This window comes from Mesoplodon densirostris, chromosome 6 (genome assembly GCF_025265405.1).
Source record: "Mesoplodon densirostris isolate mMesDen1 chromosome 6, mMesDen1 primary haplotype, whole genome shotgun sequence".
Taxonomy (NCBI): domain Eukaryota; kingdom Metazoa; phylum Chordata; class Mammalia; order Artiodactyla; family Ziphiidae; genus Mesoplodon; species Mesoplodon densirostris.
This window is the reverse complement of record NC_082666.1, coordinates 88,549,573-88,693,751: the sequence shown is the minus strand read 5'-3', so window position 1 is coordinate 88,693,751 and position 144,179 is coordinate 88,549,573. Positions and strand designations below refer to the sequence as shown.

The 144,179-nt window shown below is 43.3% G+C and overlaps 1 protein-coding gene across 2 annotated transcripts; it reads left to right on the top strand.

Annotated features, from left to right (window-relative positions):
- The first annotated feature begins 33,759 nt into the window (after positions 1 to 33,759).
- On the top strand, positions 33,760 to 121,593 carry LOC132491909 (transducin-like enhancer protein 1). 2 transcript variants are annotated; one of them, XM_060100958.1, is made up of 20 exons: positions 33,760 to 33,835; positions 34,626 to 34,726; positions 36,168 to 36,231; positions 36,346 to 36,390; positions 63,109 to 63,171; positions 65,034 to 65,108; positions 77,977 to 78,181; positions 78,920 to 78,936; positions 91,463 to 91,579; positions 95,028 to 95,081; positions 95,565 to 95,717; positions 97,112 to 97,256; positions 98,286 to 98,476; positions 99,947 to 100,023; positions 113,200 to 113,449; positions 115,204 to 115,451; positions 118,613 to 118,760; positions 120,158 to 120,308; positions 121,232 to 121,308; positions 121,454 to 121,593. In XM_060100958.1, exons 1-20 carry the CDS (start codon positions 33,812 to 33,814, stop codon positions 121,559 to 121,561), a joined length of 2,313 nt encoding a protein of 770 aa, XP_059956941.1. In that variant the 5' UTR covers positions 33,760 to 33,811; the 3' UTR covers positions 121,562 to 121,593. The 2 variants fall into 2 exon arrangements, with proteins under 2 accessions (XP_059956941.1, XP_059956940.1); XM_060100957.1 differs by having other exon boundaries at positions 65,034 to 65,138.
- The last annotated feature ends 22,586 nt before the right edge of the window (positions 121,594 to 144,179 follow it).

Below are 144,179 nucleotides of genomic sequence, written 5' to 3'. Positions count from 1 at the left end.
GAGTTATTTTTAGTGAGGTGGGTGGACCTAGAGACTGTCATACAGAGTGAAGTAAGTCAGAAAGAGAAAACCAAATACCATATGCTAACACATATATATGGAATCTAAAAAAAAAAAAAAAAAAGTTTCTGAAGAACCTAGGGGCAGGACAGGAATAAAGACGCGGACCTACTAGAGAATGGACTCCAGGATATGGGGAGGGGGAAGGGTAAGCTGGGACAAAGTGAGAGAGTGGCATGGACATATATACAATACCAAATGTAAAATAGATAGCTAGTGGGAAGCAGCCGCATAGTACAGGGAGATCAGCTCTGTGCTTTGTGACCACCTAGAGGGGTGGGAGAGGGAGGGTGGGAGGGAGATGCAAGAGGGAGGAGATATGGGGATGTGTGCATATGTATAGCTGATTCACTTTGTTAGCAGAAAGTAACATACCATTGTAAAGCAATTATACTCCAATGAAAATGTTAAAAAATAAATAAAATAAAATAAAATTAAATTAAATTAAATTAAAACCCAAAAAACTGTGTGCACAATTGGATCTCATTTGGTAACTAGGTACGCCCATTTGCAGAGAAAAAAGTCTAGGGAAATGCATCAAGATGTTAACAGGGCTTCCCTGGTGGCGCAGTGGTTAGGAATCTGTGTGCCAATGCAGGGGATACAGGTTCGAGCCCTGGTCCGGGAAGATCCCACATGCCGCGGAGCAACTAAACCCGTGCGCCACAACTACTGAGCCTGTGCTCTAGAGCCCGAGTGCCACAACTACTAAAGCCTGCATGCCTAGAGCCCGTGCCCTGCAACAAGAGAAGCCACTGCAGTGAGAAGCCCATGCACCGCAACGAAGAGTAGCCCCTACTCACCACAACTAAAGAAAGCCCGTGTGCAGCAATGAAGATCCAACGCAGCCAAAAATAAATTAAAAAAAAAAAAAAGATGTTAACAGTGGGGTTTCTGACAGGGGAAGAACTCAGTACATGGTTTTTATTTACGTTTCTTTATATTTTTTGGTGTCTCCACGTTTTACACACAAACACAAATTATTTTTACATTTGGGGAAAACAGTAAGTCATAAAACCAAAACATTTAATAAAGCCTCTTTCAGAAGACACACAGTGGACTAACAGGAACTGAACACTTATTTCCTAAACTCCTAGGTCTTTTTTTTTTTTTTTCTTATGCCCCAAACAACACCATATAAAGAGACAGGTGTTGCTAACCCTTCAACTTTGCTTTGGAAAGAAAACTATGAGAAATCTCAGTTTAAAAAGAAAAAGAAAAAGAGAGAGAGAGAGAGAGAGAGAGAGAGAGAGAGGGAGGGACGGAGGGAGGGAGGGAGGTGGGTGGGGGCAGTTAGAGAGGAGAGCAAGGGCCTCTTAGGGTAGAGGATACAACTTGACATTGACTAATCAGGACCATTTGTTTTCACAACATTGGGTAGAAACATCCTTGGCCCAAAGCAAAATAGAAGAGAGCCATCTATCAGCTCTTTTGGAAGGAGTAAAAAAAAAAAAAAAAAAAAAAAAAAAAAAAAAAAATTCTGAGGTTAAAAGGAAAAGAATACTAATGCAAACAGGACATCAAACAAGTCCAAGTAGACAAGTAACAGAATTCCCATGCCTCTGCATGCAGAACCTTGCCAATAAACCACCCATTCTGAGTCCTACACCTAAGGAAAGATTATTAAGAAGAGCCCACTCTGAAAGGGCTTGGAAAACATCAGGGAATGCCAGTTTAAACTGCAGCCCACGTAACACCATTCAGCCCAGGGCTCAGGTACTGCCCTCTGCCTGGGGACCTTGCCCCTTCAGCTGTATGCTCAGGAGAGGGGGCCATGCAGGAGCTGTGCCTTGGCCTGAGAGGCAAAATTAATAAAATTAGGATTATTTATGATGCAGGAGTGAGTTAATAATATTTTTCAAGAACCTGAAGGATTTATGTAGAGGAACTGCTGTTTTAGTAACTAAACCCTTTTGGATGGACTCCAAGAAAAACTAGACTTGTCTGGCTTCCGCCCTGAGTCCCTCCACCTCTCCCAGTTTCTCCTGGCAAATAATCTCTTCTACTTCACTGGAGGGTGATGGTCAAGGAGATGACCTTCCTGGCTGCTTTATCAACCCTCGCCCCTATGTCAAAATATCTCTCAGCTTCTCTCTTTGTTCCTTCAAATCTCAAAGTAAGAATCAAGAGGGGAGGGGATGCCTTTTGCATGCCAGGAGCTGGCAGACACATTACCTCATTTAATTCCCACAAACACTTCGTGAGGTAGTCATAATTATCCCTATTTTGCTTGTTAGGGGTTAGAGGAAATTTATCCTTTTAGCAGCTGGTAGGAGGGTTCCTCTTGGGGACAGAACCATCTTTGTGGGGAAATGTCTTGACCAGCCTCTTTTGGCTACAACGGGGTGTATAGGGAAATGGGTGGAGAAAGGGGTGTGTGTACTGTGGCCTCTTCACTCAGAAAGAAGGGAGGTAGAAGCAAGAGGAGGGGAGGAGGTTTAGAAAAAGACTGTGTGGGGCACAATATGATCCCACGCTCAGAAGTATAGCTCTTCAAATCTCCAGTAAATTTACTCAATTCGTGAAATGCTTGTTGAAAGAGAATTTTCTGAATGGCCTTGTTGGCACAGGGTGAAACAGGAGTCCCATGTGTTTTACTTGAGATGATGGCAGGTGGTTCCATAAGGAAATGTTTCCTAAATCAAAGAGTAGGAAGGTCCCACTTGACATCTGAGTTACATAAAGGAGGGGTAGCCGGGGGCGGGGTACTGAGGCTCAGAGAAGTTAATCAACTTTCCTAGGGTCATACAACAGTGATGCGTACAATAGCGGAGGCAGAATTGAACCCAGGTCTGTGTCTCTCCAATGTCTACTTTTTTACACTATTCCACGGGATGCACTGAGATGGCTTTTTCCTCCCCAAAGCCAACTCTTCCACTGGTGTACTCCATCCACACATAGTAATAGTAGTGAATATTTATTGAGTGCCTACCATACTGCAGGCATTGTTGCATGCATTAGCTCATTCGGTGTTCACCATGTCACTATATATTTGAGAGGATAATTATTCACATTATAAAATATGGGAACTGCTGCTCAGAGAAGGTAAGACACTGGCTCAAGCTCCCACTGCTCTAAGTGGCGAAACCAGCATTTGAACCAGACTGTTGTGTTCTCTCATCTCATCCCTTCCCACCTCCTTCGAGAAGGATTCCTCTCATTAACCCATCTAATTAACCCATTCTCTCCCTACCTCACCCTGGGCTGCACCCTGGGCTGGGATCTGGTGGCGTTTGTAGAGGCCATGCAACACTGAACTCAAAAGAGGCTCTCACGAGCTCAGGTCAAAGTCACTGTCCACAGCTCAGGCTACTCGTATAACTCGGAGGTTGGCAAACCTTTTCTCTAAAGGGCCTATCAGTAAACATCTTCAGCTTTATGGTCTCTGATGCCAACTACTCTGCTGTTGTGACGTGAAAGCAGCCACAGACGTAAATGAATGAGCACAGCTGTGTTCCAGTAAGACTTTATTATGGACACTGAAATTTGAGTTTCATATAGTTTTTATGTATCACAAAATATTCTTCTTCTTTTGATTTTTTCCCCCAACCATTTAAAAATGCAAAAACCATTCTTAGCATGAAAGGGACAGAAAAATGGGAGACAGCCTGGATTTGGCCTGTAGGTTACAGTTAGCTGACCCCTGGTTTTACTAAACCCCCTCTTTTTAGGTTCTGCACCAGCTGGGCCTGTGTCCAGGCTGAACAGCCTCTGGGCTGCGCTTCGATCCCTTCTGCCTTAAAGCCACACAGGTTCAGTTCCCGAGCCTCTGTTCATTGCTCTCTTATTAGGAGCTCTCCTCCAATCCTACAGCTTCTCCTGCTGAACGAGAAGAGAAGAAATTGCCTGCTGTCCCTGAAAGAGGTGGTCATAAAATAAGACGAAACTGCCATCACTTAGATAACTGCCATCACTTAGATGACCCTCGTGAAGCCAAGCCCCGGGGATAGGTTAAAGGAGGGTCACCCTAAGGCTACGACAAGGTTTGAGAATAATATGCTTCAAATAGACTGAACATCCTAGAAGGAAATCTCTAGGAAGAGTGGAGAAGATATTCTTAAGAATCTGAGACCAAGAAAAGAATCCTAGAGTCAGAAATAGACATGCAAAGGCCAGAGGGCAAGAGAAAGTAGGACAGGTGAAGGACAGGAATGCGACTCAGCCCAGGGCCAGGGGACAGCTTAGGTCCAGACCCAGAGAGAAGACTAAAATGCACTAAGGAAAGACTGAGAATAATAATAACTACCAACATTTATTAACCATCTGCTATGTTTCAGGCACTCTATTGCTGGGTTCTTTACATATATTATCTTATTTAACCCTTTCAACATTCTAGTAAAATAGACACTTAAAAAATCTCCTTGCATTTATTGTTCATTTGTTTATTCATTTATTTATTTATTGTGCATCTTCCATGTAGCAGACACTGGGCTAGATGCTGAAGATATGTGAGTAAGCAAAAATAGACTTTATACGGGCTCTCATGGAGACTATAGTCAAGTACAGGAACTGGCAGCTTTTTTTCTGTAAAGGGCCAGAGTAATATTTAGGCTTTTCAAGCCATAAAGTCTGCTCTAACTACTCAGCTCTGCCACTGTAGTACAAAAGTGGCCACAGATCATATAGAAATAAGTGGGCGTGGCTGCTTTTCCATAAAACTTCATTTACAAAAATAGGCTGCAGGCCAAAGATGGAGATAGTTTGCTGACCCCTGGTCTAGGAGAAGAGAAACATTAAGCAAACAGTTACACAAATAACAATATTAAGTGCTATCATATAAGTTCTTCAGAGTAAAAAAGCCTATGGAGGGATTTTACCTATTCAGAGAGATCAAAGATTTCCTAGAGGGGGTGGGTCTTACATCTAAATCTAGTAATTACTGAAGAGGGAGGCAAGACTATTGCAGACAGAGGACACAGTATGTGCAAAGGCCCTGTGGTAGAAGGGAGCATGACAAACACGAGCTTGAAGAAGATTTATGCAGATGGAGCAGAAACAGTAAGATCAGGAATTTCCCTGGTGGTACAGTAGTTAAGAATCCGCCTGCCAATGAAGGGGACAAGGGTTCGATCCCTGGTCTGCGAAGATCCCACATGCCGCGGAGCAGCTAAGCCCCTGCGCCACAACTACTGAGCCCATGCGCATACAGCACGTGCTCCACAACAAAAGAAGCCACTGCAATGAGAAGTCCGCACACCGCAACAAAGAGTAGCCCCTGCTCGCTGCAACTAGAGAAAGCCTGCGTGCACCACCAAAAACCCAATGCAGCCATAAATAAATAAATAAATAAATAAATAAAAGAGTAAGATCAGTGGACATAAGATGAGGCTGAAAAGGCAGGTAGGGGCCAGAACACATTAAGATCTTATGGATCTTGTTAGGGAATTAGGTCTCTATCTAAATACAGAAACTATGGCACAGGAAGTTAAGTAACATGCTCAAGGCTGTACAGCTAGTGAAAGCTGGAGCTAGAAGCGTCTGTTTATCTCTAGACCCAACTTCCGTATTCTCTCTATTCACTTTGGTTTCATACATGTTTGCCTAGTGTCTTTACAAATTTCCCTTTATGAAACTCCAAAAGCTCTCGACTAAACTAAAAGGAAAGGGAATTTTGTCCACACTTAGGCTAGAAACTTAGCAAGGCCTCGACATCCGCTGCAAGCCAGAGTAAACCCAGTAGAGATGTCCTAGTTACAGAGAAGGAAGTACAAGGATTGGCGATAGCTGTGTATTCTCTTTTCATCTCTGATGTTCATGGAGTCTTATTAGATTGTTCTTTATATTCTATGCCAAATAATGGCCTTTAGAATCCTGCCAGACTCCTTAAACCAGCTCTGACGTTCCTTCGTGATCCAGCCCCTGCCTACCTCTGCAGTCCTGTCATCACAACCTCGTTTGCCACTCTCCCCTCTGAGAAAATTGGATGATTTGCTCTTCCGTAAAAACTCCACCACTCCTCTTTAATTCCATACAGTTCCTTCTGCTGGAAGAGCACATGCCTAGCCCTGCCCTTTGTCTGGATACTTTCCCTTCTTTAAAAGTCAACCCAGCAATTACTCCTCAGGCCTTCAGTTCTGCAGGTAGCCTTCCTGGCCTCTTCCCCACCTACCCAGAACACCGCACTCCTCAGCTGTGCTCCCGCAGGTTCCTGTGTTAATGGCTAACATCCTAAATTACCGCTGTGGTCAGCCTTCCCCACTGGCCTCCGTCTGACAGCAAAGAACTTATCTGATAGGCATTTACCATTTTCTGTGTAGAGGTTAACTTGTTTAACTTGCTGTTACTCCACTTGTTTCTGCCTCTTAATTATCCTCATATTTCTCCTTTCGAGTTCCTAGGCTCAGCAGTTCTCAAAGTGGGATCCCTGGTCTGACAAAATCAGCATCACCTGGGAACTTGCTAGAAATGCAAATTGTCCAGCTTTGCTCCATCTCAGGAATCAGAAACTCTAGGGGGTGGGGTCCAGCAATGTGTGTTTTTAATAAGCCTCCAGGCAGTTCGGATGTGCACTAACGTCTGGGAACCACTGCCTTGTAGGAAGTTACTGCTCATTAAACTGTTGTTGATTCCCTGAGGATGGTACCCTGTTATTTTCAATCTGGAAAAGAAAAAGAGTGACTGAGGAAATGACAAAGCTTTTATTAGGCTGTTTTTTTAGAGAAGGAATTTTCTGACATGATATTTGTGACTGGTTGAGTGAAGGCTCTCCTTCATATGCCTTTAAAAAACGACTGATTCTCCTCTGGTCTGGCTCAGTCTGGCTTGGGTGTGGTCTTGCTGAAGGGCAGGGGTTTGGATGAGATAACCTCACTAGGTGCCTTCCAGTGCTCAGGTTCTCTGCTTCCAGGATATTCTATACACTATGGAAGATACACTAGTTAGCGAGCAGGGCGTTATTGCTAGGGGACTTTGGGCTTTCAACCCACAAGGAAGTATCTGCTTTTTTTCCACCTCATAAGGCGAGTCTCTGCCAGTCTATAAGAGATGACCAGGACCTTTTGAGAAAGGTAATTGTTTGGTTTTAGGTCATAAAAATGAATCCTTGCTTTGTTTGCAAGGGAACATGCTCTTCATGCAACCTGTACAAACTGAATGACAAGTAGGTGAGGTCCAAGATTGGAAAGATAAAACTTCATTTGTTGATTTTTGGCCTAGAGCTGAAACAATGGGACAAAGGAGTGGCTTGTTGGTATAAGCCCCATAAAACATAATAATATTGGTCATGTAAACAGAAGAAAATAGGAGAGGCTTAATGAGATAAATTACACCAGTCACCACAGTAGGGATTAAAATATTCTGATAAAGCAAACACTAAAAGGTCCAAAAGAAAGGATAAAGGGAAGAGTGATAACTTCAGACTGGGAAACAATGGATCCTTCTATCTTGGGCTCCTCTGACAAGAGGAGCTTTCAGAGGCTGCCTCGGCCGACTAGCAGCGCCCATTAAGATCCCACTCTTCATCCAAAAAAGAACAAAAAAAATTCCCCTCTACTCAAACCGCGGGCAGACAAAGCCAACACATTCTTTCCTTCTTTTCTTTTTTCCCCTTCACAATTGCAAAGCAATCCATTTTGCTCTGGAAGTCTGTGAAGGGAATAAAAGCACTCACAGGTTTGCAACTCTGTATTTGCCTTCTCTAGATTTGCTGGCCTGACTTCCAAAGTGTGAATCGGCTGCTGTTCTCCAGCTCAGGGGAAAACAGCCAACTTATTGATGTTTAAGACTGCCCATGTAAAGAACAAAAAAAAAAAAAAGACTGCCCACGTACCTGTATGAATGGTAACTTTTTCATAACTGTTTTCATAAGGACGTTTGGACAACGGAAGTATAGCACAGGGATTCATGCTGTTTAAACTAATAGCACTGCCAGGTCTGGAGTTGATAGTATATGTTTGTATAGTTATCTTTATTAAAGTGTACACCTCGGGCTTCCCTGGTGGCGCAGTGGTTAAGAGTCCGCCTGCCGATGCAGGGGACATGGGTTCGTGCCCCGGTCCGGGAGGATCCCACATGCTGCGGAGCAGCTAGGCCTGTGAGCCATGGCCGCTGAGCCTGTGCGTCCAGAGCCTGTGCTCCGCAGCGGGAGGGGCCACAACAGTGAGAGGCCCGCATACCGCAAAAAAAAAAAAAAAAAAAAAGTGTACATCTCTAACTATGAAGAAATAGAACTTTTTCAAAACTTACAATGGGTAAACTCTCACTGGCTCACACTTCCATAAACTTCTTGGCAATGGTGATGAGCACAAGGTTGCCAAAAGCCAGTGAGCATTTCAAAGACAATAGAATAATAACAGCAACAACAACCAGGCTACCAGACCCAGCTTCAGGTGAAGAGCTGACAGTACAACTGCTAGAGAGGACTCCATCTGTGCTTTTCAGGAAAATTCTTCCTGAACGTCAAAACTGAGCCTAGGTGTTTTCAAAATAAACTTTGGTTGGTGGGTTTGGTTGTTTTTAAAAATAATGTGTAGGCATTTGTTATGGAAAATATTAAAAATGCAAAGATATTAAAGAAAAAATTAAAACAGCTTGTGATCACAAAGGCCTACATAAAGTCACATTTTGGCTTATTTCTTTCTAGGCTTTTTTCTGTGCATATATTAAGATGTACACATATACACACATACAAATACACACAAGTATTATCCAACTCAATATCATAGTATGATATACTACATTCACTATTAGACAGTTACTACTGTGGAACCTGTTTTTTTTCACTTAACAATTATAAACATTTTCTTGCTAAAAAAAATTGAAAGCAAAGGTTGTAAATTGGTAGCCAATAAATAGATCTGATTGGCTCACAGGGTGTTCAACCACATGGAGCTCAGCTGATCCTGTGAGATAGGGCTGTGCTTTCTCCTTTACTGCAGTCCCCACTGCTCCCTATTGTTCTCCAACAGAGATTGTCAGTTGCTGTTTATAATTTCACTTAACACTCTTTAAAAAAAAAGTGATAGAACTAAGAGGAAAATGAAATAGTTCTTCTTTTCTCCGTGTCTTCACTTTATATCCAGCCTACTTCACACTCACTTCTATTACTGCCTGGAACCCAAGTTTGGAATCCTTTTACTAAAGCATGCTTTGTAAAGGCTTTTGAAAATATAGCATTATATGATTTCCATAATTTATTGAACCAAATCACTGTTGTTGGGCAATCAAATTGATTCCAGTTTGTTGATATTACCAATAATACTGGAAAGAACATCTTTTTACATAACTGTGAAAGATAAATTCCTAGAAGAAGAATTGCTTTTGAAGGGTAGAAATATTTTCAAATGTTTGGTATATACTTCCAAATGCCTTTCAGAAAAATTGCACCAAATACATTCTACTAACAGTGGAGGACTTTGCTTGTTTCCCTGACTCTCTAGGCCAGAGCATTACTACACTTTTTGGTACCAGTATTTGCCAATTTGAGGAGTTAAAAATGGCATTTTGGGCATCATACTAAGTGGAATAAGTCAGACAAAGACAAATACTGCATGATCTCACTTATATGGGGAATCTGGGGAAAAAAAGGCATTTCATTTTTGCTTTAATATGCATTTCATATTCATTTTTTTCATATAATTGACAATTGTATTTCATTTGGGAATTGCCTGTTCATGTGTTTGCTCATTTTTCTACTAGGATAGTCATAGTTTCCTGAGTGGATTATATAAGTTTCATATATTAATGATATTACTTTACTTGATCCTCTATGCTACAAGATTTCCCCCTTTCTTCCCCCCGCCATTTCCTTTTTTTTTTTTTTTTTTTGCAGTACGCGGGCCTCTCACTGTTGTGGCCTCTCCCGTTGCGGAGCACAGGCTCCGGACGCGCAGGATCAGCGGCCATGGCTCACGGGCCCAGCCTCTCCGCGGCATGTGGGATCTTCCCGGACCGGGGCACGAACCCGCGTCTCTTGCATCGGCAGGCGCACTCTCAACCACTACGCCACCAGGGAAGCCCGCCCCCCATTTCTTATATTAATGTTTTTCATTTTTTTCACCTGCTGAAGTATTTAACATTCATGTGGTCAAACGTGGCAATACTTTGTTTTCTTCCTTTGCTTTTATGCTTACAAAGCTCTGTATCTTGTGATCAGGTAAAATTTTACCCATATGTTCTTCTATTCTTTTATGGCTTCTCTTTTCACATTTATGCTTGTAGTAACTCTTTTGCCCTCTCAGCAACATGGTCCAGGGCTCTGCAGTAAAACACTCTGTTTCTTGGCTCTGTGGACTGCATTATCCAGAGCTACCTCTTACTTCTCTATCTTCTCAGTCTCATAATGGCTCTTTGCATTTTCACAATCTTTTAAATAAGTATTTCTTAGACTGATACGTGCACAAACTGTGATTTGGAGAATACCTTAAAATGCAGTTTGTCCTACTCCCCGAGGTGGGTCCCAGAAATATGCATGTTCCCAAGCATCTGAGAGAATTTTTCTGCAAAGTGATATAGGGAACTATTCGGCCCTATTATCCATTTGCACCATGTCTATATTTATACCTATATGTCTACACAGACCTACATATCCACATCTATGCATCCCCCACTGAACATCTCCAGCTGTGTATCTCCCAGCTACCCCAAACTCAAGCCAAAGCAGAATTCACTACCTCTCCACCCAAAACTCTTCATCCTCTGAGCACTTACTGACAGTGAGAGGTTTCCCTGCCCCAGATCTGAATGAGTGATTTCTCCAAGGGGCTCTGTTACCCATCCATGGATAAGAGTATTTAGAAACTAAGATCTGGGCACCAGCTATACTTGTAATTATCTTGTCTTACTTTGAACTCTTTCCTCGGACACAGTTCCAACAGTGGGATTATTGGATTAGAGAAGATGAAATATTTTATGGCTCTTGATTCAATATTGACAAAGGTACAGCCAGTCCATTTGTGGGCTCTGTCGGGACTACATACCTTTGCCTCTCTCACCCCAGCCAGTTAGCATTACTTAACACTGTCCTCCTGATATCAGAAGTTCAGAAAAGGGTTCTGAGGTACAGCTCCTGTCACTGCCCTCTCTACTCCTCCAGGGATCTTTGCTGAAGGGGAGAACAGAAACACCCTGAACAACAGCCAAATGGGGAAAAAGAACTAGCTGGGCAAGTGCCATAACCAGCTCCCACACCTACGCACTTTGAAATCAGTGCATCTCTGGTTCACGTGTAGAGAAAGATGGGGCCAAGGCCAGGACTCCTAAGCAAGGCTCCCTACCTCTGTTTACCTCGTTAGTCTAAGTATCCTCAGAAGGCACTGGGAACACTAGCCTGGTGCTTCAGGATGGCAGGAAGCAAAATAGGGAAAGATGGAACATAGTGTCTTACAGTAATGACACCCTTCAATAAATGTGTCCAAGATTGTCATTTGGAGGGAATGGAGGACGGTGAGGGAGGAGGCCAAGAAGAGAGCAGAAAGGGGGTGGAAATACAAGGGCAAAAGGGAGTCTCCCAGGTAACCATTTGTGATGAAAGGGAGGAGAAATCCCCTCTCCTAGAAGCGCTACCAGGCACATTTTCCAACAGTGTCTATTCTCTCTTCCCTGTGGTAAAGTGCACGTTTGCCCACTCAAACTAACTGCACAGGAGACCGAGAGGCCCTGGGAAAGAACAAGTCTTACTACAAGCTGCTTCAATTTCCTTAAGGACTGGAAGTGAGGAAAAAGGATGCCAGGAAAGAATCAGAGCAGATGTAGTTTATCTTGACAAATCTTGCGCCTGTTCAAAAATGTGCCACTTTTGTGTTGTCGCTACTGTCCGTGAGCTCAAGAGAACTCTCTTCTTCCAGGGATTTTCTCATGCTCCTGGGTGACAGGAACTCCAACCATCTCCAAACTGGACTTCTCCAGGTCCAGCTCCTTCAGTTAAACCCAGAAGTTAGGCTTTAGCTCAAAGGGGTAGTCACTAATCTACCTGAGGGGTGGCAGGCACCCCGCTTAAGGAATGCTGACTGCAGAGAGGCTCTGCCACCCACTAGCTGTGAGATTTGGGGAAAGCTATTAACTCTCTGTGCCTCAGTATTCCCATATGTGAAATGGAGCTGTAATAGAGTTCTCCAGAGAAAAAGAACCAATAGGATGTATATATACGCAGAGAGAAAGAGAGATGAGAGGAGATTTATTATAGGAATTGGCTCACATGACTGTGGAGGCTGAGAAGCCCCACAATCTGCAGTCTGCAAGCTGGAGAACCAGGGAAGCCAGTGTGTAATTCAGTCGAAGTCCTAAGGCTCTAGAGCCAGGAGTGCTGATGTTGGAGGGCAGAAGATGTCTGTCTCAGCTCAATCAAAGAGCAAATTTGCCCTTCCTCTTTGTTCTATCCATTGGATGACACCCACCCATGTTGGTGAAGACTATCTTCTTTACTTGGTCTACTGATTCAAATGCTAATCTCTTCCAGAAACACTCCCACAGACACACCCAGAAATAATGTTTTAACAGCTATCTGGGTATCCTTTAGCCTAGTCAAGTTGACACATAAAATTAACCAGCACAGGAGGTGATAATAGTACTGACTTTAGAATTGTTGTGAAGAATAAATGAATTCGTATATAAAGTACTTAGACCAGTGAACTCAGGAACGACTGCTAGAAAATGATGATGATGATAAGGAGGACTATAAAGGTGCCAAAAGGCATCTTCCTTCAACCTGCCATGGCACCTGAAGATCCCCCTCTGATCACTCCTACAGTTTGCAAATGGTCCCAAAATTATGCTTCAGGGGATGCGAGGGTTTCAGGAGCCGGCCAAAGTAATTCATTGCTAAATTCGAACAATGACAGCCTTCTCTGTGCCCGTTCTTCACCAACTGAAAATCAAATTAAGTTAATGGACAGAACTTTTAAACTTAAGTCTTCACCCTATAAGTTGTTTATACCTTTGGTGCTATAAGCATTAGGAAGGAATTAAGGAGTAGAAAACAAATACTATTGGCAAAGCTCAAAGACAGTTGCGCAGGCCTAGCTAGATAGCCAGATTTTTCATGAAGCTGTATTCATGGCTTTTACTTTAAACTGCATAGCTATGAGCCATTTTCTGCTAGTAAAATTAGTCTTTATTTGTATGAGAGAATGAAATATGTCAGTATTTGGTTGTGCCCTACCAGGAGCATAGCATCAAGGCTCAGTGCCACCTGAAAGAATCTGAGTCCCTCAGTGAGGTATTGAAGACTTCATGATACCATTTCCGGGCACATGGCTCCACTAATTCCTACAGGGCTCATTGAATGTAACACTCATTTGATCCTTAGCATGAACTGTCTTAAAATTTTGTTGTTGTTGTTAGTACTCATCATTTAAAGTGTAAGCATATAAAAACAGAGTTGCCATAAGATCCAGCAATCCCACTCCTGGGCATATACCCAGACAAAACTATAATTCAGAAAGATAGATGCACTCCTATGTTCATAGCAGTACTAGTTACAATAGCCAAGGCATGGAGACAACCTAAATGTCCATCGACAGATGAATGGATAAAGAAGATGCGGTATATGTGTGTGTGTATATGACATGAAATATTACTCAGCTATTAAAAAGAATGAAATAATGCCATTTGCAGCAACATGGATGGACCTAGAGATTGTCATATTGAGTAAAGTTAAGTCAGACAGAGAAAGAGAAATATTGTATGATATCGCTTATACCATATGATATCGCTTATACCGTATGATATCGCTTATATGCAGAATCTAAAAAAAAAAAGATACAAATGAACTCATTTACAAAACAGAAACAGACTCACAGACTTAGATAACGAACTTATGGTTATCAGGAGGGAAGTGCGGTGGGGAGGGGTAATTAGGGGGTTTGGGATTGACATGTACACACTGCTGTATTTAAAATGGATAACCAACAAGGATGAAGTAAGTCAGAAAGAGAAAGACAAATACCATGTGATATCACTTATATGTGGAAGCTAAAACACGACACAAATGAACATATCTACAAAACAAAAACAGGCTCACAGATATAGAGAACAGACTTGTGGTTGCCAAGGGGGAGGCGGAGAGGAGGAGGGAAGGACTGGGAGGTTGGGATTAACAGCTGCAAACTACTATGTATAGGATGGATAAACAACAAGGTCCTACTGTATAGCACAGGGAACTATATTCAATATCCTTTGATAAGCCATAATGGAAAAGAATGTATATATATATGTATAACTGAGTCACCTTGCCATACAGCAAAAATTAAACACAATGTTGTAAATCAACTATACTTCAATAAAATTAAAAAAAATAAAGTATAAGTTTGATTTCCCAGCTATACTGTGCGCTCTCTGAAAGAGGAATTAACTTTTATATAGTTCCTGATGTTCTCAAAGCCAGGACAGAAACCGTGTTTTTGGTACATCCAAATAAACATATTGGTTCATAACTTGTTACCTGGAATGAATTATGCTTCATAACTTTTAATTTCCATTTAATCCCCCCAAATGAAACATGGGGCAGCTAAGTCTTAATGAATTTAAAAAGTAGAAAATGTCCACTTACTGAGGACCAACAGCCCAGGTGAATGATCCTATCTAGATGGCTCGTGAAAAGGTCTACAAATGGAGCTTCATGAGTAGGGCATTAGCCCCTAAAAGAGTTGTTGTGGCTGGAAAAAAAACCCACTTCACCAAAGAAATTCCATTCACTTTAAAGGCTTGCTGGCTTGCATAGGATCTGTACTTTTCTGAGTACTAAAGTCAATATTTGAAGAGGCTGTTGCCCTACTGATTCCCTTTTCATATGGAAGAACTGTATAGACCACTGAGCTAAATTCAGTGAAACTAAATCCAGCTTGAGATCCCTACTGGGTATCTGATGAGATTGTAGAACTGTGCAGAATCCTTTCAAAACACTTTTCAAGAATGTGAATGACGGGGTTCACAGGAGGAACATCTTATGCTCTTTTTGCACTGGAAATAAAAAGTTCCCATCATTAACATCTTCCATCCACAACCAACACCCACACCCCTGGCCCTTCTCCCAAACCATGTTGTCTTCCATACTCAACCCAAAAGAATGATGGAAATGAGAATACTTCATTCGTAGAAAGAATTTCGTAATTCTAGCCCAGTGTAACTGTACACCTTCCAGTCCATGCTGATCCTAATGTCTGCTAATGTATTATTATGAGAACATGTTTATTGAAAAAGAGGACTGTGTTTCCTGGGATTTGTTTGAAGACACTGGGTACGAGTTGACAGACTGCAAATTCTAGATATGCCTCCCATTTGACACTGAAGGAATTCTTACTAAGTAAAATTTAAGGAGAACTAAGTACCACCTTCTCTTCCTTGTTCATTATTCGTTCCTCTTCTCCCCTCCTCCACCACTGGGAGCTCTGCACTGTTCACAGCATAAAAATAGGCTTTGTTCTATCTTCCCAAATAGAACTCCCCCTTAAATGGCTGCAGTCGGGGGAGGGAGCAACGGAGATGTAAAAGCTGGTAGAATTGGTCTCTGTACACAGCAATGCTAAGCATACTACGCTTTATAAATCATGAGGGTTTTGGATTTTTTTTTTAAGTCTGATCTGAGTAGCCAAGATTGTTTACCCGATGGTTTAATCATCCTTACTGGAAAAAGCCAAAAGAAAAAAAAAGAAAAATCCCTTCTTTTCCTTTCACTCTCCTCATAAATGAAGGTTTTGTATTTCAATATTTTTGTCTTTCTAAAGTAGGCCTGATTTCAAACAAAAGATTTCAAATGAAGAAAGACACATAGAAGAGGTCCTAAAGAGTCCCTTGGTTGACAGAGAATTGTTGAATTTAAAGATAATTGAGTTTGACTTCTACTACAGAACAGCAACCCATGGCCATTAGGATTTTTACTTAGGCAGGGCTCATCAATTCTCACTAAACCTTATTCACAGATTGAGAGGCTTTGGCCATCGCTAATAAAATAGATGATGTGAAAGCAAAGTGGAAGTTTCCAGTTCAAAAAGAATCCTAGGCCAGATCACATTCCTCAAAAGAGTTCAGTTAATATCTAATTGACTGATTAGATATTATAATTTCTATATGTGTTTCTCAAGGTCTTTCCAACGCACAGCTTCATATTCATTGGGTAAGATGGTGTGACACTCAAGAAGAGCGTATTTGAGACATAATTCCATTAACCTTTCACTGGTTAGCCACATTTTTCTTATTATATTATCTAAATGGGGAACTCAGGGCATTTAGCCACCCAGAATAACCACTGTATGTTGTTCATTATTTGTTTTCATAGCACTCCCACCCCAAATTGTATTTTCATTTCCAAAAAAGACATATGTACCAGGGGTGTTTTTCCTTGAGTATGAAACAGTCTATGAATGGGAAGACATTCAAGACTCATGGCTCCTGCCTCCAAGAAACACCATGGTGACGTATTTCTTGGGCCCCAGAGTATTGGGCCATGGTTGGACTAGAGTTCCACAGAACACACTTTTAGAATCTGTGCTGCTATCTGATTTTCAAGGATGCATAATAGCAGGGGTGGTAATCCCCCAGCTCCTAGTAACCTAGGGTAGGGCCTTCATCAAGCCCCAGGCAAAAGAGGGAAAGGAACAAGGTTCTCAAGATCAAGCACTGAGAGAAGTAGGATACTGTATTATCTCAGCTTATCTCTTTCAGTCCATGCAACCACCTTGAGAGAACTGTGCTGTTATCCTGGTTTTATAGGTGAGGAAACTGATGCTCAGAGCGGGGAGTAGTTTGCCCAAGGTCATACAGTAAGAGGCAGATAGCGATTCCATTTCAGGACCCTCTGTTTCTGAGTCTGGTACTCTTTTTGTTAAACCACTCTAGGCTTGGGGTGGGATGGGGCAGGAAGGAGGATGAGGGATGCCATGGGATGTGGGTGATAGGATGGGGATCCTGAGAGGGGAGATGGAAACTTGAGGCAGAAAAGGGCCAGCAGAGAAGGGAGTGACAAAAGAATTATGCAGGAAATTCTCTGAAGAGCTTTGAATCCTATTGATCTGGAACTTTGTAGCGGCATTTAAGGTAGGGATTGTGAGTTATCGTTGCCAAAAATGTAAAGGAAGGAACAATCTGTCCTAATGTTATTGAGTAGAGTTGTGTTGCCATTTTGCATGAATATGGTTTTGGGGTTAATGACTTTCCATAAGCTGAAGTTGTTAATAATCAAATTGAAAAATTCTATAGCTGTAATGGTTCACTTTAGGTGTCAACTTGACTGGGCTAAGGGATGCTCAGATAGTTGACGAAGCAGTCTGGGTGTGTCCGTGAGGGCACTTCTGGAAATAAGCATTTGATTCAGTAGACTAAGTCAAGATCACCATCACCAATGTGGGTGGGCATCGTCCAATCCATTGGGGGCCTCCAAACAGAAAAAAAGGAGGAAGGGCCAGCTCTTCTCGATTCTTGAGCTGGGATGTCAAGCTCCTGGTTCTCTAGCCTTCGGACTCTGGGACTTACACAAGTAGCCCCTTGGTTCTCAGGTCTTCAGACTCAAACTGAATTGTACCACTGGCTTTCCTGGTTCTCCGACTTACAGATGGCAGATTCACAGCCTCCATAACTGCATGGGTTAATTCCTTTAATAAATCTCTTCTCTTTCTCTCCTATTGGTTCTGTTCCTCTGGAGAACCCTGACTAGTACAATAACATAATTTAAAGTAGTGTTTTAAAATTGTGTTGCTACCTGTGTATATGACCCCTGTGTATGTGAAAGAGAGAGAACTGAACTGAGACTTTTAAAATGTATTTCTTAGTATAGTTCATGGCCAAAGATACTCCAAATCCATTGATTTTAAGAGGGTTTTGGAGTATAGAAACAATCCATTTACATTCCACAGGTCAAATGTTTCCAAACATATTATCAGGACCCAGACTACATGTCTACCATTACCGGGACATCCCAAAGCATCATTAATCACAGAACTCTGTATAGCCCCCTGCTTTTTTTATTTTTAAAAATTGTAATATTTGCAACGTTGTGAATCAGGACAGTTGCTTTGCTGTCCTAGTTGAAATTAAGATTTGCTGCCTCTAGCATTCCTCTACTTCAGTGGGCTACTGAGCCTATCTTTTCTTGCTGAACTGTAATTTGGTGTATGGATCAGGTGCTGCCAGAAAGCACACGACTGAAGGTGGCTGCATTTCTCTGCTGGCAGACACAGTTCTAGAGCCCCGAGGGAGCTCTGTTTGCAGGAATATAAATTCTTAAATTATCAACCTCACCTCCAAAGTACTAAGAAAGCCTACCAAGCTTGTGAGCAAAATACATATGAGTTTTTCTATCAATAGATCAATGAGGGATTTGAGGAGAGAATAAGAAATGGTACTCTGAAGGGTAACTAGTACTCGCTGTGGCCAGTGGCTGATAGTGAGTTCTCTGGAATACCAGGATTCAAAACCCAGCTCTCCTACAAGTGACTCTGGGACTCAGGTTTCTGGTCAGCAAAATAGGGATGGTAATAGAAATGCCTTGAGGGTCAAATGAGGTAATACAAACAATAAAGCACTTAGAACAGTGCCTGACACGTAGTAAGTGCTCAATAAACAAACAATGGTATGCAGAACTTCAGGAAACGAATAGGATAAGAATCCACTGTAAAACTGGTACATAACCAAAAAAAGAAATCTTACTGACTTTAAAAAAATAATTGGTAACATACGCATAAAATTGATCATCTTAACCATTTTGAAATGCACAGTTCAGTGTCATTAAGTACATTCACACTGTTGTGGTGCCATCACCACCATCCATCCACAGAACTCTATCCATCTTGCAAACTAAAACTCTGTACCTGTTAAGCAATAACTCCCCACCCTTTCCTCTCCCCAGCCCCTGACAACCTCAGTTCTCTTTCCTGTCTATGAATTTGCCTACTCTAGGTACCTCATATAAGTAGAATCATGAAGTATTTGTCTTTTTGTATCTGGCTTATTTCACTAGCATAAAGTCCTCCATGTTGTAGCGTGTGTCAGAATTTCCTTCCTTTTTAAGGTCCACTGATTGACTACTTATTTTTTATACAATTTTATAAAGCTTATATTCCATTTACAGTTATTACAAAGTATTAGCTATTCCCTGTGTTGTAAAATACATACTTGAGCCTATCTTATACCCAATGGTTTATACCTGCCACTCCTCCCACCCCATCTACCTACTGGTAACCACTATTTTGTTCTCTGTATCTGTGAGTTTGCTTCTTTTTTGTTATATTCATTAGTTTGTTGTATTTTTTAGATTCCACATATAAGTGATAGCATACAGTATCTGTCTTTCTCTGTGACTTATTTCACTTAGCATAATACCCTCCAAGTCCATCCATGTTTCTGCAAATGGCAAAATTTGTTCTTTTCTATGAAGGTCCATTGACTTTTTAACCTACCAATTTTTTTTAAGTTTTCAGAAATTAAAGATATAAATATGATGATGCCTCCACTCAACAGCAAAGGCAAATAACTTCTTGAAAAACTTCCTGGAGTTACCTGGAGATACCCATATCCTTAGGAATACTAATTAGAAACCAGTTTTCTTAAGAAAGGTATTATTCCTTGAGGCAGGCTGTTTACATTAATCAACATTTCTCTAATACTTGTCAGTGTTTTGTAACACTTTTTCAAGTGCCAATTGTACTTGCCAGTTCTTCTGAAGTGTGGAGACTGCCAATGGGGGAAACCAGAATGGTAACTCTGTCCCCATGGGGCTTTTTCTGTCATGGTGAAAGAGTTATTTTTATCTTTTTCATTTTACATAAGCACTGCTTATGTGGATGGTGGCTAGATATATTGGACACTGTGTAAAAAGTACTGGTTTTCCTATATTTTCATATTTGCCTCCCTTTAATGCACTCAAGTTTTTCACTGGAAGTTGTGAATTTAATCTGTTCACAGACTGGAATCTGCTTACCATTGTCACAGAATGTTTCCTTTCAGTCAACATAATGGTGATAGGAAAAGCAAAATCATGCTAAATAGCCATGATTAAAGAGAAAAAAATTGATGGATGGGGGCATTCCAACTGTCAACCCTCAGATTATGCCTTGTCACTTTTCACAACTTTTTGGAAAACTGTTTATTTGCACATCATAAATATGTGCCTCTGTGATTCTAGATGATCATAATATCAGCATACAAGATTTACTGCTATTTTCATTTCTTTATAAGATTAATATTTAAAGCTTAGTACACAGAGCAATAATCTGTTTCAGCATTATATTTCAAAATACTAAGGAAATTTCCAAATCAAACTAACAATTTATAAATTTCATTTCTGGGTTCAAGTGATGAAAAGGTCAGGAGAACAACTATTTATAATGGGAATTAAGAAACTGAAATAAGATTTATTTGCTACTACCTTATTCTTAAAATGTAAGCAGTTTTTTATTTTATGGTAGATTTTCTGGTGATTCGGAGCTTGATGGCCCACAAAACGATGCATTAGAGGATTGCTAATGTAATGTCCTAATTTATTTAAAGATTTCTGTTGTATGTTAATTGATAACTAAGGGACATTTGAGACTGCAGAAAAAAACAAACAAACAAAAAAATATCATACATAATACAAGAACTAAAAGATCCAGAGAAAAATACCAGGTAATACTTTGGGTGTTAGTACAATAGCTTTAACATGATCTGGGGAAAAAAAGAAAACAATTGCCAATTTTTTCGTACTCTTTAAAAGTAGAAACATCATAAGCCAATCTTTTTATTGATTTATTTTTGGCTGTGTTGGGTCTTTGTTGCTGTGCGCGGGCTTTTTCTACTTGCGGTGAGCAGGGGTTACTGTTCGTTGTGATGCGTGGGCTTCTCACCGTGGTGGCTTCTCTTGTTGCAGAGCATGGGCTCTAGGCGTGTGCGCTCAGTAGTTGTGGCTCGTGGGCTCTAGAGCACAGGCTCAGTAGCTGTGGCGCACTGGCTTAGTTGCTCTGCGGCATGTGGGATCTTCCCGGACAGGGGCTCGAAGCCATGTCCCCTGCATTGGCAGGCGGATTCTTTTTTTTTTTTTTTTTTTTTTTTTAATTTTAATTTTAATTTTTTGCTTTACAACAAATTTAATCAGTTATACATATACATATGTTCCCATATCCCCTCCCTTTTGCGTCTCCCTCCCACCCTCCCTATCCCACCCTTCCAGGCGGTCACAAAGCACCGAGCTGATCTCCCTGTGCTATGCGGCTGCTTCCCACTAGCTATCTATCTTACGATTGGTAGTGTATATATGTCCATGCTGCTCTTTCACTTTGTCACAGCTTACCCTTCCCCCTCCCCATAACCTCAAGTCCATTCTCTAGTAGGTCTGTGTCTTTATTCCTGTCTTACCCCTATGTTCTTCATGACATTTTTTCCCTTAAATTCCATATATATGTGTCAGCATACAGTATTTGTCTTTCTCTTTCTGACTTACTTCACTCTGTATGACAGACTCTAGGTCCATCCACCTCATTACAAATAGCTCAATTTTGTTTCTTTTTATGGCTGGGTAATATTCCATTGTATATATGTACCACATCTTCTTTACCCATTCATCCGATGATGGACACTTAGGTTGTTTCCATCTCTGGGCTATTGTAAATAGGGCTGCTATGAACATTTTGGTACATGTCTCTTTTTGAATTATGGTTTTCTCAGGGTATATGCCCAGTAGTGGGATTGCTGGGTCATATGGTAGTTCTATTTGTAGTTTTTTAAGGAACCTCCATACCATTCTCCATAGTGGCTGTACCAATTCACATTCCCACCAGCAGTGCAAGAGTGTTCCCTTTTTTCCACACCCTCTCCAGCATTTATTGTTTCTAGATTTTTTGATGATGGCCATTCTGACTGGTGTGAGATGATATCTCATTGTAGTTTTGATTTGCATTTCTCTAATGAGTAAAGAAGTTGAGCATCCTTTCATGTGTTTGTTGGCAGTCTGTATATCTTCTGTGGAGAAATGTCTATTTAGGTCTGCCCATTTTTGGATTGGGTTGTTTGTTTTTTTGTTATTGAGCTGCCTGAGCTGCTTATAAATTTTGGAGATTAATCCTTTGTCAGTTGCTTCATTAGCAAATATTTTCTCCCATTCTGAGGGTTGTCTTTTGGTCTTGTTTATGGTTTCCTTTGCTGTGCAAAAGCTTTGAAGTTTCATTAGGTCCCATTTGTTTATTTTTGTCTTTATTTCCATTTCTCTAGGAGGTGGGTCAAAAAGGATCTTGCTGTGATTTATGTCATAGAGTGTTCTGCCTATGTTTTCCTCTAAGAGTTTGATAGTGTCTGGCCTTACATTTAGGTCTTTAATCCATATTGAGCTTATTTTTGTGTATGGTGTTAGGGAGTGATCTAATCTCATACTTTTACATGTTCCTATCCAGTTTTCCCAGCACCACTTATTGAAGAGACTGTCCCTTCTCCACTGTACATTCCTGCCTCCTTTATCAAAGATAAGGTGACCATATGTCCGTGGGTTTATCTCTGGGCTTTCTATCCTGTTCCATTGATCTATCTTTCTGTTTTTGTGCCAGTACCATACTGCCTTGATTACTGTAGCTTTGTAGTATAGTCTGAAGTCAGGGAGCCTGATTCCTCCAGCTCCATTTTTCGTTCTCAAGATAGCTTTGGCTATTCGGGGTCTTTTGTGTTTCCATACAAATTGTGAAATTTTTTGTTCTAGTTCTGTGAAAAATGCCAGTGGTAGTTTGATAGGGATTGCATTGAATCTGTAGATTGCTTTGGGTAGTAGAGTCATTTTCACAATGTTGATTCTTCCAATCCAAGAACATGGTACATCTCTCCATCTATTTGTATCATCTTTAATTTCTTTCATCAGTGTCTTATAATTTTCTGCATACAGGTCTTTTGTCTCCTTAGGTAGGTTTATTCCTAGATATTTTATTCTTTTTGTTGCAATGGTAAATGGGAGTGTTTCCTTGATTTCACTTTCAGATTTTTCATCATTAGAATATAGGAATGCCAGAGATTTCTGTGCATTAATTTTGTATCCTGCTACTTTACCAAATTCATTGATTAGCTCTAGTAGTTTTCTGGTAGCATCTTTAGGATTCTCTATGTATAGTATCATGTCATCTGCAAACAGTGACAGCTTTACTTCTTCTTTTCCGATTTGGATTCCTTTCATTTCCTTTTCTTCTCTGATTGCTGTGGCTAAAACTTCCAAAACTAGGTTGAATAAGAGTGGTGAGAGTGGGCACCCTTGTCTTGTTCCTGATCTTAGTGGAAATGGTTTCAGTGTTTCACCATTGAGGACGATGCTGGCTGTGGGTTTGTCATATATGGCCTTTATTATGTTGAGGAAAGTTCCCCCTATGCCTACTTTCTTCAGGGTTTTTATCATTAATGGGTGTTGAATTTTGTCGAAAGCTTTCTCTGCATCTATTGAGATGATCATATGGTTTTTCTCCTTCAATTTGTTAATATGGTGTATCATGTTGATTGATTTGCGTATATTGAAGAATCCTTGCATTCCTGGAATAAACCCCACTTGATCATGGTGTATGATCCTTTTAATGTGCTGTTGGATTCTGTTTGCTAGTATTTTGTTGAGGATTTTTGCATCTATGTTCATCAGTGATATTGGCTTGTACTTTTCTTTCTTTGTGACATCCTTGTCTGGTTTTGGTATCAAGGTGATGGTGGCCTCGTAGAATGAGTTTGGGAGTGTTCCTCCCTCTGCTATATTTTGGAAGAGTTTGAGAAGGATAGGTGTTAGCTCTTCTCTAAATGCTTGATAGAATTCGCCTGTGAAGCCATCTGGTCCTGGGCTTTTGTTTGTCGGAAGATTTTTTATCACAGTTTCAATTTCAGTGCTTGTGATTGGTCTGTTCATATTTTCTATTTCTTCCTGATTCAGTCTTGGCAGGTTGTGCATTTCTAAGAATTTGTCCATTTCTTCCAGATTGTCCATTTTATTGGCATAGAGTTGCTTATAGTAATCTCTCATGATCTTTTGTATTTCTGCAGTGTCAGTTGTTACTTCTCCTTTTTCATTTCTAATTCTATTGATTTGAGTCTTCTCCCTTTTTTTCTTGATGAGTCTGGCTAATGGTTTATCAATTTTGTTTATCTTCTCAAAGAACCAGCTTTTAGTTTTATTGATCTTTGCTATCGTTTCCTTCATTTCTTTTTCATTTATTTCTGATCTGATTTTTATGATTTCTTTCCTTCTGCTAACTTTGGGATGTTTTTGTTCTTCTTTCTCTAATTGCTTTAGGTGCAAGGTTAGGTTGTTTATTCGAGATGTTTCCTGTTTCTTAAGGTGGGATTGTATTGCTATAAACTTCCCTCTTAGAACTGCTTTTGCTGCATCCCATAGGTTTTGGGTCATCGTGTCTCCATTGTCATTTGTTTCTAGGTATTTTTTAATTTCCTCTTTGATTTCTTCAGTGATCACTTCGTTATTAAGTAGTGTATTGTTTAGCCTCCATGTGTTTGTATTTTTTACAGCTCTTTTCCTGTAATTGATATCTAGTCTCATAGCATTGTGGTCAGAAAAGATACTTGATACAATTTCAATTTTCTTAAATTTACCAAGCCTTGATTTGTGACGCAAGATATGATCTATCCTGGAGAATGTTCCATGAGCACTTGAGAAAAATGTGTATTCTGTTGTTTTTGGATGGAATGTCCTATAAATATCAATTAAGTCCATCTTGTTTAATGTATCATTTAAAGCTTGTGTTTCCTTATTTATTTTCATTTTGGATGATCTGTCCATTGGTGAAAGTGGGGTGTTAAAGTCCCCTACTATGACTGTGTTACTGTCGATTTCTCCTTTTATGGCTGTTAGTATTTGCCTTATGTATTGAGGTGCTCCTATGTTGGGTGCATAAATATTTACAATTGTTCTATCTTCTTCTTGGATCGATCCCTTGATCATTATGTAGTGTCCTTCTTTGTCTCTTCTAGTAGTCTTTATTTTAAAGTCTATTTTGTCTGATATGAGAATTGCTACTCCAGCTTTCTTTTGGTTTCCATTTGCATGGAATATCTTTTTCCATCTCCTTACTTTCAGTCTGTATGTGTCTCTAGGTCTGAAGTGGGTCTCTTGTAGACAGCATATATATGGGTCTTGTTTTTGTATCCATTCAGCCAATCTGTGTCTTTTGGTGGGAGCATTTAGTCCATTTACATTTAAGGTAATTATCGATATGTATGTTCCTATTCCCATTTTCTTAATTGTTTTGGGTTCGTTATTGTAGGTCTTTTCCTTCTGTTGTGTTTCTTGCCTAGAGAAGTTCCTTTAGCATTTGTTGTAAAGCTGGTTTGGTGGTGCTGAACTCTCTCAGCTTTTGCTTGTCTCTAAACGTTTTAATTTCTCCATCAAATCTGAATGAGATCCTTGCTGGGTAGAGTAATCTTGGTTGCAGGTTTTTTTCCTTCATTACTTTAATTATGTCCTGCCACTCCCTTCTGGCTTGTAGAGTTTCTGCTGAGAGATCAGCTGTTATCCTGATGGGGATTCCCTTGTGTGTTATTTGTTGTTTTTGCCTTGCTGCTTTTAATATGATTTGTGTTTAATTTTTGACAGTTTGATTAATATGTGTCTTGGTGTATTTCTCCTTGGATTTATTCCGTATGGGACTCTCTGTGCCTCCTGGCCTTGATTAACTATTTCCTTTCCCATATTAGGGAAGTTTTCAACTATAATCTCTTCAAACCGGGACCCCGGCAGTGGCGGGCTGCACAGGCTCCCGGAAGGGCGGCGTGGACAGTGACCCGCGCTCACACACAGGCTTCTTGGCGGTGGCAGCAGCAGCCCCAGCGTCCCACGCCCCTCTCTGGGCTCCGCACTTTCAGCCGCGACTCGCGCCCGTCTGTGGGGCTCCTTTAATCAGCGCTCTTAATCCCCTCTCCTCGCGCACCAGGAAACCAAGAGGGAAGAAAAAGACTCTTGCCTCTTCAGCAGCTCCAGAGTTTTCCCGGACTCCTTCCCGGCTAGCTGTGGCACATTAGCCCCCTTCAGGCTGAGTTCTCGCCGCCAGCCCCAGTCCTCTCCCTGAGCTCTGACCGAAGCCCGAGCCTCAGCTTCCAGTGCCGCCCGCCCCTGCGGGCCAGCAGACAAGCCTCTGGAGCTGTTGAGTGCCGCTCGGCACCGATCCTCTGTGTGGGGATCTCTCCGCTTTGCCCTACCCAGGTATGTGGGGAGTTTCTAGCCTTTTGGGAGGTCTGAGGTCTTCTGCCAGCGTTCAGTAGGTGTTCTGTAGGAATTGTTCCACGTGCAGCTGTATTTCTGGTGTATCCGTGGGGAGGAAGGTGATCTCCGCGTCTTACTCTTCCGCCATCTTACCCGGAAGTGTTGCAGGCGGATTCTTAACCACTGCGCCACCAGGGAAGCCCATAAGCCAATCTTTCAACTACGAAGGGAATTTTCATTAACATATGAAGAAAAAGATGTAGACAATGAACCTAAAATGGCTTTCCACTTTTTATCATGAAAAATTTCAAACGTACAGAAAAGTTGAAAAGCCTGCGCATCTGGAGCCTGTGCTCCACAATGGGAGAGGCCACAACAGTGAGAGGCCCACTTACCGCAAAAAAAAAAAAAAAAAAAAAAAAAATAGCTGCAGATTCTATCCCTAAATTCTATAACTGTAGACTTTTTGTCAGACTTGCTTTCTCTTTTTCCACACTTTTTTCCTGCAGTTGCAGACATCATTTGATGTTGCATGTATCACCATGCATCCTCTCAGAACATTCTGTGACACCACCACAATTCTCACATTAAAAAAAAAATTAGCCATAATTCCATATTACCTAATATCCAGTCCACGTTAAAACTGCCCAAGAACATCTTTTATAGTTGCTGGGGTTTTTTGAACCAGGAGCCAATAAAGATTCAGATATTGCATTTTCATCATATGTCTTTGTTTTTAGGGAACAGTCCTTCTCCAATTTTTTTTTTCTCCCTCTCACGACGCTGACTTTTTAAAGAGCCCAGCCCAGGGCCTCCCTGGTGGCGCAGTGGTTGAGAGTCCGCCTGCCGATGCAGGGGATACGGGTTCGTGCCCCGGTCTGGGAGGATCCCATATGCCGTGGAGCGGCTGGGCCCGTGAGCCATGGCCGCTGGGCCTGCGCATCCGGAGCCTGTGCTCCGCAACGGGAGAGGCCACAACAGTGAGAGGCCCGCATACCGCAAAAAGGAAAAAAAAAAAAAAAAAAAGAGCCCAGCCCAGTTGTCTTGTGAAATGTTCCAACATTCTGTAATTATGTCACTTGACTTGTTCATCTAGGTCTAGACTTAGCATTCTAGAAGCCATGGAGGTATCTGGAATATTCACTTGCTTTCTAGCCCCTTTCTCCTCTCCAGCGTTCACCTGCCTTCAACTGTGAGGAGCACCAAGCTATGCAGAGATTAGCTGAACTCAGCTTTAACCCTTCAGAGAAATTGCTAGCTTCAGGAAGAAAAGTTATTTAAATAATACTGCCAAAAGCAAAGGCTTTTAAGGCCAGAGGAAAGGTGCCCCTGTTTAAGGTTGGTTTCCTAGCAAGTCCAAGGACTGCAGCAAGGTGGATAATTGTAGAGGGTATTAAGTGGCCAGGGTTTGCTCCATTATGCGAATATGTAGGAAGGAGCCATCAAAGGTGCTTCCTTTAACTACTTGTTCTTTTGTCTACCAAATGCCCTTCAGCTTCTGTTGAGCTTATTGCTAAACCGAAAGGATTAAAAAAAAAAGTGTATTATCCCAACTTTTACCAGTCCACATTAACAAATTAACACGTGTGCCATACATGGGCAAGAGATGTAAGCAGGCCTGGAAGGGGCGGTGAGATGTAGAGGAACATTTGTATCTGCACCTCTAGGATGACTTCTAAACACAGGCTATTTTGGACCTACACCTCTCTAGAAGTTCAGACTTAACATAAACAAAATTCACCCCGGCTGAGGTGGTGTTCTTCCGCAGGCCAAGTGTTTTTAAAAACATGACCGGCCAGCTAAGAAGTTTATCCGCCTGGTGCCTCAAATTCTCAGTTTATTTGAGCACCGTGTGAACTGCTAATCTCCGACAAGTTTTGGGGCTTCAACAAGGTAAACAAAGGGTGGGCTGCGAAAGTAAACACTGCATTTCCTCCCAGTCTCATCCTCATCTCCAAAATTACACGCCCTCACTCCTTTCGCGAGCCCCAGCCTCCCTCTTCCAAAGCTTGGTCTCTTGTACCCTGTAAAAGTACTGAAATTGCAAAGGAGACATTTTCAATTATAAGTACTACAGTAATGAATTCAAGTACACTCATTTATCATAAAGGGCTTTCCCATCTGTCTCTAAAGTATACTTTAAAAGGCTGTGTATTTGATAACATTAGCACCAAGCATCTTCGACATGTTAATGTTCAGCGTTTTAGATGTTCGCTCCCCCAACCCCCAAAGACAGCATGGTGGTGGTTCCAGAAAGAGCACATTTATCTCTGGGTTTGGGAATGCCTGTGTGGTCTCTTCCTAATTTATTTGCACTCCAGTCCTCGGGGATAGCATCGCAATCCCCCTAGGCAAAAAGAGATTAGGGAACTGGGCTGTCTGCTTCTCCCCACCCTGACAGAGAAAGGAAAACAACTTCCCCAAGTCCCACAAGTTCTCTGGCCACTGTACAAATTGTTCTTGAGCATGGAGGGTTTCCAAAAGCCCTAATTAGCAACTCACAGCAAACATTTCTTTGCATTAGCTAATGATCCGGCTACACTTGTAAGCAAACAGAACCAACATATCTAATCAATGCTGAAAAACCAACCAAATGTCTATTAAACATCTGAATGTAATTTTCTAGTTAGAACAAAATGAAAACATATGCAGGTTCCTTTGATCTGCGTCTTAACAAAGAAATTGTTGATTAAAAAAAGCATACTGGTCAGTCAATGTGTCATTTTCATAAAGTCTGCTCCTTTCTCTTCAAATGCTCCCAGTTTAATTTAGTTGGTTTCCTGCAATCTCTAATTTTACCATATTGTGTGAAACCGCAAGAGATTCTTTGGATGTGATTTTATTTGAGGTTTTACTGCTGCATGGATCTGCTACTGACTTTTTTTTTCTTTCTTCTCTGCTTTCTCTCCTCCACCCACCATGCCCATCCTGCCCTTTTCTTTGGTAAAGTGGTGAGGGGAAAAAAGGTTTTAAAGCAATGCTCGGAAGATTTCTTCTGGACCCTACATTCTTAGGTTTAAGAACACTTCCAGTTAAAAAAAACAAGTCAAATGAGGAAATGTATAACAGCTGAAAGGAAGAGAAAATGACAAAAGTGATCTTTTAAAAATGTGCATAATTATTATTTATTTCAAATAAAACAGTAATAGATTTAAAAGATGAATAATTTCTATGATCAGCATTCATAATTTTTCCCATTGTGTCTAGCACCTATACTATAGATAGGACCTAGTTTTTGTAATCACTTATCCTATTGGTGAGTTGAAAATTTGATAACTCAGCAACAAATGAATGGAAATATACTCATATATGCATCAATGATAAAATAAATAATCTGGCAATCTTTTTGTTTCTCTTGCAGAGGATAAAGAGGGAACTTTTTTCAGAGACAATTTCCTATGGACAAGGGGTATTTAATATTATTTCATGTAAAAAACATCATCAACATATGAATATGTTAAAGGTAAAGAAGATTGTGGTTAACAGACTTTAAACAGCAGACCAAAATTATAGATTTCGTGAGTAGGACTATTTTCCTTTAAAAAGGCTGTAGGCAATCTGCACATATATTATTTATTTAAAACATAAGATTAAAGCTACTTGATTGTTTAAACAGCATCATTTGTAATGCAGTTTGATGAGAGTTTTGTAGTATAATTATTACAGCATGACAATCACATAGAAAACATGACCTTGAAAAAGGGCCCAGCCTTCTGTCTTAAGGAGGATGTACTGTAAGAGAAAGAAGCCATCAAAACCCGACCATCTTCATGCAAACAATTAAAGGCCTTCCAATTTTCAAATCAGTACTCTTTCTTTTCTCCAGATACTACATCATAAGGAAATCAGAAGCCCTGGTGATTCAAACTCTACTGGTAAAGAAGCACTAGTTAAAAGAGAATTTCTAATTTTTACCCTTGGCAAACTAGGAAATATGGTGAGTAGACATGTTTGCTGTGAACAGTTATATTAGAGAACATTTAAAAACAATGTGTTAGAACTGATTTTGAAGGGGATGGGGAGGGGAGAGAAAAAGAAGTAGCAACAGTTTTGTTCCTGTTCTAACTTCTCTACTTAAAGTTAAGTACCAGCGTGTGCCAGTAAATCAAAGTAAAGCTTGGGTAAGCCAGAGAAAAGTCTCAGTTGTCCTAGTTGTCCCAGCATGCACAGGCATATTTGTGGCATCTAAGCACTTTCTATACAATCCTGGAGGTGATTATGGGATGAACCAACCACAAACTGGTATAGGTGGCCCATTCACTACATGATTTCAAGGCACACAGGTTGCCAACGGGCAAAGCTTAGTTGCCCATGGCAGTACTCAGAAAGTTCTGTATGTGGAGCAAGCCTGTTCTCGTCTTCACCGAGTTTAACCAAGAAAAGGGGCAGTGCTTCCTTCCTATTCATTTCTCATGTCAGCAAAATGAATAATAGAACCCCTCCCTTACCCCACTTAATGAGCCACAATGCTGAACTTGTTTGAGAATTACTATGGTGTTGTACAGACTGGCTAAAATCACTCCTCTAATTTTTCATTTATATTGATATTTGGGATTGATCCAATTATAGACAAATCAATATCATACATATTTAAGAACTCCACCAGTGAAATGTATTATCTAAAATGATTCTTTTAATATTTCAAGAAAAAGATCTCTGTAAAAGCAAATTTTTGAATAAATTGTATTTCTGTTTAAATAAATGCGTTTCCATAACTCTCTTGAAAGTAAAATAATGGTAACACGGAGGCCATTAACACCAAGAACTTAAGTATGTTCCAACATAAGATGAATGCTTGCCAAAGATGTGTCCTTCTCATGGAAGAATTCACCACCATTTGGCTAAAACAGCATTATTCACGTACCAATCACGTGGAAATAGCTCAACTGAACTGCTCTTTAAACTCAAGTATAAATGCGGCAATATTGAAGGTTTTCTGTGGGATGTACTTAGAAAAACAGACAAAACTGGAGATCGACGCAGTATGCCGTTTATTTAAAATCCTTTTTAAAGTCAAGTTCCACCTCATAAGAATTTTTTCCACGTCCTTTACCCAACGCTTCCCATTTAGCTCCTTACACATTTCTGCCGGGGGCGGGGGGGGTGTACCACCCGAACTATGGGGATGGGGTGGGCAGGACAGGTTTTTCAGGTCTCAGTGCTGTTTATCCCATTGTCTCCCTTTGTTTCTAGTAATTGGAAACAGACTCGTGGTCATGTTGCTGAGAGGCCCCTAAAACTCTCAGCAGCCCTCTACTTCCCAACACAACGAAATCAGGACTATCAAGAGAAGGACCCGAGATTTCGCGCCGCGGGCAAAACAACGCATCTGTGACTGGGACGCGTGTGCCTTACCCTGGCAGCACCGCGGGTATCCTTCCCGCCAAACCAAGTCAGGCCAATCTTTTTGCAAAATGGTTTGAAATACTCCAATAAAAACCAATTCCTACCACCTTGGGTGCAAAAGGGGGCGTGGGCATCAGAAGCCTAGTCTTAAGCCGCTGGTGTACGTACGCCAGCCAATGAGTTGCCCATTTATGCATTTTCCACGAAGTGCACAGTCCACTCCTCGTGAGTCCGCGAAAAGGCAGCTCAAGGAAAAACAATCCTCAGAGAAATTTTTGAATGTGACCTCACTTTCAAGAGTAGCATCAAACAAGGGGCCAGCTTCGAAAGAGGCGTTTGGCTCGAACCAGCAAAAAGCACCCACTCTCCCTCATTAGAAACTACGCGGTTAGTCTCTGAGTTACTTTCACTGAGATCTGAGGATTTTCGTTAAAGGGAAAGTGAACAAGTGGCAGGATTTTTGCACACTCGAGCCCCCAGGTTCCGCGGCTGCACAGTCGCGGGTCCCTCCCGCTCGCGCGCTCCCGCGCGCTCCCTCGGCTGCCCCACGTTACTTTGACTGACAGCCCAGCCCCGCCGCTCTCCTTCTCACCGACCTTCCCATCTACAGTGCCAATCTCCGCGTCTCGCCGCTTCCCATTGGCTGGTTTCGGCGTCCCGCGGCTCCTCTAGGAACAGTTCCTCACCGAGCCCGGGAGGACGCGGCTGGCGGAGGAGGGGTGGGGGTGGATGGGAGGGGAGACGGGGGAGATGGCGGAGATGGAAGCGAGCGGGGTGGGAGAGGAGGGGGGGAGGGGGAGACAGTCCGTTCGGTGCCGCGCTGCCATAGGCTCTGAGGAGACGTTGCGTCAGCACCCCACGTTGGGTGCGGCGCACGCGATTGGCTGACGCGGGCCTTCCCGCTCCCCCCGACCCGAGCGGGCCCACGTCCCCCGCCGGCTCAGCGCTCGCGCCCCCCGCCCGCGCGGGGCTGGGCGGGGCCGGCGCTGGTTAGCTCCGGAGTGTGAAACCGCGTGTTAATGTAACCGGCGCGAGAGGCGCGGGCGGCGGCAGCGGCGGCGGGAGCAACGGCTGCAGGAGCAGCAGCGGCGGCGGCGGGTACCCTGTGCCCCGCGTCCCCGAGGCAGCCGACTGCTCCACCCCCACCTTCGCACGGCCGGGCGGGACCCGCGCCACCAACCCGGACCTCCGGTGGCCCTCGGCGACTTAACCCCCGCCGCGAATACTCCGGACTCGCCCTCGGAGTTTGCCCGCCGGGGAGGGAGGCCGAGTGGTGGAGAGCACTCTTGGGCTTTTCCCCACCATCTCTTGGATGTCGTTCCCCGCGTCGTGAGAGAACTTTGCAGCGAGCTGGAGCGCCCTTTGCGGAGAGGCGGACGAAGAGAAAGAAAGAAAGGGGGTCTATAGAGAGGCTCGGAGGAAAGGTCCGGAGCGGTCGCGCCGGCCGTGCAGGACGAGTGCGCGCGGGCCGCGGCGCCCGGATGCGCCCAGGGCTCGAGGAGCAGCGAGCGGCTGCGGGACTGCCCTCCGCGGAGTAGCCCAGGAGGGTTAGGAGGGTTTGTGCAACCGCGGAGAACACCGAGAGCCGGCCGCACTGGGCGTGCCAAGCTGCCTCCCGGCGCGCCCTCCTCACTTTCTCCGCCTCATCGTCATCCCGCGCTCCTCGGCTCGGGTTAAGGCTGCGGAGCGCCGGGCGCGGAGCCTCTGCTGCGGCCGGGACCTCGCACCCCGCCGCCTCCAGGGAGCCCGCGGGTGCCTGGTTGTGGGCGCTGCCCGGACCCGCGGGGGTCAGCCCTGTACACCGTCACGTTTGTTTGTGTGGGGTTAGCCCGGAGCGCCGCGCCACCTGCAACTCGCCGGCGGCCAGCGCCGCGGGGAAAACCCGGAAAAGAGGCGGACCCGGAGAATAGCAAAGGAGAGCAGCCCGCCTGGATTTGTTTGCCCGGGACGGGTGCGGCGCACGCGGATCGCCGAGGGGAGCGCGGCGGGAGTCACCGCGCCCCCACCTCCCAGCACGGGAGGCCGAGGGCCGCGGATTGGAGCGTAGCCCCCGCGCCCTCTTCCCGAGTGCCGGCGGCGCCCCGCAGGTTTTTGGTGCAGCCGGGCCCGAGTTGCACCGTGATGTGGCCCTGAGCACGGGAGCCCGCACCGGCGGGAGCAGGAGCGGCCCGGCGCCGAGTGGCCTGTGCGCCCCGCCGAGCGCGCCTGCGTGCGTGGCCAGCGCGCTACCCGCTTTTGCCTGGCTTCCCGGCTTAATTTTCCTCGGCGAGATTAAAGTTGGAAATTGAGCGAAGAATTGAGTTGCCCGGGAGCAGAGCCGCGGCCGCCGCCAGAGCGATGTTCCCGCAGAGCCGCCACCCGGTGAGGCGCGGTCGGGTGGCTCAGTAGGGAGCAGGGTAGTGGCGGGGGGGTGGGTGGGCGTTATTGCTGTGGGTGAGGAGGTGGGTGGCTGCTGCATTCTGGCGGAGACCCTGGCCTCCAGGGGTGCTAGGCTTGGGAGGTCCCGGGCCCTCCCCTTCTGTGGTGGGGAGTGGACTGAAACTCAATTTCCCCCCTTTGCTCTGGGCTCCCTCCTACTTGACGTCTAGACTGGGCGGGCGGGGCGCTCGGGGAGACTGGGGTTTCTACTGCGGCCACATCCTCTCCCTTCCCCGAGACGGGTAGGGCGCCCCCCCTTTGTTTCTCGTCTCGCCTATTTACATGTCAATGCGGCCCCCGTTCCGGCGCGCCTGGAGGTGGCCCCGGCGACACTGGAAACGAGGAGCGTAAGGGGGTTTTCTCCTCTGGTGCCCGGGGTCATTATCGCCCCGGTGAGGCAGAGGGCGGCGGTGTCGACGACAATCTGGCCAGGTGCTCCCCGGCCGCCGCCGGGGAGCTCCTGTCCCTTCAGCCAGGTGACCCGGGCGCGCTTACCGGGACCCGCCCTGGAGGTTGGAAGAGGCTCCAAGCCTCTTTAGAAGCTTCGGATCTGGGAGGGTCTACGTTTCCTCTCCCCAAAGTGAAGCGCAAACTCGAGTTTGGGGCTCTGTTTTCCGCCACTTCTAACTTTATTTTTTGTTTATGTCCCACCCACTCTTTCGTTCTCTGACTTACTTCTCTATCCAACCGCCCTCATATCCGTCCCTTGGTCCCCCTCGCTGTTCGTCCCTAGACGCCGCACCAGGCTGCAGGCCAGCCCTTCAAGTTCACTATCCCGGAGTCCCTGGACCGGATTAAAGAGGAATTTCAGTTCCTGCAGGCGCAGTATCACAGGTGCGTGTCCGGCCGCGCCCGGTGAGCGGTCGCCCCGGCAGCTCCGTGCCCCTGGTGGCGGCGGCGGCTGTACTTAGTACTTGCGTCCAGGCGGTGGCGTGTGGAGTCGCAGTTAAGACCTGTCATTCACGTTACCCCTTTTCCCGGCTCTTCCCGGGCCGCCTCTTCTCTTGTCTCCACCTCCTCCCATTGTTTCCCTTTTGCCAGTTTGCTGCTGTTCCAGGGAGCCTTTTTTCGTGTATTTAGGAGTTGCATGAGAACTGTCAATATTTGCACTTCATTTATTTATTTTGCAACAGGCTGAGCTGAAACCTTGGTGCAGTCGATGCCCCAGCTCAGGAGTACAGGTTCAGGGAGGCAAAGCGGGTGTTGAAATCACTGTTGGCCATACTAGAATTGAGTTCTTTGAGGCAAAGTCCATTATGGAGGGTAGATGCTTTCAGCTGTGCCCATTATTAGCGGTGGTGAGGGGGGCGGTGGGGTGGATGTGTGTAGAGGGAAGCCCACCTGCTTTGGCTTCATTCTGGATTGGTTTGGGTAGGACAGGGCTTGGAGTCACATTTATAGCCATCTCAGCTTTAGCGTCTTCATCTAATGAGAGCTGCTTCAGAAAATTTATAAATGTAAACTATTTGTAAAGCACCCTGTCCATAGTGGACTTTCTAGAAATGTTAGTTTCTTCCCGTTTCTATTAAGTTTTAGCTGATTAGAGCGAAGAAATAACTGTGTAATGACAGTTTTTATTTTTGTCACACTTGAAAAACACAGATGCTTGGGTGTGAATTTTCTTATTTTGCAGAGGCTTTGTGATTATTGGCCTTTTGTCTACTTGAAGATAATAATCTCTAGAGTTTGAAGCATACCTGCCTACTCTATGTTTACCAAGCAGGGAAGACTTCAACCTACTTAATTGCAGAAGCTATGTAACATGTTTTGGCAGGGAATTAAAAAACAAAGGTTTTAAAAGGGACCGACAATTGTAGAAGTAACTTTACAGGTACAGTTTTCAAACCTAGAGACTATTTGAGTTGGCAGAGATGGCCTATGCCTGAGACTGAAGGTTGTGCAAAGGCCAGGTTTTGGTGAAGTCCAGGGAAGCAAACTCTGATGCAGGGAAGCAAGTACGAGTGAACAGATGACCAGGAGGAGAAATCAGTCTTCTGAGTAGATCAGAGGTTTTGAAAGATTTTTTTCATTCTTGGCATGAGACCAGGTCTGTACCAAGAAGGAAAAGAATAGTTGCTGAGTGGATACCTTGTACTGTTCACCGTATTCCTTTTTTCCCTATTAAATGCAAGGACAAAGCTTTTGGGTGTTTACCTAGATAGTTTATGGTTTTTCCAAATTGGCCTGTGTTTTTACTTGAAGTGCAAATATGTGAGGCAGATGTTAAAACAAGTGACATAATGTTTACATTAAGTTGCCTGTTTTGTTTTCCTAGCCTTAAATTGGAATGTGAGAAACTGGCAAGTGAAAAGACAGAAATGCAGAGGCACTATGTGATGGTAGGTATCAAAGATTAGGCTTTTTTTCCTTTTCATGTAATATTAACAAATATGGGTTCTCGGCATTACAAAATGTGAGTTAATGAAATACTTGGTTCTTTTTTCTTTCTACAGTATTATGAAATGTCATATGGATTAAACATAGAAATGCATAAACAGGTAAGCTTTAGCAAAATCTCGAAATGAGAAGTAAGTCATGATTTTATTATACTGGCTTTGTCCTCAGGAGTGGGGGGGATTTGTATGGCATTTTTCAGCCTTGGTTTCCCTTCCTGCAAATTGGTGGCAGTATTCTGCAGCAGGAGCTGCTTCTTGACAATTATAGAATGTTTAAGTTACTGGGTGAGAGGTACTTTGGAAGTGTAAACTAGCCTGTTTATAGGCAGGTAGGAATTGAGGCTCTGACTTGACTTTTCTGCCTGGATACCTTTATTTTCCTCTTGAAAGATCTGGGTATCCTATAGAGTTCTGAAGTTCATAATAGCTAATGTTTTTATGCTGATTTGGAAAGAAGGGTGAATCTCTGTGGGAAAGAAGGGTATTCGGGAGTGTCCTTATTCAGGTTAAACAAGGTATATGACTAACTATGGAGTTCTCCCTATGCTTTGGGGCTACAGAAAGCGCCACTCAGGATCAGTGGCTTATTAGCAAACCTCTTTTTGAAAAATGTCTCAGTTGATGCAGGTTTGGAGGTGAAAAAAGCATCCTTTTATGACCACAGCATATGTTGGGCGTTGCTTCAGTCCTAGTGGTTTTGAAAGCATGAAAAGATTAGTGACTGGAAAGCTCGAGAGCTATGACTACGAGTTTGCAAGTTCCCATAAAATTCACACTTATGGCTACTATAATGGTGTATAAAAAGAGTATTGAGCGGGAACAAGGCACTAAGGATCTCATAAGAGAAGAAAAGCTAAATGATTGCTCAGCCCAAAGGACCCTCGATTGAGTAGTCATTGTCTGCCAAAGAAAGCATTAATGGCAGGGTGTAAGTATTTTGGAGATATGCTGACATTCACTTTTTCATCAAGACTCTGGTACAATAAGTCTTTTAGAAATCGATTGCCTCTTAAAAAATTATCATCAGATGAAGTTGCACAGTTGGACACATTTCAAAGTGCAACAATACAATTCTTACTTGATGTATATGTGCTATTTCATCTCAAACCCTTGTTTCATTAAATTAAAGAGCATGGCTGACCGGCGGGGGCACGGTGGAGAAATTGATTAGTTCAGCCTTCAGATCTCCCTTATATTCAAAGACTTTCATTAAGCAAGTGTGTTTCAGAGTTGAATTCTGCTTTTGTAACTCTGCGCTCTTTGATTTTTAATTCATCATAGATTTCATAATGTTAATTTATCGTCATGTACCTTAGATCTGTTCTCAGTTATTTGTTTGGAAGGAGATAGTTAAGTTCAGGGCCTTTCATTAACAATGTAATTGGGCCTTTAAAAGTGCTGATTTTATTCTGATTTGCGAAGATGGTAGCCTAGTTTATGTTGGGTTTGTGCCTTTGTTTCTGTGTGCTTAAATGGCTAGTGCCTGATTGAGGCAATTGTAACTTGTTGATAGTAATTAAGCTAGAAGATATATGGTGATTTAAATTAATTACGCAAATAGACTTGGTCAAGGAGTTCTAACGTGCCACTTTTTTTTTTTAAGTTACCCTACAGGCACATTTTTTCCCCCAACAAATATTCTGGAAGGGTAAGAGGAGATTGAGCTTTCTCTTAAACTCATGAACTCAAAGGATTTAATAACCTCACCGACTCCATACAAGGGAATGCCACCTCTATGTGATGTGTGCTGGTGCTGGATTTATTGGGGGAGCTACAGGAGGTGTGAAATTCTTCTGGGTTCCTGTAGGTTGCTTGGTGGAGTGACCTCTTCTTTATCGCATAGGAAGGAGGAAGAAGGGGCGAGGAGGGTCAGGAACCCCATGGTGTGAAAATAGTTTTCTAATGAGTTTCTGTATTCCATCGGGCATTTGTGGGTATATATTGTCTGTCCATGAGCCAGTGTGCATTAATATTATGCTTAGTAATTTGAAAGATGTGAAAAGCTGAGAGACGCTGTGTTCTTCATAGTAGGATATTAAGCCCCCTGAAATTTAGTTTATATTGTAAATGCTGACAGACCCTTAACTAGAGTGGTATGCAGAACAGTGCTGTAATTCAGTTTAAAGTGGCCTTACATTTGAAAAACATGCTTCTGAATGTCACACATTAATAATAAGTTCTGAGGAGGCATTTGGTGCAGCTAGTAATCATAATTCTTATTAAAACTGGTGACGTCTGGCCCCCAGGGTGTAGCCAGGCTCAAATTGATGCTTTTTGCCGCCTGATCACCAGCATGGCCTAAGTGCTCATTATATTGTAGAGAGGGCCTTTGGAGCTCTCATTAGATTTGACAGGAATTCTCTCTAGGGGGAAACTGGGCATTAGCGAGACTCCTGACAGGCTGAAATTAGTCCTGCTTTATGGCTTATAACCAAATGCTAGCAAGGCATCATCAGGGGACAGAAAAAATTGTCATTTCTGACAACATCTTTGTTACTGAAAAAATGCAGTGATGGGGAATCTTTCCACGGAGAGAGCTTTAATGTTGTTAAGATTTGTCTCCAGTGTGATGACCGCTCTCCTCCCCACCTTTCAGCGGCTTTGTTGGAGGAGTGAGTTTGAGAGGTTTCAGTGTCAAATCTCACCACCGACTTTTCTGTGTGGAAGTTTTAAAGTGGAAGTGCGTCCAAATCAAGAATGGTATAATTGTGGTTTCCTTACTTGGTTTGGTGCCTGCAGTCTGTGTTTATGTTGTGTCAACACTTCCTGATAAGCCTTCCCCTCACTTTCTCTGCTTCTATTTGTGGCTGGTTACCGAAAAGTCAACGAAATCAGGATGGTCATGGATATTTATTTATTTATTTATTTATTTATTTATTTTTTCTTTTTGCGGTACGCGGGCCTCTCACTGTTGTGGCCTCTCCCGTTGCGGAGCACAGGCTCCGGACGCGCAGGCCCAGCGGCCATGGCCCACGGGCCCAGCCGCTCCGTGGCATGTGGGATCTTCCCGGACCGGGGCACGAACCCGTGTCCCCTGCATCGGCAGGCGGACTCTCAACCACTGCGCCACCAGGGAGGCCCGGTCATGGATATTTAAATCTTTAATTGTAGCATGAAGACAAAAATATTTTTCCTTTGAGCCTTTTATAGATTCCTGTCTGTCCTCTTTTCAGGTAGGTCGTGTAAACTCTAGATATCTCTATACAGAGAGGTGGAGACTTTTCATGAAAGATGGAGCAATTCTGATAGCACCAGTGTTAGGGTACATGAAAAAGTAGCAGGTTAACGTGAGTCTAATTGCGTTTGAGGGCTTTGCCTAGTGTGTTTGGCAGTGTGATATTGAAAGTCTTTTTCTGTCATGTGGAGTGGTATTACCTCCTTTGATATTTTGGGGAATAGGATGCACTGTAAGTACTTACATAAGCCTGATTTATCCCACTTGTACACCTTTTCAGCACACTGACGCAGCCCTGCCATGAGTTGCCATTGGTGGCAACTTTGTACAGCACTTAGTTTTCAAAAGCGATTTGCCTCGTCCTGTGAAGTAGATTGGGGGGTAGGTGTTAGATTGGGTACGTGTTTTGCTCTGCCTGCAACTCTGGGTGCGTGCTCAGAGTCTGGGACTTGTCAGGGCCAAGCATCTGTTGAAGCTTGAGTTTGGCTCACCTGGTTCCCAATTCAGCGCTTCTTCCCTATCTCCCTCCTCCCCCACTGCCACTGGTGCATGAGGCCAGTGGTGGAATCACCCTTGGGCCTGTGCTTAGCGACCCAAGTCTACCCCACTGTGTGCGTGTTCTCAGTGTTTGTCTGTTTTGATCATCATCATTTGTGAGACACCTTGGGGTGAGCCTCATGTTCTAAAAATTAGGGAAATCAGCATTACTGACTGGTCTGTGGGGACCACAGCTGTGGATAGGTAGGAAGTTGTAACCAACTGAGCAGTACTGTCCACAGGTTAAAATGGGTCGAAGAACCAAAGAAAATTTGAAATGTGTTATCGGGGCTCTGGTTGAGCCCCAGCAATGCGGTGAGTTTGATCATTTACTTTGCCTCTCTGTGTCTGTGTTCTTCTGAAGGCGGGCAGTGAGTGCTTAGGGCTCTCGGGTGGTGGAAGAATTTAAAAATAAATGAAAGGACTAGCTCTGAAAGGAAAGTATTCTGCAATCCTGATTGTGGGGTGGGGAAGGAGAGGAGAAAGAGAAAAAAAAACAGACGAGAGCTGAACATTTCCAAACTCTGTGTGATAGTTCAGCAAGCACAGTGTCTCAGACCATATAAATTTTGGAGTGAAACTGCTTTCACAGTTTTGATGTGTGCTTTAAAGTTTCTCTTTAGAAAGAAATTGTTCTTTAGTAGTGTTTTAAAAGTGTTAAGGTGGAACTGTTAGGGATTCACCTGTGGGTTAATTCCTTAGATGTGACTCTTACAATTTGTACCTTTTACCTTTCTTCCTGTTTTTAAACCATTGGGTTTTCAGTCTGCAGTTTCTCATTTTGAGATTTTTTTTTTTTTTAAGTCAGTATCTCAGAATGGCACTGACCAGCTGGAGTATAGGAACTTAGAGTTAAGCTCCACCTTGTAATACAAAGAAGGTAGCTGTCTTCAAGGTTGGAGTGGTCCCCCACTTGATTTCATTAGCCAGGCCTGTCCTTTACAAGTAGGAGTTAAGAGATAAAGCTCCCTGTGTTTAGAACCTAGATTCCGAGGTGCAGGATTAGCCTTTGTTTTTTATTGGCAAGCGGGGCAGATTCTTCACTCCTTAAGCAGCACCCTCCTGACCCCTTCCACAGCTGGGCTAGTTGCAGATTTCTGTCCAGGGCCTGGCCTAGGGTGAGGTGAGTGGGGCCTTTGCCTCTGGCACAGAGTTTAAGGGAGGTGTCAAAAAGTTTAGCACTCAAGGTGAACAGTATTTTTAAAGTTCAAAATTAAAACCAAAAAACCCATGAGGAACAAAATATCAGCATTTTATGTAAGGACAGGATGGAATAGGGTCCGGTGAGGCCAGGGAGGTGTTGGGTCAGAGAACCTCCCTCCCCTCCCCTCCCCTTTGTTCTGCCATCTCCAGAGGGCTGGGCTGAGGCCGGAATGTCCCCGCTGATCTCTGGGGTCTACCTTGGTGTAAGATAGAGTGGGTTAAGGTCACTTATTTAGGGACTTCAGTTAGTGACTGGGTGAGTCATTAACAAGTTGCCTGGCCCTGGTTTTCCGCTCTGTAAAAAGGGTTAGACTAGGCAGGCCCTAAAGTAGGGCTCCTCTCACCAGAGGGGACTCATTCTTCCAGAGGCATGAGTCCCCGCCAGGCTTCGGAACCCAGCACCTTGTGTGTGTCAGTTAAGGAGAGTCTGTCCAGGGGGCTTCAGATGTTCCTCCAAATAGTGTTTATTAAGAAACACAGAAAGGAAAATCTGTTCCTTTAGCAAATATTTAAATAAATCATGTTGTGTGGTAGTTACACTAAAGATACATTCAGTTACTTACTGGCTCCTGGAACCATTTTGAGTTTCGCTAGATCTAAGTCTTCAGCTTTTCTATTATGAAACTTCTGTGGTCTCTAGAAGTGGATTAAACTAAGAAACTGACTGGACTCTCATTAAGGTTTGATTGACTCAGTCATGTCCTGTGCCCCCACACACACTTCCTATCCATGATGCTTACTGTTGCTTCAGGTTTTCAAAAATTGAAATTCTCGGGGCTTCCCTGGTGGCGCAGTGGTTGGGAGTCCGCCTGCCGATGCAGGGGACACGGGTTTGTGCCCCGGTCCGGGAAGATCCCACATGCCGCGGGGCGGCTGGGCCCGTGAGCCATGGCCACTGAGCCTGCGCGTCCGGAGCCTGTGCTCCGCAACGGGAGAGGCCACAACAGTGAGAGGCCCAAGTACCGCAAGAAAAAAAAAAAAAAAAATTGAAATTCTCAGGACTAGTACTTTTTTTTTTTTTTTTTGCGGTATGCGGGCCTCTCACTGTTGTGGCCTCTCCCGTTGCGGAGCACAGGCTCCGGACGCGCAGGCTCAGTGGCCATGGCTCACGGGCCCAGCCGCCCCGCGGCATGTGGGATCTTCCCGGACCGGGGCACAAACCCGTGTCCCCTGCATCGGCAGGCGGACTCCCAACCACTGCGCCACCAGGGAAGCCCCAGGACTAGTACTTTTAATGTGGGATATTTGGTGTAATGGTTTTTAATTAAACTTTAGAGAGCTGTTTTGGGAAGTTGGCTTATTAGACAAGATTAGGCATTTATAGCTTCAACATAGTGTTTGCTAATGGGATTGGTGAGTTCTGTAGTGAGAAGTGTGCCATAGGATTGTCCATGAACATGGCTTGATGTTTGAAGTAGAGTCTGTGTTTGTGGGGGGGGGTGTGGGTGTAGGCGTGGGCCCTCAGGTGTGGGAGAGATTTTCTAATTTTTTTCTGAGGCATGGTTTGATCAGAAAAATGAAAAAAGATTACCAAAATTTTAACATAAGAGATTCATATATTACCATTCACTTGGTAAAGAAAAAATGGTCTCTAAAATTGTTTGAAAAACCACCATGATTACAGAACTGCTCAGTTTATAGATCACCCAGTCACCATAACACTTTTTGTGAAACTCCAAGAAACGTTGACAAAAAGTTTTAACCTGTGATTTCACACAAGTCTGTATTTCATTATTTTGCATTTCAATTTTTAGTAACTACTAAGTTTTTAATTGTTTGTCTGCTTTGAAGCAACATATAATCATAACCATGAGAACATTGTTTACCCCCTTCCCCAGCATGTTTTCATACTAGGTATAACAAACACATTTTTTTAGTTTTTCTAGTAGTATTATTTGCTACTTAGTCATCTTTGACCACAAAATATGTTCGCGAGAAAAGGGTAGTGTGAAGCTTATTTTGGGTATAAGGAAAAAATAAGCTAGAAGAAATTTGTGCGTTGAAATAGATTTTTTCATCTGCCAAATAGAGAAAAACTGCTATTAAGTGTGGTAGGTGTACATTGATGTGCACGCCAGAAGGGTAGTGCACCTATTTCCAATAGATACTCATTAGATAATCATTATTCACTTGATAAAGCGGAATCAGTTGTCTTTGAGAATGTAGGTACATTTGAACTTATGTGTCCAACTCATGCAGTTTGTTAAACCGCTGAAATACATGTGGTACTAGACTGGGTTCTTTGTTTTGTTTTGTTTTGGCTGTGCCGCACAGCTTACAGAATCTTAGTTCCCCAACCAGGGATTGAACCCATGCCCTCAGCAGTGAAAGTATGGAGCCCTAACCACTGGACTGCCAGGGAATTCACTGGACCGCCAGGGAATTCACTGGACTGGGTGTTTTTGTTTTTTGTTTTTTTTTGTTTTTGGACTGGGTTTGATATTAGTGTCATTACTGGTCTGACTAGCTTATTAGTATGTGGTATTTTGTGTAGCCTGTCAGTAAAAAGTTTAAAAGCATATCCCCAGACTTGTTTACTTATAATTTATAAGTTCTATAAATATGTTACTGTACTGGTATGTTGTATACATGTATAATACATGGAAATTGTAAATGAAGGGGTTAAAATCAAAGTTCTTATATTCTCAGTGCTCCCTGTTGGCTTGTCCAGAGTGGCCCCTGGGACACCCCCCACTCCACGGTCAAGACCACTAGCCCACATTTTAAACAGTCTTGGAACGCTCGCCCTGGAAGGGAACACCTTTAAGGTGGTGAATGCACAATTCCTTTAGGGGCTTGGGTCTTTTGGCCTCCTAGGTATGCCCGTTTTTTTCTGATTTTGACTTCCCACTCCGGTAATTGCCTCTTTGCCCATCACTCACAGCCTTGTGTAGCTGCCTCTAGTTATTGTCCCTGCCCGTCTTACTTGGTTACCTCTGTCCTCTTCCCTCCAGGCCCTTTAATCCAGCCAGATGGGTCCCTCCTTCAGACCTAAAATATGTTTTATGTTTTTCTATTTTCCTAAAAGTCCAAGCTATTTTGTCAAACTTCACATGGCCTCCTTCAGTATCCTTCAAGGTCTAGTTCAAATACCAACACTGCCTGTTTACTTCAAGGCCTTCCATGGCTGCTCCAACAGGAGGCTGTCACATCGCTTATTGTTGCTCTGATTTTTGTAGTATTGTTTTTTCATGTGCCTTTTTCTGTTATTCCAGCTGTGTTGCAGTCTGCTTGAGGCTTGAATTTGAGACTTGCATCTTCCCTTCCCAGTGAGCTCGAGTAGGCATTTAAGTAGCATTTAATGTGCCCCTTAGGTAGAGTGGTAGTTGTCACTGTTTCGGATCCTGAACCCATATGAAAATCAGGTGAAAGCTGCTTGGCAAAAAAAAGTACACATTTTAATACACAAGATAGCTTTGCCCAACAATCTTGGCTGTTTGTGGACATCTTAAGATCTTTCAGCAAGTCCTTGGAATCCAGATTAAAAACTTGGATCTACAGTACTAGTATGGCTCCTTATGCTTCAGTTAAGAATGAAATGTTTGGTTTCACTAGATGTTTTATAGGATTACAGTTCTAATCTCATCCAGCCACTTTTGCTCAGTTGTTTTTCTTTTGGAAAGTGATTTATAGTCAAATATCCACTGAGGCTTCTTAACGGGTTTAATTATGGTAATATATTGGAGTTTGTAGTAAAAAAAAAAAAAGAGAGAGAGAGAGAGAAAACAAAAGTAGCATGTTTCTGAGGCCTGGGTTTCCGTGTGAATTGAATGTGTGCATGCATCACCGCCCTGGGAACCACTGCTCATCTCCTAAGGATGACTACAGCCACTAATAGAGCTGTGGATAAGTTGCATTACAAGCTTCTCCCAAGGCATTAGACTTGACTTAGTCACCAGGTTTCTTAATAATAATGATTATACCCGCTGATTATTTACTTAAAAGTCTTTACAGAGTCCCTCTGCCCCAAACACTTTTGTTATGAAGAATTTCAAATATACAGAAAAGGAGAGAGAAATGTACAGTGAACACCCTGTATACCCACCTATTTGATACCAGGGACCTATAAGGTAACGTTTTTGTAGTATCTGCCTGTCACGTATCTTGCATAGAGATTTTGCCCTCCCCTCACCTCGAAAGATAAATAGATAATTCAAGCCTTTCTTTAGCAGCCAACTCCATTTGAGACTGATGCACATGAAAGTGGGAGTTTCTCCAGGTACACTTTAAGAATTCCATCTGAACAGGTGTTTATAGCATATTATAACATTTTCCTCGTTAACTTGCCTTTTTGTTTTTGGCATGGTTGTATTAGATGATGCACCATTATGTGGTGTCAGGGTGCTTGCTTTTCAGCTGTCACCTGAATACAGAGGTTTGTACTTAAACAGAAAAGCCGTATTCCCCTTCCCAAGCCCTTGTACCTTTTGGCCCTTGATAATGCACCTTTAAGATGTGATCAGCATATTCCCTGGGGGAACAGCTTTAGTGTTTATAGGTAGGAAACCAGGAAGTAGTTGTGCAAAAGGACTCTGATTTTGAACTTTGTGTGGATGGAAGCTGTCCTGGTGGAGAATTTAGGTTGGCCTCAGAGGCCGTGGGTGGTATAGGGGTGTGAAGTACCAGAAAACAAAACCTCTTTGAGGCCCCCAGCATGTGGAGGAGGCTCTCCAAGCCTAGGGCCTCCAGGAGCGCAGCCTTTGTCTGTCCTTGGCGCCCTCTTGATGCCTTGAGCAAACAGTCGGGCAGAGCCTCTTACAAGTAAGGTGACCGGCCAGTGTATTGACACGCACAGACACAATAGAAAACTGCATTAGGAGGCGAGCCATTGGGATTTGCAGTAAATATATTACAGAACACAAGTGACTTGCCGATACTGCTTGTTTAGCAGTTTGCAAGGGCAATGGCAGTATGGATTTTTGAATTAGAAGGGAAGGGCTGTTCTTTCTGTGTGCAGGAACATCTAGTTGATGGCTGGGGAGAAAATTGATTTAGAGAACAAAATGCAGCTGCCTTTATTTGTGCCACTTGAAAGGCTTCTGTGGATTAGTGAGTGAAAATAAAAAGGTCGCTCTCAGTTTAGGAAAGGGGGTCTTAACATTGATCTGCATCTTGGTCTGGTATGGAGAGAATAATGGATGGGCCACCGGGATGGAGGAAGGGTGTCCAGTGCCCGCACAGCCTACAGCTACAGGTGCCCGCTCGGTTCTCAGGCAGTTGTCTGTTTCAGCAGTTTGGCTTTCAAAAGTCGGCTTCTTGGGTTTATTGTAGAGTAAGCTTATTTGGGACATTAGAGTAAGTAGTCATAGCTCCATCCATTGAGCTCCTTGTGCCCTAGGAACTGTACTGTAGGAGCTCTCTGTAAATCCTTCCAGTCTCCCTTGGATACTAATTATTCCTCCTTACAAAGAAAGAACAGGCTAGAACAAGGGTCCATTAGCGGTCCAAGGTCTGTCAGGATCCAGGCTGCACAGCAGCAGGTGAGCAGCGGGGGAGCAAGCGAAGCGAAGCTTCATCTGCCACTCCCCATCGCTCGCACTATCACCTGAATCATCCCGCCGGCCCCCAGTCTGTGAAAAAATTGTCTTCCACAATAGCAGTCCCTGGTGCCAAAAAGGTTGGGGACCGCTGGGCTAGAAGGTTAGGGGATGACAGTAGCACCTACTGGATAGGGTAGTTATCAGGATTGAGTGAGTTTCTGTGTGCAGGAGTCTGGCACTTGGGCACTCTCAGGATGGCTGTTCTCAAAGTCTGTTACCTAAATCTATTATTGTCCCTTTAAAACTGTACCCTGCCCTTGGAGTTCTAGGCCATGATCCCATCTTGTTTTTCTAAGCCCAGTTTCCTTCCTTCCTGCATCTGAACTGTTCACTTTTCATTATTTCTCCTCAATTACAAAGTTTTTTTTATTCTCAGATCAGAAGCATTTATCTCTAAGCTCAAAAGGAGACTTCTTTTTAAGTTCCTATTGGCACTCTCTGTTGTCTAAAGAATCTAGAGGAATTAAGATGCCTTATTTAAGCCAAAGAGCAAAATGTGCCCTTGGAAGGCAACAGCCTTAAGAAGTTAATACAACTACCAGTGAGAATAGCCTTGTGTTGAGTTTTTTCATTTAAGGGGATGGATGAACAACAAAGAGGATTTGGTTCATTTTATCGAAGTGAGTTTTGGCAAAATAAAGGATGGGAGGTGCGTTTCTGATTTTTTTATTTTTAATGAAATGTGGAAAATCCAACTTTGAATTTGAAGAGAGTTTTGTCATCTTGAAAAAAGTGTGTGTGTGTGTGTGTGTGTGTGTGAATTACATGACCGAGTTGGAGAAAAAAAAATTGTGCGCCTTGATGATGTATACATACATATAGTTTTATTTGGGCTGTGAAAACTTGTGAAGTGCGTGCAGAAGATTGAGTAGATAATTGTGTAGCAGTATTCTCCAGGTACTCCACGGGCTTGAGATTTTTGTGGACTGTCAATTCACAGCTGCTGCTTATGTGCTAATATTTGAGGAAGCAGGGAAAACACAGGAGGGAGAAAAGCCAGGGCCATTGGGATTAGACAGACTGGAAGTTTAGGCTGTTGACTCTTATTGCCAAGCATGATGCAGTAGCAACTTTTTGTAAGTATTTGGGATAACAGAGGACACAGTAGACAATACCTGCTAATACCTGCTCTCACGCTTGCTTCAAAGCTCGGCTGCCTGCTGACATCGGTGTGCTGAGAAGCTCCACGTTGCGTCTGTTTGTGTTTAGCTTGAGTCCTGAAGTCCACTGAGTGTCTGTAGGGGAAGCACGAGGTTCTTGACAACCCCTTCGTCCTGCCAGTTGGCCTGGGTTCCAGAGCCTTTTCCTTTTGTAACCCGGCTGGCTCTCTTACAGTGCCTGGGCCCTGAGCTCCCGTGGAGCAAATCTCTTTGCACAGCTACTGGGGAGATTGGAATTGGACCACTGAAATGTGTCCAACTTCTGTACTTTTTAGCTGACCAAAGGCCAAAATCATACCACTAACTCAAGAGCGGAACTGCTGACTTTGAAATCTTATAAGAAATCTGTATTTCATAATTGACTGCCCTGGATGCTGTGATACTCATGAATTAAATGAAATAATAAGGGGGTGTCACATTTCAACTGTGGATTTCTCTAAGGGTGCAGAGCTGTTTGAACTGGTTGCTAAATCTGTATTCATTCTTACGTCTTACAATGGATCAGATGTAGCTTACCCACCTGAAGGAGCCCCAGGCACATCAGTGTTGGTGTACTGCTGTCACCTTGTGCAGCCATTGTTTTGGTCATGATTTTGTCACACGGGCAAATAACCCCAAAATGCTGTGATTTTTATTTTATTATTATTTTTTCTGATTAGCATGCGGAATTATTCTTGTCAGTTTCCCTCAAAGTACTGAAATTGATAGAGGTTTATATGGAATGAGTACCAGTTGTTCCTTCTCAAATTAAAATAGTATAAAAGGGGGCTTTTGAGTAGAGTTTGCACAGTGAGAATATTGGTATTGACACCACTTACACTTTGGAGTATAGTTTGAAGACCAGATTCTACTGTGTGCTGCATACTGGTTAATATGGCTGTAAAGAGGAGATGAATGTGGCTACTTTTCCAAGTCTATTACTCAGGAGGACTGTAAATTTGATTGGCTGTTACAATTCTAGCCGAATCATTCGATTTGAGAGCAATAGAAAGATAAGATATCCAATTACCCAAATGATTTGCAGGGTTAGCCAACGTTGTCATGGCGACACGAGTTGGAACAAATTAAATTTTAAGCAATAAAATAATCTTAAAGCCCGTCTGGGAACAAGAAAATTTGGCAGTGGCACTTACCTGAATTGAATCTTAGCTTGACACGATGTTGTTTGACATTGATATACTGTGGGGGCCTAAACATATATGGTGCAGCATTACCTTCAAAAAAGGAGCTTGGCCTAACCGGTAAAGGGGAGTATTAGTGTAAAGTTAGGATATTAACATTTATTCCATGGCTTAAATGATAATTGGGCTCTGGGTTCCCAGGAATATTTTGTATTTAAGGATTGAAATGCCTTAATAAGGATTAAGCATCATTAATTGGACACTTGGAAAAAAAGACTTATTTTGCAGCAGCGCAGTTTTTGGAACTGCTGTTCCCCTTTGTGTGTGTGTTAGCAGACGTAATAGAAATCGAGTGGATGTCTTTTGGTGGGGGGGTGGAGGTGTAAGCATGCATATATTTGCATGTACAAATAAGGAGATTTCTGGCACATGCCCCAGCTCTGCAGATGATTCTCCGTATTCGTTAAAATTTCTGCTTTGCAGTACTGCTTGCGGACTGGAAAATTACTTTCCAGACTTGAGCTGATGACCTAAAACCTGAATAAGTGTCAGTCTGGGACTTAGAAGGTTATTTCCCCTTATTAATGTATTGTTTAACTGGTTCCTGGCTTGTGCTGCGGATTTGAAAACAGCCGAGTAGCCCAGAAGGAGGGAGGCTTTTTATCCACATGTCTATTAGACAGATGGAGATGGAAATTGGTCTGAGGTCAAGCCATTTGCAGCGTTCTCACAGCCTTCGATTTTCCTCTCATCCTCACCGCAGATCATCTCAAATGATTCAGTAATGACCAAAAGTGCAACATTGACCTTTATTCCCTGGTGGATTACTGTGTTTCACAGTCCAAATGGCAGGAAGTCTATTCTGTTCTTCCAGAAGGAGGTCGACATTATTGAGCTAGCCCAGCCCTGTGGGAACCACACGAGTGCAGACCAGTGTAACACAATACGTGGGTTAAATTTGGTTTCTTGTGCTCTGGGAAACAAGAATTGACATGTCCTGAACCCACATAATTAATGGGAGAATATCTAGGATGCTTTCTAAAAACACACACAAGCACAGAAATTGATTTGTCCACTTGTAAAATAACTGGTGAGTGATAGGAGTGATAACTCCTGGTGGCCCCTGGTTTAGAAATTGTTCTCACTTCCATGACCCAATGTTCTTTTTTGTTTGTTTGTTTGTTTTTTTTTTGTTTGTTTGTTTGTTTTTTGTTTTTTTTTTGCGTTATGCGGGCCTCTCACTGTTGTGGCCTCTCCCGTTGCGGAGCACAGGCTCCGGATGCGCAGGCTCAGCGGCCATGGCTCACGGGCCCAGCCGCTCCGCGGCATGTGGGACCTTCCCAGACTGGGGCACGAACCCGTGTCCCCTGCATCGGCAGGCGGACTCTCAACCACTGCGCCACCAGGGAAGCCCTCTTTTTTTAAATTTACTTATTTATAAATTCTTTTATTTTTGGCTGCGTTGGGTCTTTGTTGCTGCACGCGGGCTTTCTCTAGTTGCGGCGAGCAGGGGTTACTCTTCATTGCAGTGCACGGGCTTCTCGTTGAGGTGGCTTCTCTTGTTGTGGAGCACGGGCTCTAGGCACACGGGCTTCAGTAGTTGTGGCTCGCGGGCTCTAGAGTGCAGGCTCAGTAGTTGTGGCGCATGGGCCCAGTTGCTCCGTGGCATGTGGGATCTTCCTGGACCAGGGCTTGAACCTGTATCCCCTGAATTGGCAGGCAGACTCTTAACCACTGTGCCACCAGGAAAGCCCGGCCCAGTGTTCTTTTATCCCTTCTTGTTTAATGCTTCCCCAGTAAATCTTAGACAACACGTTATAACACTATCATTTAAAAATTACAAGTTGAGGGACTTCCCTTGTGGTGCAGTGGTTAAGAATCCACCTGCCAATGCAGAGGACAGGGGTTCAATCCCTGGTCCGGGAAGATCCCACATGCCGCGGAGCCACTAAGCCTGTGTGCCACAACTACTGAGCCTGTGCTCTAAAGCCTGTGAGCCACAGCTGCTGAGCCCACGTGCCGCAACTACTGAAGCCCATGCACCTAGAGCCCGTGCTCCACAACAAGAGAAGCCACCGCAACGAGAAGCCTGCGCACCACAACAAAGAGTAGCCGCCGCTCGCCGCAACTAGAGAAAAACCTGTGTGCAGCAACGAAGACTCAATGCAGCCAAAAATAAATAAATAAAATACAAAAATTAAAAAAAAAAATTACAAGTTGATATGACTGGGCATAAGGGGGTTTTTCTTCATATACTTTTAATTATATTTACTTGTGGTCAATCCAAGTAACCCTGAGTAAATTATCCTCACAGAGCACACTTTGTTTCCCTGAACGTAGCTTGATTGTTATCTTGGAGAAATGATGATTATTTTTCTCTTGCTTAGATTTCTCTGTGGATTGTATTGTGTTGTGATGATCAGGTTATTTTGTTTTTCTAAGAATTAATTTGTGGGGACTTCCCTGGTGATCCAGGGGTTAAGACTCCATGCTTCCAATGCAGGGGTGCGGGTTGGATCCCTGGTCAGGGAACTAAGATCCAGCATGCCATACGGGGCAGCCAAAGGAAAAAAAAAAAAAAAGAGTTAATTTTTATTTAAAATATTTCTCTTTGCCTCCACCTGCATAGCTGAGTTAATATTCTGTGACTTTTGAATGCATTAATGCAGTCTGTTGTCTAGTGTCCTTGTACTTACCATCTTGTAAATACTTAAAACTTTTCCAAAAGGGTATGCTTTGAAAATTTTCTCCAGCCTCCCAGATTTCATTTCAGTTATGATCCTAAGGTGTTTTTGAGAAAATAATTTTTTTCTCCACTGTTGACTTCGCTGCGCACAAGTTCTGTTTCTGCCTCAGTGGCTCCCAGCCTTTGATGCCCCTCTGGCACTTGCTGGGTTCAGCAGAGCACTGTTTTTGAGGCAGAGGCCGACTCCCAGTTTGCAGTAGAGCCCCCTCCCTTCAAATTCATCTTCTGGCCACTCTGGGGGGTAAATTGCATTCTGGAGCTTTGCAGGTTTCTTGGCACATGATGTTGATTGAAAAGAGAATCCCAGGTTTCCACTTGGAATGCCAGGAACCTTGTCTTCCTTCCCAAAGGACCACCTCTCCAGCAGCTCAGCCTGTGAGGAAGAAGGCCCAGGGATGGGGCTTCCCAACTCAGACTGAGTTTGGGACTCAGATGGCCTTAGCAATGCATGCACACACACGTCTATCTAACTTGGGGCCATTCTGCTGCCATGCCACATGGCTTTGATGGCATAGGCCTCTTGATGGAGTAGCTGCTTTCCCTAAGAAGTTGCTCTGGAAGAAGAGTGGCAGCCATCCTTCATGTGTGTGGGTCATTCAGCTGTAGCATGTTTTTAAAATTAGGGAACCACTGTCCCATGGTCACCTAAGGCAGGAAATCCTTTCCCACTATCTAGATTGGCAAAAGATTCCAACCTGTTGGGAAACATTCACACCAAACTGCTTATTCAGTGATTTCCAAACAAGTTGTGGGGAAGGGGATGATGAGAAATGCTAAAGCTAATGATAAATTGTGCTTTATAGTTGTGTGCACTGGGTGTTTGCTTTGTCATGATGGAAGTCAGGGACCATAGTGACACAGACCCTTGGAAGTCAGTGCCAACCAAAGACTGGTTACACGGGCCTAAAAGGTTGCTATGATGAAAAGGAAAGTGTTTAAGTGTTATTGCAAGGAAAATAACATTCCAAGTTCTGAATAAAGACCATTCTCATAAACCTGGTTTTCAGAGGCGACTTGGTTTTTGCATATTCCCGTGCAGTCTTTGTCTTTACATAGGCATATTTTATTTTCGTAATTGTAATTTTAGCCTTCATGCCATGATGATGTAGCTGGCTCTTCCTCCCACTGATCTTCCTGCTACTGTATGATATAATCTAATTTCTCATGAGCTCCCTAATGAGTAAGACCTGTGAAGAAGGTGAAAGGTGTAGGCTTGCTCTCTTTCCATTCCCAGAACAATAGGTGGTGACTTCATGGTAGCATTCCGTGATTCAACCCGTGGAGTTTGTCTTGAAACCCTTCTTGTGGTGCAACAGAGTGCATTTTCCTTTGACACCACCGAAGCTGTCTTTTTCCATCATGGGACAAGTCATTACGATTTCCTGTGAACAGCGCTTTCTGAACTCCATAACAAGGGTTTGTGAATAATGGAAATGTGCTGTTCAGGCACTGAAACAGCTGCGATGCTTTTGTCGAGGATGCATCTTTACCAGAATGACAAAGTAAAGCCCAAATGCACTGCTTGGCAACAGTTGGGTCAAAACATTTAAGTCATTAATTAGAAGGAACTGAAGGGGGAAGAATTTACACAAATACACAGCGTTGCAGACTCAACTTCATCGTGGAAAATGCAACTGAATTCTTAAAAAAAAAAAAAAAAAAGAGGGCAGCCCTCAAGTGGAGCCTGCCAAGCTTGTCATTTGCAAATAAATCAGAAGACTGTCATTGCAGGAGGGAAGACCAGTGAATAGAGTTGCTTTGTCATTCTTTGATGGGCCCCACACTCAAGCCTGCTATTAAAAATGAATGCATTCAAGAGGCTCTGCATTAAGAACATAAACAATTAAGGGCACTTGAGTTGCTCTGCTGAGAGCTGCTGCGAAGATCCGAGAGCTTTCTCTGGAGATGCGAGCCCTTGCAATCTGCCTCTCGAGGAGCCAGAGTATGGGAGCAATTAGTGTTGCTATCTCAACTCAGCAGCCTTCAGCAGGTTATTCTTTCCCTTTATTTTAACCCCTTGTTTGGAGAGAAGCTGTGAGTGTGAAAGGTGAGCAGTGGAAGGAGAGAGTCTGTGCCCCTTTGGAAAGGGCTGAGGTTTAGAATGCTTGCAGGAGCTGCCAAATGAGGGGGGAGACGGAACATAAAAGTTAGGATCTGCCCATAATTGGCGACTTGTGTTCTGATTAATTGAGCCACTGATGGGGTTCTGTCATCTGGTACTCTTTGTTTCGCTTTAATCATCAGGTTGAAGAAGGGGCAAGATTACATTGCCACAGGTGGACTTATCTGAATGAATATTGTTTGAGGTTTCCCACAGTAGTCAGATGGGTTCCTCCAGCCCCGGTTTGTGTTCTTGCCTTGGTTTTGTTTTGTAAAAATGTGTGGAGGTACATGTAAAAGTATGAGATTAGAACACTCCCTAACACCATACACAAAAATAAGCTCAAAATGGATTAAAGACCTAAATGTAAGGCCAGAAACTATCAAACTCTTAGAGGAAAACATAGGCAGAACACTCTATGACATACATCACAGCAAGATCCTTTTTGACCCAGCTCCTAGAGAGATGGAAATAAAAACAAAAATAAACAAATGGCACCTAATGAAACTTAAAAGCTTTTGTACAGCAAAGGAAACCATAAACAAGACCAAAAGACAACCCTCAGAATGGGAGAAAATATTTGCAATTGAAGCAACTGACAAAGGATTAATCTCCAAAATTTACAAGCAGCTCATGCAGCTCAATAACAAAAAAAACAAACAACCCAATCCAAAAAATGGGCAGAAGACCTAGATAGATATTTCTCCAAAGAAGATATACAGATTGCCAACAAACACATGAAAGAATCCTCAACATAATTAATCATTAGAGAAATGCAAATCAAAACTACAGTGAGGTATCATCTCACACCAGTCAGAATGGCCATCATCAAAAAATCTAGAAACAATAAATGCTGGAGAGGGTGTGGAGAAAAGGGAACACTCTTGCACTGCTGGTGGGAATGTGAATTGGTACAGCCACTATGGAGAACGGTATGGAGGTTCCTTAAAAAACTACAAATAGAACTACCATATGACCCAGCAATCCCACTACTGGGCATATACCCTGAGAAAACTATAATTCAAAAAGAGTCATGTACCAAAATGTTCATTGCAGCTCTATTTACAATAGCCAGGAGATGGAAGCAACCTAAGTGTCCACCATTGGATGAATGGATAAAGAAGATGTGGCACATATATACAGTGGAATATTACTCAGCCATAAAAAGAAACGAAATTGAGTTATTTGTAGTGAGGTGGATGGACCTAGAGTCTGTCATACAGAGTGAAGTAAGTCAGAAAGAGAAAGACAAATACCATTCGCTAACACATATATATGGAATCTAAGAAAAAAATATGACAGGAAGAACCTAGGGGTAAGACGGGAATAAAGATACAGACCTACTAGAGAATGGACTTGAGGATATGGGGAGGGGGAAGGGTAAGCTGGGACAAAGTGAGAGAGTGGCATGGACATATATACACTACCAAACGTAAAGTAGATAGCTTGTGGGAAGCAGCCGCATAGCACAGGGATATCAGCTCGGTGCTTTGTGACCACCTAGAGGGGTGGGATAGGGATGGTGGGAGGGAGGGAGACACGAGGGAAGAGATATAGGAACATATGTATATGTATTAACTGATTCACTTTGTTATAAAGCAGAAACTAACACACCATTGTAAAGCAATTATACTCCAATAAAGATGTTAAAAAAAAAAGGGCTTCCCTGGTGGCGCAGTGGTTGAGAGTCCACCTGCTGATTCAGGGGACACAGGTTCGTGCCCCGGTCCGGGAAGATCCCACATGCCGCGGAGCGGCTGGGCCCGTGAGCCATGGCCGCCGAGCCTGCGTGTCCGGAGCCTGTGCTCCGCAACGGGAGCGGCCACAACAGTGAGAGGCCCGCGTACCGCAAAAAAAAAAAAAAAGAAAAAAAAATGTTTGGAGAAAGGTGGTCATCTCTCACTGTGACAAGGCTTTGGAGAAAGGCAGGCCTGACCTCCCATCCTGTTTCTGACCTAGGTGAGTTATTTTAACCTTCCGGTCCAGTCTCCAAGGGCACCTATGCTGACTGATGCTTAGACCCTGGATGTAATTGGAGCTGGTGTGTACTAAGGAAGTAGATTCTGCCGCTGTCATGGTTATTCAGTGGCACTGTTCTCAAAGTGTGGTCCCTAGTCCAACAAGCTGCAGGGCTTGTTAGAAATGCAGATGTTGGGGCCCCAGACCTCCTGGCTGAGAAACTCTGTGCGTGGGCCCAGCTGTCTGTTTTACCAAGCCTTTCAGGTGATCCTGATGCATTCTTATGTTTGAAAACCGCTGATAACCTCATAACCATTATATCGTCAGCTTAGAGACCCCAAGTCCTTTTCATTTGGATTTCCCCCGAATTGTGGTTAGTCATTTATCGACGTCATTATATTTTAAACAGAGCTACTCTGATGCATTAGAACTTCAGATAAAATTCCCTTTTCATGAGTATGCTGGTGAAGCATGGTGCTAGGATGGGAGATGGTCTGGTGACTCGCCAGTGTTCTGAAGGAGGTCTCCAGGCCAAGAAGCCTTTCCCCCTCATGTAAAGGGGTTGGGGGAGTATTGGAAGTTTATTTGCGGAGTTTTGCATATATCATTTTGGGTATGCAGTTTTAGTCAAACATCTTGAATTTTCTTTAGGCACATCAGATGTCATCTTCAGGAAATAGAGATGTACTTGTGGATGTGTTTTTGTGGATTTTGCTTTACTGGTGGGCCAGATTGTCTGATGTTAGGGCTGAGGCACTAATTCTGTTCGCCTGCGAAGGGGAGGACAAAAGTGCAGTTTGGCTGCTACTTGTTGATCTAAGGTTTGCAATTTATAACTGTGGCTCCTTGTGAAATGCCTACTTTGCCTTGCACTGTACTTCTGCCAAAGACAGCAGGAGTACAGTGACCCTGTCAGTGACAGACTGGGGCCACTTGTTGTAGTACCGTTGTTGGCTGAGCGATGACATGGCCTTGGCCTTGTACTGCTGTGGTCCTGTTAGGGCTGTATTGCTTTGCAAACAAGGCTGAGTACATCAGCTTTGTTTCTGGTCTAGAGTATGTTCCAATTTCCCACTTCTGCTTCCTGGAGAAAGGACTAGGCAGCGAACGTGGCTTTTAATCTTTATGATCCTGGGCAAATCATTTCCTTTAGGCATTGGCTTCTCCATATGTGACGTGAAGATTGTTAGAGGGCCGGGCACCCAAAGGGTTTCAGGGTTTGCCAGCATCCTTGTGACTCAGTGCCAGGGTCAGTCACAGGAGTGGTGGGCCTGATCACCCTTTGCTCCCTTCCCTGTTTAATAATACATCCAATCGATAAATCAAGGGCGGCATCTACAAGGTCACTGGAGGGGGGAAAATGGCACTGATAACTCTGCTACAGCAGGATAATCACTGGTTTTATTTGGGGTATCAAATTACAGCTGGCCGCATGCATATCTTGTAAAACAAACAAAAAACAGTCACACTAACACCACAGCTTTGTTCTTCCCCTCCTGCTTCTTCTAGTAAATGTGTTGGCCATTTAAGCATCATTATCATAAACATGACTTTAAATGGTTACTTGCCTTGCCTTTGGGTTGATGTCATGTATTTAACCCTTTCTCCTAGTACTAGACAACTGATTTATCAGGAGGGCAAATGTTAAGTTTTTAAAAAGCTGCAGATGTTTGTGATGTGTTGAACTACTGTTACATTTTTACCTGACTTTTCCTCTTCTGCTTTGAAACTCGTGCTGCAGTGAGCAGCTTCATGCATGGAATGCTTTTCATTAGAACTATTTCCTTATGATAAATTCTTAGCTGTGGGAAGCCTTACCAAAAGGTTTGAATAATTTCATGCACTTGAAACACATTGCCCAGTTGCTTTCCAAGACAACTGTACTGATTTACTCTCTCATCGGTAATGTGTGATTGCTCCAGTTTCCCAGAAGACTCATCATCGTTGGATTTCATTATTTTTTTTTAATAAACTAACTTAACTGGTGCAGAATGACCCACTTTACTTACAACAACATTTGCATTTTATTTGGTTGCTGGTGAGGTTGAACATTTTTCTGTATTGAAGGCTGTCATTTCACAGACCCTGAACCTTCCCGTCAGAAGGGATTTAGAGATTATCTATTTCCTTTTGTGTGCTTTGTTTTCATGTTCTTGCCGGTTTATCTGTTGCCAGGCACTTCTTACCAGCTCTCCACTGTGTTTTTCTCTTGGCCTCCTGCTTGGTTTGAGGAAACAGAAAGATCAGTTTGCCAGCCCTCAGCATAAGCGGCATTTTTTATGATCCATCAATTTGCAATTTAATGGTGGTGGAGTTTCCCCTCCGTAAGCTGACTTTGGGCGAGGTGCCACTGGGTTGCTTTGAGACCCATGGGCAATTACTCTTAAGCAGTCCTCGCCCTGCTTTCAGCCTACAACAACCTTCATTATATATTACTCTATGTGTAGTGGAGAAGCGGGCAGCCGTTGGGGAGCAGGCTGGCTCTTCAGTCTGGAAATTAGACGAGGTGGGAGGAGTGTGAAAAGGTGGAAAGCCGAGCTTTTAGGAATCATGAAGTCTAAAAACTTAAGTTCAGATGCTCAGAAGAACATGTCTTCAGTTTAAGAGCTCTGCAACATGTACCAGGGTTTGGTTCATTGCTGGCCTTTGAGGTATTTGGCCCATTTAACTCAGTTAAAATATACATGTACCTGAATCTTGTACCTACTAAGACACAATTTCTTACTATAAACAGAGCTTTATTCTGACACTGGTTAGGAACGTTTTTTGTGGTTACATCTTGGTCATTGAGTTCAGGGTGTATGGGGATTCCATTTTGGTTCAGCGAGGCATTCCTTTGAAAGTCCCACATGTGGAATGTGTGCCCTCTGGTCAGTTTTGGTGGGGAGGATTCAGCGAGGAGCTGTATCAAAGTGTTCAGCCAGAGTCTTCTCCCGCTTCCCTGTTGTGTTGAGAAGACTTGATGCTGGAAGCTGTTAGGAAACTGTCCAGAAGCTTCACATAAGATGTGATTTTAAACATAAAGTCTTAGTTTGCCAAATGATGGTAAATGCTTTGGAGAATCTTGAAGGGCCTAGAGTTTGTTTATTGGTGTTATGGGAGAAAGGCAGCTTCTACATGGATTTGAGGTAGGCCTGGAAGGATTGGGATAAGAGCAAAGCACTTCGTAATAGTGCAGCTGTAGTTTACATATTAGCTTACTTGATTCTGCTGAAACACTGAAGTAGGTTGGTGATAAGAGACCTGGGGGTCAGTGGTTGAAGTCACTGAACTCAGGACACCTAATACTAGTGTGCTGAGATGCAAACCCAAGTTTTTGGATGATGAGGGCCAACCCTATTACCAGAAGCAAGTCAGTGAGAAGGGAGTTGGCCTTGACAGGGAGAATAAAAGCTGGTTCTAGACAGATAATTTGGACTCCTGCTTCCTGCTCCGTCAGTGGGTGGTGGCAGTCCCTGAAGTAAGGCCTGATGCTGGGGCCTTAACCAAGCTGGTTAAGTTTCTGGGCACAAAGTTTCCACACAGATCTGGTTTAGGGCTAGCTCTTGAATGCTGACTTAGTTTTGTTGCCTTACATGGTGTCAGAAGTACAGGCACAGGGTAAGTTTACTTATAAACATTATGACTGTTAGCAGGTACCAAATACGTCTTCAGCTTTGGGCAGGAAAATGATTTCCAGGGGGGAAATACAGTTAGCCTGCAGTTTTGTTTTGTTTTGTTTTGTTTTTTCCCCACTGGAGCTGTCTAGTCTTTGGAAGAGGTAGAAAGAAGGCAGTCTGAAAAGGTTACAGAACTTTCTTAACACCTGCTTAAGCAGGGTCAACTATCCAGTTTAATCTGCTTGTAAACTCTGTGGTCAGGAATAGAAGCACGGGTGGAAAACACTACTACTCGTTAATTTGTGCTAAATTAAAGTTCTTATCAGAATACCCTTGTGTTGAAGCAAGAGATAATACTAAAGAATCACCGTCAGTTTTTATGCTGCCATCCAGACTATTTTAAGGGCTGGGGTGGTGGTGATGTCTTAGACCTCCCAAAGCACCGTCAGGGAAATAAGTTGCATCCTCACGCTGCCAGGAGTAGGTACTCTATAGCTGGCTCGGAGAATTTTAAGGTAAATCAGAGGTGAGATTTGAATCCAGGCCTCCTTGATCAAAGTTACACTCACTTGTCAGAGGATAGTTTTAAGATTAGGGTTTATAGACCTGGCAGAGGGAGGAGACAGCTGGGATAAGATCCTTCTCTGTTCTTATTTCCGTTGCTTCTCCAGACCATTTATTTAGAATTCCCAGGACAAATGGTATGGCTTTTGATGTCTCTTCATCAGTTTGAGCTTTGATCTTTAACCCTGGTCCTCCTGTTTCAGTCTTAGCTACTCTAACTCAATTTATATGGTCTGTGCTTTAATCTGTACTTCTTTTATTTTGTTCTTAATATTAAATGTTTAATGTTAAAGGTTTACAAGTTGATTTCATTCAGACCAGGTCTTAACTGTTCCCTGACAGTCAAGTTCACTTCTACCTTGAAGCCACTCTATGTAATAACATATATAATTATTAATTAAAGAGGAGATCATCTTTCCTTCTTAAACTAAAGTAAATTCCGTGTAGGTCAAGTAATTAAGTGCAGAAAGTACAGCCATAGCAGCACTAGAAGAAAATTAAGAATGGCTTCTGTAATTTGGGGGTGTTCTAATCCTGACCCAAAGGCCAGGAACATAGGAAGACTTTTTTTGTTTGACCACGTAAGAACAAAGTTACGCACAGCAAAAAATCCATCATAAGCAAGGTTGAAAGACAGCTAACAAGGTGGAAAAACTGGAAAAGTCAGTATTTGTCATATGGAAAGAACTACTACAAAAAGACAAGGATGAATAAATACCAAAAGAAAAAAAGAGAAAGGAAAAATAAAGTGGACCAGTCAATATATGAAAAGATGTTTAACTTCAGGAAGAATCCAAGTAATGCAAATAAAAATGAGGTCATTTTAAAATCTCTTAGATGGATAAAGATTTTAAAAAGGTCATCAAAACCCAGTATTGACACTGGGTGGGGGAGCAGGCACCCTCATAGACTGGTGATGATGTAAATTGGTAAACTTCTCTTCTGGGCAGTTTATCAGCATGCATTACAGTTTAAAATATGCATACACTTTGACCTAGCAGTTTTACTTCTAGAGATTCCTTTTAGAGATCCAGGGAGCGAGTTCTTCGACATAACAGTGTGTAACTGTGGAAAATTAGGTGAAACATAAATATCCCCTGATATTGGGAGTGTTGAGACACCCGTCTGCTTGTATAGTGGGATATATTGATGATGTCCTTATTCATATCTGTTTTTATTGAGTGGGAGGGTGTCCATGACACATTTGAGTGGAAATAACAAATTACAGAAAAGCAGTATACGTATTGGGACCCCTTGGTATCAAAGTGTCTCTCTCCACTCTGGGCTTGTGCACACACAGATAATGAGAGCCTGGGGTGCTGCTTCCCAGGATCACCAGAATGTTACTGTGGTAATCTCTGGATGGTGGACTTAGGGTTATTTTAACTTTCTTGTGTATTTCTATATAGTATACATCTGTGTGTATGTGCTCAAAGTGAGCAGATGTCATTTTTAAAATTGGAAAACATGAAGGGAATTTTAGAGATGGGAAAAGTACAGAATGCTCTTGGAATGTAAGGCAGGTAGGAAGTGGGGAGCAAGGACCTCAGAGTCCACAGAGGGCATTTCTACTCCTTTACATCTACCCAGATACATAGTGTAGAACCCTGTTGCAAAGGCAAGGGTAGCCCGCCCATGCTTTCATGACCTTGAGTTAGCTTGAGTGGGTGGGTGGCTGTGATCAAATGAACTGGGTAGGGCTGACCCAGTTCTGTGTTTGCACCTAGTACAGCTGCACCCTTTTTGCATGTACATATCTGTTTGCCCCGCTTGTTCAAGCAAGGTCATGGGTTTGTTCTCTCTATACCAGTCATTTCCCCTTCCAGTACATTTCTTCCAAGGCACTGTCTGTAACCCTATCTCATTGGTGGTCAGGGAGAATTGAGTTGGGTTGGCCTAAATCCAATCCCATAAAACCAAAGGCTTGTTGCTCAGTTAACTGGAATCATCTCAGAGGACAAAAGGCAGCTCTTTTTTTATGTACTTGATTATACAGTTCCTGAGGTTTCTACTTTGTCTCACTTATTCCATTCTCTCTTTCTCAAGGGCCATGGGCTTTGCGCTTCATGATTTTCTTCTTCTCATAATGCTTTTCATTGCCTAATTCAGTAATAGAGGCAGCATTAGTAAGCATTGACAGAAAATGATGAAATAAATAAGGCCAACGTGGGACTCTTCGGATGACTTTTTTTTAAAAAAAAAACAGAACTGGTTCTTCAGAGTTAGAGGAAAGCAGGGCTCCTTTGCATTACTGGAGGGTGCTGGAGGTGGGGTGGGCCTGTGGATCCTACCCTAGCCTGGGAGCACAGCACACTTCATTCCCTTCTTTGCCAGTTTGTCCCTCTTGTAGAGGGACTGCTGTGCATTTGGAGCTGAGCAGGGACTTTTCTTACTTTCTCTAGAACAGCCTGTGCCGCAGACACTCAGGACACATTTTCCTAAACTCAGTGGAACCGTGGGCCCTGTCAGTGAGGTCCTGGCATGTGATGCTGAATTGTGGTAAAACTTTACAGATAGCCAGAATACCTTGACTTGACTGTCACTGTGGACTTGAGTTCTGTTTCAGCAGTGTTTTCTAGGCTTGTTTGAAATTTTGAGGCTTAGTGAAGGCTTCCTAACATTAACGTCCTGTTTCAGTTGTGCAGGCATTGAGACAAGCGGGAAGGAGGTCTTCTTCCACTCTCGCTCTAGACCTTATCCTGAGAGCTACACTGCTTTGGCAGTGCCCCCGCTCCCCAGGGTTCTGACTCCAGCTTGAATGAACTTGCTATATGAATGTGCCCTGATACGCCGTAATTGAATAAGTGTTCGGAGAGGTTTGCAATCCCACCAGGTTTAATGATTACGTAGCCTTAAACCGCGTAGATTTTCCAACTCAATTAAACTACCCATTATCTCTTAAGTGACCAATAACGCGTGCGATTATGTCTTACTTTGCAAGTGGGATTAATATCTGCTGTTTATCTCAAGATAAATATTGCTAACATAGCCTGGGAAAGCAATTTTATGCCCTCAAGAGTGAGGCAGTGGAGGACTCAGATGTTGGGTAGGAAGTTTTATCTTTCTGAACTGATTATGAAATATACTAAACATTTATATCGCTTTGTCTTTATAGACTGAAATCGCCAAGAGATTGAATACGATTTGTGCACAAGTCATCCCATTTCTGTCTCAGGAAGTAAGTAAAACTGTTCAGCTGTTAAAGTGCAATTATGTTGCTTCTCTGTTTGCAAATTAGCTAGTTTTAAGATGTTAATTTTATCACGAGGAACAAGTGTGAAGAACATCTGTTACAGCTGAAGTGTGTAAACCCCCTGCTGTTCCATCTCACAGATCTGAGGGGACACTGTAGAAGTGGTGACAGTAGCTCAACCTTAAATTAATTTTTTTCTGTGGAAAACTGCAAAACGACTATCCAGCATAAAGCTTTTCTTTCCTCAGAGGAGTAGTATAAATAAGCTTGATAGCTACTGATGATTCACGTGTCCTTTCTCTAGAGAGCTTTTCTTTCACTGCATTTTAAAAATGGTTCCATCAGGGTTGACTTGACCACGGGAGCAGGTATTTCATTTGTCCTCGTACATCAGGGCAGGTTGACTTAATGCTGTGCATGGACGGAGTGGATGCCAGTGCTATTAAGGATAAGACCATTCATGTTACCTGTTCATGTTACTTTAGCTTATGGAGTTATATACATACATAAGCCATTTTATTAAGTTACAAAGTAGTAGAAGTTTACCCTTAATATTTGAGAGGGTAAAGCTCTTTATGTGAGTAATCTATGACTCAAAACCAGTAATGTTTTAGTTTTGCCTTTACTTTTGGATACAAGCTAATAAATGCAAAACTGTTTTAAGTGTGTACAGGATGCTTCTATCTTGAGACAGTGAAAAACTTATGGGCCTTGGAGCTGGAATACTGAGTGTTTGTTCTCATTGGCATCTACTTTTCCATGCTGGGTAGCACCATCTCTGCTGTTATTATGGCAGCCTTTACCAGCATAGCATTTACTCGATGTTACAGTTTAGATTGGTTGGCCTTTTTTTTTTTTTTAATTTATTTTTGGCTGCGTTGGGTCTTCTTGCTGCGCTTGGGCTTTCTCTAGTTGCGGCGAGCGGGGGCTACTCTTTGTTGCGGAGCACGGGCTTCTCTTGTTGCGGAGCATGGGCTCTAGGCGTGCGGGCTTCAGTAGTTGTGGCTCGTGGGCTTAGTTGCTCCGCGGCATGTGGGATCTTCCCGGACCAGGGCTCGAACCCAAGTCCCCTGCATTGGCAGGTGGATTTTTAACCACTGCGCCATCGGGGAGGTCCCCTGTTGGCCTTTTGAAGCCTGTTGTTCATTAGATTTTAGTAATCCTGGTCTCTGCTAGAGTCTCCTTTCTCCCAAAGAGACCTGTGGCTTTGTTTTTATTTGTGGGTGGAGCTGGGAGGTGCACAGGCTGTTCCCAGCCTGTGATCTCAGAGTGTGTGTGGGGAGAGCAGGGGGCGGGGTCTTTCCTTTCCCCTGTGGAGGGTGAAACATCTAGGGGCTAAAGGAGGAGAGGAATTCCCAGAGTTTCCAAAACCAACTGGTGGGTTGAGATTTGTTGACCAGAGAAGTGATTGCAGGTTTAATATTTAAATTTTAAGTATCAAAAGGGGTGTTTTTAAATGGCTGTAAACTTTTCCTGCTCAAACTTATCATAGCAAACCCCTCCTGAGAACCAGGGTGATCTTCCAAATCCCATACTGTTTATTTTCTAAGGCCTCACGTTACCATTTTTGATGTCCTCCTTTGACTTTCTACCATTCCGAGCCCCAGATTCCCATCAGAAGTAAAGTGGTAACTGGTGTTGGTTAGAAATAAGGGATGCACCGCTCTCAGTTTTCCTTTGTCATTTGTCTGTGTGTTCTGTGGAACAGTGTGTGCTTGAGCAAGTTCACATTTAAAGACATACTACACTTCAGTCTGCACCGCATGTGGCATTTGTCTTACTGTTGGAAGGTACAGTGAAAGTCTTGGCTGCCTTGCTAACACTTTTCCTTCTCCTTGTTTTCAAAGCATCAACAGCAGGTGGCCCAGGCTGTCGAACGTGCCAAACAGGTGACCATGGCAGAGCTGAATGCCATCATCGGGGTACGTGGCCTACCAGGTCTACCTCCTACAGTGTGTATAACCAGCTTTCATTTCTTCTTAATTTGTTGGCTTAATATATATCTATCTATATATAGTGTTGTGTCGCTTAATCTTAACCCATTTGATAAGCGGGGCTGGGGGCAGGGGGTGGTAGTGTCAGGTATGCTGAGGTGTGTAGGGGAAGAAAGATTAGCATAAGGGAGATGATAGAGACAATTTTAGGAGAGGAAGAAAAAATAAATCTTCCCTTCAATGGAAAAATAAATGTAGTTTATCCTGCTCCCTTAGGTTAAAGCTTTGGCAAGGGTTTTAAATACGTACTTTCCTTACTTCTGTTGTACAAACTTTAGATCCCAGTGAGGTCGAGACGTAGCTCGGCATTATTTCATTTCGTCGTCTTTTGCTTTTTTGCCTTTTGCTTTCCCAGGGTATTAGAACCTATGCATAACTGTTTTGCTTTTCTTGTGCCTCTTTCATGAATTTTTAAGTGGCACCCCAATGAAAGGAAAGCCCTCTTGCCGCTGAAGAAGTGATGATTGTCTGCCCTAGTGCCCTCTAGCCTTTCACCAGGTTTCTGCTCTCCTGGGCTGAGTTCAGTTAGTGCTCCTTGCTGGCAACTGGTTGTCAATCACAAGTCATTTGCTCTGCATTAATGAGCCTGGTGAACTGTTGGGTCCATCCCCTGCATGAGTTCATCCCCCCGCCCCCTCACTGCAGGATCCAGGACGGTTCTCATGTTTTCTGCCCTTCCAGACTAAGCGAAAGAAGTAGCTGAAATAAGGGACCGTCCTTGCTGATTTTATTCATATGTGAGTGCCTTGAGCGGATTCAAATCACTCATTTATCAATTTATGTTAATTGCTTGTGAGAAGATGCCCTGCTGGTCTTTATAGTTCCCTCAGACACTTTGTAATGATAATTAGACATGCTGCTGTACGGATTAAGAGTGCCATAGTGCAGTGATGGCCACAGACAATGGAACCAGTTAATCCATCAGGGTTTAAAATTACATCCCAACTGGAGATGGAGAAAAAACATAAGAGCCAAGGAGGATTAAAGAATGAGCCTCAGCTTGAAAACTCTCCTTTCATCAGTTTCTCAATTGCAGATCTGCAGTCGGGTTGCCTGTGGTAAGCTATTGGCAGTCAATTAGGTGAAATAAACTGGGAGGGTGACCTTCATTTCCTTTTAATAGCTTTTTCCTCCCTGAAATGGGGAGCTTCAGTGGATTTTCAGCTTAAATTTTATTCAAGCTGCTTTATTACACTTGACAGCTTAGCTCTGCATAAACAATTCTCCCCTCCTCCTCTTCCCCACAGGTCTGGGCTCTGCATCTCTCCCCCTTAGTGTCACATTTTTGACTGTTACTTAGTGGACTCTCTAATCACATTCAACAAAAAACACAATTACATCTGCATTTGTCTGCTGCCTTCTGTACCCTTTTCTTGTGTAATGAATTGCTTTATTTCAGAGATCAAATCAAATATTCACTGGTACTTTTGCATGTACCGTGTTTGATTAGCAAAGACTAATAGCAAATTGTACTTGTAGCTCGAGCACAGAATTTTTTAGCCCAGATGAATGAGGATGGAAAAGCCTGTTTTGATTAAAGGAAAACATATGCAAAGCAGTTCTCAAGTACCCAGTTACACTTCGTGAAACATGTTTGTTTTCTGATAGGCTCTAAATTTTTACGTATCATTTCTCAGTGGTAAAACTTTGTACTCTTACATTCTCAAAGGCACTGCCCAATCCTATCCATTAGAAAGGAGGAAATTGTGTTAACCAGATGTTTATAGGTAATACTCATTTTGAGTTGAATCAGAAAATAAAAATAGCAGGTTGTTTTGGAAGGGCAGATGAATCACTAATTTTATGAATGGCTTTAGTCCAGGAAACATGTTGTTGAGATTATAAAGGCAGATTAGCTCCGATAGCTAGCAACAATAACCCAAATCAGTGAATTGGGCCCAGCACAAGACTTAACGCCAGTTGCAGGTCTTCAGCATACTGGCATGTGCGGCTTTTATAATTGTAGTTTTTGGATCAGTATATTAATTTATGTCAGCAGGCTCTTTTAAAGTTTGTACTGATCAATAATTATCCCGCACCATAAGTTTCATGCTGTGGCATATGCTTGATTTTTGCTTGAAAGGAATTGTGCGCGTCCTGGAAAATCGAAGTAGCATAAAATTGGGTTGACAATTCAGCAGACCTTTGCACCCCTTCATTGAACATGCAGTGTGTCAGCCTGTCTCCCCAGAGGGGAAGAGGCTCTGGGAGGCTGTCTGTTCCTACAAGCAGCAGCTGCGCGCAGGGTAAATGCAGCCCGGTTTGATAGCAGCTGTCAGTATTGTTCGGGGACCGACTTAGGGTAAAGAACACTGGGAGAGGCCATGCTCTTCGTCTGCATCGACTTTCAAGCTAAGAAAAGAAATAGTAATTTAACGGTTTAGACATCTATTACAAGTGTGAAAGATCATGACAGAGTACCCTTTAAAATGCAAATGAGCTGAAACATTCTCATTCCCTTTAAGGTACAATCAAGGAGCTTACTGCTTGCTTGACAGGGCTACAGATATTTCTCTTTAGCAAACCTGGAAAAAGTTAAATCTTCTCAAGGACACCAGGCTTCTAGGTAAGCTCAGCTGTGTCCTGGGACCGTGGCTGCTCTTTTAGGAGGAAGAGAGAGGTTATAGTTTTTTCCGTTTTTGTAGAGTGAATTAATGGTGCCCATTTCTCACCAGCATAGGAAACGTAGTTCTCATATCTGACGGAAAATACTGAATTTTAAATCTTTTTCACCACAGCACCTGCCTTCAACTTACATAGATTCCTGGTATTTAAGAAAGATAAGCTTCTTAGATATTTGATACTTGGAGAAACTATTGAGATATTTTTTGTTATACTTTTTTTAACAGCTTGACTGATGATATATTTGCTAATTGGCAGACTAATAACTGCAACCTTACTTTTTGAATTTTGCTTTTTATAAGCTCTTTTGTTATTAAACATGTTACGTTCTTGTAACAACAAAAATGCAGAGATCTTAATAGATACAGGGTTTGTTTGGTTTGGCACAAACTCCCTTGTACTTGAGAAAACAAGTTCATTGTGGGAAGGAAACTTATTTATTTGAACCTTGGTAGGTTTTTTTTCCCCCCAAACATCAGGATAGTCTCCACAATTTAATCAGCATTCCTCAAAGTTTTTTTTTTTTAGTTTGGAATGCTATTAAAAATGCTCAAAACGAAGTAGGTTATTGACTGACGTAACATTTTATTTGTGGAATAGCTAACGGCTACCTGAAGGAAAGGAAAATTGACGGACGGGCTCTTCAGATCACTCCCCATTGTAGTATTTGGGGAGGTGGGAACTAAGAGCTCTCTTCTACCTGCTCTGATACTACATAATTGATTTTAAGTTGAGATTGGGATTCCAAATAATCAGTGTTATCTTTTAATTGGGTTTATATCACATATAATTGGGTTTATATCACGTATAATTAATATAAATCATATAAATATAGATATGGATATATACATACCTGTACACACGCAGGTTTTTTAAAAATTGATGTGTAATTCACAGGTGAGGTGCACAGCTCCTGAGTGTACAGATTGATCACTGGCACATGCACACACCCTGTAGCCCACATTCCTCTCTGGGTGCAGATTGTTCCCACCTCCGCAGGAAGTCCCCTTGTGCTTCTTCTCAGCCAAGTTTTCCCACCCCCCTAAAGAAACACGGTTGCTTTTTGATTAAAAAGTAGAAGAGTAAAAGAATAATTAGCAGAGTGTGATTTTCTTTATTAAAACAGTTACATAGTTGTATATCTATTTCTAACCAAGTACCTACTGCCTAACTTCTCAGTGTTATATGCTCATCTTTCTAAGACCATTTGTATTGTGTTAACCTGGACAAAGCCTGGGCCTAGGATGAGATGCACTTGTTTGGGACACTTTGCACTGCCACTTTTTATTTTTATTTTTAAAAAATATTTATTTATTTTATTTTTGGCTGCATTGGGTCTTAGTTGTGGCACATGGGATCTTTTGTTGCGGGGCGCAGGCTTCTCTCTAGTTGTGGCCTGCGGGCTGTCTAGTTGTGGCCTGCGTGCTCAGTAGTTGTGGCACACGGGCTTAGTTGCCCCGCGGCATGTGGGATCTTAGTTCCCAGACCAGGGGTTGAACCTGTGTCCCCTGCATTGGAAGGTGGATTCTTAACCACTGGACCACCAGGGAAGTCCCGGCACTGCCACTTTTTAGCTTTGTGACCTTGTACAGCCAGTTAACCTCTATCAGCGTCCTTCTGCAGGACAATGGATAATACCATTTACCTTGCATGGCTTTTGTGGGGGTAAGATCTTGGCTGGCAGCCTTCAACGAGCATGTGGTGCTGACACCCTGAACTGAGGTTTTGTCCGCCTGGTTTCTTTCGGCACCAGTAGCAGATCTCTGGGTCCAGTTGGCCAGGCTCCTGTGAAGGGGCGATTGCTCCTAGCAGCAGGTCACCTCCTCCTTTGTCTGTTCTGGTGGTTACATGGATGTTGGTGTTTGAGATTAGACCCAGCCAGATGCTCTGCTCCTGCCGTTAAGTTGTCGTGCTCGAATGATTTCTAATAAGGACTCAGAAGTGCCAAAGCACTGCCATTTAACTTTTGACAAACAAACTTACTAAAGTTCAGAACAAGGCGGGAAAGTTAAGTTAGGGGAACAGATGGAGGGGTTTGAGAAGCAAAAATGTGAGGACAAGGCATCATTGGCTTCCTTACTCAACATAAAGAGGAAAGGGCACCAGGCCTTTTGCTGGCCCTGAGAGGTGGCGGGGATCCTTGTGATAGAATTGGAAGGAGAGAAGAGTTAGAAGACATGGACAGATGAACAGTTCCCCTACCACAAAATGCCAGATTTCTGATAGCTGCCTTGATGCTGACTGTTGGATATAAGAGAATTTAAACAATTTCCCATAGCAGTGCTATGAACGTCAGGAACTCAGGGAAATTTGGGGTTAATGTAAGCAACGTTGTTTGTCCTTTCTCATTTATTTGGATGTGATCTGACTTACTTTCCATGAATATAACTTCTGTCAAGGCCTATGGGGCTCAGGTTTGGGGCTCCAGTTATTGGTCGTCTGTGTATACTCCTGTTCCATAGGCAAATTTATAATTCTCTATACTTTAAAACAACTTAGTATGAAATAAAAGAAGTCTAGGGTGGTCTGTGGTGTGTGACTATGTGTATTTGTGTAGGTGGTGGCTGTGAATACAAACTCCTGATGTGTCTGCAGAGGAGCCTTTCTGTCCTTGAGAGATTGAGTTGTAGACCTAAAGGACTCCCTATTGTTGCAGGAGATGATGGGTTTAAGGATTAGCAAAAATGTTGGATTATTTTTTTCCTCTGGCTGTGGCTGTCAGACATCTATAGGATTGTAGTGTAGGAAGTTTAAGAGGATGAGGTTAGCCTCTTATTCTTATGAGTATGCAGTTAATCCCTGGAAAGCCCATCAATAACCCAGCTGTAAGTTTCTTTCTCTCACCCTGAGAGAATAATGCATAGCCTGCTACCAAAAGGAGTAAATAAAATGATGACAACAAACATGGATCTTCCAGCTCTACCAGCTTCTATTTAGTGACATACCTGCCACTTAAATTCCACCAGTCCAGCCCTTTTATTAATTTTCCAAAGAGATGGTGCAATATCGCAGAGAAGTCTTTTATACATCCTACCTCTTCTTTAGGTCGAGCTAGTTTTTTTTTTTTTTTTTTACTGAGGGTACAAGTAGGTATCTCTGACAAATGCAGAGCTGAAGCATTGTCTACTTGTTCGTTTCCCCATATATTTTCATATGATTTTTATTTGGATTGCTTAGAAGAAGGCGTTATAACATTTTCCCTCTTTTCAGAGGAAGAAGAAAAATCTTCAGAATAGAAAGTTGAGCATCTCATTTTAGAAATTAGATCTATGCAGTTTTTTTTAATTGATAGATGACTTAACGTACCACATCATTCACCCTTTTAAACACACACAGCTCAGTGGTTTTTAGTATATTCACAGACTTGTACAGCCATCACTACTATCTCATTCTTGAACATTTTCATCACTCCAAAAATAAACCCATATTCATTAGTAATCAGGCCCCATACCCCCTCCCCTCAACCCCCTGGCAACCACTAATCTTTCTATCTCTGTGGATTTGCCTGTTCTGAACATTTCATATAAACGGAATCATATGATATGTGGCCTTTTGTGTCTGGCTTATTTCACTTGCATAATGTTTTCAAGGTCTATAGATGTTGTAGCAAGTACTTCAGTCCTTTTTATTGATGAATGATACTCCATTGCATCAATATGCTGCATTTGTTTATCCAATCAGTTGCTGGTCATTTAGGTTGTTTCCACCTCTTGACTGTTATGAATAATGCTGCTGTGAACATTTGTGTACAAACTTTTGTGTGGACACGTTTTCTTTTATCTGGTGTTTATATCTAGGAATGGAACTCTGGGTCATATGGTAACTCCATTTAGCTTAAACAACCAAGTGGCTGTACCATTTTACATTCTCCCTAGCAGTGGATGAGAATTCCAGTTTCTCTGCTTCTTCTCCAACACTTGTTATTGTCCATTGTTTTTATTCTAGCCCTCCTGGTGTGACATGCTGTCTCATTTGTGGGTTTTTTTTTTTTTTTTTTTTTTTTTTTTGCGGTACGTGGGCCTCTCACTGCTGTGGCCCCTCCCGCCGCGGAGCACAGGCTCCGGACGCGCAGGCTCAGCGGCCATGGCTCACGGGCCCAGCCGCTCCACGGCATGCGGGATCCTCCCAGACCGGGGCACAAACCCGTGTCCCCTGCATCAGCAGGCGGGCTCTCAACCACTGCGCCACCAGGGAAGCCCCTCATTTGTGGTTTTGATTTGCATTTCTCTGATGGCTGATGGCGCTGAGCATCTTTTCACTGAAACCTTACATGGTTTTATAAGTGGATCTACCTAAGTAAACAAGGCTTTTAAAAAGCTTATTCTAGTTTAGGTCTTTTAAGTCATGACAGAAACAGACACCCAGGGCAGGTAGGATGAATAAGTCAGGGGGTGATGCAGAATGAGTTGGCCTTTGTGGATTAGCTGAGATGCAGAAGCAGTAAAGACGAGTTTAGATCCTTTTCAGAAATTTAGGCCTTCATCCTGGTGCCTGCCTACGTACAGGCCATCAGTGTTGCTTCTGCATCTCATTTTCTGTGTGCTCCTGCATCGAGATGGAGCCTCTCAATGGATTTATGTATTTATTTATTTTATTGTCTTCAAGTGGCTTGCGAATTCTTGGCCCCAGCAAGCAGTTTCTGCCTGTTTATCACCCTTGCCCCCTTCACGCGAGAGGCCATCCACATAATGGGAGGTTTTCAGATAACTCCTGTTGTGGTGTCCTTGATGTTTCTCCTGCCACATAGCTCTTCCCCACTTTTCCCACTTGTTTATCATAGCATACCCATTTTCTTTTTCTGCACTCTCCCAAGATAAGAACTGAGTGTTTTAAAGAACAGAGAAATAGCAGAAAATCAAGGAAGAATGACTTGGAGAGAACTGTCAATAAATGCTACTTTTCACTGCCCCCCCCCACTTTAAAAGTGTTTAAATACCAAGTGCTATAAATGCCACTTACTGTCACACTTTTAGCATTAAAGATGCTATTTTGGGGCATGGTTTTAGTTCTGGTTGGGTTCAGTTTGTGATCTGTGTGACATAGTTTTCCCAAAGGTTATAAAGTGGGTTAAATTTCAGAAATTCAGTGGTTGGTGATAAGGAACTTATTAACATCTAGTGGGGATGAGAGGGACGTTGGCCTTCGTTTTTATTCTGGTGTCCTTTCCACTTGTATAGGCAGCTCTGTGGCGATAAACCCTGTGCTACACCTGTTTTAGAAACAAAAATGTAGAAACCACTGCACAATTATATTAAGGCTCTGAATGTAAACAGCAAAGTCAATTTCATATAGCAACATAAATTGACCCAGTCTGCACTGGGTAAAATGTGAATTAAAATTCTAAATGTGTGGCTGTTGTTTGACACGGATGAGGTTATTTTATTCCTTGCGGGTTTTCAGTGTCACTAACTCAGTGTTTGGTGTTTGTTTTACTTGTCTCATTCCCAGCCTATTCAAATTGTTTGGATTAAGAACAAGTACAGTTATCTCCTTATGACCCAAACTAAACCTTTCCCTAATCACCTTTGAGGCACCAGAACAGTATGTAAAAGTTCCCATTGTAGCTCTTTTCCCAAATTGTTTTGTAAAATGTGAAGTTTCTGATTGTTTGTTTTGTTTCGAATTGTTAGTGGAGTCAGCATTAGGAAGCAGAGGCTCATTTTTTTGAGCTGTGACAAGGTACTCGATGGAGAAGGGACAGTGAAAAGTGAATATTTTAAAGTACTTCTGGTGTTTTTGTTTTTGTTTTTTTTTTCAATACGCGGGCCTCTCACTGCTGTGGCCTCTTCCGCTGCGGAGCACAGGCTCCGGACGCGCAGGCCCAGCGGCCATGGCTCACGGGCCCAGCCACTCCGCGGCATGTGGGATCTTCCCGGACTGGGGCACGAATCCGTGTCCCCTGCATCGGCAGGCGGACTCTCAACCACTGCGCCACCAGGGAAGCCCAGTACTTCTGTTTTTTAAGCAACAATTTGGCAAGTCCTTTGGCATATAAGAACGTGGGTTCTAATGTAATGGGACAGAATTCCAGCTTAGGTTGAGACCAGAACTTCTCACCCTCAGCACTGTTGACATTTTGGGCTCGTGAATTCTCTGTGCTGGGGGCTGTCCGGTGCATTGTAGGACGTTTAACAGCATCCCCAGCCTCTACCTACTAGATGCCAGCAACACTTCTACTGGTCTTTCCCTCCCAGTTGTGACAACCACGAATGTCTCTAGGTGTTGCCAAATGTCCCTGGGGTGGGGAAAGTGGTGTTGAAATTGTTTAAAGAGCTACCAGTCTAGATTGATACATGTTACCCCAAACCACCATTGTTCATCAGAAATGCCTTTTCTGATAGCTTTATAAACTGTGTTGCTTATGTGTTCTGTGGTGTATAAATCTATAAGCATTAACTTAAAGAAAATGTTTACTAATTAGTGCAAGCTAATGAATGGGTAGAAGGTTGAATTTTCCCAGCCAGCCTTGCTGTCACGTTGAGAAACATTTTACAGTTTCCCCGATGATTTGGGTAGGTTTGGGTCTATGGAGGACTGATTCATGTAAATTCCCCTAATTGGCAGAGCCATCGGATTTTTTGATGTGTTGCTGACTATATAGCAATGTCAGGATCTCTTTTCTTGTAGCATATATTTTTAAGTAACATTCATGTTTCTTCCTTTTGGTGAAGGTGATGAGTACTAGTCTGTCCCAGGTAAGCCGTGTTGAGAAAAAAATGTTCATTAGGATACATGGGGCAAGTGGGCTGCCCTTTTGGAGTCAGTTGTTTCAATCTCCTGGATGTGGGCCCTCTATTCATTTCAATAAATTTTTTATCTTAGAAATAACACTTATTACTTATTAAGCATCTTCTTCTGAGAGAAGCCGGAACTATCTCTGTTTCAGCTTGATTCTTCTTTATCAGCTTCCTTGGAAGAGAGCTAGAGCAAAAGATACTTTCCTTTTTCAGACGTAGGGTATTGGAAAGTGGGGACTGGAGAGATGGCACTCGTGAGTCATAAATCTAAGAACAAATTCCCATCTGTCACTGCTGATGAGGCTGCATCGTGAAGATGGTTTTATTTCCGGGTAAATGCCCAATAGTGAATGTGGATTGTCTCTGGGTGTGCAGTATTGCACAAGAGTATCTCCTTACCTGGGAAGGGAGAAACGTGAGGTCCTCGGTGGAGAAAGAGATTGCCCTCTTCCTTCCCTTTGCTTGGGAACATTAGGTCTGCAACTGATCCCTTGTGAACAGTCCTGGGCTGCTGGGGTCACAGGAGAAATGCTGTTCTAGGGAATAAAAGCTTTGCAATCATTGTTCTGGCTATGAGCCCCACGGCAAGCCACTCTTTCGTCTGTGACATGGGAGCCATTATGCCCGCCCACCCTTCCTCCCTCTGGTGTATTCCGAGCTGAGGCCAGATAAGGAAGCTGGAAATATGATCTAGGAGCGCTGCATGGTGGGATAAAGAAGTGGAACGTGAGGCAGCAGTCTCCACGTTTCTTGGGTCCTGCAGCAGCTTCAACAGCTGTGATTCATCCTGTCGCTGCCTACTTAGTACTCCTTTCATTTTGTGATAGGATTTATGCTTTCTTAAAAAAAAGGAGGAAGAAGGAGTTTCAAGATCGCCAAGCTAAGGATGGAAGAACCTAATTGCCTCTAATGATGGGCAGTGAGCTATCTCCTCAAGGGGCCTGGAAAGCTAGAGCACGCTAGAGGTGGGACTTACCCACGGCCAGTTAGGCTGTTGGATAGCCCTGTTGAGAGCTATTTGCCTGAAGGTTGAGTTTAACTTTGCAGGTCTGTTTCACAGCTGTGGCAAAGCCCCTTTATCTTATAAGCTTAGTCTTTCTTTTCAATAGTACATCGGAGAATCCTTTCCAGTTCATCCTTCCAAAAACCAACTTGGGCTTGGCAGAAAATCTGCTTCCTTCTAGCATATCCAAATATCACCTGAGACTGCCTTTGCTCTAACGTAAAATCACACGTCTGGAGTTGTTTTTTGGTGTCTCCATTTGGGGGGGGGATTTAGAGGGGGACTGAGGGTGGGGTGCAGGCAAGGGTGATAGGGTTGGTATCCTCCACCCTATAGTTAAATTCCTTCCCCTCTGCTTAGCCTCTCTCATCTTCTTTAATCAGTGCCGTGCTTAATTACCCCACTGCACCCGCTTGTGTATGCATCACTGCCTTTCCCTCCAAGAAGCCGGACATTGCTTTTACTCTGAGTAATGATAGTAATCGCTGGTAGGGCAGACCTGTTCCTCATCTTTCTCCGAGCACATTTCTTATGGCAGGTGTCTAGTTCCTAATTAAGTGCTAATGAGCATGCCTAGTGGACCGTGATGCCGCTGCCAGCTCCTTCAGTTTTATGTCCTGCTATTGCCAAGCTCTTAAAAGGTGACGGAGCAAGAATTAGTGTCTTTGGGATGACAGGAAGGTGATTTTATGCATAAAGAAGTTGTTATTGTGATCTCAAATGGTGAATGAGTACTTTATAAATACTTTCCAAGAATACTATTAATGCTGCCTGCTCTGACCTCACCCCTTTTCCAGTTTCCCTCGCATTAGAACTGTGCTCTCTTTGGAAGGAGTGGAGGTTTAAAGAGAAGGTTGACGCCTAAAGATTTTTTTAAAAGATACTAGAAGTGGTTGAAAATTTACTGTAAAATGACTATAGATACCGATTTCTGCCTTTTAGATGCTGCTTTCTCTTGCTCTTGCGCGCCGGAAGCATGTTTAGGATTCAGTCAAAGATCAGTGGTCAGGGTGGAAATTGCTGAAGATCTGGTGTGAAGATCTAATATATTCAGTATGTGCAAGGGTGTAATAAATAAAACGAGTTATTGAGTCCCAGGGAAGTGAGCACAAATCAGAATCTTAAGAATTTCCTAACATTACACCTTAGAAATTGAGCTTTAATCGTTTTTACTGTCTCATCAAAAACGAGTTTTATGTTGGACAGCTGAAATGTGGCCAGATTTATGGTGCAAGGGCCATTGCTTGGATACTTTTTCATTTCCTACAACATATCTTAAATATAATATATGAGAGCAGTGATACTCTAATGTGAACAGGTTTCTAACCTCTGGAATGGGTTAAGTGATAGAGGCGAAGGCATTTGGGAATGGGGACTTGGTCATCATGGTTGGAGTCCCACACATCTGGTGGGAGTGCTTTCCTCAGCAGGGTTCTTGACCTGAGTCTTGGTGTTTTCTTCCGTGACACGGGAGGGGGGTAGGTTTGGGGCATGGGGCTCAGGAGAAAGGAAGGGATAAACAAAGTTTTGTCTCTAAGGTTCCTTCCATTTGTCACATGCGTGGCTCCCAGAGGGCTCCCTCTGTATGTGGTGGTACCGTGACTAGAGCACAGCCATGAGGGTCCTTCCTACGTTGACTTCACTTCCCTGCCACCTGGTGGGAGAAACTCAATGCCTTGAGCCCCATCTGTGAGATGGGAATATCAATACTTCCTCCATTCTGTGAGGGCTTGATGAGCTCAGGGCACACAAGTACATGAGAGATGCTACTTCTTCCTGCTTTCTAGGTTCCGTTAACTAAAGATAATGTTTGGTTTTGTCTCATCCTAACGTTGTGGTAAGCTAACGCAAGAATGCTGGGGTGCAATGGAGTCACCTAGTAACTGGTGACTAGTTGAGAATATAGTTACTGTATTATAGGATGCATATCTGCACCTCTCCTATTTTAACCTTTCTGAAGTCAGAATGGGTCTGAAATCTGTGGCATCTTAGATTCAATGATGCGCTGGATTTCATCCTTGGAGGCGCTTAGAGATGGAACTAACCACTGTGTGAGGGCTTACTAACTTATCCAAGTTTGCTAATAATCAGTGGCTACACTTGGAGGGCGTGAGTTAGGCCTGAAGGTGACAGTGTCAATCTGAGGATTATGTTTTGGGAAGATTATATGATATCAGGTAACTGAGCAGATGAAAGCTTTTGATGGACTGAAAGTGCTAACCACATTTTTTTCTCTCTTTCCTCCCTGTCTCTCTCCTTGTTCCCTTCCTCTGTGTGTGTGTGTGTGTGTGTGTGTGTGTGTGTGTGGAACCTCCTGTTCTGTCTCCTCCATCCTCTCCTGTCACGTCTGCTGTCTCCCCGGTTGCCATCACCACCGCCACCACCTCCCTCTCTCTCCCTCCTCCTCTTCCTCTCTCACCACCACCACCAACAGCAGCAGCAGTTGCAAGCTCAGCATCTTTCTCACGGCCATGGACCTCCAGTGCCCCTCACCCCTCACCCTTCGGGACTTCAGCCTCCTGGAATCCCGCCCCTCGGCGGCAGTGCCGGCCTCCTGGCGCTGTCTAGTGCTCTGAGTGGCCAGTCTCACTTGGCAATTAAAGATGACAAGAAGCACCACGATGCAGAGCACCACAGAGGTGAGAGGCCGGGCAAGCCAGATTAGGACCTTGCCCTAACACTCTTACAGGGCTGCAAAGTTTGTGCACCGCTAAAGAAAGCCCCAACCCATTCAGAGAGCAAACAATGAGCTAAGAGGAACTGTCTGTCGCACAGCTTGGCCACTGAAACACAGTTCACCCTGGAGGTTTTCAGGGTTTAACGTGGGCATCTGTAGATTTCTCCATCTCTTTAGATGGCAGGCATCTTGACATCTTGGCAACTGCCTCATTAATGCCAGTGGCCTGTACCATATTATGGAAAACTGTTAACTGCTTAATTGGGTAATTTTCAAAGAAAGTAATGTTGTTAAATGGGGCGAAATAAGAAGTTAAATTTGAAAGTGAATGTGTTCAAATGAAAGGTTTGATAATTGCATCTGTTACTACTTAGTTTCATAGGCTTTAATTCTAGTATGCATTAAATATTGGGCAAAATTGCACTTGACTAATTTTTGAAAAAAAGTAATTTATTCTGTCAAGAAATTTTTAAAAAATAGGCTTTTGTGTATGGTTAAACTGTAAATCTTATGTTTACAAAATACTGTAATTTTCAGGAAATCACTGTATTAGGAATGTGCAATGACTTATATAAATAAAAGCCATTTTAAAACTGTTTGGGGCTTGTGTTCTAATTATTCCCCCCTTTTTTTTATTTCTGTTCTTGCCTCTGTGTCTGAACGGGCATGTCTGTGCGTTTCTTGGTAACCTCGGGAGCAGACAGAGAACCGGGCACAGTAAGTACCCTGACGCCTGCTGCACATAAACGCGTTCTCCCCCACTGCAGTGCACCCTCATCCGCCTTTCTTTAAACACAGGCACAGACACATATATTCTACTCTCTCTCGGCGACCTGTTTTTCTTTTTTTTTCTTTTTTTAAAAAATATGACTGTTTCCCCCCACCCTTTGTCTTTTATATAAAACTTCCATCAGATGAGAGGGAGGCAAAGCTGTTTGCTATGATTACTCACTTGAAAATACACTTTGATCCCTATGTGCCCCAGACCCATTTAAAAAATATGTTTATCATTGCACTTCGAGTCCAGGTTTACCTGTAGTTTAAGAGAGTATTCATTTTTATCTTAAGTCAGTTGTACAGGCGAGAGGTCACAATCCATATGTGAAATTAGTTAGTATTGTGTTATTTCTACCTAAACCATTCATTATCCTCTGCAAATGCATCTTAGTTGCTAGGTTTCCATATCTAGTTTTCTTTTCATAATTGTCCTTGGAGTGTGAACTTGAACTTAACTTTATTTTAGTCCAGAGAACTGAGTGTCTGAGTAAGCTCTCAAAACCAAGGAAATTCAGTGCACGGGGCTCTGTGCTTATCGAGTTCATTTTTTTTCACCAGCCTAAATCTTACCCATTTTACATAAAGCACGTTTGATCTGTACACATATCTGCCGGTTACTTGTGGGGAGGCCTGTCTCTAAAATGCGTCTCTTACATGTTGTGGAACAAACAGAATGAGAAATTGGCCCCTTTTCAGGTCAAATAACCTCCAGTTTTTGCCCCCTTCCTTCCTTCCTTCTTTCTGAACATGGCGGTACTTTGATCATCTTCAATCTAAATATTGTTAAAAAATAGGAGATACTGAACTTTTAAATCACTCTGATACTTTCTTATGAGTTTGGGGGGACGGTGTGTAAACTTTTTCAGTTTGAAAAGTTTAGGCACCCCTCCACACACACCTTCTGTGTAGAACGGTAGCTATTTTTAAAATTCTTTTTGGGACAGAGCTTTGTTTACTTCATGTGTCAGGATGTACTGGGGGGAATGGATAATGGTGAAAGGATGAGGTAGGTAGTTTTGAAATTCTTGTCCTGTAAGTTTTCTTTGGAAAATGTTGGGAGGAGAAAAGAGGGGAGAAAAAAAATTAGATCTAGGGAATAAAATTACCTACTCCGAAAGTATGGACCTAAGTAAACTGATTTATGGAGGTGACCTTTCTGTTTTGCTGTTCAGTGTCCCTGTAGATTGTCATCTTTTTTGCCAGGTTCATTCAATAGAGTATCAAATGAAAAACCCTAATCCTGGGCCAGAGAATAGAGATGGCAGAAGATGATGTTGGGAATGCCCACATGCATTAGTCTGCTGCATGTTTTAATCTATTGAATTTATTCTAGGTTTGAGACTTTATTTTTATTTCAACTTTATGTTATCAGTACTACTGTTCCACCTTAAGTCACGGTATATTTATTGAATGCTTACTCTGTGTAAGGTAATATAGGAAATATATCTGTAGTGAGCGATGTGTAGGGATATGTAGGTACACGTATCACAAGCCCTTTCTCAAAGAACCAAGGGAAAGCAACAAAAATGCTAGACGATACAAGGCTGAAGAAAGTTTGAGCAGGAGTTCTAGACAGTTGTGGAAGGGATACCATGGTGTATGCCTCTCTGAAATGCCAGTGGCAGGAAAGAGTAGAATTTGCACACTTAAGCTTATAGAGGCATTTTTCCATAACTCGGTGTGACTATTTCTGAGTATGTCTAATAATCTGTGTGTAATCTTGGCTGGAAGATGTAATCAAGAACTTGATTGGGGAAGTGAGGGTGAGGTGGACGAAGGTTAATGAGTTGTACCCTTAAAGAAGTACTAAATCGTTCTTGAATTTCAGGCAGCTGTGGATTGTTTTCAAGTCTACTTAGTTTAGTTTGTAAGTCCGTGTTGAGTTAGCAATCTGAACTTTTAAGTCCAAATGTGGTAGATACATTGCATAAACCAATCTATAAAATAATATAAAATACATGATTACTTAATGTGTTATTTGCATGTCTCCTTTTTCACACCAAATTTTTGTCAAGTCTTAATAATAATTTCAAAGAGTATTTCCAGAATAAGTATATATGCTGAATTTCCTGTGTAATTATTACAGAAAACTCATGGTAATGATAATATAAAATGGAGAAACTACACTAATTTTTAATCTAAAAATTTAATTCAGTCTGTAGAGAGGAATTACATTGTTCACTATCCATATAAGTGGGATTTTGCTGCAGTTACATAAAATTAACTAGCTCTCTTCAAACTTTGTGTAAAATTAAATATGAGACTCAGTGGGTAATGAGATGATGTGTACTATTAGCTCCTAAAATATTATAGGACTTATCTGTTTAATAAAGTGGTTTGAATTATGAAGTTGAATTTTACTTGGCAGATGAAGTCAATTCATTGCTCTGTACTGCTGTTTTGTTTGTTCACTCATTGAGGGTTTAAGAGCAGTGGCTATAGGGCAGCGATTTTCAGACCTTATGGTCTCAGAATCTTTTACCCTTAAAGTAACTGATGACCCCAGAGAACTTTTGTTTATGTGTGTCATATATTTTGAAAAATTTCTGGGTTAGAAACAAAACATTTTAAAATCACTTAAACAGAGAAAGAGCTACTTGTGTTAACATAAATAACATTTTTAGTGAAAAATAACTATTTTCCAAAATAAAAAATTGGAGTGGGAAGAGTGGTTACTTTTTTTTTTGCACATTTGCAGATGTCTTCAATGCCTGGCCTAAAAGAGGGCAGTTGAATTTTCCTCAGCTTCTGCATTTTCTTTGTTGCCATACATTGTTTTGGTTTAAGTATTGGAAGAAATCTGCCCACAGCGAGGCACCCTCAGGGTCCTTGGACCAAACTCTGAGAACCTCTGCCATAAAGAAGACCAAGGAGTTCTAAAAAATTCTAGGCTGGCATATAGTCTTATTTTTTTTTTTTTTTCCTGCTCTTCTTTCTATGTTGAACAAATATATTTTTTATATCAAGTGCAAAAATCACGGACTTATGTCAGAGGGAATGTGAGTGTGTGTGGATTGTTATCTGTGAGTCTAAAACTGGTTCATAGATAGTTTATGTTTATTTTTAGTGACAGATTATTCCATTTGCTGGTTTAAGGTTTTATGGTAGGAAAACAAGTGAACCTTAATGTAACCTGTTTAATGTAAAACCCAGGAAATAAAGGTGCTAAGAACAGAGAGAAAATACGGACACTCTTTTTAAGTTTCTTGTTTCTGAAAGGGATGAATGATAAAGCTAGTAACTTTTGAGAGGTGTATTTTGCTGTTTGGCTGTTTTCTAATTCGCAAACCTTTTTTTTTTTTTTTTTTTTTTTAACATAAGCCTATTTACCAGAGTGCTACTACTGAGCAAAAAAAATGACCTAACAAAAGCCTTTATTTCTTCAGGAGTAATAAAAACTTTAGATATCCCAATTAATTTAAAGATGAATTGCACTAAATTTTGGCTGAAGGGAATGCCCTTTAAATACGTCTACTTGAAAGACCTGGAGTTAGAGAACTGACAAGGAGTTGTATGGTTTTTAAGAAAAATGATAGAATGGATGTTTAAATACTCATTCATTTAACATATTTATTGACCACTTACTATGTGCCAGGCACTGGCTGAGGCACTGCGTAGACTTGCTGCCATTTTGCAGTGATATCTTTTAATGTCAAAGTCAAATTATGTGTTGAACGAAAAGCACTGAAATATCTAACTCATGTGATGGTTATTCGGAACACTTGGAAGAGGGAGGAGACTTGAGGGGGGTCTGTGTGGGAGAGACTCAGGACAGGGACGATCTGTGGACTTAAGGCGGGTTCCTAGTGGACTTCAGAAGGTCCTGGGACCCCTCTAAAATTGTATGCAGAGTGGGTCAGTGCTCTTACATAATGCTGAGGAGAGATTATAACATTCATTAAATTCTCCAAAGGGGTTCCTGGCCCAGAAAAGTCTAAGCACTTTTCATCTACTTCAGAGGTCAAAATGGTGTGTCACCATCGTTTTCTCAATAAGACACCGAAGTAAGGAGGTTGGGTGTCTTTGGTCATATAGTTAATTAACAGAGGTGGAGATTTAGATCATGTCTTTCTGAGGGACCCTGTTGCCACTCCTATAACATTTCTAAACTTACGTTCACATTTAGAACTTATTTAAAAGTAGTTATGACAGCCATCACTTTATTTAATGTAAGGGGGTGTCTTTATCTTTTTCTTCTCTAGCTGTTGTACTTCCCTAGTTTATTGGCAGAGGTAGGACCAGATCCTAGTTACAGACCACCCGTCACTTCACTTTTTTCTAAGACGACACTCAGCAATATAGAGAGCAAGGAGGAAATAAGGTGTGAGGCTTGCTTTGGGGAATACTTCACTCTTGGCCTGTTTCTGAAATTTTATTTTTTTGAATGTCACAGCATCTCCCAGTGGCTCTTTAGGACCACGGCACTGTGGGTGTGGGGGGAAAGGGGACAGTGATAGAAAGAACATGGGTTTTGGACAAAGGCAGACCCCAGTGGAGTTCTGGCTGCACAGGCAAGATTTCTCATCCTTCTAGAAAGTGGTGATGGTGGCTGTCTGCAGGGTGAGGGTTTAGGGACCACAAATGGGAAGTCATCAGACATACCGTAGCAAGCCTTTAGGAAAGTCCTCCCTGGCTCTACCTGCAGGGTAGCCAGCCAACAGTAAATGTGTCGTTAGTCACTGACAACGTAGTTACTTGTGGTTTCCTTTTTAAAAAATGTGTGAGGCTGTTGTGGAGATGAGGGCTCACATGACCTGTGGCTATTCCTAATGATTCTTAGTGTGTCAGCATCACACAACCCATCCCAGCCTCTCAGGAACTTGATCAGTCTCATGATGCTCGAATTCATCAAAGGTAAACAGGGACCAGGAGGAGGTGTTTTCGCCTAAATGTTGTTGACCTGACTTATGTCAAGGAATTGCCTGGAGATACAGGATAAAACTGAAATGAATCACCTGAAATCTCAATATTAAGGCGCAGTGGAAAACATTAAGTTTTCTTAAGTGGTTGCCTCAGTAGATTTTTCTTTTGGCAGAATTTAAGACTCTGTGCTTAAAAACAGATCTGGGAAAACCAGCATCACTGCCACGAGAAGGGTGACCCCCTGAAGGAAGGAAAGCACTGGCAGCTTCTTGCTTGTGGGGAGTTCCTGTGCCAGGTGAGGTGTCTGCTCGCTGTGGGGCCGGAGCTTGCCAGGCGGATGTCAGGACCTGTGTGTGACCAGAGAATGTTCAGGTCTTACCTTCCTGAGATCTCAGTGAGGATAGGCATCTTTTTTTTTTTTTGCGGTACATGGGCCTCTCACTGCTGTGGCCTCCCCTGCTGCGGAGCACAGGCTCAGCGGCCATGGCTCATGGGCCTAGCCGCTCCGCGGCATGTGGGATCTTCCCAGATCGGGGCACGAACCCGTGTCCCCTGCATCGGCAGGCGGACTCTCAACCACTGCGCCACCAGGGAAGCCCAGGATAGGGCATCTTTAAACAAACAGAAAGCAGGTAGAGGCTATTTTCTCCCTCCACAAACTTTTTTAGGCTTCATTTTGTGTTCTGTAATTAGAAACCTTAATGCCCACCCTTTGGAGCAGATTTTGTAAACTTTTATTTTCCTTTTGGCCTGATCATCATCTTCAGTATTTCCTCTAGAACACAGTAAGCAATAAACTTTGTGTCTCGGTCTTTCTGATGAGGAGAGATGGGTTAAGTGCCGTCAGATATCCAGATACCACAGTCAAGTCCTGACCCAGTGCTTTCTAGTTTCAGGACCTTTTCTTGCAGTAGAAGCATCTCATCAGGGGCTGGAGAATGAAGAGCACTTTGAAAACATGCTTCTAGAAAAGGTTTGAAATACAAATTTGATTTTGGCTGTGACCACGGTCCTGATTAGGGGAATGAAGGTGTTATGAAGTCATTTAAAGATTATTTTTAAGCAGTTATATTTGTTATGAGCTCTAAAGGTTTTTATTGGTTTTATTTTGTTTTACCTGGAGAAGGAGGGTGGAAGGGCAAGCTGTGGATGTAGAGAGTGATGCCGAAGGCATTTTGTGGTTTAGTACTTCTTCCAGCCCAGATACTCACTGGGTGTGTATGTCTGTGGCTCTGTTTTATTCTGAGCATCCTCCTGAGTTGCCCATCTGCGTCCGACAGTGCCAAGTTCTTAGATCGAGGTGCAAGAACACCCTGTTTTTTTGTTTTTTTCACATATTTTGCCTTTAAACAATATGAAAAATAGACATGTTCCCTTTAGGCCTGCTGCACAGCCAGTCTTCCAAGATGTGATTTCCACATTTCCACATGTCTCCACTTGCTTCCACTCTTCACTGTTGACAAGTGGGGATCGTTAATCTTATAGGTTAAAAATACATTTGTCACACAGAATACGTGAATGACCAACTGGACTGCAGCACGAAGTACCACACAGGGTGATGGCTTAATTGGTACCAGGTGTGGATGAGAAGGCGCACAGATGTGATGGGGTGCGTCCTTACCTAATTGTTTTAATGTGCACCGAGAAGTTAATTGTCAGTGTAGAGTGTGCTAGCAAATCAGGTTCCCACTGCCTTAGTGTAACGGAGGATAAATGAGGTGTCATGAGTTTCCAATCTGTACCTCTGACACAGACACTTTTCCTGTGAGGAGGACACTGTTCCCAAGGGGAATTAGCATGGCAGCTAAAGAAATCCATTTGAATAATGTGCATTATTTTCACATTAGGGAAACCTGTCTCGCTTTTGCTGTCTCCATGAACGGGTTTTCCTTTCACGTTTGCTGCTGGTGGCTTCAAGGTTTAGACTTGGTTGGCAGAAGAATTGCTTTGAGGTCTCAGGATAGATGAAGGATACATGAATACTCTTATAAAGGGTTTTGGCCACGCTGACAATGTAAACATGCTTTCTTTTATATATTCTGGAGTTTACTTTCCAAGATACCTCTGTATACATGAACAACCATTCCTGTTAAATTGCCAAAGAAAAGTAAAATTCTTGGAACAAGACTTTAAAGACTACTTTTTATTCATATTAAAGCAGCTGAGTCTCTTTACCTTGGTCTTGAGGGGGTGGGTGTTCAGAGCATGAAACAGAAACATTATTGTCTAGAATGGTCAGAATAAAGGTGGTACAGAGTCCAACTCTTGACACTTTCTTCTGATTCGACTGAATGCTCTTTGAAGTGCAAAAGACTCTTCTACTTACATGGTAAGTTCTTATATGAAGGTGTGGTTCAATACTTGTGTGTTTGCATGTTTGTTTTTACTTTAAGAGAATACACTGTCCACTTCTACCCACTGGGTTCACATGCCACCAACTCTCTAGTTAACATGCACCCATTCAGCAGGGAACGGTTCTGGTGTGTGTTTTTATAAAACATGGTTCACCTATTTGGGAAATGGTGCTCTGGATCTGACCACTCAAGGAGTGCACACCAGTTCTAATATTGGAAGACCTCCTACTTTTTCTTTTCTCTTCTGAGCAGCTTTTCTGCTCACTCTTGTGCCTGTTCTTTTTTTTTTTTAAAATAAATTTATTTATTTATGGCTGTGTTGGGTCCCCGCCTCTGTGCGAGGGCTCCCCCGAGCTGCGGCGAGTGGGGGCTACCCCCCATCGCGGTGCACGGGGCGGGGGGGCGGCCCTCACCATCGCGGCCCCTCCCACCGCGGAGCACAGGCTCCAGACGCGCAGGCCCAGCAGCCGCGGCCCACGGGCCCAGCTGCGCCGCGGCATGTGGGACCCCCCCAGACCAGGGCTCGAACCCGCGTCCCCCGCATTGGCAGGCAGACTCTCAACCACTGCGCCACCAGGGAAGCACCTTGTACCTGTTCTTAACCATCACATCACTGTTAGTGCAGGAAGTGACCCTCAGGAAGCACAGGGTAACCACAGTGAACAATTCGTCTGTTGTCAGTGCAGTTGCCCACTGAGGTTTTAGGTTCTCAGATATTTCAGATTTTAGGAGAGATGGGTCCCTTCTTGTGGTTCATAACGTTTTCTCTGTTCTTACACCTCATCGAGTCATTTCATGTGTAGTCTCTATATATAAATGGAGAGAAAAGCATGCCGGTTGGGCTAACAGGTCTTTTAGACACTCTGTCTCTGGTACTGAACATTTCAGAGGGATCTTGTTTTCTTCAGAGACTTGTCTGGTCTGCCTCTCCCTTTATCGTTTTACTTGGCTCTATTCCCGCCAATGTGTGCAACTTGTTAGGTGCAGGAAATCATCATGGTTTTCAAATTTTAGCTTGTTTTGAAAACATAATGGGTTTTTAGATCTTGATATGCTCAGATTTGTAATATTCCCCATGGGCTGTATAAAACTTCTACTTTGAGTTCTTGTAGAAGACATAAGGTAAATAAGATGATTTTGTTTGGTTCTTAAGAAAATTTTTAAACAAAGGAAAACTTATATACAGTCTGGAAATCCCAGTTCTCAGAACATTTGTAGAAATCTGCCCAATAATTACAGTGTTTGAAAAAGTCTGGCAGATGATTAAATTTTACCAGCTGCAAGGTGAAATAAAACATCAGGTTTCTTGGCTAGAATTAGAGTATATCAGTCAGTGTGGTAACACTAATTCTCATGTTGATTAAAAAACTGGCAAATAGGGCCTCCCTGGTGGCGCAAGTGGTTGAGAAGTCCGCCTGCCGATGCAGGGGATACGGGTTCGTGCCCCGGTCTGGGAGGATCCCATATGCCGCGGAGCGGCTGGGCCCGTGAGCCATGGCCGCTGAGCCTGCGCGTCCGGAGCCTGCGCGTCCGGAGCCTGTGCTCCGCAACGGGGGAGGCCACAACAGTGAGAGGCCCGCATACCGCAAAAAAAAAAAAAAAAAAAAAAAAAACTGGCAAATAAAAATTTGAAAGGGGAATTTTACTTGATGAATGCTGTTTGGTCGATACATATCTTTCAAGATATGGACTCTGGGAAGAGAAGGCTGCAGCAGCAAATAGGTCTGTGGAACCACTATTCTTGGTGGTCGATGTGGCATGAAGCCAGTGCTGTGAGTACCTGGGCTGCTTTGTTGCTCTCTGCTGGGGTCTTTTTTAGTGTGCATCTTGGGTTGTAAATGGCAGGATTCATGAGTGGAAAGCCAGGAACTTGGGACTGTTTTCAGGTCATTTAAAAGTAGGCTGTAAAATGTTTTTGTTTTTTTTTTTAAATGTTCACAATTTTGTTATGGTGGGCATCTAACCAAGTAAGTCGAGATGTGTCTGTGATTAGGAGGTGGGGGGGATCAGAGATAGCATGAGGTAGGCATTATTATGTCACATTAGAATATTAAGCTCAGTAGGTTGAAGAGCCAATGTGACTTTTAAATGAGAAGTATTGGAGGGTCAAGTCTTTGGGTACAAGTATTTGATGTATATAAACTGAGTTTAAAAATCACTTCTTCTGGGAGCACAGGCAAGTTGACTTAATGGATAGTGCTTCTTGACTTTAGGCAAATTGCCTTCCCCTCTGAACATCCTCTAGATAAATTGAGGAGGTGAAGAGGATGAATATGTGTTAAGGTTGCTTTGGCATCTTGAGAAGTTTGGTCCTAATTATCTTCAGTGTTTAGAATGACTTTTTCAGTAACTTAAAGCAAAGCAACCTCCGTTTTATTCTTTTACAAACAGGCTCTTCTTAAATGTTGATTAAATATTAAATATTAAATTTTAATGTTAAATGTGAGTCTTCTCGTTCAAATCTAACAAATCAAGGTAAAACCCTAAATTTTGAAGGATCCAAAGGATATTCAGTCAGTACCCATTCTTAAAATATGTGTAAAATGGCTCAGAACAACCATCAAAATGACTGTATTCCACTTCTGAGCCCTGAGGAACATAAGACAATACGTGAGAACAAAACGCAGCATGAGGGAAGAAGACTTAATGGTATTAGGAGACGTCCAGTACTACCCATGTAGTCACTTTTGGGTTTCTGGGGAGCAAGTGAGGTAACCATGAGGATTAGGGTCACCTAGGCAGTAGTTAAGCAAGACTGTTTTTGTTGCCAGCAGCAAATGAAGTCCATTAGGCTGGAACTATTTGCTTAAGTCAAGAACAACAATGAAAGCAGTGTCAGGGCTGGAGGATGTCAGGGACAATTACACACAGCAAGCAAGTTTCATGGGAACAAGGGTAAAAGAAAGTGGTTCGTCTTTGGTGGGGCTGCAGCGTGAGCCAGGCACCCCCTGACTCTGGACTGTGGCTCTCCCAGGCCTCTGCAGCCCATACTCTTTGCTGCCTTGTTTTGAATCAGTTTTACAGCATCAAAGGTATGATGAGACATTTCGTTTTGTAACTTGTCTCAATCTTCCATCTGAATGGAGCCAATTTTCAGATAAGCAAGGGTGCTAATTACCAGCCCCATCTAAATTTAGAAGAACTTTCAGAGCTTTGCAAAACGCATTCAGATTGTAGGCCTCACTTAAGCTGCTCAAACGGGAATTTAACTTCTGATATGGAGACGCAGAAGCCTCAAAGCTTGACAGGCTTACAGGTCCAGCCAGAGAAATGTTATTGTTTCTAGCAGAAATTGCATTGTTCCTAATAGGCGTGTCGTTTACTTTTATGTTCACAGTACCACTTGACATTCAAAAAATCAGATCATTAAAAAGCTGTCTTTGGATGGCTGAGTGGTTTGGATTCCCAGTGCTAATTACAGCAGGAGGGCTGCACAGGGGACCCTGGGGAAAGAGACTAACTTTTAAATTGTGAGTGGACACCAACTCTATGCTACATTCTGCTGGGCAAGTGGGTAGATGTCAAGTTGAATATGGTACAGCCTTGCTCTTAATGTATCTGGTCTGAGTCTGGAGGAGGAGACTCCGGGGCTGACATAATCTAGAACACAGACAGGTGTGTATGGACACTTTTTCCACATGAGCTCAAGCTGCTTCTCCCCTCCCCAGCGTGTAGGCACTTTGCAGTTTTGTTAAGTCTCCTGCGACCTGTCAGGCTGTGGGTCTGGGTCAGAGGGGTTAGTTTTTAGCAGATGTTTACCAATGTAATTAGTTCAGGGATCCAGCCAGCTCACCTTTCAGCCCCACACTGAGCTCAAGACGTTATTCTGAGCTTCTCTATATTGAATTGCATTGGTCCCTCCCCCCTGCTTTTATGTAAGCCTCCTGGCATTTGTGGAGCTTGAACGGTTGTGAATGAGAGCTCAGCTGCTTCAGAGGCAGCCTCTGAAGTGGGCAAAGAGGCTTCAGAATGCCTTCTGGTTCCCACTTTTGATTTCCTCCTGTGTGTGGTTGAACTGAGAACGTTCCCATGGTGGGGTTCACGGTTTTCACGGGGGAGTTTTGAGAGCCAGCCACCTGGTTAATTTCCTTGGGCTGGTTAGGAATGAAGATCTATCCACGGCCTCTAAAAATGGATCATTAAAGATTTGCTCATGGTACGTACTATTGCATCAGAGGTGGTCTAACTTAAAGGTTTCCCCAGGCCCCTTCTATTTTATATTGTGTCAGAGAAAGGTAACATTACTGTTTGTTGGCCCTGTCCTCCCCGACTTAGTTCTTCAACATCTTTCAGAAATTGAGGTTATCTGGGCTTTGAGAAAGAAAGTTTTTGCACAGCCCCATTCAGCATTGTTCAAGGCAGTAACACATCACTGAACAAATTGCCTCCTTGCGTATGCTAATCCCGCACTTAAAAGAACTCATTGTAACATGTTCTGATGCTTTAGCCCCGAGGGGAGATGGGAATTGAAGGGATGTCACATCGTGTCATGTGACCCTCAAATATCTAAAATGCCTGTTTTCTTTGGGTCAACAGTTCATACTCAGCACATGTGAATGAAAGTATCCTGTGTGGTTTGTGGAAAAGATTAGTCCTTGTTCCTGCTTTTGTGTGTGGGAGCTGGCCTTGCTGTTGAAGATTCACTGGCTGGAATTCCTGCTTTGGGTCTTAAATTTCAGTGCTCTTGGCAAGGAACACCAAATCTTATTTTCAACAATAAATTAGAAGAACTCAAAAGAGTTCCTTCATTGTTACTGTGGAAAATGTGATTTGCCTTTTAGGAAACCATGCTGTTAATCCCACCCGTTCTCTTTGTGTCTTTTTAGAGAGGCACACATTGACTTACAGTCACAGAATATGTCTAATAGAGTGATCTCAGGTTTTGCTCATAGGCCATTCTTATTCCTGACCAGGGAGTCTCAGTGGGAAAGAATAAAAACACATCCACATATAAACAGCAGGCTCCCATTTCTCTAACAGCAAACAGAACAGAAGAGCATTTTAAGTGAGCAGGGCCTGAAGGATCCACCAGGCTTTGGATGGCTTGAGTGCATAGTCAGGGTCTCCCTTTTAAGTGCCTAAATCTCTCTAAATGTTTGCCATCAAAGTCTTCAGATGAGATGAATTAAATGGAATGAAAGGCCATGTAGGCATCACCTTTCTAAACCAGCTATCACATCCAGGTGGGGTTTTCATGTGTACAGGGAGACCTGGGAAGAAATCTTTGATTAATTTTTTTTGTCTTGCAGAGTAACTCCCTCTTGGTCCCAGACAGTCTAAGAGGCACAGATAAACGCAGAAACGGACCCGAGTTTTCCAATGACATCAAGAAAAGAAAGGTGGACGATAAGGACTCCAGCCACTATGTAAGTAAATAAAGGACTTGAAATAATATTGGTTTGCTTCCTTGCTCAGCATCTAAGTGAGTATACAGAGGACTCTAAGATCTTAGTGACAATTTCACATCCCTTAAAATAACAGTATCAAGAGGATAGACTCTTACATTGTAGGATATTATTTCCATCTTGAGTTGTAAATTATACATCTGCCAGGCTTAGTGTTAAATTTTAGGCTTTCTGCCGTAGTTACTCATGAGAGGGAATACAAAATTGTAGGGCTGGCTTCATGGTGTGCAGCCTGTGCAGCTCCACTGGCCCTGGCCTTGCAGGGGCCCTGCCTCACCGTTGGTTTCATGCTCTGCTCTCCACCTTCTTCAAATTCTCAATTTTGAGGCTAGGGCCTGCATTTTCATTTTGTCCTAGACCTTGCAAATTTGGTAGCCTGTCCTGCTAAAATAACAAGGGCAAGAATTCGGTGTCACCAACTACCTTTTTGAATGCCATTCTGGTAATATATTCAGGCTCGTATTAGGTCTTAAGGCAGAGTTCGTCCTCTTCCACAGTGAGCAGTGTAGTGATAAAAGTCCATGGTAAAAAGACCCCCAGAAGAAACATTGGGGGTATCTCGTTCAAACCCTATAGATGAGATCACACGACTGGATGTAAGGACTCTTGACTTAGAGATCTAGCTAAAACCACATTCACGAGGAGAGCGAACCAAGCCAAATGGCCATTGGTTCTGGTCTCGGGGTCATAAACATTGCAGCTGACAGATGCCTTGTAGTTTCCTTTTGTGTCCCCGAGTGTCTGTTTCAGGATGCACACATTCTCAGGAACAGCATGGGAGTAGAATTCAAATTAGGCCACTCCCCACTGCCCCTGGAGGAAGAAGTGTCTCCCTCTGGCTGGCTGCTGTGCAGGCTGTGCAGAGGTTTCCACGCGAGACCTCTGTCTCCTGCTGGCTGGCGCAAGCCAATGGCTAACTGTGGGTAACATTTCTTGGGCAACATCTCAAGTTAGCGTCAGGTACTGTGTGCTTCTACGTGGCTTGTTTCATTTAACTCTCAAAACAACCCTGTGAGTTTTGTACCATCCCTCTATTTCATTTATAAGGGAAGTGAAGCACAGAACTTTTAAGTGATTTGCCCAAGGTCAGAATTAGCGGAACAGCCTGGAGACAGTCTGACTCCAGGATCCATGCTCTTCATCACCATGTTAGGATTCCCAAAGCGAGAGCCTAGGATTGGATATTTTGCCAGAGGTCCTCAAATTGGTCCATACTTTGTACCATAATAACATCCCAAGAACCCAAGTTGTTGATCTCCCCATCACAGCCCAAGCCTGTTTAGCACATATTTGCCCCTTATCTTTTGCCCAGAGCCAGTATCCCACACAAGTACATTTATATATGGCATCAGCTGTTAATAAGCTAGTCAAGAAAGTCCACGACACGTTGCAAATTTGCCAATGATAGAATTACGAGTTGCTCTGTAGATTAGTTATTTAGTAGTGAGGGATCTAGAATCCATAGCTCTGCATGACTTTTTTGTAACCTGTTTGTAACTAGGTATGTCTAGTTGTGTAGGTAGTTGAGGGTGATGTATTGAGATGATGTTGGAGAACCTGGGGCAAAGGACTCAGACCTTAGATGTTTGATGACAGGTGTATACTGTACTGTGAAGGTTTATATTTGCAGAAGGGTCCAGTACAAAGCTAAGATTTAAATTTCAGACTACTTAAGGACTCACTGCACAGTTCCATTATAATAAATTAGTTATTTGCTACCTTTTGCCAGTTTGGTTTGTACATTACATTAACTATTTTTATACTGTTTTTTTTTTTTTTTTTCCTAAAGGGAATCCCCTTTGGCTTATACTTAGTCACCACCACTCTGGGTTTCTTTCTTTCTTCTTCTTTTTTTAATCAGTGGGTTTTTTTTGTTTGTTTTTGTTTTGTTTTGTTTTTTGGCTACACCATGTGGCATGTGGGATCTTAGTTCCCCAACCAGGGATCAAATCCATGCCCCCTGCAGTGGAAGTGCGGAGTCCTAACCACTGGACCACCAGGGAATTCCCGCACCCTGGGTTTCTTGACACCTGACAACGTTTGTGCTTTTCTGTGGGCTTTACTAAGAGAAAGTAAATTTTCTTTAGTATTAATTTTTTCTTTTATTGCATGAAAATATTTCTTTCAATAGCCTGTTATTTTTAATTACCCAGGCTTCCTCATTGGTTGTAATCTTTTGTTATTGCTGGTGAATTGCATGGTGCCTTTATAACGATGACTAAAGGTATATCTAGTAACACATTATTGAAGAAAGTAAATTGGGTCTCCCACACTTAATGCTTTAGGTATGGCTAGATAAAACATTTAAGACATGAATTTAGAGTTGAGGGTACCTTTCTAGCTGGACTTGGGGGCCACAAAAAGCTAATGGGTGACACCTGCACTTGTACTAATATGTCTCAAACATTATTTGTGTATTCCTATTTGACAGTGACATCAGTAAAAGAACTGTGTAGATCATAAACCAGGGGCCTGCTCCTTTTTGAGAATAGGACCCACTGCGATAACCTATTTTTCCGTATGTCCATTGCATTACTCTGCACTAAAAGACATATAAGGTCTTTTGGCTAAGAAAGTAGACTTCTTCACCCTGCCCTGAATTTGATTTAGGAGTGATCATGTTCAATTGAACAGCTTTTCTGAAGCTTTTTCAAACTCAGTGCATGCAACCTTGGAGTTTCCTCTGATTAGCCAATTTTATGGCTTCATGTCAAGACATTAAAAGCCCTAATGTAGGATGCCAGGGCCCTCCAGATACTGCCATCCTATCTTCCTTCCATCTCAAGAGTATTCCAAGCTGATTGCTAAAGAGCTTTATTCTTATCATGAGGTTAGATCTTGGTACATTATTCCAGCCAGTAGCTAGCTTTGTTGTTTGTAGTTTTTTGTTTCCTTTATTTAATTTTTTGTAGTAACTAGTAACCCCATGGGAACAGGGTTCAAGTTTGTCTTTATAATTATGAATTGTCCATGAACACTAGAATTGTTGGCAGCCTTCAAGGTGATACACAAAAAAGCAATGATGTGAAATTGTGTTCTTAATTTGAAATCCAGTGGGGAAAGATCTCTGAGATAAGGATATGCAGATTTCAGATTATAAGAGAGATTCAGCTGCTGCAAACATTTATTGAGCCCTTACTGTGCGCCACGTTTTACGACTTGCCATCACCTGTTGTATACACGTTGTGATTGTATAGCTGGTGTGCTGCTGCAGCAGAGTTTTCTGCCTGGGTCTTTGCACCTCCCCAGGTCAGATGCGAAGGGGAGATGGTGGTATTAATTACCAGGACTGGCATTCTGGAAGGGAGCCCAGGTCATTTGCTAGTCTGTCTGCTACCAAGAGCTACAGAAATTTAATTGAGCCTCAAACCCTTTAGTAAATGGCATTAAAATTTCTTTTTTTTTTCAGGACAGTGATGGTGACAAAAGTGATGACAACTTAGTTGTGGACGTGTCTAATGAGGTAACCATTCTCTTTATCAAACTTTATTTTCAGAGTGACTTGTGAGAGAAAGAAAGTGGAACCACCATATTTTGGTCTTTTGCAACTTTACACATTAAGGATTTAATGGTTGTTCATGGATGGGACAATAAGTGTCTAAAACCGACACAAACTTTTGTTTCCTTTAAAAAAAAAAAATCTGTTTCCCTAACCATTTTGGATTCCTAAGTTGGTGTCTGGTGCTCCTTTCTGTCCCGTGCCCTCTGGGCAAAGTATTTGAGCATGAGGGAAGATACGATTGTTTCTAGATTGTTTCTTTATGGTGTCTTCATGGGTGCACTCGCAAACACCATCCTATTCATTGTAATAGCAGTATTAGGTGCACACCCTCAAATCCCCCAAATCTAAAGGACTTTCAGGGCTCTCCTTTAATTTGGTGAATTGGTGTGGAAAGATCTGTCCTTTATCAGTGAAATCACGAGCCCTTTGCTTGTGCTTGTTGAGGACCCCTCGTCTCCACGAGCAAGCCCCGCCCACTCACCCAGGGAAAATGGGATCGACAAAAACCGTCTGCTAAAGAAAGACGCCTCCAGCAGCCCAGCATCCACCGCCTCCTCGGGAAGTTCCACTTCTTTGAAATCCAAAGAAATGAGCTTGGTAGGTCATAAGAACTGTCACTTGCCTATTTAGCAGTTTAGTTTTATCGGGGAACCAGAGGTTCCCTGAAGTATTTGAAATGTGGGGTTTTTACTAATTGAGTTACATTTTTAAGGGTTTAAAAGTGAAGCTCATCGTTCTGCTTTCTGTCCCCGTGGTGATTACTTTTGCCCTCTGGGTCGTCTATTTTGGGCCCTGATTAGAGAGAGATAACAAGCTTCCATGCCCATTGCCTTCTTACTTGGGGGATATGTTCCTGGCATAGGCTCTCTGAAACTTCCTAGTTGGCAAATGGTTCAAATGCCTTAGGTCCTAAGAAGTCCTCATTTTCTTAAGCGGTACAGTTCCCCTGGTTTTAGACTGACGCATCCTGTTGGGCCATGTTGTGATTGGGTTGCTGGGCAGATGGTGATGTACTCAAGGCGGCACCAGGGGAAGCCTGGAACTCGGGGAGGGATGCGGGTACATCAGGCCCATTCATGCTTTCAGTCATTCAACAAACATTGTGGAGTATCTCATCTCTTCCCTCACCATAACTGCACCATAACAGCCCTGCAGTTAATCCCTACATAGTCCCTCAAGGCATTATCCCATTTCACTGTTGGGGAGGGAAGCTGGAGGAATTTGCCAAGTTTACACAGCTCGTCAGCTCCAAGGCCAGAGGGAGCTGGGGTCTCTCTAACCCATGTTCTTTGCTACCCCAGAGTGCTTCTCAGACTATGATTAAAAGGACATGAAGGGTTTAGATGCAGAAGAAGATGCCCTGTGACCCTGTTACTATCTTCACTCCTGAAGGCCCCTGCACTAGTGGGTCCACTCTGGTTACGTTGGCAAATGGGTGCAGCTGCTGAATGCCAAAGAGTTTTTTTTAGGCACGTCTCTCAAAATGATAGGACTAGGTCTAGGGCTTTTGCCTCTGAGATGCTAGTTTGCTTCTCATCAAATTGATGGCTCCGCTGTCTCTCACTGTTAGTCTCAATCCCACTGCCATTAAGAGGCAAAGGTAGAAAGGGGGTCCTCCCTCTGATATTCTCGATGACCGGGGCATTCGCTTCTGAGTGACCAGGAACTTTTCCTCTGGGTGGTCATCATTCTAACTTGGCCGAGATCCAAAGTCCACAAGCCTGATGAAAAAATACTTTTTAAAATAAAATCTGCGGAGGAAGGAGTGTGATCATGTTCTGTGTCTCTAGCTAGAGTTTTAATTCTGGCAGGAAGAGGAAAGGTCAACATTTCTCCCTCACAAGTTAATGCTGTCAACATTGTGTGGATTTATGAAAATTGGCTGAGGGAGTAGCTAGAAGGTGCCCAGTGTCCCAGCTGCTGTTGTGATAAATTGTGTAATATGGCTTGGATTAAAAATAATACTCATTTAATTTGTTTAATGATACCAGCATGAAAAAGCCAGCACGCCTGTTCTGAAATCCAGCACACCGACACCTCGGAGTGACATGCCAACGCCGGGCACCAGCGCCACTCCAGGACTACGTCCAGGCCTCGGCAAGCCTCCAGCCATGGACCCCCTCGTTAACCAAGCGGGTAGGGCATTGCCTCTTGTGGGCCGTGTTTTGTTTTTCCCTTTCCCAACTTGATTCGTCAGTTCAGCTCTCATGCAGTTTCCTTGTGAATGTGAGATGCACTTTCTGCCCCCCTCCCTCCTTCCTATCTCTGAAAAGCCATGATAAGAAACAGATGTTTGTCCTTGGGTTTCAGCAGCTGCACCCTGTTCAGTCTCTGACTGTTTACACTTGGCTTTTCTTTTATTTCCAAATAATCCAAATCCCAGGGACTTCAATAAAGTTTCTGATAATTATTCCACATGTAAGCTCCTTACCAAACTATCATTGTGTGTCTGAGTTTGCTAATATTGACTGAAACAGCCTGTCTGACCGGCCCAAGTGTGCTTCTTGCTTGCTTTAGTTGGCCAGCGTTCTGCCGGTATATCCCTCAGGAATCACGGTCTCTCCTTCAGGAGAAATTGGGAGGGTTTCACTGGGACTCCAGCCCCTGAATAAACTCATAACTTTTAACTTTATCTTCCTCCCTGGCAAAGGAAAAATGTAACACTCTGGGCCCAGAGGAAGAGAGGCCCCAGAATATTCCCCCTAAACCTGTGCTCTGGTTTACATAAATCCAGGATCAGGTTTTCATTTGGAATTGGTAGCAGGTAATGGAAAGTTTGGGCTGAAGGAGAAATCTTGGATTTTATCAAGAAAACCTTCTTTTGAGTTTAAGTCAACAGGTGGTGCCTGTGCCTTGGTTAGCCTTCTGGGAATTGGGTACAATAATGCTGCTTCATCTCCCTGGTTCCCAGTGTTGCCCAGTGTACTGACCAAGGAGGAAATGTGTGGGCAGTTCTTCCCCTGGGGTCCATTCTTTCCCGGAGATGAATTCAGCTCCAGGGAAGAAGGGACCCTGTGTAGGATTTGGAGTTGGTACCCCTCTGCTCCCCCCAGCCTTCTCTCCTCCTTCCCTATAATGAAGGGCACTGAAGAGGACCCTGGAACTGATGGTCAGGCTGGACCTGAGCGGCCAGGTGAGTCACGTGCAGCTTGTGCTTCCTTGCAGCGGCCGGCCTGAGGACGCCCCTGGCGGTGCCGGGTCCGTATCCTGCGCCTTTCGGGATGGTGCCCCACGCGGGCATGAACGGCGAGCTGACCAGTCCCAGCGCTGCCTACGCCAGCCTCCACAACATGTCGCCGCAGATGAGCGCGGCCGCCGCCGCGGCCGCCGTGGTGGCCTACGGGCGCTCCCCGATGGTAGGGATGGCGGGGATGGCAGGCAGGCAGCCGTGGGTGGGCGCAGGCGGGCGGGCGGGACCCGAGGAGCGGCCGGCGGCCTGCAGTCCCCACGCCTGCAGACAAAGACCCAGTGTCCTCGCTGCACCCGCCTCCCTCTTGTCCGCCTTCATCGGCATGCCGCTTCATTAAGTTAAGGCCAAACGCTTTTTGTTTTACTGTTTTTGTGGATGAAAAAAGGCAGTGTTTAGGAGCTACTTCAGCGGTTCAGGGGACATCTGGTTTTCTCCCACCAAAGTAGATTTTTTTTTTTTTTGGAAGGCGATGAAATGACTCAAGTAGCTCACAGAAGCCTTTTCATTCGTTTCTTGAAGTTGTTTGTTTGTTTTTTTTTCCTCTTTAATTCTTAGGAAAAAATATTTGAGGAGCCGTAATTTTCTCATTCCATGCTTATATTATTCTTTAAACCCAACAGCATGACTTAGGTGTAAGAAGTGATCTCAGCTCAACAGGGAGAAACACAAAGGGACTGAAACCGTGGGGCAGCTTCTCCTTCTTGTCCTACCTTCTCCCACTGTGTAAATGGCCTCGTGTTTGACCAGGAAGAGACAGAACTGCATGTGAAGGGGAAAATGGACTGTGTAGTCCTTGACTGCATCAGGAAAAGGGACTAGATTGTAACTCATAGCAGATGAAAGTCCCTAAATCATTTCTGTTGGCTCTTTGAAATATGTCACGTGCATTTCTCTCCTCTCCCTTCTTCATTACCTCCAATAACTTGGGGTGATAGTAAAGTTCATCATTTTTTCCCTTATGCTGTACTACTAGGAAAGGCTGTGCAGTGGAGGGGGAGATAATTTAAAGCAAAGGGGGCAGCTGAGGGACTAGGTACCTTCGTTAAGGTGCACAAAATAGAGCATCCATGCGTGAATTTTTAAGCAATGACTTAGACCAGTGGTATGAAACGGGGTGATTTTACCCCCTAGGGACATTTGGTCATATCTGGAGACACTTTTGTTTATTAGAACTGGGGGATGCTATTGGCACTGAGAGGGTAGAGGCCACGGATGCTGCTAACTATCCTGCCTTTCCCAGGCCGGCCCCCAACCGAGAACTATCTGACCTAAAACGTCGATAGTGCCGAAGTTGATAGTCAGGTTGTCCTGACTCAGCGTATTGCTCTTTGTACTTGTTTGGACAGGTAGAACATCCTAAGTCCACAGGGCATATTTACCATGGGAAGCTGGTTCTCGATGCACGGATCAATCACACACCTTCCTACTTCCCAAAAAAGAGTGTCTTGTGGTATTTAGAGGTGGCCATATTATTTTTTTGCATTATAATCGTTCTTTTGAGAAATGCTAGCACATGTCCCTGTTTCTGTTTCTGTTGCTTTGGGGATTTCTGAGTTTCTAGTGAAAAGTCTTTAGAGGTGTCACAAAGTGCCTACCCTGCATAAACTGAGTCTGCGATGCCTTATTCTGTTTCCAGGTTGGCTTTGATCCTCCCCCTCACATGCGTGTACCTACGATCCCTCCAAACCTGGCAGGAATCCCCGGGGGGAAGCCGTAAGTACCTCTAACTCTTTGGTTTTATTGTAAAGGCGGTTACTTAGTCATGGGTATCAGCAGACTTGAATTCCAAGGGGAGCACAGGCTTGGGCGTTTCCAAGGAGATTTCTAGTGTCTTTTCCTGAGAAGTGTTAACACTTGCTATAAATAGGCACCTGGTAGGTGTCACGCCTCTGTCTTCTCACTGTGGATGATGTCATGCATTTAGTTATTTCTGGAGAGAAGCTGTTGGGGACAGGGGCGAGGAGGGAGGCGAGAGCCGGGGGTGGTTGGTCCTCCTTGCTTGACCCTTCCTCAGAAAGCTGCTCTGCTTTGCCATTTGGTTAGGGGGTAGCTGCTGGAGATTTTCCACAGGACTGTGTTGTGGGCAATAAGCTGTCACAAACCTGAAATCTCAGAAATGTGAAACGTGCTGTTTCTTTACCCGGCTCAGTGCCACCTTTTCCTTATTTGGGTCGAAACGGGAGTTCCATGAAAGGCACGTTCTGTTGGATGCCAACATCGGGGGTTGACCACCCCGCCTCCCCAGGAACCCCAAGTAAAGTTTTGCTGGGTGCCTTCCTCTGAGAGATTATAAAGTGCAACGTGGCTTTGGTGAGGAAGCAGGAGAGGTAGGTTAAAGGGCAAAAGAGCCATCAGAATTTAAAAAGCCCCGTTGGTTATTCTTCCAGGGTCACTTAAAATCACCTGTTTTCCTTAATATTGGTAATTAGAAACGTGATTTCAAAGAATTCCTGAAGTTCTCAATTTTTGTACAAAACAAACCTGAAATGTGAGAGTCTGTCTTACTTCTCAGCAAATACTCTCTTCCCCTAGGATAGAAGATGGCAGAAAGCCAGTTCCAACTCATTGATTTTTCCAAATAGAGGTACATGTCACAGGCCTTCAGGTTTTTGTTTTTGGTTTTTTTTTTGGTTATACCTTCCACCTTCGAGTGGTTGCTTTCAGCTATTCTCATGCATCTGTTGCATATTGCGTTATTTTGAGTGGTCCGTTCAACTACCTGGTCATCCTTCTGTGGTTTTTATTGCAGCCTTGCATCAGACAAACCAGTAGCATGAGGAAAGATGGAATTCCTTACCCCGTCATCTGCTTTTAGAAAGCAGATTCCCATTGCTCCTGTTTTCCTGCGTTGTAGTGTCTATTTCACGGTAATTTGACTCACGATGAAATGAAGCTTCGGTTTATACTAGGAGCTAGCAGCAATGTTAGGAATTTATGGTGACATCTAGGCCCAGGGAGGAGCAGGACTGGGAAGTGGGGCAGCATTGCATATACTTTCTTAGCTGGTAGATCTTTTCCGATTGAATACTTGTGAACTACTATGTTGTGTTTTCTTGGGAATGCCCCCCTGTGTCCAGCCTGGAATGCCACAGGGCACTTATGGGTATTTCTTACCTGTGGTTTTGCTGGCAGTGTAGCTAGCTGTTGTGTGTCCTACTGTCTGGTGAGTGGATAAAGGGCAAATGGGGACTTCCCTAGCAGTCCAGTGTTAAGATTCTGTGCTTCCAATGCAGGGGGCACAGTTTCGATCTCTGGTCGGAGAACGAAGATCCCAAATGCCGCGAGGTGTGGCCAAAAAATAAATTAAAGAAGAAAACGAGCAAACAGTTAATGTTGAACCAAGATGCAATAATTAATAGTAACTGATGAATCTTCAGGGAAATAATAGGCAGCTAAGGCCAAGTTCAGCAAACCATTAGGGAAAGCCAGTTTCAGGAGTCAGAGCTGTGGGGAGTTTCCAGCTGCCAAGACCCCCCCGCCCCGAATGTGAAATATGAGGCAGAGGGCATGGGGTGAGCAGAGCTGAGAGCCGCAGAGCTGGTCCTCAGGGCTGGTGTGTGAGGGAGGGTTAACTTAGACCCAGTTCCTAACAACTGTGTGTGCAATTAGACACAGTTTACACCTTCAGTGGATGACGGTACTGGTGTCATGCTTACTAGAGCCAAAATAGTCATGTCCTTGACTTGTGAGAACCTTGGATTTCTTTGTGTTCACAGCTGCGTAAGCTAGGACCACGACAGTGGGCAGAGAGGCAAAGTTGTGAGACTCAGGTGTGACGGTGCTTTTCTCCCCTTGGTCAAAATGGGCACTGGGCTGTGGATCCGAGGGGTCGCTGCTTTCTAAAACAGTGAAAACATTTTTTTGGATTCTCTTTCAAGTTTAAGGTGAGCCATATCATGGGAGGAAGATTGAGTAAATTGGTATCAGAGGGAAAAATGAACTTGCCCATTGTCTGGGACCTGGGCTACGTACACAGTCTTAGTCCCCATATTAATCCATTAATTAGTACGAGAGGACGTACTGTTCTCATCGTTCAGTAAAGGAATACTGCCTGAGGTGGTCTTCTCAGACTGGCTATGATAGCAGACAAGTTTTTTCCCAATATGACAAAGATCGAGACTCTTATAACAGACAAATACAGACGGATAGGGGAAAAAAGGATGCGGAATGCAAGTCCCAGTTTTTTATTACAAGAGCCAGCAGTTGTGAACTGACTCTGAGTTGCTGTGTAAAAGTTTCTCGACACTTAGTCTTGAGGAGTGAGCACCTCGCCGGGGGCAACGGTGAGTGTCAGCCCACCACACTGGGCAGCATCCGTGCGAGGCTTGTAAGAGGAATGGTGACAAACCGTCATGTCCAGGGTGGAGTGAACGAGGTGGCAAAGGGTTTGCAAGAGTCATGCTCTGAGAAACACCAGTCGAAATAATATTTGGGAAGGACAGATGGAGGCTCTTCGTGGATGTTTGATGGAGAACTGTGTGTTAGGCACCTGGCGTGCCCCAGGAAAGAGAACGTTCGTCTTTCCGGCTTCTGGGGGAGCCTACTGATGTGGGGGGAACGTTAAAGGAACGGTAGATGCTTGAGTTGAGTTTGCGACAGATGCTGAGTGCCGTGAAGGCAGAGCGGTGGGTGATAGGCAGACAGGTAGAGAGTGACCAGAGTTAGGAAGGGAAGGCCTTCCTTGGGGCAGGGTGGATATGCGGGAAGCTGAAGCTGGTGCAGGAGGGATAAGGCCACCCGGCAGAGGGGGCCGGGAGGGTGGGCTGTTGCCGGTAGAGGGACAGTGGGCTCCCAGCACAGAGAGGGAGCTTGAGGGTTCACGGGCAGCCGGATGAGTGCCCTCGAAGAGCGGTACAGCCGGGAGAGTGCAGGTGGGACTGGAGGGACCTCAAAAGTGCATCTAGCGTGAATGCCCATCTGTGGTTCTAGTGGCCTCACCGAGTGGCTGCACATCTCTGACCCAACGCCTCTAGTGATGGCGACTCATTTTCCCTGGCTGTGTGAAAACTCTTCCAGCCCTAGAGTTGAGATCTGTCTCCCTGGAACTTTTACCCATCTCTCCTGTTCTTTCCCACTCCCCGAGACCACACAGTGCGCTACTAATTCATCGTCCTCAGGGCAGGCAGCTCTTCAGATATTTGGAGACCACCATTTGTCCATGAAGGGTCTCTTCTGTCTGAGTATGTCCACTGCTTCAGCCCTGTGTTATGGGATGTGATTTCAGGTTCCCACACCATCTGCCTACTACAGTCTGGTCAGTCACCTCCCTCCTGTCCTCTCTTCTACAGATTTCATCAAAATCTGCTGACTAGGCATAGAGGACCCTATTGGGAGCTCACAGCCTAGTGATGGAGAGGTGGCATTAATTAAGTAATCACAAAAATAAATGTGTAATTATAATTGAGATAAGAGCTGTGACAGAGGAGTACTGTTTTTGTGAAATTCTGTGAAGGGCTGATCCCATCTGGAGGGTCAGGGGAGGATTCTCAGAGTGTTTTCAGAGCTGCAGTAATTGTGTAGGGGAAGGACATAAGACTCCAGGTGGAGGAACCAGCATATGCAGAACGCCCTGCTTCCTTCCATTGTTTTTATCACAGTGGCCTAGAGCGAGATGACATTGCCACTGTTCTGTACTTGTTTTGGTGTCAGAGGGATCTAAGATCTCAGTAGGGTTTCCCAACCAACCTGGACATTTTTTCTCTCTCCCATTTCTAACTTCTCCTACTTCTTTTTGTTAAAGGCATTGTCCCTATTTTTCTTCTTCTTTTTTTTTTTTTCATTTCTATTGAACTTTATTTTATTTTTTTTATACAGCAGGTTCTTATTAGTTATCTGTTTTATACATATTAGTGTATATATGTCAATCCCAATCTCCCAGCATTGTCCCTATTCTATCTAACATCTGGACCCAAACTTTAGCCTTTGGTACTTCCTTGTTTAATTCCCATTTTTACCCAGTCTTCTTATTTGTTAAAATCCTCACTAAGATCATAGGTGAGTTTTTCCCTTAATGAAATATTTATCTGATCTTGTCTGTTTCTTGCTCAGATATCTTCAAAAGGTGCATATAAACTCCTGATGTAGCCCCTCTGGTAGTATCACCCCAGCCTTTTTTTCCAGCCTTGTGTGCTGTGTTCTCTGCATCTTGTGCTCTGGCCACATGGGGTAACGCTCTGTTCCATGAAGAGAAGAGCCCTCCTCCTTCTACCTGGAGCAACTTCCCTTCTCACTAGCCTCTACGTCTTCCTGCGGAAATATTTTTTTTTTTTTTTTTTGCGGTATGCGGGCCTCTCACTGTTGTGGCCTCCCCCGTTGCGGAGCACAGGCTCCGGACGCGCAGGCTCCGGACGCGCAGGCTCAGCGGCCATGGCTCACGGGCCCAGCCGCTCCGCGGCATATGGGATCCTCCCAGACCGGGGCACGAACCCGTATCCCCTGCATCGGCAGGCGGACTCTCAACCACTTGCGCCACCAGGGAGGCCCCCGGAAATATTTTTGTCCTTCAGCTGCTGCCTCCTTCGTGAAGCCTTTGCTGATGCCTTTCCCTACGTGCTCTCTCTCTTCTGGCACCTTGTAACGTCTTGTGACAGTTTCGACACTTTGGCCTTGAGTTATAATCCTATGTACAGGTCATGTTTCAGTCGGCTTCTTCCCCACTAGAACTGAAGCTTCTGAAGTCGCCTTGAGCATAGATACCCAGTAAACAAATGTTTGCCCCGCTGACTAGGTGGGGGGGGGGGGGGTGAGCCCAGGATTGCGCAAGACCCTATGATTCATCCTTTTCCAAGGGAGAGTGCAGTTTGCATTTTAGAGATGTGTAATGCTGATTTATAAGTGGTTTACCCTGACTGTGTTTCCAAACCCTCAAGGTGAAATTTAATTGCTGTTGTTTGGTCAGCTTAACTTGAACTCATTTTTAGTTTTAGGAAATTTGTTGCCTGAACTCTGTGGAGATCACTGATAAGAAAGAAACCTGAAGTTTAGACAGATTGACATCTTTGTTGTACTCCACGCCTCTCTCCCCTCAAGGCATTATTCTGGCCCTGTGGCACCGCTTTCCTCTCCATAAATACTTGGAGGGCTGAGCTCTACCTGCTTCGTATGGTAGCGCCTAGAGGTCAGTCATAGCTCACACTAATAATAGTTTGGCTTAAGATTCCAGCTAAGTTCCAGGTTCCTTTACCCTGTGTTTTAATGCTAGATATGTAATTGAGAAATCTTCCACCCACCTGTTTAGTGTTTAAATAAATCTTTAAACTACCTTTTTGGAGTTGGAGCCTAAAGGGAAGAGAAAATCTGAACTACATTTGGGGTGAAATTGCTTCTTAGGAAAACAGGATTTGCGGCAGTGAATAGGGGCCAGTCCCAGCTTCTAGCTGAGAAGACGTGTCGGTGGCCAGTCCTCCTCCCTCTGCCCTCCATTCCTGATCTTGCCTCTGATCCCTCTGTTGACCATGTCTAGATTCCACGCTTAGTTTATTTCGTGGATTTGAAAATTAGTTCAGCCCCCTTTTTACTTGTCACGATATTTGGGTGATTTTTTGTCTATTAAATGCTAAAAGTAACATGCTTATTTTGTGCCATATTATCACCACGTGGGTTTTAGTTTAACTTCTGTTTTTCTACTTTTTGATGGTCTGGGAATGTGTAGCTAATTTCTTGGAGTTATATTGAGGTGTGAGGCCCTTCCTTTTGATGTGAGTTATGTTCAGCTGCTGGACAACTGTCCCTTCCCTCTCTCTCCCTCTTCACCTCTTCAGAAATGGCTTTCAGCTTACCAGGCATAGTTTGTCTATTTCTTGATCGAATACTGCTGTTTGCCTGCAGTGGTTGGTTCCTTTGCTAGGATTTTTGACTTGAGCTTTGAAATGGCTGTATATTTTAAACTTATCTTTGTCTTACTTTTCGTCCACGCATCTCTTGGTTTGTATCTTTGTCCTGCCTAGGAGCCCTGTTGCTGCCCCAGCACATTTACAATTCGGAAATGTTTCACTGATGGAGGAAGTAGGACCTAGAGCTCAGAATCATAAATGCTGACTTTGACCAGAGAACCTCCTAGTATATCAGCTAGGCCATCTCTTCTTCCTTACTTTGTCTAGTCATTTTCTTTTTCCTATCCATTTTAAGAAGTTCTGCATTTGCTTTTTTAAAAAATGAGGCTAGCCGTGTATTCACCTAAATAAGGAAACAAACAAAACGTCTTCTATCGTAATGCTTTGAAGTCCTCAACTTGTCATTTAATTGTTACTAAAGCCCCCCATTGATGTAGAAATGCTGTCTTCAGATAGGGTAGGGATTGCCCCTGGATCTGCATGTTTGCTGTTTGAGAGGATGCCCAGATGCCAAACTAGAAAAATCCTATGAAAGAAGTAAAGGATTTCACAGATGTTAGGAGTTAGGTGTGCAGACCCTAAAAAATGTTAAAGGTAGAGCTTGTTACATTGGCAAAGAAAGAGGTTTTACCGGAAGTAGATGAATTATATACCCGAGGACATTTTTGCCCCTGAAATCTTAGAATAATATGGCTCTGGTTTGCTTACCACCCCACATCACAGCATCCCCAGCCTCCACCTTCCCTGTACTAGTGCTTCAGGCTGAGAGCATCCTCCAAAATCATAAGTTAACATTATTCTCATCTGTCTTAGAATGAGCCAAATGCCCCGGCTCTCAGCCCTCAGAGCCTCCTGTGCCCAGGGCTCCCTAATGAAGCACACCAGTGACGCTGACATGCCTGATGTTCTCCTTTTGTGTAGGGTAGGTGTCTCCCTCCTGATGGGCCCCACAAGCCCTCTTGAGTCGAGAGTGTCTAAGGTAGTGCCGATGTGGAGGCTAAGGTAAAGGTTAGAGCCCCACTTCTGTGGTTGGCTGACCTCTCCTGCTTACGAGCTGAGTTGGGCCTGTTAAGCTCCCCTGTGCCACTTCCCTGCTGTAAATAATTAGGGACAGCGAGCTGCCTTCTGTGCCGTGGGAACCAAAGGCTGAATCTGTATTGTGCTTCGTGCTTTCCTACGTGATTTCATTTCCCCCACACCTCAGCAGTCACGTTGGTAGGGTAGGTTTTGTCAGGGCACGTTGTAAAAACAGGGAAATGAGGCGCAAATAAGTTCCGTGTGGTCCCCACATCTTATTAGTGACTAAACTGAAACTCTGACCTGGGTCCCCTCACTTCCTGAACTTTACTGTATGCTCTTCAGCACCTAGACTCATGACCCATGGCAACTTCTGCTGCAGCTGGTATCTGAGGGGCTCCACATCCACCGGGTTCTGCCGATGGGGTGGGCTGTGGATTTCACTGTTACTGTTGCTCTCGTAGCCTTTTGTTTTGCTCTTCATCAGCTCTCCATCTCTAGGGACCGCCTTCCCCCCTTGGGAAAGTTGGTACCACCTCTGAGCCACATTTGGTTCGACGACTAGGAGTTCCTTGGGAGAGTTGCGTGGCAGAGCCCAGGTGGTTAGAGACTGCCCACCTTCTTGTAGCTTACTTTCCTTAGCTACAGGAGAGTAAGCTCCAAGGAGCAACCTGGTAGCTTACAAATGAAAGGCTGCTGGAGCAACCTTTCATGCCTCGATTTATAAGTGATTAGGTAGCAGGAAATGACTCGGGGCATTCGGATTCGTTTTACTGAGTGCCAGCTGTACGCTCGTTGGTGAAGTCATCCCAGAGGACTCGGGAATGAGACAGACAAATGTAAACGTGGGCTGTAGTTCTCAGCACGATACCGGTTTCTAGGATGAGCCAGGGCCCTGGGAAAGGACTCACGGCACCTGGGGAGTTGAGGCCGGCCGAGGGAGGGGGAAGTGACGTGCGCTTAGGGGGACACCGTGCTATTCTAGGCAGGAGGGAACAGTTTGTGCATGACGTGGAGATGTGACAACCTGCGATATTTTAGGGGACTGGCCCGTTGTTCCATGCGGCTGGGAATTTAGGATACAAGGCCATCATATGAACTGAGACCCATCGACACAATTGTGAAGGGCTCGGTGAGCCATAAAGAGCTGGAAGAGCCAGGGAAGGTTTTGACATGATCAGATTTTTTTTGATACCTGTTAATACAGCAACAGATTCCCCCTCAAGAGGGCCAGGTTCACAGGCAGTGGGGTCTTGGCCGCAGCCTTTATCTCTGGGGTCCGTGGTTCTTCATTACTGTTCGCTGGGTCCGGCCACTGTCGTCCCTCTCTACTTCCAGCAAACCAACAACTCTAACACCTGGTTTCCTTTGCCCACGGAACACAGCCTAGTTTTTTTAACAGGAGCCAGTCTGCTAGGGAAAGACAATGTGCTTCCCCAGAACGCAGTCCTGTTTCCCAGTTTGTAGCACCTGTGGGGACTCTTGAGTGCCTTTACCTCTGCCGTGTGCCCAGTGACTGAAGAGTTTGATTTCATTCCGTTTTTAAATCTGTGAGGTCCAGTGGGCTTTATTCTGTTCAGTTCCGCCACCACATTTCCGATCAGATCCTGATCTGCAGGCGCTTGATTCAAACAGCAGGGAGACTCAATTCTCTGAGGCTCTGGGATGTGGGTGGGTGGCCCCTAAGCAGGGCCCCAGGGGCTCCTTCTTTCTGCCCCACAGTTTGCCACAATCCTCTCTCCAGACGTCCTCCGCTCCTCTTTGCCCGGTGCTGTCTCCCCACCTCGCCTTTTAGGATTTATGAATTTCCTGGTTTGCCTGGCCTCTCCATCGCCCTGTGCTTTCCTGGCTCCCACCCCCACGCCTTCCTCCCTTTCCGCATTCCTGGCCCTCACGCTTGTCCCCTGTTCGAGATAAGAGCCCTGGATTCAACATAGCCTCACTTTCCTCTTTTTAAGTCACGGGTGTTTAATATCGATGCTGTCATTTCCCGAAGGCCCCTGCAGGTGTCGAGCACGGTTAAGGGTTTTGCACTTTTGCAGCTGTTTTCTCTCTCTTTTTTCCTTACAACAACCCCTGCGACCCCAACATTTTATTATTATTTCTATCTCATCGATCAGAAAATGGACACATTACAGGGCTCAGGTAGTTAGGCCCATTTGGAAAACCGCAGTCAGTGAGGCCTCGAGCCGGGGGGCCCCCGCATCTCAGGTCCCTTTGAATCCAGAGTCTGGGCTCTCATCCTGGCTGTGGACCCAGCCTACTGTGTTCATTGGTCGGGAGCCTCCTCTCACCTTTTTCTTGAATAAACAAATAAATTCAAGCTTTTAAAATTGAGGTATACATATAGAAAAAAAATGTACACATCATGTGTGTATAGCCCAGTGACTTTGCACAGAGAGCACCTGAAAAGCCCCTTCCCATGCCCCTTCCAGTCTCTAGGGGAACCACCACCCCAACTTCTTATACCAGAGGTGAATCCTGCCTGGGTTTGAACTTCTGTAAATGCAGTTGTACCATATGCATTCTTTTGTGGCTGGTCTCTTTCTGAATTCAGGCTTGATAGTTATAAATGTACACTCTCCGTTTATAAATTCCCCCCCTCCTGCTTGATCTTACTTTCCCTAGTTCCTCAGTCAGTAAAGAGGGTAAGTTTCCTTCTGGCATCTCTTGAACGTTGTCACGATGCGCCATCAATGTGGACTTTCTCAAAGACGTTTGTGTTCTTCCCGGAAGTGAATAACAGATTCCAAGCTGTCTTGTTTGCTCCCCTGGTTTTTCCTTCCTGTGGGTCCCTCTGTGAGCCACACCCGCCCTGTGCCTCACTGGGGTTTGTTCATTTGATTAGGCCCTCCAGCACAGCAGACAGCGCCAGCTTCCTCCGAGGCCCCCTCTGACTGATGTATTAACAGCCATATGGGTATCCCCTGGGACAGACGAATGTTCACAGCTTCTGGCAGCAGTTTGCTGCACTGTGAATCAATTTTAAACTGCCTGAGTATGATGATCACAGACCTCCTGTGCGGTTTAAAGAAGAGGACACCTAGGGGAGAGGTGGGTATCTTCCAGACAGGCATACAGCTCTCTGTACTTTGTTCATCTATTTTAATCTGGAACATTTAACTCTATAATAAGCAGAGTTCCAGTTGAAGCGAGATAAAATTTCCTTCCCCTAAAAATCAGGAATTGCTAAAAGGGTACCTGATGGAAACTGCCTACCTAGAGGTACCCACCTTGATTTATGGAGAACGGAAAAACTAACCTTCACATCTGCCATTTTCCTCACAGCACAGAAAGCTTTAAGAGGCAAGTTCTCTCCCCGCGTTTACCACCGTTCATTTGTTATTTTCAGACCCAGGTCGTGGTGCCTGATATCTGGGTCATATAATTTAGAATGTGAATAGACTTAAACCCCAGTTCTTGTGGTCTCATCTTCAAGGGCAATAATACAATGCTATTTGATTCCAACTCTAAATATCCTATAATAAATGGCATAGGTTCAATTAAGTGTAATGTGCATGTATTGAAATATCATGTGGGCTTGATACATTACTAAGGACACTAAAGGATACTGTGAGCTAAAAATAGGAGATATAATAACGAAAAAGAAACAGACTCACAGATGTAGAGAACAAACTAGTGGTTACCAGTGGGGAGAGGGAAGAGGGAGAGGGATAAGTAGGGGTAGGGAATTGAGAGGTACAAACGATTATGTATAAAATGATCTGCAAGGATATATTGTACAACACAAGGAATATAACCAATATTTTATAATAACTATAAATGGTATTATTTTATGAGTATATTATATTTTATAATTATAAAATATATTTTATTATAAAATAATGAGTACTATTTTATAACTATAAACTCACAACCTTTAAAAGTTATGAATCACTGTATTATACGCCTCTAACTTATATAACGTTGTACATCAAATATACTTCAGCATGAAAAAATAGGAGATTTAGTGGTTTGGTACTAAACCAAACCCTTGACATAAGGGCTTTGAGCTGTAGTTGTTTTATATGCATATTTATTTTCTAGGACATTCTTTGTGGTTCCCATTTGTGTACTCAGTCATTCAAATTAAGAGTAATGTTAAGGATTTGGGCCAAATAGCCATATAAGATTAGTTACTGGAACCAGTTTGCCAGGAGATAACATATCTAAAATTGTGTCCTTTGGTCAGGGAGAAGGGGAAGTTCTTTTAAAAATCTTTTCATATATTTGATATTTTGTTTTTATAGAAGGAAAATAACAGCATGTATTTTATTTTCAAGCTAAGGAAGTATGTGGTTTTATGTTCAGGCAGGTAGGAACCTGATATCTTCTATCAATTTTAAGTTTTGTGCATGCTTAGTTATTTTTCAAAATTTGAGTTAGCATTAAAGTGAAAATTTAAGTTCTGTTTTAATACCCAAGGTCTTTAGGATATGTAAAGGGACTGCAAGGTGCCAGTGATAAATTCCAGAAAGGGCCCAGACTTATTCCAGAAGGTTATGGGAGGGAGGAAACCCTACGTACTTCATTTATTGTTTATGTATGCAGACCTATAGAAAAGGTTTAATGTTGAACTTCTAGATCACCGAGTGATGCTTTGGATAAGAAGAAATTGAAAGCAGTGGTCTTCAAAGTGCCTAGTTCAGATGTGGGTGGGAAATAAAACGTTAGCACTCCTATATCTTCCATCCTCTACAGGGTCTTTTCTTTGTGCGTGCTTTCTAGTATCTGTAGTATATGAGTGCTTGGAGTTTAAATAATTAGATTGTTAGAGAAAAAATATGCTTTAAGATTTTGGTGTAGAAACAGAAGTGTGCACTAGGATTAGGTTTGTTTGTATTTAACAGGGAAGAAAATAATAGCTTAAGTAACATAGAAGTTTATTTCTCTCGCCCATAAAAGATACTGGCTGTCAGTAGCCCAGGGCAGGTATCACAGCCCCAGTGATACAGCCCCAGGTCTCACAGTGTCACCAGGATCTCTGCATTCTATCTTTCTGTTCTATCCCCCTCAGCAATTGAGTTCCATCTTCAGAGTCATCTTGTGGCCCAGAAACGCTGCTGGAGTGCCAGTCATCTTGCTCATAGTTCAGGTAGCAAGAAGGAGGAAGAGAAGAAGGAAGGCACTCTCCCCTCCCTCTTTGTAAATTATTTTTCTTTTTTTTTTAATTAATAAACTTATTTTTTAGAACAATTTTAGGTTCACAGCAAAATTGAATGGAAAGTAGAGGTAGTTTCCATGTCCCTCAGGGTCCCCTTTCTTTCAAGTTATGAACTAAGTGCCACCCAGCAGCTTCTGCCTACATCTCGTCGGTCAGCACATGGGCATGCCTGGCTAGAGCAAAGCTGGGAAGAGTAGTCTTTTAGTTGAAAGCTTTGCTGCCTTCGATAAAACTGGGCTTTGTGGCCAAAGTAGACAGGGAGGTTGTTGAGGAGGAAACTTGAAGTCTTGTCACAAAGCCATGTGATGTAAGAGAATCTCTTTATTATTTTCTGTTAATTATGCAAAAGAGAGTTTAAGTCCAAGCCTTAAATTGGTACGTTTAGAAAGCTGTTTTTGTTTGTTGATGTTGAAATACATGGTTTACCGTGTGTAATCATTATCAGCTCTCAAGGGCTTCATCTTAAGCATCAAAAATAATCATTTTAAATTATACTAAGGCATCATACGATTATACAAGGTACAAGAAGGAAGTATTTTGTTAATTTGGAAGCACATGTAATGTTTTTTAACAGGATTTGAAGGAATGCCTTACGGAATGAAGAGCACAGTTTAAAAATCTTAAAAAAGTTTTTAAAAAAGCATTTAATATATATCTTTTTTAACACCCTAGACTTTGGCTGTTATTTATTTCGTTTGTTTCATCAGTAAACACTTCAACTTATACTGATTTCAAAAGGAAGTCGTGGCAAGAATCTTTGCTTTGTCTTTCTCATAGAAGCGTGCTGCGGTAAGGACTAATTGCTTTATGATAAATGTTTTTTCTGTCTCCTCTCCTGTTCTTCTCTCTTCTCCCTAACCATCCCCTCCCCAAAAGCGCATACTCCTTCCACGTTACTGCGGACGGTCAGATGCAGCCCGTCCCCTTCCCCCCGGACGCCCTCATTGGCCCCGGCATCCCCCGCCACGCTCGCCAGATCAACACCCTGAACCACGGGGAGGTGGTGTGTGCGGTGACCATCAGCAACCCCACGCGACATGTGTACACGGGCGGCAAGGGCTGCGTCAAGGTCTGGGACATCAGCCACCCCGGCAACAAGAGCCCCGTCTCTCAGCTCGACTGTCTGGTGAGTGAGAAGGAGCTGGTGCACAAGAGTAATTTCCTCCTGGAGACTCAGTAAGGAAATCGCTGTCGGGGCCTGGGTTTTATTCCCATTATGAGGAAATGGAAGCCCATTCTGTTTCCTGTGTTAGCTATTTAGCTCTCCCCACTCTCTCCCCTCAGCGTGAAGGTTTCATTTGTTGCTGTTTCAGTGGTTAAATCCCAGAGTTGATGGATTTCTCTTAAAACATATTTTAACAGTAGTTTACAGAAGCGGTCCTTGTTTGAATGTGTATTCAGAAGGGGGTTTCCCGTTTAATGGATGGAGTGCAGCTAGGCCTGGACTCTGAGCCGTGCACTCCCCTCGACTTTTAATTTCCCTACAGCCTTTGGATAAATATTGAAGAGTAAACATTTGATAATGTGGCATAAAACCATTCTGAACGGGGTCTGTGTTTTCAGGGAGACCTGGCTGAGTTTTATGACCTTAACTTTAGGAACAAGTTACTAGATCACACTGCAAGAAATCAGGGCAGCCTTCAGCAGAACGGGGGTGGTGGGAATGCTTCCCCAAGGCATCTACTCTACCCTGCCTCTCCCCAGCCAATACTGTGTTGCATTTTTCAGGATCATAGAATACGTCAGGACATGTTCTCTACACAGTAACCACAGGATTTACACACCACGTACCATTGGCCTTAAGTGGACTACAGGCCGCCCTGCCCCCTGTAGGGTGTCTGCCTGCACTTTGCTTCGGCATATGGTACCCTTTACCTGCTGCCTGCCTGGCAAATGGCACAGATTCCTGAGAGGGTGTTTCCAAAACGAAGACTGTGTTTTTGAGACGAAAAGCCTCTTTGGGCTAGTTCTTGGGGGTTTTTTTTGCAATCAAATAACTTAAAAATATATCCATTAATGAAAGTTAAACATAAGGAAACATACTTAAACATCTTACGGAAAAACCCAAACAAGCTTTTTGGCAACCCAGTGGTAGGAGAGTTTTGTAACACTCATCATCTTTTTTGAAATTACATTGCTTAAAGTTTCTCTAATCTTTGAACAATAGGCCATGGTTAAAGCATACTAAAGACTCTGACTGTATCTGTTTGGGTCAAAGGATAGCAGTTATTTCTTTGTTGGAGAGGGCGGGGGTCATTTTAGGTTCCACCTTCCTTTTCTAATGTGTTGGTTTTGATGGAGAGATGCCTTTTTATTCATTTTTTTTGGCCTTTGGATTGAGAGGCTTAAATATCACAGCAGCCATGTTACAACTTGAGAAAGCAGCTATGTTAAAGTCTCAGACAAGGATCTATTTGGCTAATAAAGACACAGTACAAGCCTTAGGCAGAAACTTAAGAGTAATGAAAACCAAAGCATAGGTAGTGTGTCTGCAGTTTCCAAATAGTAAATAACGGAGGGTGATGAGGTCAAAGGTTTATAAACTAGCTGTTAAAAGTGGTTTCTTTGTAAAGAAGTACGTGTACCCTTACCTTACATCCACTGATCATCTCAGTTCCGTCTACTCAGCAGGAAATTGGGCTTCGGCGGCAGTTATATCTAAGCCTTCACACAGGCCGAGCAATCCTGTGAGTTTGCTTTGTTTATGACTTCAAAGAAGCCAGTGGCCATCAGATCCTGATCTTTACTACAGAACGCTTGCTTTGGTAGTGTCCATGAAATACCACTTTTTAAGTCAACAACCCAGACAGCAGTTAGAGAATATGGCATTGTTACTGCTTGGTCATGCATTATAACAATTGAATTATGTTTATTTCACAGAACAGGGATAACTACATCCGTTCCTGCAAATTGCTCCCTGATGGCTGCACTCTCATAGTGGGAGGGGAAGCCAGTACCCTGTCCATTTGGGACCTGGCGGCTCCCACCCCACGCATCAAGGCAGAGCTGACGTCCTCGGCCCCCGCCTGCTACGCCTTGGCCATCAGCCCCGACTCCAAGGTCTGCTTCTCGTGCTGCAGTGACGGCAACATCGCTGTGTGGGACCTGCACAACCAGACGCTGGTGAGGTGAGCAGGGGTGGTTTCCTGAGTGGGGCTTCCCTGCTTGAGTACCTGGGTCAAAAGGCCCCCTATGACCCCTGCTTCTCTGCTTGCCCCCAGGCTCAGCCCACACGTGCCAGGCTTGGATCTGGGTGTCAGTACCGTATCACTGCCCTCAGAGGGCTTACGGTCTTGTGGCCATGCTTGGGCGTCACCCAGGCTTTATATTTACCTCCCTAATGTTCCCATTCTTCAGCCACGTACACATGCCAGATTTGTTTAAAAAACATTCCTGGCTTATGCCAAGGGGCAGCATACCATGGATTAGATGGAGGTACAAAAGGTCCTCAATACTAGATGTTTTTGGCTTTGCCTAGAACCTCGTATATGCGCACAGGAGCCAGCTGATAAAGGATGAAAGAAAATCAACAAAAGGACATTAGAAGAGGAGATTCCACGAATTTCACCCACAAAATGGTTTTAAAGTAGCTGTGTTTCTCAATAACTAAATAAGCTCTGTCCAGGGGTCATTTCACCCAGGAACGAGCCCAGCTGCTTGGAATCTGCCACCTTTGTGTCCCTCCTCGGCTCTGGCCAGCTCACTCCCTCTGGTTGAGTCGGTGCTCACATCAGGGATGTTAGAGAAAAGTCTTTAGAAAAGGAAGAACTAGTTAAACATCTACAGCAGAACGAGCCTGTGTTTCGCCCTTTCGTGTCACAGTTTGTCTTCGCTCAGGAACACTGTTCATGGTGCATTTTTAGACTTGTAGGTTACTGAGCAGGGCTCCTCCCGTGCTTCCGGGCCCAGAGCTGAAGGGAAAGGGACGGGCTGTGGAATTGATTATAGCAGCTCACTCCTTCTTCAGCCGTTTCTGTAGAAATCCACTGAGTGTCACCGAACCAGGCTCTGTCCCTGTGTGTGGGTGACAGTGTGGCAGTTATTTTTCTTGTCACTCTCCGGGCAGCTCAGAATGAGCAAAGTGAACAAACGGAGCCAAGCCAACAGCCCCTTCAAACTTTCAGCCTAGCAAGTGTTGGCTGTTTTTTCTTTTCTTTCTGCTTTTTTCTTTTTTCAACTTAATAAATAGCTCTCCCAAAATATTCATTCGAAGTGCTTTTCAAATATTCATCTCTTTAATCCTTGTTGCTTCTGCACTGCTGTTATCCTGATAATTTATTGTGGAGGAGCTGTAATGGGGCCCAGGCACTCTGCCCTCTTGTATGTTCTGGACCCCTACTCTGTGCCGGCCCCCAGGGAGTAAGTACCTGTTGGATATGTTGGCCTGCTTCACACATTTCACTCTCTCTCAGTTTGGACAGGCCACACGTGGCTAGCGGCCACTGTGTGTGACAGGGCAGTACGGAGTCTCCTGAATATCTTTGTATCTGCTGTGACCCAGCATGTTCTGAACAGCCCTAGGATCTGCGTTCTAGGAGCCTGACCTGAGGGTAGCACTGAGATAAGTGGACGGAGGGATGAAGGAACACCCACCAAGAGCTTAGGTCAGCAGAGAAACACAGCTGTTTTCAAGAAGTCAAAGTACTTTATGAGTTTCAGAGGTAAAAAAAAAATCAGAGGATGAAATGAAGAGGAGGTCCCTGGGTTTCACCAGCTGTTTGAGGACAGAAAAGCAGCACTTTGGAAACGTGGGGCAGGACTGCTCCAGACCAGCGGGAAAGCCTTGGATGCAGACTGGGACGTTTGAGGCAGAGAGTTGGGGTGCATGGGGGAGAGGACCAGGATGGAAGCTCTGAGTAGTTTTCAGGGAAGAGATTTTTGGAGTGATGGTTCACATCTTGTCTCAGAATTCAGGGCAACAGTGGTGCTCTTGTCTTTTCCTCCATGCCCTTTAAATTCCAAGCTCAGCTTTAAAGTTGGGAGCTCTGCGGGAATAATAAGGTAATAGGAAGGAGAGGTGGTGGAAACTTTTCTCCGGGTGTTGAAATTTCCAAGCAGTTCTCTCATGGATTCTGCCTTGTTCGCCATCCTGATCAGACCTCGGAACACTTCTCACCTGTTCCAGTCACTCCTCTGCCAGCTCCCTCTTGGCCTGCAAAACCAGGTCCACGACCCCCATGCCACCAGCCCTGTGGTGGCTTACATCGACCTCCCCTCGGCAAGCCCTGCCTGTAGCCTGGCAGAGCATCACACTCAGCAAATCCCTGTTGGCTGGTTGTCCTTGGTAGTGGTTCTTTGTTTTTTGTTTGTTTGTTTTTTGAAGTATAGTTGATTTATAATGTTGTGCTAGTTTCTGCTGTACAGCAAAGTGACACATTCTTTTTTTTATATTCTTTTCCATTATGGTTTATCCCAGGAGTTTGGATAGAGTTCCCTGTGGTAGACAGTAGGACCTTGTTGTTTATCCATTCTAAATGTAATAGTTTACATCTGCTAACCCCAAACTCCCCGTCCATCCCTCCCAGCCCCCCACCCTTGGCAACCACAAGTCTGTTCTTTGGTGGTGGTTTTTGACTGAGGCACGAGCTTCCCCTTTAAGAGAACAACAGCCTTGTGCTCAGATTTGAGGGCAGGGCTGTGCCCAGGGGTCAGTCAGCAATCAGCTCTGTCTCTGCCCCACACCTCTGAGTCAGGAGGCCGGCATGCCCCTTTGTCTCCAGGAGTCCAGATTTCCTCATGTGGGGCTCTTTCGAATAGAAAAGGCGAGGTTGAGTAAATACATGAGCTCATGCTTTGTTGGCACAAAGGGCATTGCGGTGTTACTCACTCATGAAAATGGGAGTGCTCCTGGGCCCCGAGCTGGTGATGTGGTGATTCAGGCCTGCACAGTTATGGGCCAAGCCTGCTTCTTTCTTTAAGGAATACACTCGGGATTTTGTGTGTTTGTCTTTTTTTCCCCACTTTCACACTTAAACACTTTTCCAGACCTGGGAGGAATTTTACCTTCCAGACAGATTTGTAAGAATAGCTATAGGAGCGTATTTAACTTCTCCTGTGTGGTGACCTAAAACGGCATTCCATTTCTTCAGCACTTGGATCATGAAAAAAGGAAAAGAAAGTCTGCAGGTGCCGTTTCCTCTCCTCCTCAGGGGGAAGGTTGGTTTGATCTTGCACATCAGCAGACACCGAGGAGATGACACACGCACAGCGAGTCCAAAACTAACAACACAACAGTGTTTACCTTGAGCTCTGGCAGGAAATCATTATTCAATCTGGTTTGTTTTATCAGGCAATTCCAGGGCCACACAGACGGGGCCAGCTGTATTGACATTTCTAACGATGGCACCAAGCTCTGGACGGGCGGCTTGGACAACACGGTCCGGTCCTGGGACCTGCGCGAGGGGCGGCAGCTGCAGCAGCACGACTTCACCTCCCAGGTGCAGGCTTGTCCCTCCCCGGAACCCACGCGGTGCTCTCCCCACACCTCCCCGCCTCCCTCCCACCCCCAAGAGTAGTAGCTAGACAAACAGACCAGGCTTTAATTTGAGATACACACACACACACGCACGCACGCGCACGCACACACACACACACACACACACACACACACACTCCCTCTCCCCCCACCCCCGAAACACTTAGACTGGTTTTTAAAATGCTGTAGGTTAAGCCGTGTTAGTTTTACTTGTATATGAGTTCGTTTCAGAAACTTGTGCCATGAAGAACATACACGGTCTGATCTGTTGTCCATCTTCTCACCATCTAATGTGCGGGCGAGAAATGATTTTATTCATATATAAATAGACCTTGAAAAATAGGCAGGGATATCACAAGGAGTAGAGAAAAAGTGAAACAGCTCTGCAAGTGGATTTATTTTGCTTAAATCAGGGAGCTTAAAAAATACAGCGGTATCTCAGTGGATGCCCATTTTATTACTCACCCCTTAGACACTGGACTCATGGCTGACTCGATTTACGGAGCTTTGAAATGATATAAAAATGGCAACTTTGTGGATTGTGGAGCTTATTTAGATGTCAAGTGTCTGAATCTAGGCCTGTTTGGGGAAAGATAGTGCATGCCATTTTAAGTGTTTTCTGTTGATGGTGGAATTGTTCTTTTTATCGTGACTTATTTACTTACTTTTTTTTCTTTAATAATTCCAGTCAGAAAAATAGGACAGAAATGGAAAACAGCTATACATGCAACTAAATTTCATGTCCCTGTCAAAATTTTGTTGAGTTTCTTATAGTCTTCCTTGTTCCCATTATGGGTAGGATCCTATTTTTGGTCTGCCCTTTTTTAAAACTTCTTATGGAAAATTTCAAATATATTCAATATATGAGAACAGAGAATGTTCAAGCATATATGAAAGTACAGAGAATTATATGATAAACCACATATGCCCATCACCCAGCTTCAACAGTTACTAACACATGACCAGTCTTGTCTCATCTGTCATCCCTGCCCCCAAACACTGGATTATTTTAAAGTAGATCCCACACGTTATATCATTTCATCCATAAGTATTTCAGTTAGTATCTGTAAAAGACAAGGAACCCTTTCAAACAACACACAGAATACCGTTATTATTAAGAAGAATTTCTTGATTTTATCACCCATGACATAAGTGTTGCAGTTGTTTTTATTTTTTTCCAGTTGTTTCATAAAGGTCTTTAACAGTTGACTTATCTGGGTTCGCATGGTTGTCCTATAGACTTTGCCTTTGCTTATTACCTCCTCCTGTTCTTGCTAGTTTTTCCCCTCTTCTTGTTGTCTGTTCACTTCCTAAGTCTATTGGGCAGAATACTCAGTGAGCCTCTTCTGCTTCTTGTAGATATTCTCCCTTGGTTATTGCCCAACTGGGGAGTGGCTGGCCGTGGGCATGGAAAGCAGCAACGTGGAAGTTCTCCACGTGAACAAACCTGACAAGTACCAGCTGCATCTCCACGAGAGCTGTGTGCTCTCCCTGAAATTTGCTTATTGTGGTGAGTTCAACTGGAAGGAAACCGGGGAATGTTGATGGCCTCAATGGAAAATACTTCTAAAAAATATAGTGGAGATGATATCTGGAAAAAATGTTCTCTGAGCAGCTGGATGCAGTAATTCTATTGTCTTAAAATGTCCCTCAGAGCATAGGGATGTCTGTTTTCGTCTGTTTCCCTGAGTTGGGAAAAGTCAGCAGGTGATAAAATTGCCTAATACAAGGTTTTGACACATGTTTGTTTTCAGCGAGGAGTGTCAGGGGTGTGGGTGGAGGCAGTTAGTTGCCACTCTGAGAGGGGTTGGTGGGAGTTTATAGAAAAATGAGGCAGGAGCAGAGGTTGCTATGGACTGGCCGGGATGAGGAGCCCATGGGCAGAGAAGGGAACACTTAGCTGCACCCAGACCGTTACACTCTGCAGTGAGGATAATGAGGGAAGAAGTTCAGGGGGAGTCAAATATATATTCACGGGATGGATGGATGCATGGATGCATGGATGGATGAATAGTTATCACATATTGACCATCCTATGTGCCATATGTGCTGTCTGCCATTTTACTTAGATTCGTCATTTAATCCTTCCTAGTCCCATTTTATCATAAGGAAACTAACAGAAGACAACTTCATTGATTGACTATTCGAGGACCCACTGCATGCTCGGTGTGAAGCTACCTGTCATGTATCCGGTGGCTAATGGGACTGACATGGTTCCTGCCACCGCTTCGATGAAACCCAAGATCACAGGTGGTTCACGGTGGAGCCCAGATTTAAAACCTGCTGTGTCTACTCATGTCATGGCCCAACCCCTTGGACATGATAGTTCATGATTAAAAATGCTCTGAGTTTGATTAAGCCCAAGTAGCTAATAGTATAGCAGGAATTTTCATCTAGTTAAGCCACAACCACTTGTTCCTTTGCTAATTCTAGGTAAATGGTTTGTGAGTACTGGAAAAGATAACCTCCTCAATGCATGGCGGACACCCTATGGAGCTAGTATATTCCAGGTAAGTCCGTGCTCCTTACATAGAATGACAGACAGTTGGACCACAGCATTGCTGATGACGCCAGAAGTGAAGGTGCCTTGTTGGGAGCAGGGCCCTGAGCATCTGTGTTCCACATTAAACTCATGTCCATTGTTTTCTCTTCCAGTCCAAAGAGTCCTCATCCGTGCTCAGCTGTGACATCTCTGTGGATGATAAGTACATAGTCACTGGCTCAGGGGACAAGAAGGCCACAGTCTATGAAGTCATCTACTGAAAACATTATGTGGTTTAACGTTTATAGTTGAATTGGGCCAAAATGTTTTGAATCTGTAGAAATAGAAAAGTTGTAACTTTAAAAACAAACACCTGTTTCCAAACCTTGACACAAAACTACTTTGCGTCTACAAAGAGGAGGCAGTGAGCACATCAACAGAAGGTCACCTACCTACCTAGACCAAATGGAGCACCGAGGCAAAGTGGACAGAGGGGTGAGGGTTGTGGGCTTGAGGAATGGAGCCCGCTGACCCGGGCAGAGTCCATCCTTTTCTTTCTGTGAGATCTGCCGAGATTACCCTTCCGTTCCTTGCTGTTTCCCTCCTGTCTGTCCTTGGTAGAGCAGTGGTGCCTCCAATGAGCTTGTTTCCTCGTTTTCCATCTTGTGAAATGTTTTTTTTGTATTTTTGTTGAAGGTTAAACATTTGTATAAATTGTAAATATATTTGGTTTATTACAGTAAAGGCTTTAGTACCAATAAGTGGTTTTCCTTCTCCTTCTTTATCAACGCTTTGGGATCATTGGTGCGGATTCTATAGGCAAAGTTCAAACATTTGTAGAGGAAGTTTTAAAATGCACTTCTTATTTTATAAATATATTTTGTCACGGACTCCCACTGCACTAGAACCTAATGAACACTTCTGAGTTAACCAGGAAGTCAAGACTAGGAATAATGAGTAACCGAAGGTTTATTGACAACGATTTTATTTGGGAAGCAAAAATAACTTTGCCAAGATTCATTCTTTTGTTTGGATACTGTTGTGATTCGAGGTCACAAATTAAAGCTGTGCCTTTTCTTGGTGATTCACTGGGAGATAGAATATTCTTTTCTCTAGGAAAGCCTAGCATTTTCAAATCTCTAGTCTCTCCCTTCACAAGCTGCACATTTCAAGAAAGGGAGGCGACTTGGGTTTAGTGTTAAGACTGATGGTATCCACAAAGCTGTGGAGTCCATTAACCTGTAAAAGAAAGGTGGGATGCCTGCTGGTTTTATCTCATTAATACTTATTTGATCTATTATATTAATTGACGTAAGCCAACCACACCCAGCACTTCGCTCCATCCTTCTCATTAAGGCTTTTGCCTGCAGCTACAGCTCTGGCTCCCTGTCATTAGTCTGGTCCTTATCTTTGTGGACAAGCTTTTACTAATTTGATTAGATGAAACCTGTAACCCTGGGCTTTTAATAAGTTACCATGCATGGTTCCTCCTGGAAAGGCTGCATGACTCATTCTTTATATATCTATTACTTACTGCTATATTTTCAAAAATGATGGTTAATAATTTTAAACCAGGTTTTCTGGCTGTTTAAAAATAGCACCTAAGGAATCTTTTAATGTTCTTATTTTCTTATGATCCAGCAAGTTGTTGGCAGTTTGTCTTAACATTTTTCGTTTGTTATCCAGACCTTCTTGTTTTTATACACTTAACAACATTATTTTGTTTGCTTTTTGCCAAAATAATGTTTATGTACATGGTTCGTTAAATATTTTCTCTTCTCAGTAAGTGGATGGCAAAGGCCTAATTACTAAAGCTGATTTCTCTCTCATCCCTTCCTTGTATAATGAAGTTAGTTTCTGTACTACAGACTCCGATGGCTTGTTAATGAGCTGTTTACCTTTTCTGTTCTCTCTCCTTCCCTGCCTCACCATCCTTATTTTCTGTAGAGTAGAGGTTAAGTTGCTGTAACAGCACCCAACAATACAGTGGCTTTGAGACCACAAAAGGGTTTGTGTCTTACCCACCTATGACCCAGAGCCTCAGGGCAGTGATGCAGCTCTGCACTTCTACCGCTATTCCTGTGGGCCTCCACTCCTAGTCAGCAGCGGGGAAAGAGTGGGAGTTCAAGGGAAGGGGTGTGCTTCCAGGCAGGTTACTAGGAATTTGTCTATCACTTCCACGACTGGTCCCTTGGTGGGGACTTAGTCACGTGGGAGACGAGGAGATTTCTCCTACTGTGCAGCGGGTGCTCCTGGAGAAGGGGGAATATATTTGAAGGGATTCTGGGTTAAAGAAATAGTCCTATTTTCTGTTGGTGCATTTTTTCCCTTCATGCTCTATGGTTTCCCAAGCTTGCGATATTCTTTCTCTCATGGGATTTTCTGAGGGTCTAGATCTTATCAAGACATCGATTATCTTGAATCTGATGAAACCAGTTCCATTGCTTTTGGATGAGACTCTAGTCTGGTCCTGGAAGAGGCGTTCTACAGAGCTAGTCCCTCTGCTCGGGGGTTTGGAATCTTGGGGAATTACCGAGACAATTGTTTCCTCATTTGTAAAACGGGAACGATAAAATAGTCATACCTCCTCAGGGTCTTGAAGGTCAGACTCAGGGATGTGAAGCACAACTGGGACCACCAACTGTCTCACAGATGGAGGACATGAATGGGAGATTTCTTCCTCAACTGTCAAGGTAGGAGACCCCACTTCTCTCCCCCGGGAGATTGGAATCATGTGATCGTTGACACCTGGGTAAGCCAAATGTTTATGTACCTCTTGCCTTGAATATGGATTATAAATTAGTGTTCAACAAATTCAGATCCCCCTAGAGAGCTGTGCAAGGCAGGTTCACATATAAGAATATCAGGAGATGATTGTCATTATCCCTATTTAAGTAACCAAGGCTCAGGGAAGCTGTGTCCTCCTGGCCTCATGGGAGATAGAACCAAATTCAGGTTTGTTCTTTCTAGTCTTGCAGAGCGGCCTGTGATCGTTCCCAGCTCTCCAGATTTCCTCTTCATTTTATTTGAAATATTTACAACGTACACATTTCCCTGATGTATATAGGTGTTTAGATAGGTTTGTGTTTACTAATTTAGGACTGAATTTATGCAAATGCTTGTTTTCCCCATTCTTTTTTTTTTTTTTTAAAGAAGATGTTGGGGGTAGGAGCTATTTATTTATTTATTTATTTACTTATGTTTGCTGTGTTGGGTCTTCGTTTCTGTGCGAGGGCTTTCTCTAGTTGTGGCAAGCGGGGGCCACTCTTCATCGCAGTGTGCGGGCCTCTCACTATTGCGGCCTCTCTTGTTGCGGAGCACAGGCTCCAGACGCGCAGGCTCAGTAGTCGTGGCTCACGGGCCTAGTTGCTCCGCGGCATGTGGGATCCTCCCAGACCAGGGCTCGAACCCGTGTCCCCTGCATTAGCAGGCAGATTCTCAACCACTGTGCCACCAGGGAAGCCCCTCCCCATTCTTTTTAGTAGGTTTTATTTTAGATATATTTAATCTTGTTTTTGTTCTGTTTTGTTTTAAATCACTCACAGTCATAACCTTGAACGTAGGTTTCTGCCACGTGGTTCTTCCGTGGGATTGAAGTTTGCTGGGTAAAAATTGAAGGCCTAGTGAGATTGGTTTTGTAATGCCTTTTTTCATAACTAGATGTTTCTGGTACTTCATAATAAGAACAAAATATTTCATCAATGTGATAATTAACATTTTTAAAGTTTTTGTTATATGGCAGGTGATAGGGAAGTTTCTGACATAAATTATAATAATCCTCACAGTGGCTGAGAGATGGGATTTTTTTTTTTTTTTTTTGCGGTACGCGGGCCTCTCACTGTTGTGGCCTCTCCCGTTGCAGAGCACGGGCTCCGGACACGCAGGCTCAGCGGCCACAGCTCACGGGCCCAGCTGCTCCGCGGCATGTGGGATCTTCCCGGACTGGGGCACGAACCCACGTCCCCTGCATCGGCAGGCGGACTCTCAACCACTGCGCCACCAGGGAAGCCCGAGATGGGATTTTTGATGGGTTAATTCTTTGAATATTTCATGACTGGCAAGTAGCAGCTGGCTCCAAAGCATTCATACAGGGATTTTTTAAATTGCACTTTTGCTAATGGCACAACGAGGTGGTGACTTTCCCAAAAGTTTTCCAGCAAATCAGAGAGAGGGATCAAATTCTCAATTTCAGCATGCTGTTTAATTCCATCAAGAGATTGCTTCCTCTGCCATCAGCTTGAGCGTGAGGGAGGGCATTTCAAACCCTCCACCCTGCTGTAGATCGTGGCTTATTTGTTTCTCAAGAATATCTTCTCTTCACTCTTCCTTCGGCAGTGAAATCGTCAGATCACCCCAGGTTCAGGCTCCCCTGAGCAAGATGAAGCTTGTGTAAGGCGCATTTTCTGCCCCAGTGAACTTTCTCTCCAGACAGCCAAAACTTCTCTGGCTTCGTATTTTGTCCTAGCACTTCAACAGTTAAGTGGTTTGGTGTTAATTGGGTTCCTATTTTTAGAGGAGTTTTTCTCAGACTTTATAGTCTGCATCAGAATCACCAGGAGGACTAGTTAAAATTCAGATTTCTGAGTCCCAGACTCAGAGTTTTTGATTCAGTAGGTCAGGGTGGGACCTGAGAATTTGCATTTCTCAGACAAGTTCTTAGTTGTTCCTGAGGCTGCTGGTCTGGAGACTACACTTTGAGAACTGCTAATCTAGAGCAATAATCTTTACAGTAGAACTATCAACTATTAGAGTATATTCATATTCTCTTAAGACTGGAATAACCGTATACTTTTGGCTTTGGGCTGAGGATTAAAAGTAAAATGACAATAAAATGCAAGGCATACTGTTCTGATGTTGCTGTTCTTACATTAGTCTCTGTTCCCAAAACTAACTTTTGCAGCTAAATATTATAATAGGTCTAAACCAAAATAAAATGCAAGGCATACTGTTTTGATGTTGCTGTTCTTACATTAGTCTCTGTTCCCAAAACTAACTTTTGCAGCTAAATATAATGGGTCTAAACCAAAATTGAGATCTTAAAAAAGTTGCTTTTTTTTTTACTTAGCCATTCCTCAGTGTGAATTATGTGAGTCTTATTATAATAAGGCTTGGAAAACCTACCATAATCACCTCATGTAGTGGAAGCCTCGAGAATGTACACAGTGTTGGAGTGGTGATGCATAATTAAAAGTTAGAAATTGTTCTTCAAAAACCGGAATACTTACTGTATGTAGAACAATAAGCTGCTGACTTTATAGAATGTTTTTCTTCTTCAAATTATCATATTAGATTCAGTCAGTCAGCCAGTGTTTACTGAGTGGGTGACCTCAACATGGGGGCGGTCACTGGGCTAAGGTGAAATTATTCCAGCGGGGGGCGCTGGGGAAGAATCTACTGGCAGTAATGGAGGGGGATGTGGGTGAGTCACTGCCCAAAGGAGACCAACAGTAAGAGACGGGCAGGCAGCTCTGAGCAGTCTTGGATGTGAATTACTCATTTGACATTAGCTGGCTAGGGCCGCCGGTGGGTGACAGTCTAGCAAGTATTTGGAAGAACTGTTGTGTTCCAGGTACTGGGCCAAGGGCTTCCAGTTGTTTTCTCATGATTATTTTTTTATTCATAAAAGTATCATATATCTCTGATTTTCAATTTGGAAAATATGGCAAGGTACAAAGAAGAAAATAAAAACCTATAATTGTGGGGCTTCCCTGGTGGTGCAGTGGTTGAGAGTCCGCCTGCCAATGCAGGACACATGGGTTCAAGCCCTGGTCTGGGAACATCCCACATGCCACGGAGCAGCTGGCCCCGTGAGCCACAATTACTGAGCCTGAATGTCTGGAGCCTGTGCTCCGCAACAAGAGAGGCCGCGATAGTGAGAGGCCCGCGCACCGCGATGAGGAGTGGCCCCCACTTGCCACAACTAGAGAAAGCCCTCGCACAGAAACGAAGACCCAACACAGCCATAAATAAATAAATTAAATTTTTAAAAAAACCTATAATTGTACCACTTAGAAATAATATATTATTTTTATGCCAATTATGTCAACTATAGTACAGATGATTAATAATAGCGAACAATTTGTTGAGTGTTTTACTATGTGCCAAGGACAGTTGAACACTTTGTGTTATCTCATTGAATTTTCACAAAAGCCCAATGAGGTAGTTACTGGTTTCATACTCATTTAACCGCTGAAGAAACTAAGATTCAGTAACCAGCTTGAGATCACACAACTAATTGTTGGTAGAGTGAGATGTAACCCAGGTGGTCAGATTGCAAAGCCCATTGTCTTAATTCTACTGTTCTACCTACTTGTCCATGTGGTTTTGGAAGCTGCTTCTCACTTTTTCTTTTTTGTTTTCAGCTTGACGTATAATTGACAAATAAAATAGTAAAATATTTAAAGTGTCCAACATGATGATTTAATATACATATACATTGTGAAAGGATTCCTCACATCCAGTTAATTAACACATGCATCGCTTCACATATTTACCTTTTTTTTTTTTTTTTTTGGTGAGAACACAAGTTCTACTTTCCTGGCAAATTTCAGTTATACAATACATTATTATTATCATCCTCTACCTTATTTATCTTATAACTGTAATTTTGTACCTTTACCAACCTCTCCCTATTTCTCTCAACCCCTGTCAACCATCCTCTACTCTGTTTCTATGAGTTTGACTTTTTTTTTTTTCGATTCCACATATAATGCACCATGCAGTATTTGTCTTTCTCTGTCTGGCTTATTTCGCTTAGCTTATGTCACATTTCCTTTATCCATTTATCTGTTGATGGACACAAGGTATGATATTGTTTTTGTACATTGGCTGTTGTGAATAATGCTGCAATGAACATGGGGGTGCACATATTTCTTCAAGATGATTTCATTTCCTTTGGATGTCTACAAAGAAGTGGGATTGCTAGATCATATGGTAGTTTTATTTTTAACATCTTGAGAAACCTTTGTAGTGTTCTCCGTAGTGGCTGAACCAATGTACATTCCCACCAAGAGTTCCCTTTTCTCCATGTTCTCGCCAGTGTTTGTCAGCTCTTGTTTTTTTGGTTATAGATATCCTAACAGATGTGAGGTGATATGTCCTTGTGGATTTGATTTGCATTTTCTGATGATCAGTGATGTTAAAAACCTTTTCATGTATTTTTTGGCCATTTGTATGTCTTCTTTGGAAAAATGTCTATTTAGGTCCTTTGCTTATTTTAAAAAATTAGGTTATTTGAGTGTTTTTGCTATTCAGTTGACTTTATTATTAAAATTTATTCACAAACAACTTACTATGCTGGGTTTACTCTAACTTGCCCTTCCTCTTTTATTAGGCATATAGGCTATTTCAAACACTGAGATACAAGTCTTATAGAGAAAATGTTTGTATATCATATTCTCGCCTTACTCCTGTTCCTTTCCTTAAGAGTTAATCCCAAGAAATGGAATTAATGCATCAAAAGATAGAGTGAGGGCTTCCCTGGTGGCACAGTGGTTGAGAGTCCACCTGCCAATGCAGGGGACGCGGGTTCGTGCCCTGGTCCGGGAGGATCCCACATTCAGTGGAACGGCTGGGCCCGTGGGCCATGGCCTCTGAGCCTGTGCGTCTGGAGCCTGTGCTCCGCAATGGGAGAGGCCACAACAGTGAGGGGCCCGCATACTGCAAAAAAAAAAAAAAAAAAAAAAAGATAGAGTGATATTTCAGATCATTGCTATTATTCACTGCCAAATTTCCTTCCAGAAATATTGGGCCCATTTATACTACCGTCAGCAAAGCATGGCAATGCTAGTTTGTTTCAGGTTGACCACATTGTTCTTACTCTAAAGAATATTTGCTAATGATGGGCCATATATGATATCTCATTTCCCCATTTAGTTTTGTTCTAACTTATATTCATTCTTTGAAAGGATCCTAAAGAGCTCAGCTCTTTGATCATCCTGTCCCCATACTTAAGATGTCTGTCCTGTTAACAATTCCTAGAAAACCTTTCATAGACCCTTGAGACTTTCTTTTAGCCACTTAAAGTGGATGTCCAGTTTTTTCAAGATAGCTTTCTGTTGTATAAACTTGTGGGTTTTATTTTCAATATTAAGAATCAATAGTTTTTAATAATTACGTGTGTTAATTATTTTCCTTGCTGGCCTCAAGGAGGTAATTTAGAAACCACAATGATGGGAAATGTTAGTAATGAGTTAAAAGCAGGGAACTCTAACCTATTTCTATACCATTTTTGTTGTTTAAAATAAAAGGTTCTTCTGTAGTTGCGTGAGTAATATCCTACTTGTAATGAGGACACAAACTGGGCACTGTTAGGAGAGCACTGCATTTGGAACCAACTCCCATCAGGTAAGGATACTAGTGGTGATTCATATGTATACATATACATACATTCATATGTACATGGCCTTGGGCAAGTTCCTTAGTCCCTCAGGATCTTTCTTCAACTGTCAAATTGTAAAAAAAAAAGCCTACCTCACAGGGTTGTTGCAGGCATTAAATGAGATGCCATTTTTTTGAGAATTCAACAATTGAACAATTTTAAGAAATTTGAGGTTTTTAAAACAAACTTTACAAATTTTTATCATTTTTTGAGACTTTAACCATGTTGAGAATTTAACATGATGCTGGCTGGCCACGCTTTTGTTTGAGAAGCTGCCACTTGAGTCCCTGTCTGGCTGACCACTGAACTTACCTGCTTGTTGTTATTTGTGAATGCTTTGGGCAATGAGGAGATGGTCTCCGAATGAACTAAAGCTCGCACATCAGTAACTGGCACTGTCAGCAACTCCAGTTTAGTCTGTTGAAGCACATCTGTGGGTCTTGTAAAGTCAGGCCTCTGTGTCCAGGACCTTCTGAGTTGGCATCTTTCCCTAGAAATAACCAAACTCGGGTGTCAACTTTTGAAAAGGCAATTTCTAAAGAAACTTGGAATTGCTTTGCAGCACTTATAGGGGTGCTGCGGACTTGTTTCGGTCCTGACACCGTCTGCTGGCAACGGGTGTAGGTCACTCTTCATAGCTTATCTCAGCTCTGAAAAAGATGCTGACAGTGTCAGTAAATGGATTTTAACTTAATACGTTATGTTGGGAGGGTATCGTTCATCTCTTAGAACACTGATCATTCAGACTCTTCTCTCTAGGAAGAAAATGTATGCTTCAATATTCCTTAGAGTTTGGGTGGCATATATCTCTTGCAATTTTAAAAGCTATACTATGCATTTCACCCAAAAGGAGTGTGCTTTAAGGCTTGCACAATTTCTACCTGTTCTGTTCATTGTCAGTGTCAGCATTTTTTTGGATGCATGTGGCCATCGCCCTTGCTGTAAGCAGAGCCTGCTACTATTTCTTTATTTTCCTCACTCTGTATCTAGTTAGAGAGCTAACCAGTGTAACAACCCAGTTTTATTGTATGCTCTGAAACTGACTGAGTAAGCAATAGCCAACATGCAAAGCAACTTACAAAAATAAGGCAGGAGGGTCCAAAAATCAAATTACTGTCTTTTATATATGTAGATATCTATACAGATCTGTATCACTAAGGAAGGAACTATAAAGCTTAAAAAAAACTGCAAACCTCTCCATCCTAATATTTCTATTTTTTTTTTTTTTCTTTTTTTTTTTGCGGTATGTGGGCCTCTCACTGTTGTGGCCTCTCCCGTTGCGGAGCACAGGCTCCGGATGCGCAGGCCCAGCGGCCATGGCTCACGGGCCCAGCCGCTCCGCGGCATATGGGATCCTCCCAGACCGGGGCACGAACCCGTATCCCCTGCATCGGCAGGCGGACTCTCAACCACTGCGCCACCAGGGAGGCCCCCTAATATTTCTATTTTTGCGGTATTTCCCTTAAGTCTCTTTCTATGTGCATTCACATGTAAGCACGGCACTCATTTCATTCTGTAGTATTCTGTTCTTCACATTAAACTATCACAAGTTCTTTTCCCCCCATATATCTGCATAGTCTTCAGTTCTTTTTATTGGTTCCATCAAATGATACACCACCATTTATTAGGCTACTTCTGCATTGTTGCATGGTTTTGTTTTTTTTTTACCACATTTTAACTCTAATAACCACTACTGCATTAAGTATCTCCATGTATAGAACTTTTTTCTTCTTTTGAACTACTAACCTCAAGCATGGGATTGTTAGATCGTAGGGTGTGAATATATTATAAGCCTATTTTTCATGTTTGTGGTTGGCTTTCTTGTTTGCATAAAAGTAAAATCTGTTCCCTCCACCCGACACAAGCATCTCAATCAAGAGTTTTATTTTTATCAAGCATTTCAGTTGTAATATTTCATGAGAATGTTTTATATGGTAAAATGAAAGAAAGGAACACACTGTTTCCCTTTCCATAATACAAACCATCAGCACTCAAATGAGGTCTATGTGACAAAACCTATGCCCTTCTGGTTTTCTTATTGTATGAAGTGACCCGTATCTCACTTCTGTGTAAAAGACAGTTGATGAGAAAGACAAAGCTCTTGTTCTTTGGGTGAGTGATTCATTGGTTGATTGCCTAGAGTTTTCCTCTTGGGAGCAAATTCCTTCTGTGGTTTCCAGAGCTTCAAGAGACATTAGTTTGCTTTTCAATTTACATGGCCATTCTACTGAATCCACTACACAGCACTCTGCAATTGTAATAGCCCCAATACATAACTTCACATTTGGAATGTAAAGTGCAACCATTCTTAATAGTTTAGTTTAATGGCCACTCTTTTCTTTCCCCTATGGTTTCTTGTATATTATTTTTTTAAGCAGACAGCCATTTTAATGCTACCACATTCTCCATTTAATGTACCGTCTGCAGTGAAAATCCTTTTAAAAACAACTATAGGCCCTTGGAAAGCAAATCACTCAGTATAAGAAAACATTGATCTACGGGAAGAAAATGACCCAATGAGCCCTAGTCTGGAATTTTCCTTTTTCTTTTCTTCCCCTTTAAGAAAAGTGAGCATGATTTATAAGAAAATGCATGAGTATGAGCCGTGGGGAGAGGAGCTGTTGAGACCTGTGGGATGGCAGTTTTTAAGGTCCCTGGCAGACCATCACCTGTATATTTGTTTTACTTGAATGACTAGATTTTGAATTAAAGAAACCCTTGTTTTATTTTTTTTTAAGCCTTACGAAGTTTCAGGTCACTTTAATTCCTTTTCTTCTTTCACCCCTTTGGCTGAACCCAGGAACCGTAGCCTTCGTGACTCTCCCCTTCAGTGTTATCTTCCGAGATTAGTAAAGTAAGAGTTCCTGCTTTCAGCTCTCGGGGTGGGGGGTGGGTGGCATCCCTAATTCTGTTACCAGGGAAACCAGTATCAGATGGGTGCAAAGAAGGTAAAGGGTTCAAGCATCTTATTTGAAGTAATGAACTAACACAACCCATAACTCCCCCTTCCCCCCTGCCTATGTAATGTCATGGAAACAGGAACAGAAAAGCCAACAACTGACAGTGAAGTCACGTGTCTCCATGTCTCTCTAGGTGTCAGGCATCCTTTTGATATCTTCAAATGCCAATTTGTACAATCCCATGACATATCGTTGGGCTCAAAAGACTTTTATTTGAAGAGTGAATAAAATAGAATTCACCCAGCCAAGATGTCTGCTCTTCTAACCTTTTATCAAACAAATAAGAATTCAGGAATATGGTCCAGGTGATTATTACTGCTTTCCATCGTCGCCACTTTGTCAATGTGCAAACCTTGTCTACCATGTTTGTCTTTCTAATTTCTGAGCTAATGCTTAGCAGCATGATGACTATCTGCTAATGGCTGTAATTTATTTTATCAGATATTTTGACACTCGGAATAGGTGGGCTTTTCATACCTTCAGTACATGGAATGTAAATCTTAGTGTTGTTTTTAATCTCTGCCTAAAGATTTAGTCATATTGTCTACTAATTCGTATCCATTTTAGATGTTTTCCCTTCTAGAAGATGTGGACTCTCAGGATGAAGTAGTTGGAAATCTTAACGTACACATCTAAATAACTGAAAAGTTCTAAGTCGTCTCTAGCATCTGTGGAGCTGAATCCCGCACAGGTAAGGGAAATGCCGTTAAAAAAATGCTCTGTCACGGCTCCAGTTCAGTTGAACATTTCAACAGGGGTTAGTTATTTTTTAGTAATGTGGGACAGTTAGTAGCAGAAGGGACGCTTTAAAAGGAACAGAGTGCTTCAAAGTCATTTCAGCCCTCACCGTTGCCATGTAGAGAAGCTGGATTACTCACAGTATGAATTTTTGCCTTTCCAGTTGGCTTTTGTTAAAATAAAAATACACTTCAGTATCCCATCTATTCTGGGCTCCTCTACTAACATTAGACTTAGATTATTTAGATTAAATTGACTAGATGTTCACTGTTTAAGTTTTAAACCTCAATGGATTATTTGCACTTGGTAAATATAAATTGCTACCTATTAATGGTGGTACGAAATATATAAACTTAAATTTCTGTGGCACAAACCTGCCTGACTGACAAAACACATCTTCAGAGCAATACCCCCTCTACAACTAGCTCTGCCGGAGACCACACTGCCCTTGTCAGCCACGTTCCTGTTCCTCTCGGCATCCCCGCCAAGGGAAGCTTTCCTTCCCATTAGCCACAACTCAACACGTTTTCTGAGGGCGAAGTGCTGAAGGGTTGGTTGGTTGGTTGAATGACTCACACGAGAAAAGTGCTGAAATGGATTTTGGTGCTGGCCTTTCTCCCCCTCCTGGAGAGAGAAACATGAAGATAAATCACCAGTTAGCCAATATTTTCACAAGCTGAAAACCATTAAACTTACCATTTTCTCTGCTCCTCCTTCCCTTCTTGCTTTCCTCAAATTGACTGTGTGGCGGGCAAGGCTGACATCCCACCTGGCTTGTCTAAAGCCCTTGATGCATGTATGATTTCTTTGAGGTAGGCTGGGAGATACAGGAATGTGTATAAATAAGCCTTTGATCTGAGTTAAACAGAAATTTCATTGTATGTAGTGTGTTGTTCCTTACGTTGGCAATTGACAGCTGCTCAGAAGTAGGTTATTAAACGCCTTGCCTTGTGTAAGTGCCAGAACTTTTGGAGTAGCTTCCAGGCACAGTCACAGAAATATCAGTGACTTTCCTGTTAGAAAGGGAAACTTTTCTCCCGGCGTTTCCATAGGCTGTTTCACAAGATTCTCTTCTCATCACTGTCTATATTTTGGATGACTCCGGTTTAAGGCTACTTCGGTTTTAGGAATTGCAGTTTTATAATTTGCCGGTGACTGAAATCCTCAGTAATTCGGATCCACATTTCAGTGATTCTAGCATGTGAGGAAAATCGTAGAAGAAATGAATGCCGATGAAATAAAACTAGAGTTGATAAAACATTAGAGAAAACCCTAAAGTCAGTTCTGAATTATACTTTATTTTTTGAACTTTAAATAGGAAACAACCACAGAGACGTAGTCATGTGCAAGCGACACTGCCTTATGCACTTTTTAGTGAATCATAATGTTATTTTATTTTTTTTATAAATTTATTTATTTATTTTTGGCTGCGTTGGGTCTTCATTGCTGCGTGCAGGCTTTCTTTAGTTGCGGCAAGCAGGGGCTATTTTTCATTGCGGTGCGTGGGCTTCTCCTTGCAGTGGCTTTTCTTGTTGCAGAGCATGGGCCCTTGACGTGCGGGCTTCAGTAGTTGTGGCTCGCAGGCTCAGTAGTTGTGGCTCGCAGGTTGTAGAAAGCAGGCTCAGTAGTTGTGGTGCATGGGCTTAGTTGCTCCACGGCATGTGGGATCTTCCCAGACCAGGGCTCAAACCCGTGTCCCCTGCATTGGCAGGTGGATGCTTAACCACTGCACCACCAGGGAAGTCCCTCATAAGGTTTTTTTTGTTTTGTTTTGTTTTTTTTTTTTTTTTTTTTTTGCGGTACGCGGGCCTCTCACTGTTGTGGCCTCTCCCGTTTCGGAGCACAGGTTCCAGGTGCAAAGGCTCAGCAGCCATGGCTCACGGGCCCAGCTGCTCTGCGGCATGTGGGATATTCCCAGACTGGGGCACGAACCCATGTCCCCTGCATCGACAGGTGGACTCTCAACCACTGCGCCACCAGGGAAGCCCCATAATGTTATTTTAATCACCAGTAGAATCCCAGAGCAAATGCATATCTGCATCACACTCCATAACAAGAGAGGCAGAGGAAACCAGGGTTTCTTTTCCAGCCTGAATAGAAAATCCTTTCTCCATCCAGGATTCAATGGAAGCATTTGCTACCTAAAAGCACTAGACTTGACTTTTTAAAATGCAACGTTTGACATGTTAGAGGTGAATATAAACATATGGACAGGCCCCAGACACCAAATTTGCTCAACCTGACAAAACAGAGAATAATGTGCCTTTAAAATATGTGAAAAGTAAGAGGATACTTCATTTGTGTAAAAAGCCGTTACTTCATTCCACAAACATTTACTATGTGCAGGTAACTCTGGTAGGTGCTACTTGAAGGACATAATCACACTATGGTTAACATGTGTTGAGTACTTACTCTATGTCAGGTGCTTTACTAAGTGCTCTACTTGCCATGTTTTATTTAAAAAGAATAATAAGACACGGTTTCTGCCCTGAAGGACCTGCATCCAGGGCCAGGATTAGGGTGAGATGAGGACTGGGGCTCACAGTTTAAGGTGATGCCAAAAATCTCAGTGATCAAGATAAATCATGTTTTACCGCAATATTTAAAATATCAAAATTGGTATAAAAATCTGATGACGTGGAGGAACACTCATTCACTGCTAGTGGGAATGCAAAATGGTACAGCTACTTTGGAAGATAGCTGGGCAGCTTCTCGCAAAACTAAACATATACTTACCATTCCATCCGGCAGTTGTGCTCCAAAAGAGCTGAAAACGTATGTCCACACAAAAACCTGCACGCAGGTGTTTAGAGCAGCTTTATTCATAATTGTCAAAACTTGGAAGCAACCAAAATGTCTTTCAGTAGGTGACTGTATATGATGGTTAATTTTATGTGTGAACTGGGCCCCAGGGTACCCAGATTTTTGGTTGAACGTTATTTTGTTGTATCTGTGAGTGTTTTTTTTTTTTTGCGGTATGCGGTCCTCTCACTGTTGTGGCCTCTCCCGTTGCAGAGCACAGGCTCCAGACGCGCAGGCTCAGCGGCCATGGCTCACGGGCCCAGCCGCTCCACGGCATGTGGGATCTTCCTGGACCGGTGCACGAACCTGCGTCCCCTGCATTGGCAGGCAGACTCTCAACCACTGTGCCACCAGGGAAGCCCCTGTGAGTGTGGTTTTGGATGAGATTAACATGTGAATCAGTAGACTGAGTAAGGTAGATTGCCCTCCCCAATGTGGGTGAGCCTGATTCAATACTTAAAGGACCAAATAGAACAAAAAAAAGAAAACTAAGTGAGAATTCATGTTTTCTCTACCTGACTATCTTCAAGCTGGGACAGTCTTCTCCTACCTTCAAACTCTGATTTGGGCTGGAACTACACCATTGGCTCTCATGGGTCTCCAGCTTACCGGCTGCAGATCTTGGGACTTGTCAGTCTCCATAACCACATGATCCAATTCCATATGATCTCTCAATCTCTCTCTCTCTGTCTCTCTGTCTCTCCCTCTCTGTCTCTCTGTCTCTCCCACCGTGTATATATTGGTTCTGTTTTCCTGGAAAACCCAGAACACTACAGTGCATAAACTATGATAATCTAAACAAAGGAATATTACTCAGCACTAAAAAGAAATGAACTATCAAGCCATGAAAGGCATGGAGGAAACTTAAATGCATATTCCTAAGTGAAAGAAACCAATCTGAATAGCCTACATATAGCCCCAGGCAAACCATCAGACAACATACCTGCATGAGACCAGAACAACAGTGACTCAGATGGCCAACCAACAGAATTCTGAAAATTAATAAATCATTGCTTCAAACCCCTATATTTGAGGTGGTTTGTCACACAGCAGCAGGTAACTGAAACAGGTGGGCTGTTAAAAATAGAAGCTGGTCTCAGAGTATTCTGGCTTCTGTAAGGAGACGGGTTCAGAAACATATGACCTCTGCTCTAGGTGCAGCCCCTGTTTTCCGTCCTTGTGGGCATTGTGAACAGCGCTTTGCCTGGAGAGATCAGCAAGTCTAGTTGGGTCAGGCAACAGTCCATTCAGGCCCACATGGTATTCTGGAACTGGGGACTGCTCTGAAGCTGTTGGGCTGCAGGCCTTCCTGTGCTTATTGCTTTGTTCCTACAGGACGGTGGTACATGTATAATCATTCTAGCCAAATAGATAGCTTGAAAACGCCTATATTCCCAATGAAAAACTGAAACCTAACATCTCTATGCTAATTACGGCATACTTGGTTCTGATTCAGATAATATTTGAAGGACTTACAGAATTTGGAGTATGTACTCCTGATTAGGGTTCTTCACTTTCTAATTAACTGCCTCTGGAGTAGGGATTCCAGAGTAGGGTTCGTGCTAACTCACAGCAACCAGGGAGATTGACATTAACCTACATACACATGAGGATCACTGATTTTATTGAAGTCTCTTCCTTCACCTCTTTCTCCAGGCAGCAACCTTAAACCTAAGTAGAACCCTGTCCTACAGAAGGTGCCGAGTTGAAAGAGGGTAGGACTCTCCAAGGGAGAAGGGCAGGGCTGACCATAGAGGTTGGGAGGACAGCTAGGGGTCCATCCAGGAGGAGACAGGAAAAAAGCAAGAAGGCCTGGACTGACTTTTGACTCCTACTCAGTGTTTTTTATTTATTTATTTATTTTTTGCGGTACGTGGGCCTCTCACTGTTGTGGCCTCTCCCGCTATGGAGCAGACTCAGTGTTTTTAAGTCAGTATTTCCCAATCTTCTTCAGGCTGTGGCACATACAGGAAAGGAAAATATTCATTAGGTACAGTTGAGGAACAGAGAGTCTGCTTGTGCTGCGTATCGCAACCTCTGAGGGGACCTGTGGTTTCCCCATGTGCCTCAGGGCAGCAATGGGAAGTTCTGGCTGTTTGTTACCAAAAAAAAAAAAAAAAAAAAGAGCCCTCCTTTATGGCATATATATGTACTTAAAGTAATTAAAAGTTGACTATTTCAATAATCTGTAGGAGGGCTTCCCTGGTGGTGCAGTGGTTGAGAGTCCGCCAAAAAAAAAATCTGTAGGAAAATTTTCACTGCCCTTTGAGATCACTGGAGACACCCTAGGCTGAACAGAGCCGGGGCTGAGTCTCTGCACCCAGCCCCATTTAGTCACAAAAACTCAGGAGGAATAAGCAGAAGACTGTAAGAAAGGAGACTAGTCTTAAGCAGTGGGAATTTAAAACTGCATATTGTAGAAAAAAGATGGCTTTATTTCTTCCATAAACTCTATAAATTAGACACTAGAGTCTATAGAGCTACTCATGGTATGGGATTAACAGATACACAGCACTATATATAAAATAAACAACAAGGATTTACTGTATAGCACAGGGAACTATATTCAATATCTTGTAATAACCTATAATGGTAAAGAATCTGAAAAATAATATATATATATAACTGAATTACTTTGCTGTACACCTGAATCTAACACAAAATTGTAAATCAACTGTAGTTCAATAAAAAAAAGAAAAGCTACTCATAGGTTAAATGAGAAGAGCTAACAAAAGAACTACAATTCTCAATGAAATCAGGAAAAAAATGTCCCAAGTTGCCAAATTAGCTGTCTCGATTTAGTTGGGTCTAAAGAAAATTCAGTCTCAAGGGTAAGGATGAGAACTACATAAACTGAGTGACTGCTATGTTCCAGAGACTTCTGTATCTCACCTCACTCCCTTCAGCATACTTCATGTAGGCTGGCCTATCTCCCATTTTAAAACCAAAACCCAAAACTGGAAGCCCAAAATCAAAACAAAAAAGTTTCCTTAACTCCACGCCCTCAGGGGTGCTGCCCCATTTGGCTTCTTATCACATCAGTTCTTTTCAGAATATTTCCATGCCACTTGCCACTGTTTCTTCACCTCCAGCCTCAGTTCAACAGACTCATCAGGCTTTTAATCCCAGCCATGCCACGGAAACTGCTTTTGACAAGGTCTCCAGTGCTCTCCTTGCCAAATGTATTGGCCAGTTCTTTATGTTTTTCTTGTTCAACCTCTCAGCAGCTTTTAAAACAGTTTGATTACTCTGTTCTAGAAGCACTCTCTTTTCTCGGCTTTGGAGACAACAAACAGGTTGCCTCTCTGGATGCTGGCTTCTCCTCACTGGCACTCCCTGTTTCTTTACTACCATCTAGCCACACTTGCCTTCTTTCTGTTTCTGAAACATGCCAAGCTTGTTCAAGTTTGTCCAGTGCCTTTGCACAAACCATTCCCCCTGCCTGGTTGCCACGTAGAAGTTCCTTCTCATCATTCAGCTCAAATTTCACTACCTCAGAGAGTCCCTGACCTCATTATCTAAAGATACCCCCCACCTCGTCTACTTCTCTTGTTGCTTTCTTTTTTCCACGCATGTATTTCTGTCTTAAGTCCTTTGTTTGTGAACTTGTTTACTATTTTTCTCCCTCCCCAAGATTGTGAACTCCTTGAGAGCAAACTCAATGTCTGTGCAAAACTGAAGATACACGTGTGATTACCAGCCTCCAAGATGGCCTCCAGTTATCCTTGCCTCTGGTATTCAGGTCCTTGTGTTGCCAGGGCTAACCTGTGTGACCAATAGGATACTAAGGAAGTGACAATATGGGACTTCCTGCCTTGGCCTTCTGGGTGGCTTCCTTTGGGGGAAAGCAGCTGCCATATTGTGAGGTCACTCAAGTAGCCCAGTGGAGAAGCACTGAGGCCTCTTCTAATAACCAGCACCAATTTGCCAGCCACATGAGTGAGTCATCTTAGAAGCAGATCTTTAAGGCCCAGTCCAGCCTTTGGTTGACTTCAGCCTGCCAATATCTGATTACAACCTCATCAGAGACCCATAAGCCAAGCCAGAACTGTTCAGCCAAGCCAGCCCCAAATTCCTGATCCAAAGAAACAATGAGAGATAACAAATGAGTATTGTTGTTTAAGCCACTAAGTTTTTGGGTGGTTTGTTATGCAGCATTAGATAATAAATGCAAATACCTATATTTTAGTTACTTGAAGAGGATGCTCAACCTAGCAACTAAATTCCTGCTTCTCAGCCATATTTGACTTCACTGTGAATCCACATAACATCATCAGCCTATCCACAAGTGCTTACTGATCACATGCTATATAGCAAACAGTGCTAAAGCAGCTGGAGATGCAGAGCTCTGCAAGTTAGGACCCTGCTCTCATAGCTCTTGATGTAGTTTGGTAGACAATAGCTCTTGATATAGTTTAGGAGACAAAGAAGAGCATGTGAAAAGTTAACAACATAAAATAGAGATTTAAGGATGAAGATTTCAGAGGAAGGCAATGGATCTTAGGTTTGCTTACCATGAGAAGTTTTCATGGTAGAGATGGTCAGGGACCTACATGAAAACATGGCCTAGATCTAGAATACTTGTGGTTCTCAAATGTGAGAGTGCATCAGAACCACCTAGAGAGCTTGTTAAAACTCAGATTTCTAGCCCCATAGCCTCTGATTCAGTCAGTCTGGAGTGGGGTCCAAGAATTTGCGTTTCTGACAAGTTCCCAGATGATGCTGATGCTGCCGGTAGAGGGACCACACACTTTGAGAAGCCACATTCCTCTAGATGCCTGCTACTTAAGTCTGGTCCACACACCAGCAGCATCAGTATCTCCTGGAAGCTTGTTAGAAATACAGATTCTCAGGCCCCATCTCATACCTACTGAATCAGAATCTGCATGTTAACAAGCTCCCAGGTAACTCATGTGCACATGGAAGTTTAAGAAGCACCACTGCAGAGGAAAGGTCATGTTCTCTTCAACAAGCTGGGCAAGGGCTGTATTTGCTGAGCACATCTGAGGTCAGGCATGGCCTGTGTATCTGAGAGAATTCTTCTCTATGGTCAGCCCATTTTGGTTTCATTGATCTTCTCAGGCAGACCATTTTTTCACTCATTGATTTTTGCCGCAGCAGGAGCCTTCCTCATCAGTTCTCTGAAGATAATTTCAATTCATTTTGATTCATTTCCTCACTAGCTTGGCACTTCTCCCTTGGCACTAGGCAGTGCAACTAATTGTGCTTGCCTGAGAGTGACTGGGTATGATACAACCGTGGAAAACTGCAAGGGGTCATGGGGATACTGCCCTGTGCAAAAGTGGAGAGGCCTGGATGCCTTCTGGAAAGCCAGGGAATTTGAACCTAGCCAGGCTTGGAAGCCCAGTGGTGTTCCTGCTGTTTGCTAAGTGAGAAGCTGGTGACAAAATGAGTGTGTCTGTGGCAATGGTTTGAACACAACTGAAAAATTCTATGCTAACCCATGGAGGAATGGGCTGTTTTCCACTGGTGATTATGAGATAGATGTCATGACATCAGCCGCCCTAATGTTCAGAATTTTATCTTGTGCCTTTTGTGCTCACACTAAGGCCAAGCTGCTCCCATGAACAGAGGAGGCTGCTGTGTCCGTGTTATGTCAAGATGAGGAAAGAAAACCCTGCTTCTCAAATCTTCTGATCCCCAATTTTCCTTTTTTCTTCTCTTTTTTGTGGGTTTTCACATTTTAACCCATTGATTGAAATCACATGTTAGCTACATTCTGGGAGTAACAAGCTCTCTTTAAAAAAGCCTCTTTTTTTTTTTCTTTTCCCCCTTTGGTCTTGTTGGTTTCCAAACTCATCAAGTTGTGTACGTTAAATATGTACGGCTCTTTGTATGTCAATCATATCTCAATAAAAGTGGTTTAAAAAATAAATAAAAGGCATTTCCTCCCCTTCATACAATAGTCATTTAGCAAACATTCCTTGTCTTCAGGTTGACAAAGATGATCTCCTTAAGGAGGAGAGACACACTTATTTTCAAAAACTAAAATAGTGTGATATGTATAATATATAAATACTGCTGAACTTACACAACCATTTGGTTCTCTTAGGCAGAGCTTCCCAAATTTTCTCTGTTCACCACAGGCCAAAAGAAATATCTAACAGTTCCACTTATTAAGTAGTTAAGTTCAGACAACTTAATAATATTCGTGTCTTATAAACTTGGTAGCTAGCTATTTAAAGAAATAAACATAAATCAAAAGAAAAAAAAAATTTTAGATGACCATGCTTACTAATGGGATGTGTGCACCAATTGGGAACTTCACAACTTCTCACATTTTGGAAGCAGATTGAAGACTGTCACCCTTCATTTCCTGTTCCATAGTGATTTTTCTGATCTAATGCTAAAAACTGGGAATGAGCTCAAGCTAGTATTTTGTACCTCTGGCAGTTGTTGAGTGCCTCTGTGTTTCCCTTAAAAAGATAAAGTATCTCATGGCGTCCCTGTGAGTTTGCTGGGGTGCCCCAGGAGTCATGGCCATGAAATCTTAGGTAAATGTTGCAGAAATATGCAACTCAATAACCCTGGAGCCCCACCTTGCCCAATCTCCTCATGGACTCAAATTTAGGGAAGCACATTCCAATGAAAAAATGTAGTTTAAAAATAGAGGGTTTTGGGCCTCCCTGGTGGCGCAGTGGTTGAGAGTCCGCCTGCCGATGCAGGGGATACGGGTTCGTGCCCCGGTCTGGGAGGATCCCATATGCCGCGGAGCGGCTGGGCCCGTGAGCCATGGCCGCTGGGCCTGCGCGTCCGGAGCCTGTGCTCCGCAACGGGGGAGGCCACAACAGTGAGAGGCCTGCGTACCGAAAAAAAAAAAAAAAAAATAGAGGGTTTTTTCCTGATGTTGTTGAGATGCACTATCCCGTTTAATTCAAACTTTCACTCATTTTGATAAGGTCTCTGATATTGCAGAGTAAATAATTTTTAAATTTTTGTCATAAATTTATTTATTGTGACATGCATACAGTAAAAAGAACATATCAGCAAACCTCAGCTTGCTGACTTTTTACGAAGATGAACACTATTGACATTTGGGCTGGATGATTCTGTGTTGAGGGGGCTGCCCTGCACCATGTAGGATGTTTAGCAGCAGCATCCCTGGCCTCTACCTTCTAGGTACCAGTAGCATGCCCACCGAAGTCATGACAGCTAAAAATGTCACCAGAGTTGTCGGCTGGGGCAAAATCACCCCCACTTGAGAAGCACTGGTTTATACTCATGTAACTACCACCTTATGGTGGCCAGATTTAGCAAATACACCCAGTTTATAAGACACCCAGTTAAATTTGAATTTCAGATAAACAATCTTTTTCTTTTTGGTACGCGGGCCTCTCACTGTTGTGGCCTCTCCCGTTGTGGAGCACAGGCTCCGGACGCACAGGCTCAGCCGCTCCGCGGCATGTGGGATCTTCCCAGACCGGGGCACAAACCCGCGTCCCCTGCATCGGCAGGCGGACTCTCAACCACTGCGCCACCAGGGAAGCCCAGATAAACAATCTTTTTTGGTATTCATTGTCCCAAATATTTAACCGAGTTTCCTATATTTTACCTGGCAAGCCTATACCCTCTCCACCCCAGATTAAGATACAGAACGTTTCCAGAATCCCAAAAGGCGCCTTTCTGCTCCTTCTCAGTCAATACCCTCACCTCAAGGAAAGCACCGTTTTGCATGAAGTAAATCTTTATGTTCTCGCGAGATCCGCAGCCACACTTAGCGCCGCCTTCCCCTGTTGCCCAATTTTTCTCTGCCCGGAACGGTCTCAAAGCGTCTCGCCTGCTCATCTTGAAGAATCTCCTGGGCCCAACCCTGTGCCTTTTCAGTTTCCCTCCTCCTCCTCACCCTCCGTAACCCGCCAGCTCCTCGTTTAGCTCCCTTTCTGCCCTGCACGGGCCCCCTGTCCCTTGCGCGACGTGGGAACAAGGCACCGAGAGCCGAGCAGCAAGCCGATGGCGTCTACTTTCCTGTCGCCTCTCTCACCCTGTACCTGCTACACG

Bases quoted from the DNA above. Each gene is read 5' to 3' on its own strand.
- LOC132491909 (XM_060100957.1), top strand. From the start codon at position 33,812: ATGTTCCCGCAGAGCCGCCACCCG. The intron at 63,172-65,033 runs GTAAGTAAAACT...TTGTTTTCAAAG, and splicing joins TCCCATTTCTGTCTCAGGAA to CATCAACAGCAGGTGGCCCA. The intron at 100,024-113,199 runs GTAAGTACCTCT...CCTCCCCAAAAG, and splicing joins GGAATCCCCGGGGGGAAGCC to CGCATACTCCTTCCACGTTA.